Source organism: Orbicella franksi, chromosome 14 (genome assembly GCF_964199315.1).
Source record: "Orbicella franksi chromosome 14, jaOrbFran1.1, whole genome shotgun sequence".
Classification (NCBI taxonomy): domain Eukaryota; kingdom Metazoa; phylum Cnidaria; class Anthozoa; order Scleractinia; family Merulinidae; genus Orbicella; species Orbicella franksi.
In genome coordinates this window covers 17,561,181-17,686,080 of record NC_138158.1, presented here as the reverse complement: position 1 = coordinate 17,686,080, position 124,900 = coordinate 17,561,181, and the positions used below count along the sequence as shown (strand labels likewise).

The following is a 124,900-nucleotide window of genomic DNA, read 5'->3' as shown; positions in this document are numbered from 1 at the left end:
TGGAAGGCTTTAGAGTAAGTCGTAAAAGTGCGGGTAAAAATTTAACTATTCATGAAGATCCAACAGGTCGAAAGTTTCAGGGTTTTTTTTTTTTTGGGAGGGGGAATGCTTATGTACCTTCCAATCGTGGGAAACTTTTCAGCCTTGGGAAATTAACGAAAATGAATCCCTGGCCAAAACGAAACGAGTAGCTGCAGGTCAATAAAGTAGTGAAAACAGTGGGAAAAAGGATCAGTACTCCTGTTTACATTTCTTCCAAGCTATTTGTTTCGTTAGATTCTCTAGCTATTGCAGTAATGTAGTTTACAGTGCAGCTGAGTAAAAACACTTTTCACTGCATTACAGTTGATAGTGGAATTGAGAAAAACAACCGTCGAGGTAAAGTCACCAACATTGAGAAACCACCATTTTTCTGTGACGAACGAGACAACCGTGAAAGAAACAAGCGGAGTGTAGCACAAAAAGAAAATACAGTAGACATAAAACGTATTCCAAATAGACTATTTCAACCATGACATCATCCGGTGCTGTTTTCTACGCGCATGCACTGATACTTGGCAGTGAATCAGTATCTGATGTCTTCGAACAACAAGAAATATACGCCAGTAGGCGGCAAACGACCCTAAAAGACAGAGTAGGGTCGTGACAGCCATCGTGAGATAAAAAGCCTTCCTGTTCCATAATCTCATGCTGGAAGTACATCCCTTTACTGTCCAGATTAATGCTACAACCAAGGCAGCTCTTGTATGTCTTACAGCGACGTGATACCTCAAGGGAAGCTTAAGGGCGAGGAAGCGATCAACTGTTATTGTTGTGAATGTAAGGAAAGAAACACGGCACAAACTGTTAATGGGTATACGGTGAAAATTACTTGGTAGAATTCGTGCAAGCTGCCATAGCTTGCAATTCGGAGGGATATGAACAAAGGTTGAACAACTAAACCAACAGCAAAGTCTGTTAAAGCAAGGCTGGCAAGCAAGATTGTTCTGAGAGGTGCAGTGAGGGCGTCTTCCAAATGGCCGTCAAAACAACAACGTTTCCGAAAAGCGACGCCAGACACATTAGAGCATTGATTGCACAAACGAAAAGACTAATCGAGGATTCTGTTACCGCTGCGTTATCGAATTCGTCGAATTCCCTGTTGTATTCGGTGAGATTCTTGTTCGTCTTGCCGAGTTTGCGGTTCGATTATCCACGGTCAACTATGATACGTAGAGAAAAATCGACTTCAGAAGGCTGCGATTTGCCTCGTTGCTACCGATGAAAAGAATTGAATAAGCTTTCTGGATTGGAGTACTGATTTTCTGTTCGTGACTGCAGTAAGGCCAGGTTTTCTCTCTTCCAAATAAAGCTCGAGTTTAAAAGTTTTGACAAAGAAGGACAATGTTTGCGTAACTCAGTCATCTATACCATGCAGGGGACTTTAGGATACAAGTCCCAGCTTTCCCTAATTAACTAGGAAAAACTACTGTACAACAAACGAACCAGTCTGTGATTGGTAGACGCAAGACACGACTAGATTATTGAAAGTAGACATTTTAAATTTAGTATTTCAAAAAGGCTGGGGGACAATGATTTTTATTATATCCCTATTGTGTCACGAGAAACTGGCAGTTGAAATTGCATGGTGAGGAATCTTAATTCTACATCGTAATATTTGGGCTATCATCATCCATATTGAATATTTAGTAGGATTTTTTGGCCCATTTTTAGTGTGCAATACCATTATTTGTAGCACAGTCAAACGAAACTAGCAGGAAGCCCAAAATTCCCAAATTCCGGCGTCATAATATGACTTTAAAAGGAAAAAGATTTTTTATTATTAAATGTTGTCCTTTTGTTATTGTCTCCAAAACAGTTACAAAGAAACGATCGGTGGGATATGTTACTTTAAAGCTTTTCATTGCAAGCTGGCTAAAAATAACAAGTGATATCAAAGTATTTTTAAATGAGGTTTACCCAGTTTTAAACAAAACAACTTGGGCCAAACCACATATAAAATTGATCAAACATTTTGAAAAACAGAGCATTTTCAACCGGGAGATATGGAACGCCGAGAAACATCATTAATCTGTTCATACTAAAAGTGGCACTTTTTTTGTTCCCTGCAGGAAATTAATAACGATTCAAAGGACGTAAGAAAATTGTTTATGACGTATAACTTTCAAGTCAGGCTTGAATTACGAATTTTCAAAGTGAATTAAAACAGTTGTAAATAAAAATGAATATAGTTATAGCTTTATACGTTTCAGTGAAGGAAATATTAGATGAATCTGAATTGATTTTTCTCTACTTCATAAGGACCTCCAATGAGAACAATGCGAATTTTGTAAATATAATGCAACCCTTAATTAAAAGCCGAAATTCACCATACACGTTGTTATCATCTGGTGAGTGTATTCGTTTGGAACCATATTTGATTCAGCAGGGATATAAGGAAATCGAAACAAACAATATATGTCTCACTGAAAAGACGTTGAAGCTCATATTTGTTCAATTGTAAACTAAGAAAATGTATTGAAATCGTTAGAGTTACGTCATGTGGGTTTCCTGGACCAGCAGTTAAGTTTGATGCGTTTAAATAGTAATGAGCTAACGAAATAAAAATAAAAATTAATACTAATGAAAACTGTTCAATTCGTTTCTTGAAGAGGAGAGGCAGGTAAATCCCAAACGATCATATCTCTCTATTTTGATTTGGAACAGGTTATAAACACGTTTTGTTTTTCTTGGAAATCAGCAATGCGATGATAAAATAATATATCTTGATGAACCTGACGTATACGGCAAGTTTTTTAAACATTTTAACATAAAATTTAGCAGCTGATGTAGATTTCTAGAATATAGAAAGAAAATCATCATTTGAACCGCAAAATGCTTTGGTAAATTGACGAATACACTTTAGAAAAAAAAAAGCTATTTAGTTTATATTGACGTAATATTGGTCATGGCCTCTATTTGCCACGGCTATATATTTTTTTTTACCCGCGTATCAATTTGTTTGTCTTGATGTTAGAATTCTGAGGCAGAAGGTAAATACAATGTACAAAAATCGCAAGCACGCGTACGGTTGGCAGAGGAAGAAAAGGAAACTATAAGGCCATACTATAGTATAACATATATTATTATATGGAGAAGAGTGTTTTACTGGGAACTAAACCACTCGTAGATTCCATACGCCACTTCATCCGGGACCCGAGTGGCGTATTTTCCGTATGTCACCTTTGTGAGTGTCGTATCGTTCAATGAAGTCACGATTCCCGCCTTTTGCTTTTGCTGAATTGGTTTCTCCATATAATAAAAAGAACATTACACGTTGGCTCGAAGATATGAATTTTATGTTCTCGTGTTTATGTTCTCTTGCCACGAGAACATAAAATTCATGTCTTCTCGTCACCGTGTAATATCCTCTATCCACTCAGTTTATTTTCTCTAATTCAGCTATATTTTATATTTTAAAATGAGTTTTTCTCCATATTTGATGCAAATTTGACAAGTCGGAAAACATATACGATGTTATAAAAAAAACAAAAAAAACAAAAAAACAAAAACAAAAAAACAATAATGATTGTTTTAAAGAACAGTAACCCGGACACAGTATTCTGATTCACGGGCCCATTAAGTGAAGATGACTAGCAATACTAGCGGTGGCGAGAATGAAAGCGCTTTACTACAAAAACATTTTTGACAAACCAAACTGCCACTTTTGTCAAGGTTTGACTGCCTAACAGCCTTTCGAACTTGTTAAAATTGTACTGTTGCAAACATGAAGTTTCCAAATTGCTCTTTACTTCATCAGTTGTGACACCACCTGGAAATTGTGCTGCTTTTTAGTGAAGCTCGAAATTTATGGAACTTAAGGTCACTATGGCCGGAGAGGCTCCGAGAGATGCAGGAAACTATGCTTAAGAATATCTATCCGGCTTCGCTTATAAACATAGCAAAAACATGGTTATGGCTTAATTGCTCAGGGTTCTCTTTCGGGAATGTTAAATCGTAGGTATAGTCTCTATAAGTTGTTTCCTTCCAAATAATAAGCTCAAGGACGCATAATGGATAGGAAGTGAACATGGGACACTTACCTTAAAACATCAACCAGGAGATTTCCTATAAATAAGGAGTGACTAAAAATATATATAGTGACATAGCCACCGTCACCAAGCCGAGTTAGCGCCAACACATCCAGACTGAACAAAATGGACAGAGGGAGCGTTAGATTGGTCTTAGTAATAGCCTTTCTCTTGGTGACTTTGAAATCGTACAGTGAAGATTTCAGTGGTCCCTTTCGGCAAGGAAAAAGAGACCTACACAAACAGGTATTTCTTATTTTATAATGTAAAGTTGTTGTTAAGGTACCCTGACAAGCCTGCGTGCGGGCTCTTGCTGGTTGGGCGCTTCTCTCTTTTTTTGGCGTTGGTTCGTCTCGTTGCTTCGCTGCTCTGGTAAAAATTAAATAAAAACAAAGCGATTTTCAGGGAATTTCAAAGTTGGCTTGAATTTCCTTTTTGTGTTTCCTTTTTGGTTTAATTTAGGACTTCTTGACCTTGAAAACTAAAACTATTTCGTGCAAAGTTGTTGATGTCTTTTTAAGGATCGATTAAATTGTCTACGTCCAAGGCCAGTTATGCTGTTAAAACCTGTAACGCACCATGAAACCCATGTCCATTAGTTCAACACCAGGTACTCATAGAATAGCTTTTATCCACTCCACAGTGTTATGACTTCCTGGAAAGAATTTGTCTGAGGAAGAGGCATATCAGCTGCGACCTGGTAATTTACAGAAAGAGTCAGCTGCAAGAAGGCACTGTTTCCAGCAAAGGTAAGAGCAAAGTGACTAAAGCGAGATCCGTTCCACTTAAAGCTGACCATCATCAAAACATGGACGAACTGTCGATGAATGCAAATTGAATGTAATGTGTGATCCTGGGCTTAGAAAAGAAAGATTTGATGGCGCACATAAACCATGAATAAAAATCAAAGAATGTACTAGTTACACGGAGATGTAAATGAAACCACTTCACGACACCCTTTGTTTTCATTTACATTAACACATACCAAAATTATATTCAATTTTCGTTCACGTCCATCAGTCTCCCACATAAATATCATCAACATTTCCCTTTTCACCATCACTGGTCGCATATGGCTTCAATCGTTTTTTCAATATTTTAATAATTTAACCGTGGTATCATTCTCGGGGAAGTGCAAAAGCACAACTAAGGAATATATGTTCTACAAAGTACGCAAATCGTGAGGTGTTCATTGTCAAACATCGTGTAATGCCATTATATCCTTAAATATCCTCTCCCCCGTGGTAGGGTAGGGATGAGATTACCGTCTAAGGTTTATATTTTGTGTGTGACTTGAACAATTTGTAATAAGCCTTTGTTTTCCAAAAAATATTGGGTCCCGCCTTAGTCCCTATATATGGAGCGAGCCAACTTGAATATCTTCCCTCGAGGACATCTCTGGGATCTTCTAATGCACAAAAATAAAAAAAATTAAATCTGCTGGGCAAAGCCCTCCACAAGTGACAAATTAACAAATTGACGTCAGTTTTTTATGCGTCTGTCCTCTTATTGATGATAAATTGCGTCAAAACATTGTCATAGTGGCCGTGGAACCACGAGCCGCAGGTGAGGTTCCACAGTAAACTTTGACGATGATATGACAAAATTTATCATCACTAAGAGGACACACGCATAAAAAAACTGACGTCATTTTGTTTTTTTTACAATAACAAGATCCCAAAATGGTCAAATGCCGGGAATAACTGAGGGGAAAAGATGCCGTAAACTTGCCTTAAACAAAGATAAGTGAATTTTATTCAAAATGACGCGAACATTGTCAATAGCTTTTCTCGCTTTTTGATTGGCTACTTAACAAAAAATCTCATTGGTTAAAAAGTTTGACAGCTGAAAGTTGAACTTGAAAGCTTGCATAAATTAAAATTTTATTCGTCTGTACTCTTATTGATGATAAAAATGAGCCAATCAGCGCGCGGGAAATTAGACAGCTATTGTAAAATAATCTCTTGAATAGCGTGTATATAACATTCACTGTTTTCACAAGATCGATAGCAGAAAACCAATTTTCATTTACCGAAGCGGAATCAAAAATCAAATCGCCGCACATGCACAGATTATAACAGGCTTTTTAAAATAGGAAGACTGACAAAAGCTATTTTGACAGTATCTTGATGCTTTACAAAAGTAAATACACATAATAACTGATAATTGCATAGTAGGTTATTTCCTGACCTTCCATTTACCTTTCCTCAAAGCAAAGTGTCATATTGTTTTAAGTCATGATGGGAGAAGAAAGAAGTGACATCTTGAAATGTTAGTGCACTGGCATTGACCAAAACCCTTTTCATATGAAAGGCAAAAATAAGCTGAATAAAGAGAAACTTATTGGAGATCAACGCATGAATAGTTGTTTTGAAAAAAAAAAAAAAAAAAAAGCGTAGGTTTTGTCGGAGTCTGCTATGAAAGTAAGAAACTAAATTGAATTTACTGACAGTTTTGTATAAAAACGTGTAATGAGCTGTCATCTGGAAAAACATCTTTCAATTATATATATTTTTATTCCTTCTTTGCAGTTTGATTCTCAGAATATAAAAATAATGTTTCTGTGCCTCAAACAAAGACACAAAACATATGCTCCTCTCCCAAAAGAACAATGTTAACTAAATAAATCATTCATCAAAAAAATCGGTTCTCTCAAATCACTCACCGAACTAATTCTTTGTGGAACGAGTACATCAACTTGGCAATTGTTATTAAATCTGTATCAGTGCACCTCAATGGTACTAGTATATACATGTACAGGAAATTAAACACAGGTTTCGGCGAGACCTTTGACTCATCAGGAGTTTTGGCTTGAAGAAAATCACTTTTAAATTTAATTTTTAAACCATTGTTTGTCCAAAAATGACATATTGACCAATATTTATCAAGCGACGCAAATTAAACGACTCTGAAAGTGTCTGAAATCTCCGTCGCAAATAATGAATTAAAATCACGTGTAAAATAGGTAAGTCGAGGTTCGAGCATGGGGCCCCCTCCCGTCTTAGCTTACTGGGTTTCAATGGCCCAAAGACACCGGTAACAGCTCCACTCCCTTAAGGATAGTAAGTTCGAATTCGAAGTTCGTCAAAAATATTCCGCTAGGCGTCGTATTTTCAACTCTCTCTCCTCGGTGTTTGGTAATGTGGTAAAAAACTAATATATCAAACAAAAAAGACCACATCTCTTTGACCACATTTCCAAACAACGAGAACGGAGTTGAAAATAAAACGCTAAGCGGAGTATTTTTGACGAACTTTAAGGTGTTTGGAAATGTAGTCAAACTCGATCTTTTGTGTTTGATGTTCATTTCAAGGTTACCCCCTGCATTTAATTCACTAATAACCCTAATCACTAATGCACACATACATCATTTTATAGTACTCTATATTTATTGCTTTCAATCACAGAAAAATTTCACTCTAAATTATTCATCTTTTTTTTAACATTATTTGACTCCACCGATCAAAAGCTTTAGTCTGCCAGTGGATAACTGATAACTTTTTCGCTAACACTTGTTTGCGCAAGGTGAAAGTACTTACTAGTGTATTACATTCAGTGTATATTTGTTTTTATTCGACATGATTAAGTTCAGTTGCTCAAGGCGCTTTCCTATTGTAAATTAGTCTTGTATTAATGCCCTTTAGGAGGCTGACATTTTAATTAAAATTTGGCATTCGAATAAAAACATATATGAATTTGGGGGAAATTGCGTTCAAGATTCTCTGATAACAAGTACAGAAGTCAATAAAACAGCATTTCAAGTGAAAATTTGCAGCTTTTCTTAAACCCACGCTAAATGAGCAAGAACCATATTGATGAATCAAGTAGCTTGTGTGGTCTTCGAAAAGACGTCGTAACGTATTTCCTTCTAGAAAATGTCGTTGGATGAGTGCTTCGTCCTACCGGATCCTGCAGACGAAAATTTGATGACCCGTCATGCTTCGAACCTCATAACAGCCACTATTAACGCGGTGTGTTCATCTTTCGCTGTTGTAACCAATTTTCTTGTTGTTTTTGTAATAGCACGGAGTACAGCTCTTCATACTCCTTCCAATGTTCTTATGGCGAGCCTAGCATGTTCTGATCTCTTGGTGGGTATGGTGGTGCAGCCCTGTTACGTTGTGTTCCGTCTCTATGAAAACATCTCACACTTTGTACCACCTTGCTTGTTGAGAATCGTCTACTCGGAGAGTTTCTGGGTGTGTTACGGCGTCTCGTTCCTGACGCTGAGTACCATCAGCATTGAACGGTACATCGCTCTGTGTTTGCACCTTCGCTACAAGGAGCTAGTGACAACGCAGCGCGTCCTCATGGTGGCTGTGATTATCTGGGTGATGGATATTGCAATGACTTTCATGGAATGGATCGCTCAAAGCAAGCTCCTCCGAAACTGCCACGCAGCCCTCTTACTCTTCTGTCTCCTGGTAACCTTTGCCACCCACCTTAAAATATTTTTGATTCTGCGTCGACATCAACGTCAGATAAACAGCATCAATCGGATGTCGTCGAAAAGGAAGAACTTCCAACGCCAGACCAGACTCGCGGTAAGTGTTTCGTACATCGTGGTTATCTACATCACTTGCAACATCCCCGTGCTGTTCGTAATGGTGTACAACTTCGCCGGCGGGCATTTCAACAACCTTAATGTTTTCAGTTGGACAGAGACTATAGCTTTCGTGAATTCGTCGATCAACCCCGTCATTTGTTGCTGGAGGAACAGGGGAATCCGCCGTGAAGTTTTCAACGTTTTAGCAAAGATGATTTGTTTGAACAAAACCCTGGTGCAGGTGGAGTTAGGCAATACGTCTGTTTTGATGAGAGGTAATAATACCAGAGTGCCAGCTCCAGTCCTTGACGTGAAATAAATCTGGACAACTCAATGAACTTAGATAGTAGATTCTACCGTACAGTTTTCAACGTTTTAGCGAAGATGGTTTGTTTGAACAGAACCCTGCTACAGGTAGAGTTAGGCAATACATCTGTTGTGATGAGAGGCAATAACAGAATGTCAGCGACAGTCCTTCGATCACAAGAAATGAATCTGAAAAACTCAATAAATTTAAACAGAGGAATTCGCCGCGCAGTTTCCAACGTTTCAGCGAAGATGATATTGTTTGAACAGACTCCTGAAACAGGAGGAGCGAGGCATAACATCTGTTCTGATGAGAGGCAATGATAGGATGTCAGCTACAGTCCTTGGGATGAAATAAATCTCACTAAACTCAGACGGTAAAATCCGTCTTACAGTTTTCAAATTTAAAGTTGAAACTTGTAGCGAGGATGATTTGTTTGAATAGAGCCCTGGCACAGGTGGAACTAGACAATACATCCGCTGTGACGAGAGGGAATAACAGAATGTCAGCTACAGCCCTGAATGATCTGAGAGGAAAAGAATCTGGATAACTCAATAAACTTAATTGAGATAAAGAAAGAAATTGAAGAAATTTTGCGATCCATTTGAAAACCAAAATAATAGACCTAAGTATGTCGAATTTGCACCATCATATAAGTGTTCTTTATTAAAAAAAAATTGCGGGGAACCTTAATGTACTAAATTGGCAAGACAGGAATCTTGAAAGATTGCGTCTAGAATGACAAAAAGAAATAAAGAGGGAGAGACTCTTTTTCGCCAGTAACTTGAAATATCAATTGTCCTTACAGATTTTCAGCAATGATATTCAGTGGACATTTTGTTAATTCGTTGGCACAAGATAGCATTTTCTTGTGATTGGTTGTGATATTCTCATCATCTTTCTGCTTGACAATGTGTTAAGTTTTCAAGGAGAAGTTGAAGTTGATCAATGAACAAAGACCATGCATGGGGCAGTCCCTTTCAGACATTTCCATTGTCACGGGTAGTCCAATAAGTTTTTTTTTTATTTCGACAATTTGCTTCAGATATCATCCAGTTTACCTTGCTTTAAAAATGCCCGAATTAATTAAAGTTGATTAAATCTCTTTTCTTGCTGAGCACTGAAGTGGACTGCAACTGAATTATGATGTCGTACTGAGTGATGACATTTGACATGTTGTCGTAACGTACCTAGTGGGGACATTTTAGCACCGGTAATTCACAGAATTATGCAAACAGCGTCGTGCAGAGGATAATACAGAGTACCAATACTGCTCAATAACTTTCGCTTGGATGGCTACACAGTAGAGTTTTATCCACAGACTTAAAAACTGAGTTATGACAGCCTTGTACAGCATTATAAACAGTATCACATGAAAGTGCTGCTCCATAGTGTGGCTTTCATTTGAATAATCACACCCTGGAGTTTTATCCACAAAGTCAACGATTGACCTTCGCTTAATTAGACAACAAAATAAAACAGTATCACGTGAAAGCAATGTTTAATAACTTTCAGTTGTTGTGGTTCCTCTGTCCCATAAGCTTTATAGAGCGTACGTGAGAAACAGTTACTGGAACTTTCGTTTGGCGTTACATGACGTACGTTTTGTTTCCATTAGAAAAGGCTTTTGAATGTAATTTTCATTTCCAATACATGTGTGTACGTTATATAAACAAATTGTGGTAAAACAAAGTACACGAAAGACGTAATCGCTAGAAGCAAAAGATGAATGTTACTGATAACAACGCCACGACGCGTGCTATATCGATAAACAGATTTTTATTTCCACGAACTAGGATAACCTGGCGGCAAACATGAAGAACTACTAATTTCTCAGGAAAAAAACCCAGCAAGTAAGTAATGAGGATTTTTTTTCGACGTCATTAATACATGCAAATAACACGACCAATTGATGAGTAATCATGAGTCATGTTAGTTTTTTTTTTTTTTCAGTATAAACTTAGCATTAACTTTTTGATTTCAAGAGATTGAAAAAATCAAATATATCCAGCTTTAATCCGAGTACAGAAAAGACAACAATAAATTTCAGTCAATTGAGAAGACGCAGAGTGTAACTTTTAATTGTATGTCTACAGAAATTCATAATATGTCCCTAAACACATGTGTATTTGTCTTATTTCCGCGGCATTCAATTAAGCTGTTGATTAAAAGAACTAGCATATGTTAATAATGCCTGTCGACTTTCGCGGATTACAGTCTGACATAACAGTCAGTGATATTGATGGATGCTTCTTAAAAGCTCTATATCTCTGATGTATTGCGACATTTTGCTCAGACTTCAAGGGTATTCGATGACAGGAGATGAATCTAAGTGCGGATGATAAAAAAAAACAACAACATTCGTTCGAAAAAATCTAATTTTACATGACGCGGATTGCACACAATGGACATGAATTATTCTGATGAGTGTTTTTTCCTGGTGAATCCTGACTTCGATAAAGTTCACTACCGTTACACCACGAACTTTATAACAAGCATTATAAATGGCTTTTTCTGCCCCGTCGCTGTTATCGGAAATTTCGCGGTTCTCTTCATAATATTTCGAACAGCGTGGCTGCGAGAGCCATCAAACCTACTCCTTGGATGTTTAGCTGTTTGCGACATGCTGGTTGGCGTTATTGTTCAGCCCAGTTACGTTTCGTTTAGACTAAGCGAAAACCGTGATAATTTTGTTCCCTGTTTTGTAAGAATGACCTACTCGACGTCATTTTTCATCTGCTATGGAGTTTCCTTCCTAACTCTAAACGCAATAAGCTACGAGAGGTACCCGGCATTGGCGTTGCACCTTCGTTACAAAGCCCTAGTTACCAGGCGACGTATTCTAACGCTAGCAGGTTTAATATGGATCTTAAACACATCACTGACCTGTCTTCAATGGGCTCGAATCAATACCACCGTGCGAGCTATTCACCTGACTCGCTGGTTCGTATGCCTGTTAACCTCAGGGCTGCTTCAGTTTAAAATCGTCGGCATTGTTCGTCGACATCACGATGAAATCCGACGACAAGAAGTCCAGTTGAACTCCAATGCGAATAGTTACCGACGTCAGCTTAAGCTTGCGGTTAATATCGTTTATATCGTAGGCATTTATATTTTCTTTAACCTGCCGGTGCTTGTGGTGACTACTTATCATCAAATTGTCCAAGGAAATCTGAGTAGTTACAATTATTATAGCTGGGCTGAAACGTTGGCTTTGTTGAATTCGACATTAAACCCCATCATTTGTTGCTGGAGAAGTCGAAATATCCGAAAAGCAATTTTTAAACTTGTGGCCGTGTGGATAACTTGTAATACTTTGAATGAAATTGAAGGCCCTGAAACTAATGGTATCAATTCGAGACGGTACGATTGTCAGTGTTAAGTGCAATTGAAATCACTTAATCGTCTTCAAGAGCTTAAAAGTGAACAGGAAAAATATACTCAACTAAGTAGTTCATAGCGCGATCAAAATATGGAACGTTTGTAATTTTTTCAAACAAAAATATATTTGCTTTCATTTGTACCTTTTACAACGAGTAATCTATTTAAATAAACAGTTGCATTAGTTGATTTTGCTAAGTCTGCATGCGCGGAATGAGTGTGCCTACCGATGTTTCCTCTAACGTCACCTTAAAAATCCCAATATAAGCCGTTTTAGGTTGCGAAAAAAAACCTTCCTCATCATAACAATATCTTAAAAAAAAGAATGTATATATTTTATTAAACAAGCATGGGGTCCGTATTGGCTAAATATTTGTCGTGTTTTTTTTTAGCAGGTTTAGGGACCGAGCCGCAGAAAATTCGTGAGTGGTCTGTCTTGGCGGTCCGTGTTGCGAAATCCGGACCGCTAAGATAAGCAATCAGAATTCTTCCTTTTTTTCGCGCGCCAGTTCAGCCGTATTTTTATTAGGATTAAACCTATTCATACAGAATTAGAATAAAACAGTGGCTACAAATACGTTAAATGTGTTACTACCTTTGTCATACAGTACTCAAATGTTCATGGGGGGGTTGCTCTTTATAGTTCACGTTTTACAATACATTTTTCTGATACTATCGATTTCCATCATGATTTTTATATTATTCCTTCTATTTTGCACAATATTCTTTAGACAGGAAACTAAGTCAATTAAAGTTTTAGTTCTTCATCGTCTACTTAATTATATTTATTCCTTCAACTCAACTCAACGGAAAGCTATGTTCGCCATAATGATGAACCAAATCAGGGACCATAAATTAGTCCCTATATAAAACAGATTCTAGCTAAATATTTACAGGTCGGTAAAAAGTACCGAGCAAAATGGAAATCTTTCCAGTCGTAAACGAACAGAACAATAGGGAAATAAATGTGTTATAAACAAACCGTTTAAATAGCTGTGAGAAATTTATCAAACGTGCGTAAACAATAAGTGGGAATGGAAGCTTATATTAATGCCAAATCAGCATTACAGGTAAAACAGGGAAATGTGAAAAAATAAGAAGAAACCTTATGGATCAGAACTTCTCAAAGTCATCAATAATTCATCAAGTTTAAACACAGGAAAAATGACCGTGACGATCTTTGAATATCTCATCTTAATTAGCATACATTTTTACGATTTTATTCCTCCGTTTCCCCTTAGTTTTAGTTTCGATTGAGAAGATCTGTCAAACACTCGAGACACTGATTAACTACAATACCAGACACCTCGAAGTTCGTCAAAAATACTCCGCTGCACGTCGTATTTTCAACTTTCATCTCGGTGTTTGGAAATGTGATCGAACACGACCGTATTCGTGTTTGATATGTTACTTCCGGCACAGTTAATAGAGGGAATATATGGCTAAGAAGCCCGGTAAACATCAAAGACGCAAACAAACAGGCTAAGATTTATGTTGGAAGGTCCTTGACCCTGCGCATCTTTTGCTTTTATGCTCACTGACTATGTATGAATTACATAATCGCAATCCTTCTATTGGTTAGTTGTATGAGCACACATAACAACTTTTGTATTTTGCCAGGTTTTGTGCAGGGTCAATCCCCAAAATAGCCGACAAAAACATGCAAAAAAGAACTTTGCCAGGTTTCAGAGCCATTGCCTCTATAAACTATTCTTCCACTGACTTGCATGTGACCATGCCTGCCACGTGCTTTGCTCATCGTGTATCAATCTTGCACGCAGCCGATTATCCCCCCATGGTAGGAAAGCTCAAGTATTCCAGAAGGCTCTGCTTCATAGTAAGTTTCATCTTCGGCAATGGTACACCATCTCGTATGACTGAGGAGATCTTCTGGTATTATATGATCACAACATTAGCAGATACTTAAAACTTCAAACCTCATTTTCTCTGATTGACATGGCATTGAAGCTTTGTTGAAGTAGACTAAAGTGTAAAGACTGACTGGCTAACAAACCCTCGGCCAGTTTTTGAGCCGGCGGACCATTAGAAGCTCAGCGTTCACTGAGCTGCCATGCATGTACATGTATTTAAACATGCAGCTATCTGCCAGAAGGACGCCCCCTTATCACAAGATCCTTTAGAACACCACAATGATGATACTATGCGATATAGCGAAGGAAAAACATATTGCAGTTAGTTTCAGTGATTTTTCAAAGACACGACGACATAATTCAGTTATTTGTAAAAAGTGTACCCGACTTTTCAATTTGACTTCACAATCAAACTTCTACATACGCAGCTCATTATTTTTTTTTTAAGCTCCATGGTTTAGTGATTTTTTGATAAAACTAAAATGTTATTTTTAGGTTTTCAGTAATGATAATGTAAGCCTTTTGGGAATCATGCTCGTGGCAGTGCACCTTTAAAATCGTGCCTAACATCTATGGATATGCAAACAATCCCAGTACAGCTAAATCATCGCTACATCTGGACTTAATGGTCTGCACACATGAGGGGACTAGTCGCAAAACTAGTCCTCCGAAGAGTTTACACGAAGGGACTGGTCGCAGGGACTTGTCCCATGAACAGTTTACACGAAGCGTTTTGAGGAACAAGTTGCAGGGACCTGTCCCAAAAATTCAAACCAGTTTGAATTCGTGGGACTCGTCGCAGGGACCAAACTTTGGTCCCTGCGACTAGATTTTGAAGCAAAAATGGCTAGTTCACACGATGGGACTTGTCCCCGCGATTTCTTGCAGGGAGTAGTCGCAGGGATTAGTCCCCTCGTGTGCGCCGCCCTTAAGGCTCTAATTTTCCCCTGATAACTCTTTTGTGGAAATGACTGAGGAACTTGTAACGACCAAATGGGGTTCTTGATAACGTTTGTACACAACTAAAGCAATATCGTTATCAGGTATTTCTAAGAATGACAAATACCTGGCGAACACTTTTCTCCCATTCCCTTCAACGTGAAACAACTCTTTGATTGCTCTCCGAATCGCCTTCACCCTCCAAATGCAAATAATTGGATTAGCAGTTGAATTCAAGAAGGCGGCGGTTTCCACCCAGCTGTACAAATTGTAAGTGTTTATTTCGATGAGGATTATTTGATGCAAGGCTGTTATGAGAAGAACTGGAAGGTTAAAAGCCAGATAGACTGCCATAATACATGCAATGTTCGCTGCAAACTTGATTTGCATTGCACTTTGGCTACTGGTGCTGCTTCTTTGACGAGATGAATCTCTCAATTGAAGTTGCTTGATTTGGTTCTGATGACGGCGAATTATCGGGAGGACTCTCACCTGGCTCACAAGAGCAGTTATCAAAAGGATTAACCAACTCATAAGATGGATACCCCGTGCGATCTCGTTATGAACCCATTGTAGAACCGTTAAGATGACGTTTACCATCCAGATGAAAATCACCAGCTTCATGACTCTAGAATGGCGTATTAGGTGCGCATACTTGAGAGGAAAAATCAATGCCAGGTATCGTTCACAGCTAATGGCGCACAAGGTCGTGAGGGACACACCATAACAAATGAAAAATCCCGTCGAATAGAGCAGCCTTACTGAACAAGGAACAAACTTGTGTGTGTTTTCAGTAATTCTAAAAGCTACGTAACTCGGCTGAACTACCAAACTAACAAGAAAATCTGACGCTGCGAGACATCCGAGTAGCATGTTCAAAGGAGTTCGAAGTGAAACTTTCCTAGAGATAACTAAAACAATGAAGAAGTTTGCCACAACACCAAACGGTGACAGAACCGCATTTAAAACACCTGTGACCAAGTTGGTTGCATATCGCTCTGCAACTTTGTCGAATTCAGGATCAGGCAAGATCGAGAGGCAGAAGTCGCTGTCGAGAGGAAAATGATTCGAAATTGCAGTTCCAGTTTCATCGCTGTGATTGGGCATAATTTTGCTTCGCAGCTCTAGATCTTCGAAAGCGTTTTGCTAAAAGATATACAACAGCTGAACTTGCAGAGTCAACTTTGATACCTATTGTTCTAATGTAGTTAAGTTTTACCAGCTTATGGTAATTCCCAAGCTAAGTTAAACATGTCAGAATCAATGATGAACGATTTTTGTTTAAAATGAGCTGTATGAGAAGACAATTGAAACGGGACGTTATAATTCATTAAGATTATCAACGGGTTCCAAAATGCAAAATTGGTTTCTACATTTCTTAATCAGAAAACCTTTAAAAAGAAAATTTTTAGTCTTTGATATGCCGGGAATATTTTCAATTAAATTGGAAAGAAAGTTTCTTTCATTAAACTTGACAAATTTAGATCTCCATAATGACAAGTAGAAGAATTCCTTGTTATGATGAAAGTCGGCAAAATTAAAGCAGATGGCGGACAATTATACCTTTTGCGCAATTTCGCTTGAAGAACAAAACCAACCGCTATTCGCAGCAGGAAATGCAGTTTATTTGTATTTGAGTGTTGCAGACTTCCGTTTGTTATTGCAACACAACTCTTAACGCCCTCCAAGTTGCAATTACATGTTTTTGAGAAAGCTTGGATTGTTACTCATTTCACGATTACACTACAGATCTATGACCAGTTTTTTAGAAGGTTAACTTGATATTGGAAGACTGAGTTCATTTTTGTTCGATAATGAAAAGAAGATGTGCCAAGACAAAGCAAATTGAAAAAAAAAATGACTAAAGGGACGGATGATCTGGGAGTGTTATGGTCATTTATTCACATATGTGCGCTGATTCCATTTACAGCACTTCCAAAACTAACAAATCCTTTGTATTTGAACTTATCGCTAGATCGTCATCTTTAAATCAATCACATTCGGGAGAAGAGGTCACTTGTCTTCCTGCCGACTAGATCAACTTGCAAGTGTTTTATTTACACCCGTCCCTCCGTCGCTTATAACTAGCTATTTTTAGAGTGTGTCCCAAGTGCTTCAGTTCTCGTGACTTCCCCTTGTCCACATGCAGTGTTGTGTCTGGCATGTCAGTCCTAATTTCTCTTTACAAATTTTGTTTGAAAAGGTATTAGAGCGGAAAGTTATTGTGCGAGGACATTTCCTAAACCTCAAAAGTATAAGATACATGTGCTACAGGGATTCTTTTTTCTGAGGTAAAACTTCCTATCCGGAATCTTTTTGCGATAGTTAATATTCGCTGGGTGGCGTGAGCTCAAAATTGGGTTTAAATAAATGAAAACTCGTTGCCTGCGAGATTTCCAGAATTAAGCCGCGAACTCTCGTACACTTTCATCTCTTCTGCTCCGCTGGCATTCAAATTTCAACCCTCGAACTATACTTTTTTCGTGAAAATGGACAGGAGTTTTCACCTGTCAGATACTCTAAAACAAACTCTATTATCCAACTTATAACTCTCAACTTACATCGATCGCAATCGATCGTTCTTTCTTAAGCCTTAAATGTTTAAGTCCAACTGCTCTTAAGCTATCCCTTTTTATCAGCTCGGCTTGTTGTTCTAATAGTTGTGTCTTAAAGTGAGTATAACGCAAATTGGCTGCCTTGAATGATAATCTTAGTTGCAAGGCCCTGTTGTCACAATCTTGACGTCTTAAAGCCAGCTCATGTTCAGTATTTGCTAAAAAAAGTTGACTTATTGGTTTGTGTTATTAACTTGTCTTAAGCCGTTTCATCACAAACACGATAAATTATCCGAACGGCTGAAACGACTTCCAAATCAACATCCTTGTTACCATGGAAACTGCGTTGTCGATGACAACATGTGTTCTGTGGATAATTAAATATAATTTTGAGGAGGTCTACTCGCGGACCAAGCGACAAACGAAAACAGAAGCGTGTTGCCTGCGTCAACGCTAACAGTATAATACATTACTCCTCTGTGCGTTATTAAACGAGATATTCTTGTCAATAGGCCATTTCCGACTTCCCTTTTGCCTCTTTGTCAAAACGAGTCTAGTTTTCTTGCAAAACCATTCATATGGAAATGTGTTCCAACAACAGGTTCATTTTCAAACAAATCAAGCTCATTCTCATACGAAAGTCTTTGCTCGGGGACTCGTTTTGAGACAAAGGCACAAGGTAATTCGGAAATGGCCTATTGATTGGCTGTAGAATTTTATGTATCTATTTGGGTGAAATAAATTGTCTTTTTAAAAACATTTTACGCTTCCCAAAATAGAAAACAGTTAAGGCTAAACCATTTAAGAAAGCAAAAAATTACAGCTAAATTTCCTCTTCTAAAAGGTTTTACCCTTTACAATTTATTTCCAACTGTTCTGAAACAAACTATTGTTCGATCGGCTGTAGATTGCGACCAGCTGCTCATAACGAAAATTCAAACTCCATGTATTACAAACACAGTGACAAGTTTCGCTGTTTTTATTTCTTTTTTAGACCCTTTATCTGGTTAACTCCGCAAAATTTAAAAGTTTTCAAACCTAAAACGAGTTCCGGGTTTAAATTTATTTCTTGTTTTTTTTGTTTTATTTTATTGTAAAGAAAAAAATAACTTCCGCTAAATTGGAAACGTCGTTGAGTAAAATTAAAGCTAGTTGCCCCTGACAGAAACGAAGCCAGGTCAGTTCGATTTGATGTTTTGTAACAGACATGGACACAAAATTTTAAGTCGATACCCGCCGTTTTTTTTGACAGTCCTGACAGATGAATCGCATTTAAAACAAGCTTTCCTTAAAGACACCTCCCTCTCCTTTGTGTAACCAAGAAAATATGTCAAACAGCAGACATTTTCGCGAAGAATTACTTTATTAATTTCACAAAGTACAACAGCCACGAAAAAAAAATGTAAAATTTCCATCGATTCAAGAAGATGGTTCTAAAATATTCTTTCGTAGCAATTACCAGCCACGCCAGGGTACAATTAATCTTTTGATCAAAATACCTACTTGAATGAACTCGGTTCGATCATGTTGTAAGGAAAGAATTTGACAAAGTATAAAAATTACGAATAACTACGGATACATGCAACAAACTCTTGGCGAAAGTGCCATTCAACGACTATGAGAGGAATAAGTTGAATATTTACAGATGCATCAATGGCTCTATGGGCTTAAAGGCAACCAGCCCCTACCGAATTTCGTAAATACTGCAAGATTTAAATGCTCTTTTAAGCCGGTTTCAACTCGCTTACATTAATAGCAAGTCAAATATTGCGTACTCTTTGGAGTTACTCTATCTGTTTCTTTTACCGAACAATTTATTAAGGTCAGCTGATACCGCTCTATCGATAAGCTGTGAGTGGTGTCATTGTTACGTTGTGCTTTCAAATTTCAGTTTCACAGAAACATATTGAGTAATATATGAACGTACCAGGTCATTCATAAAGTTTGTTTAGCAATCCCAATGACCTCACTAGCATTGTAGATAGAGTCGGTTTTAGTCATAGGGAGGGGGTTGGTCAATGCCATTGGATATATAGCCGGGACAAGTCTACTACGGCGTTTTTAGTGGAGCAAGGTACTAGCATTAAAAGAGCGAACGTTGGTCAATTGCTCGCAATACTTTATGAGCGTCAGCGTCAAGGCCAAACGTCGAATTCACGTGAGAAGAACTAAACTGAGCGATTTAAGTTCATTACCTGATAATTTCGACGTTTGACTCAACTCAGTTCATCCAACTGAATTTAGATCGACTAACACGTTGCATCCATTTGAAGTAGTCGGATAGAACGTGCTGATTCATCTGAAGTTCGAATTTAATCGACGTTTGACCCAATGATCATGCTTTATCGTTTGGATTGACTCTAAAAATTGCGATTAAGTTCATCTCATGGTCTATAATTATTAAAGCACAATTGTTCCAGGCTGTTCCCTCTGCATGGTATTCAGGGTGATGTCCCGTACCTACGGCGGCATAATGTGTCGAAATCTTACCAACACAACATGGTTATTAAACGGTATTTCCCCAAATTTCTTCTCCTTTGTCCTTAATCTTGGTAAGAATTCTGTGATGGCATTTCGAATGGTCTTTACTCTCCAGAAACACACCAATGGATTAACAGTGGAAGTCATGAATGCCACAGTTTCGGCCCAGCTGTAGACGTTGTAGCTTTCGATATGCCTTTTGACGATTTGATCAGACATAGTTATAACAAGAACTGGTAAGTTGAAGGCAAAATATATGGCTATGATGGACGCGATGTTTATCGCCAGCTTGATTTGCATTTGGCGAGTGGACGACATGGAGTGTAGCTGTTGAATTTGCCGCTGGTGATGCCGTATAATAGAAAGAATTCTGCACTGGGTGGCGATAGCGATAAACAGCGAAGCTAACCACAAACTTAGATGAATTCCTCGGAAAGTGTGATTATGAGCCCATTGGAGTAACTTTAATAATATGTTGACCAACCAAATGATCAGGACAGTTTTCATTACGCGTTGACGGTTAACAATACTTCGATACCGGAGGTGGCAGAGCAAAGCGATGAGTCTCTCGCAGCTTATCGTGCACAGCGTCAGAAAGGAGACACCATAACACGTGTAAAATCCTATCGAGAACAACATTCTGATAGCACAGGGGACGAATCCACTCTGGTTCTCCAACAGTCGGTAAGCGACGTAACTTGGTTGCACCACCAAACCAACGAGGACATCAGAAACTGCAAGGCTGCCGAGCAGCAGATTGGAAGGCGTTTGTAGCCCAGTTTTTCTGTAAACTACGAAGGTAATAAAGAAATTTGCTACGACAGCGAACGGTGATAAAACGGCGTTAACCACAGCTGTCACTAAATTGGTGGTCCAGCGCTGGTAAGCTTCGTCAAACTCTGGATCTGGAAGATGATAACAACTGCCGCTTCTAGAAGAAGCACTCGTAGCTGGCACTGTCAAATTTGTGAAATTTTCTGCGTCGAAGAAGTTCATGCCGAATATGTGTAGAAAACAAGGCTTTGAAGTAAGTTTTGCGTCGCTAGATGACCGTGAATTGTCTCACGCGTGTTTCGCGCACAACATAAAATTTGAATAACTATATTCATGGCTTAATTAAACACTTGGTAGCTAAGGCTGTAAAAATAAAAAGGATGAGCCGGCAAACGGTCTATCAAAAGTGTCACATAACCCTTATCTTATTTTCATCTACCTGGAGAAATTTGATAAGTTGACTTATATTGCGCTAAAGATAGTCCTGCTCAGGCGGTAAAATACGTTTACATTACAAAAACTGAAGGTTTTAGACATTCGAGCATTGACAAATACCAAGTAAAACGATGAAATCTTATAGTTTTGGATTACGCGATTTTCTCACGTTTGAGAAGAACGGGAACCGCGCAAAACGGAATTTTCCGACCTTAAAAAATAAATAATAAAAAAAGCAGGTGATTTCGAACACGTCAAAAGATGTTGAAGAGATTGGCTGTCTAGAGTTGCAGTCAATGTTTTAGAGGTGTTTTGCCCTAGGTGTGACAATTAAGAGCTCTTGCCTGAGAGCATTGAGAATCTTGCGACAGCGACTATTTTGGCACATTGCTCATAATTCGCCTCAAGATACCATTTGGTGAAGTGTTTTCAAAAATCATAATTGTAAGTTCCAGCGTTGTTTTATTTTCGAAAAAAATTCGAAAGTTTGAAAATGCGGTCAAAGTGCGTTTTCCGCCCAATGGAATGCCCTAAATAACACAGAAAGACGAAGCGTTCGTAAAGTCTTGAAATTTAATCAATTACTGTTAAATTTTACTCAGGCATAGAATAGCTATTCCTTTTTAAGTCTAACGTAATAAATATGTCAAATACTCCAATGTTCTTAATTTTCAAGCCATCCTAAAAACGCGTGCGACGACCGCTTAACGGGACGCGAAATATTGGCTAATTTGGAATGGGTAAAACCCTTCCTGGTGCGTTCTTTTTTCAACATTTAACTCCATGGCCTAAACGTTTTGTTCTTCAGCTGTTATCCCTCCAAATCTTAAGCTCGAACTCAACGCGCTTCCGTCTCTGCAAAACGAAGTTGTTTGTCATGTACAACTCACAGATGACAAGATAATTTGAACACGAAATGGACGCTGAACTTCGCGGTTGAGGAAAAAAAAGTATAAGGTCTTGTATTTTCTGGCTTGACCTTACAATTAACTTATCCCAAAAGTTAGATAAATCATTTAGAAACCATTGAAAGTCCTGTGAGTGAAAAAAAATTAAAACAATGATAAAATTTGAAAACCCGTTGTCAACAGATAATCTGTCGATTTCACACGGATCTGAAGAGTACACAAACACTAGTCGCAAACGTTCCTGAACTGAGTCGCAACGAAAACAACAGCATTATATCCTTATTAACGTATAATTTATGATTTTATAAGACAATTTTCAGGAGCTCAACAGGTTAACTTCGCTTGTGACTCTTGCAGTTTTATGCTCAATATTATAGCTCATTAATTCCGCCCGCTTGTCGCTCGGCTCATCGTGCGGAGCTTACATTCAGATCCAAAGTAAACGCAATACATACCAATGACACCGCATGCAGCCTCTGAAGCCATATTTTTCCATATTTTCTCGAATCAAGTACCTTTACCATCGAGGATAACTGACATTTTATGACGGCGGTTTTGCTGTTGAAACGCGAGAGACCCGGAGTAACGCAACACTCCTTTGAGTCACGCATGCTGAGACGGGGTACTACATCTGTTGCCTGGGGGGGGGGGGGGGGGCACTGCCATATATGAGCTATATAGGTATGTGCCGCTGTGAAGGGTATGGTTTTCAAGCAGTTTACTCTAGGATAGGGTAAATCAGAGCGTTTGGGTCTAGAATAGGGTATAATTTTTCACAAAACTGACTAGCTGGTTGAAGATTTTATCTAGACTAAGGAAACCCGGAATTGCCACTCAAAAATATAAAAAAATCAAATCGGCAAGTTTAAATCTACGCAAATCAGCCTCAACAGTGTCGATAGATGAGGGGATTCGGGGAGTTTACTCTAGTATAGGGGTAGCAAAATTCAGCTGAACTAGCTCGGGTATAGGCTAAGGTTGCCAGGGTCCCAGCGGCACATCCCCACCCAGAAATTCCCAAAGAGCTCCCCCCGGATCTGTTGCCAATGTAAAATGTCGAGTTAGCAGACAAGTGAGCTTACGTAAGCAGTGTTTTCAGGTACTGTAAAATCGAATACAACCCTGCTTATTTCCAGGTGTCACGGTTATCTTAATACAAATTGTGGCCAAACTTTTGCTGCACATTTTTCACACATTGTTTTTGGCGGGAAGCGAAGGAAGGGGAGGGGGGGTGGTAGTCGGCGTCGTAAGGGTCTGTTAACAAAGAGGAAAGGTAACCCTAACGCCAGAGTTATCCTAACAATTAAGTCTCTAGCACTCGAAAGTTTGTTGTTTTGTATCGGCGTGCTTATGAGGCAGCCAGAATACACTAGGATGACAAACCCTAGCCGAGCGTGAATGTTACCCTTGCACCTGGGTTATATGTTGTCCTTGTAAACACTCAGATAGGTACAACTCAGCTACCTGAACAACTTAATTTCAATTCCGTAAAACAAAATATGTTCTACACACTGACGATCAACAATTAATCACCGAAATTGTTTATATCTTGTTTGGCGCTAAAGTTTTCGATATGTTTGTTGCTACTCAGTGTCGCTAAAATATCCTTAAGCAGAATTGTTTGCAGTCTTGCCTTCAAACGCGTTCTAAAATCAAGAAAGAAAATGGTGTCTGGATGATAAAGAGCTTGAAATCAAAATTTGATTTTGCTTGTTAACTCGGGCTAGGATAACCCTACTAATACGGTGCCCTCCCTTCTTGTAAACAGGCCTCAGTACAGTCCTTGTGGATCGTAGGGTTTGTTCATTGTTGACAAGAACAGTTCTGTGTTATGTCCTTTAGTAGTTCCATGTAGGGAGCTCTCCTGCGCACGGGAGGCTGTGATACATCTAGGCCCAGGCCCTCGCATACACGCTTGAGCGTTGGTAACTTGAGCACCTTCAAGGTATCACCTCTCGCCATTGAACAAAGATCGAACTGGTCATACGTAATAGGATGCTGGATCTGGCTTGCTGTGGCCGCCACGTCTCTGGTGCTAGTAAAATTTGTCTCCTCTTCTGATGCCTGGATATCTAACTCATCCATATCTTGCTGGCGAGCGGCAGCATTAAGACTCGAAAAGAAAGATGCGACCTGCGAGGCTGTAAGGAATTCTGATGACTGGAAAAGTCGCAGACAGTCAGCACCACGAGCACGGCGCATTTCACGAGCAACGACCTCCGCATCGAGCTTTCGGCCTGTTGTTTGGCCGATACTAAATTTAGCCAAAATGTAGGACTTTTGTTTATTGCTGAACCGATAAGCTTTTTTGACAGCTCTTAGAGCCTATCCCTCCTTGGCAACTGCAATAGGGTAATCCTGTGTAAGCGTTGAGGTTTTTAGGGTCGGTAATACGCCAAAGCTCTCCTCCAGGGCGGACTTGTCGCTCATTTTGGCTAGAACTATCACAGTATGTCTCTCAGGTGACCGTGTGCGTTTCTCGTGGGACAACTGCTTGTCAAACGCCGATACCCGTTGAAAGATGCGCACGCACCCATCCTGGGGACATGAATAAACCCCAGCAACCTTGTTGCTCTCCTCTGGATTGACATTCTGCATTTACTCCGAGCTGGCTTCAAGAGTTGTGACTTTGGTCGACTTGTTGCCCAGAGGTTTGAAGTCTCCCGGGGAAAATGCTGCCACTAGTCCGCTCTGACTAGGTTCTGAAACATGATGAGACACACATCCACATTATATTTCAATCCAGAAACAAGTAACAATGCAGTTATTGTTATTGGTAATGTCAGGTGTTGAAGAGGTACTACTGAAAAGCAAGTATTACCCATCCCTCACTCCCTCTCTACCTAACACTATTAATCACGGAGGTTTCCGTACTCGTTATTGTATCTAATTAAGGTCGAATTGTGAAGAACACCGTAGTAACGGCAAAATGAGAGTTTGGCAGTCCGTAGAACAAATCGTGACATTATGTGTACAATATTTGGCTACTCACCAGAAGACCTAGAAGACGATGCATCCAGTTTGATTACATCACCAGGACCGACACCATATGCATCCCAACAAGTAACGGAATCTGTTGAAGTAAACTCAAAGTTGTTCAGCTTTGTAATACCTGCTATTGTCTGGGCCGTGTCTTGCGTCTCGGCAATGGTGTCCATGGAAACCACTCGGACTCCCTCCAATCCTCCATGAGAAATCAATGTAATCTTCATGTCATTTGCAGCGCACACGTCGAGCCCTTCATTTATGTATGCCCTGATATGGAATTTGCATGACGCAGCCAATCGATCTGCCGCACCTTGACCACCTTGCCGATCGCTAAAATCAATGCGTGCCATCCGAATACCGCAACGTGTTCCCATATGTCGGTACGCCAGGATTGTGTGAGAAGAATGGTAACACCTGGCGTTATCCCGACGAAAAAAGGCCGTGTTGATTTCCGGGTGCTCCTGCTTAAGTGTGGTCAGCATGTGGTGCATGGTGGCTACGACTGCAGAGCTTCCCTGGCTACATGACTCGATGACGTGGATGAACCCTTGCCACTGTAGGAACCCTTCTATTCGTCGGTATACGACTGATATGTGCCAGGATATACCACGCTTGCCAAACCAGTTTGCTTGCGACTCTCGGTACCTCTGCGGCAAAACTTTCATTGCCCAGTCGTTTACAATGAAAACCGTTTCTTGGTTGAGGGCATCGATGACATCCAGGCGAGCCTAATCTTGGTGTGCTGATCGTAACAAATGACATTTCCATGACTGGATGGCAAGCGTGGCGTGGTCAGACATACAGCTTCGTCTCTGTCGTCATCCATGTGAAACGGCGCCTTAGCTACGACTTCTGAAATGGCAGTCAGCGTAGAATTTAGGTTTTCGCACTGCTCGCATACGTATTCGTGTCTGTGATCGCATTGCTGCCGAAGGTCTGGGTTGGTGCAATCGCTAAGGGCAAACACACTGCAGTGACTAGCTACCTGGGAGTTGGTGCTAATGTGATCCTGTCAAGGAATGCAAGTGGGCACTACCGGTTCAAAAACAGCATAAATGACACCACTCACCAGCTCTCGCCAACAGCAACTTCATCTCTGTATTGATACTCTCATCCCCGCTTAGTTTGAAGCTTGCCAAATGACTGCTGACATCTCTCCTGCAGTCCTTTAGACTAACGCACTCGAGGTGTCCTGGATAGTCACTCGATTGCCGCAAGTGCTGGACCTACCTTGTAGCGTAATGTAGCTAAAGAAAAATGCCATATGAAAAATACAAACACTTAGGAGCACAAAATGGCACAGCTAAGCCCAACAGCAGGACTGGTCTAATATGTTCCAGGTTTTCCAGTTCAATGTAGCCAATAATTATACCGCACCTGATGTGCGCGTGACTTGGCTGTTGTGTTAATTCGTAAATAAACTGACCTGTATGGGTGTTTTATATGCTTTCGGGAAGATTTCAAACACATCTGGTTCTTACAACGGATGCTTTAATGTTAGCTGAAAGCTGGAGCGATAGCAAGTGGATGGTAAAACGGGCTTTGGTGCGTATTTTGTGTTTATCTTAGAAATATATTTATATGAGTGTGCGTGATTTGCGTGGGATCGGGAAGTTGTAGGTGAAAGGTGAAATTAGATCAAATTACAGTCCAGTCGGCAAATGAGAAATAACAAATACGTTTACACTATTGCGCGTAAATTAAGCGCTGTTAGAAACCAACGAGATGTTATCTTGTACCAAATCTTGTTTGGAGAGATCTGAAATGCATTCATAAAGTTGAAAATACATCCGAGAAGAGACGACCATTTCTGCAATGTTTACATAGCAGGTCGCCATGTCATTTTAAAATAGCTTTCCCACAACAACTTATCTTGAAATCTCAAGGTAATAATCACACGATAGATATATATTTTAGGGTTTTATTTCGTAAGTTGCTCAGAAATAACGATAATCCAGTCACTCAAATGTACAAAGCAGCGAACATTGAGGTTTCGGTCTTTCTTTTACGTCGGAATGTAGATAAATATTTTGACAGATGTGCTGAACATGGTTCGTAGATTCCAGGTTTTTTCAAAGAGAATCAGTTCAAGTCCGACCTTGGGATTTGGCAGGATAACAGTTAAAAGACAAATCTTTTCAGCTCTAAAGTTAGATTCTGAAATAATTAGATACCAGAGAGGGTTTTATCCAGTCAAAAATAGCCAATATTTTGCCGCTCGTTAACAGGTCGACGGTAGTGTTTTTTGAATGGCTTGAAACTTAAAATAATGGAGCATTTGACCTATCTTTCAACTTTAGCCGTAAAGAGGAATAGCTATTCTATATCTGAGCAAAATTTAACAGCAATTGACTGAATTTCAAGAATTTACCAACGCTTCGTCTTTCTGTGTTATTTGGTGCATTCCTTTGCGCGGAAAACGCACTTTGACCGCATTTTCAAACTTTCGAATTTTTTTCAAAAACAAAAAAGCGCTGGAATTTAAAATTATGATTTTTGAAAACAGCACACTAAAGGGTATCTTGAGACAAAATATGAGCAATGTGCCAAAATAGTTGCTGTCGCAAGATTCTCAATGCTCTCAGGCAGGAGCTCTTAAGTCATATATTATCTTGAAATCTAAACAATGTACTTTATTGGTTCCAGCTTACTTAAGCTGAGCTTTAGAAATGCTATTGGCGCACTGTAAAATGCAAATTGTCATTTCATTACAGCTTTATATTTTGTGCTCAGCTTATAATTACGTGTTTGCTACCATCTGTAAGCACCTTTTTTTCGTTGATGACTGTTAGTCTCCAAACAAAAAACTCTTCAGCACACCGATGATAGCAAAGCAACTTCCGCTGAGCCCATTAGATTAAATTCCGGGTACAATTTACGCTACTTGGAGGCCCTGTCTGCTGATGGTAAGTGGAGAAAGACAAGAGTTTGAGTCTAACTGCAGTCCGTGCTCCGTCAATTCCTCCATGGACATAGCACTTATACCCCATCGACACTACACCGGTGGAATTTGAAAACGCAGGTTTCACTCTGAAAACGCAGCAAATGTTCTCCGTCCACACTACGCCTGAGGAATTTGAAAGCGTAACAATCACCGCAACAAAAATTCTGGCAGAGAAATCACATGATTATCGTGACTTCATCTTTTTCGAAAAGCTCTGTTTTTAAAATGTGTTCCGTCCTCACGAAAACGAAAAGCCGGCAGCTAAGTTGTAACAATTCAAGAGCCGAGGATGCATGCGTTAAATAATTATAATTGGAATTCTTCACTTGCTGAAAATTGCATGTAAAATGAAAATACAAATCATATTATATAATAACTCTGTTGCAATAATCTTTACAAATTAATTTGTTCCTAATAAAAAGGTCATTCCCCTCCTCCTTCAACTAGTGGTTTCTCAGGTTTTGTACCCGCAGCTAGTAGTTTACTCGTTCTCTGAATGATCATGCAAGGAATATATAAAAAATTAAATTATTAATCTCTGCTTTAATTTCTATTTTACAATCATTTAATTTTTTTATGAAGTATTTTGCGGGATATTCAACGCAAGAGTTACTTAAGCTTAGATATTTACTATTCAAGTTGCTTCGTGGAGTATCTTCTTTATTCAATTGCTTGTTGTTTGCTTCACCTTTTAAGTTCCGTTCACGGAGATTCTTGTTTTATTTCAACATCTGGCGTGTTCGTGTCAGAATCTTCGTTTGTTGTAAAGACAGTAAGCTTAGTGTTTTTTTTTTTTTTCAATGTTTTTGTTTTTATGGTTCATTTCTTATCTCCTGAGAACTGGTATTAACTTTTCTAGTTTGGCTAGCTTTGCATTCTTTTATGGGCCTGCCACGAATGGCTTGTGCGTTTGTATGTATGTGAGATGAGCAAACACAAAACGGCCCTTTCCCTTTATATGAGACACGCCTGCGGTGAATTGAGGTAGTTGTATTCATCACGTCCAATCCAAAGGCAGGTCGTCCGGGTCCAAGATGGCGGACGACTTGAGAGAGGATAAAAAGTCGCTTTCGAAAGGACGAAGTGGTGGCATTACATGTTGAGTCCCTTAATAATTCATGGAGAAACGCTGAGGGCAATTATATTTTCCTGAAAGAGCTTGCATTGAGAGAAGTGGATAGGACATACTGAGAAAGAAAACTTTACTCTGACGAGGGACCGAGTGTGTTCGGCTCTCTGTGAATGTGGGAAGAAAAGTTACGTGAACAATGTAGCAATCGTATTTTCTGACTGTGCATTTCTCCTGTTGCTGTCGAATAAATTCGAGTGTGAGTCCCGAAACAAGAAGTTTTCAGTAGGCAAGCCTTCGTCCGCACTTTCTGCCATCTTGGACTAAACTTGATGATAGAACTTTCATAATTCCCTGCAGGTGTGCCGCATAGAGGAAAAGGGCCATTACCAAGCTATAGCACTGGGTTGCTAAGTAGCTAGCCAGCACTCTAACGTCACCAAAGTCCTAGTCTTCGCTCGATGATTCCAGCTGCTGACGATAGGAGATACAACCTCGTTCCCAGGCTCTCTCTTCGCTGCCTCCCTTGGTCGTTGGAAGAAAGACCCTGGTCACGCGACAGCCTGTGACACAAACTTTTCCACCGGGATAGAGTCAACGAAAAATTTTTGTCGATCTCAATTGAAGCGAATGAAAGGTCATCGCTAGCCAGAAACTTAAGGGCGAATACACCTTTGAAATTCTCCAGTCCTATCGTAACTTCACACAGATCAGACGAAATATATTTTTATATATTCCGCGTATTGAAGTATCACTCTGATTTTAACTCCAGCCGGTCGATTTACTATTTTAAAAAGAAGTAAAACTGTTTCGCTGTTTCATGTTACCTCGGCTGAATTAACGTCACGGCACATTGTTCGCGAAATAAAGCGATGTCTTATTAACACTTTGCAAAATATAATTCTTGATTATGGCAAGGAACCGTGTTTCAACATCTGTCTAAATATAAACTTAGTATACATAAACCTGATGCAGATTAAATATATATATGTGTGGGCTTATGTCGACAAAACTGTAAATCATTTTACACTGCTGTAATTCAAATGCAAGTCAGAATTCTCAGCTAATTGGCCGTGTGACAGAAATACTTTTTAACAATCAAAATACCGCACAAAGAAGAAAATAAATTACCTCCGAATTAAAAAATTCAAGAGACTGATCCACTGGTTTCACTTCGATTCGGTACGTGACATTTTACATGTGCTAACAGTCAAAAAGTTTGTGCTCCGCTCGGCTGCCGAATTTCTTTGTGAACGAAAGTCGTCTATATTTTGAAGACGGCAGAAATGGTGTAGCATTCTTCATCGGCAAAATTCGACTTCGAACCCCGATAGAGCGGGTAGTTTTTACCGACTGCTCGAGGTTTTGAAACCCACAAAGTTTGGCACAGCAACGAACAAAACACTTTGCCACCCCTACCAACACCAAGAGAATTTTTACCACCCAGATTCTGGGTGGTCATGTGACCAGCCGCAACCAGGGTCTTTCTTCCAACGACCAAGGGAGGCAGTGGAGAGGGAGCCTGGGAAAGAGGTTGTAGGAGATGAAGCAATATTCATTTTGGCCACGTCGATTCTTAATTGGCAACGATGGAGGCGAACAAGAAACAACTGTTGCATATGGCTCTTTTAGCTGCTGGAATACTGCTAATCCTCGCAGAATATGAACTATATGAAAAGCAACAGAAGGCGAACCCCGACACAGGTAAGGTTTGTATTTTAATCATGCAGTAGGACAAATCGTGTTGGCTATGTCCTAATTAGAACTAAAAGTGCATACACAGGACCGGTGTTAACTATGGCTCATAATTACGCCACATACAAGTTCGCGCCACTTCGCAGAAAAAATTTAGACAAATGTGCGGAAAATTAAAAACGCGAGCGGACGCTTTCTAGCACAGTGAATTAGATCCCTCCAATTTGGTCAAAGTCATGCTTTGACAAGTATCTGAGTCAATACACTTTTTTAGTCATAAATTGCTCAGCGTGAGTCCCTTATATATCCTGTATTACGAGTGCATTGCGCATTCCGTACTCGCCATATAACCGTCTCTTAGTCTTAGAACTCTTGCGAGTATACATTCAAATACAACCGTTATACATCTTAGCACGCGTATCATAGCTCGCGCAATCAGTATATCAATTTCATTACAATATTTTTCTTTGCAAAACGTGGAAACTCTGAAGTCCCATATTTTCATGAGTTTTCAAAGGATTCTTTTGAAACTTCGCAAGTTTACTACACTCGATTTGATACGTCGAGCGGTGAGGCTAATTTCCTTAGTTTTTTTAATGAAAAAAAGATTGGAAAAGCGTGACATAGTCGAAGTGGTCCTGATTAAAATAATGCTAATAATGAATGAAAATAATAAATGATCAAGAGCTAGTCTGTTACCTTGGTTGTTGTGTGATCAGTGAAAACATCCCGTGAATACATATCGAGCGCGAATTTGACAAAAATAGAGTGATCGTATATATCTATCTTACCTTCTTTCGTGGAAAGGACCATTATAACGTTGTAAAGATCCTCCGAAATAGGTGGGTTTCTAGTTTTAAATTTTCAGTTTTACTCGTGGTGATAATATCTGTTTTACTTTTTTAAAACATTTGATTGACGTTAAAGCTACTTGCCATATATGGTCACTACTTACGAGCTACAGCTTCTTATAATACAATATCAACATTACTGACTTACCATTTTTAAGCATTTTATGGACAGTTATAAGGAATTGGGCCATTTTATTATGTAAATTTTTAATTTTTCAATTTTCTTGTTTTAATTGTTATACTTGATCTAATGCTTCACTTTTTAATATTTTAGTGTATCTCATATCTCGGTTTTTTTGTATAATCGTTGCATATCTGAGAATCAGTTTCTACATTTTCAATTTTTAACACAGCATCTTTTTTTTATTCTGTAAATATTTATACGAGGGCCACTGGTTTTTCAGTTATTACTGTTGTGTGCTACCCTCAATAAATAAAGTTGATTATATATTATTATTATTATTATTATTATTATTATTATTATACTGCGGCTACTAACAAATACAGTACTGCGCAAAATAAATGTAAACCAGAATTGACGAATGCCGCAATAATCACGATTAATCGGTGATATTTGAACGATATTTTGCATCAAATGATATATCCCGAAAAGAAATGGGAAGCTATTGATGTTTGCCGTACACAAATTCGCAATTAGCCAATCAGAAGCCGTCTCATGATATGGCTATGATATCATGATCACTTGAATTTGGGCACAGTAATTACCTCGTCGTATCTCTTTGGTACTCGTGGTCTCGCCAAAATACGCACTCAGTCGCTTAACCAAACTCGCTTGATACGAAAAGGTACGACTGGATATAAGAACTGTTGCAATATTTCGCTGAGTCCTTAAAGTCTTGCCGCTTTTATCTTATGGTGCCGAGTTCAATCCGTGAGCCTAGGGCAGTCATAAGTCTGCTGGATTACTTGATGGACAGAGTCCTCCTAAGTATGTGAGCAGTTCCAAGGAGGACGGTCTTCTGTAGCTCTGTTATTGTAATATTGCCTGGGATCTTGCCGATCTAGTTTTCTGTTCCCTTCTCGACAAGCCCGAAAGCTCCAATGATCACTCGTACTGTTGTTGTTTTCATTCCTCAGGTTTTCTCGATTTCAATCTTAAGATCTTTGTATTTTGTGAGTTTTTCCATTGTTTTCAAGGAGGTGTTTCTTTCTGTGGGGATGAACATGTCGATAACCAGACAGGTTCTTTCCTTCTTGTCTTTCACCACTATGTCTGGTCTGTTTGCTTTTATCTCTTTGTCGGTTTGGATTGGCATATCCCAAAGTATAGTCGCTGTTTGGTTTTCTGTCACAGTAGCTGGTTCATGTTCGTAGTGTTTATCTTGTACTTTGATGTTATAGTGTTTGCATATTGTCCAGTGGAAATAGGCTGCAGCTTTATTGTGTCTTTGTATGTGTACTCTGTCTTGGCAAGTTCAGGACATCCGGAGACAAGGTGGTCAACTGTTTCTTGAAATTGCCCACAGATTCTGCACATTGGGTCGGTTTCATCTTTCAGGATCTTGTTTCGGTAATAGTTGGTCTTAATGCATTGATCTTGGGCAGTAATAATGAAACCTTCTGTTTCTGATTTGAGGCCAGGTGTACTCAGCCAATCGTGGGTTCTGTCTTGGTCTACATCCTTCTCTTTTGTTCTTTTTGGGTACTAACCATGCAAAGGTTTTTCTTCCCATTTGCTCTTGAGTTATTCTAAAGCTTGTTGTTTGGCTTTCAGCTTAACCCTTCGGGCATAGGTCGTGGCTGGCTCATTCTCTGCCACTTCAGCTTCTGGTAAGCTGACTTCTCGCCCCTATTTTGCGGCTTGATGGTGCATGGACATTGTTTTCTTGTCGCGGTCGTGATCCCTCGCAATTTTGAGGAGGTAATCATCTTTGTTGTTGAGATATGTGTTTAGGCCAATTGTAGTTGTTTTGTAGGTAATTTCTAATTGTACAAGACCCCTTCCACCTGCCTTTCTAGGGATATATAGCCTGTCCACGTCAGCTTTTGGGTGATGCACTTTTGCCATCGTCAAGAACCTCCTTGTTTTTCTGTCTAACTTCATAAGTTCTTCCATTTTCCAGTTTATGATGTTGAAAATATAAATGACGACTGGGACAGCAAGAGTGTTGATTGCGTCAATTCTGTTGGCAGCATTAAGTTCGGATTTGAGCACCAGGCGAATTCTACCGTAATACTCTTTCCGAATTTTCTCTTTCATCTTTGCATGTTGGATCCCATCTCCTTCATTCGCACCAAGGTATTTGCAGGTGCCTTCCTGCTCGAGGTCTTGTATGGTGGTACCAACATCGAGTTCGACGTTTTCGGTTTTCGCCAGTTTACCTCGTTTGAATGCAGCTTTGGCGCACTTGTCAAGCCCAAATTCCATTCTTATATCATCACTGAAGCCTTTGACAATTTTAAGTAGGCCTTTCTGGTCTTCATCAGACTTGGCATAGGTTTTCAGATCGTCCATGTAAAACAGGTGAGTGATGTTTGCGTTGCTTATTTTGTATCCGTAGTTACTCTCATTCAAGAGAGAGGATAAAGGTGCTAAAGCTATGCAGAAAAGAAGAGGTGAGAGGGAATCTCTTTGAAAGATACCGCTGTTTATTTTTATTTTGCGAGAAGATATTGTTCCCTTATTATGGTTAAGCGTGAGGGTTGTTTTCCATTTGGTCATACTTGCTTTGATGAAATCTTTCATTTTTGGTGATATCTTCTAGATTTCAAGACATTTTAATATCCAGCTGTGGGGAACGGAGTCAAAAGCTTTCTTGTAATCCACCCAAGCTGAAATGAGGTTTTTCTTTCTCGTCTTCATATCTTCCAGTATAGCTTTGTTCATGAGGAGTTGGTCCTTACAGCCGTAGTTCCCTTTTCTGCAATCTTTTTGTTCGGATGGTAGTAAGTTGTAATTCACAAGATGGCTATAACATCTAGCTGACAAGATTGATGTTAAGATCTTGTGCATTGTAGGAAGACAAGTGATGGGCCTGTAGTTTTGGGGGTTTGCCGTGTCCTCGGTTTTTGGAAGGAGGTAAGTGATATCAGTTGTTAGCCAGTTTGGGCATTCCCCTGGGTTTTCGATGCGGATGTTGTAGGCATTAGTCAGATCTTCATGTAAGGCTGTCAGATGTTTAATCCAGAAGTTTGCTATTCCATCAATCCCAGGAGCTTTGGGGAGGCGGTACTGGCTTTGGGGTTACTGGTGCTTGCCAAAGACACCACCCCAGACTATGGTGGGCGGGAACGTCCATCTTCCCGAAGTAGGCTAAGGCACCGGCCTGTCCTACCCCACTGCCCATTTATTATTATTATTATTATTATTATTATTATTATTATTATTATTATTATCATTATCATTACACTACTGTGGCTACTAACAAATACAGTACTGTGCAAAAAAATGTAAGCCAGAATTGACGAATGCCACGATAATCACGATTAATCGGTGATATTTGAATGATATTTTATATGAAATGATATATCGCGAAAAGAAATGGGAAGCTATTGATGTTTGCCGTACACAAATTCGCAATTAGCCAATCAGAAGCCGTCTCATGATGTGGCTATGATATCATGCTCACTTGAATTTGGATACAGTAAATACCTCATCGCACCTTTTTGGTACTCTTGGTCTCGCCAAAATACGCACTATCGCTTGACCAGACTTGCTTGATACGAAAAGGTACGACTGGATATAAGGACTGTTGCAATATTTCGCTGAGTCCTTCGTGATTTATCGTTTGCACTGAGCGATACATCGTTTCCATCTAACGAAAGATCGCCACAGCTTAGCAAAATATCGTTTTTGCTCATCGAGATACCGTTGTTCCGTAGCGATATATCGCTAAACAAAACCAAGTAACAAAAAATTAGACTTTTAGGCAATATATAGGAAGTTAGTGTCTCCTGATCTTGCCTTTTTCTAGCGCACAATCGACCTGAGCTCTCAATCCTAGACTCATGCAAATATTAATGAGCGGCATTTTGGTGGACATCCCTGGAGTAAACTGTTGAGACAGTTTTACAATGTTTTAAGTGCGCACGATACCACAATGTAATCACACCACGTCAGAGTCGTCCCCACTCCCCCCTCCCGTGTTCCTAACCCGCTCGACGATGCTGCCTCCACACAGATGATAATCCTTTCTGTGTTTTCTTTATTTCTTAGAGCCAAGTCTCAAGGTTTCAAATGTACAGACTCTACAGGTATGGTACTAAAACTGGTGCAAATCAATCGATCGATCAATCAGTCAATCAATCAATCAGTCGATCGATCAATCAATAATAATAATAATAATAAATAAATATCAGTCAATCAGTCAAGCAATCAATCAATCAATCAACACTTTATTTAAACACGTTGCGGCTGGGAGCTAAGTAAGCACGATCAATGAACGAACGTGTATGCATCTAACAAATAAAGTCATTACACCAAAGCGAGAATATCCTAGTGAGTATTTTGAGCCCCCTCCACCCTTGGTTAAGTCTGCATACGAGCCAAGTGGCCCATCAGGCCGGAGCTTACCCCGCATTCTCTAGCATGAAGCGACTAGGAGTATTTCTACTCCACCTGGATGGGATGCTAGTCCATCGCAGGGTCACCTTCAACGTTAAATTTACCAGTACCCATTTATACACCTAGGTGAAGAAAGGCACTGTGAGAGTAAAGTGTCATGTTCACCCTACGGAGGAGAAATTTGAAAACGCAGCTCTATTTCTACGGTTAGGATACCGTCCACACTAATCGGGGCTTTTCGAAAACAATCTTCAAACTAGAGCAATTTGAATATGCTGGCTTTGCGTTTTAGTGTGGACAAAACATTTTTAACGGACTTTTTCGAAAACGATGACGTTGCAATAATCATGTGATTTCCCAGCCTTGGCCTTCCTTAAACCCAAATCCAAATGACCAGTGATGCATTTATGGCTTTTTCAGAGTGAAAAAGCCGTTTTCAAATTTCTCCGGCGTAATGTGGACGGGGCCATAGTTTCGAGTTTGCAATCGTGACGCCATGCAATCGTGAAGTAGCATTCACGCAAAAAGAAGTCGGATTTTAATTGTACTTCAATTGTGACGTCATTGCAAAGCTCTGTATCACGATTCGTAGCCCAATCTGTATTGGGGTGAGTTTAGTCCCGAACATTTGCTATTTGCACAGGTTGAGTCAAATTTAGTAACTTACCAGATGGCACGCGTTTCAATGTGAAAAATGAACAATGTTTTCCATTTCGTTTACTAATTGCTTTTGGGATGTTGTGGTACTTAGTAATCTTAGAAAATGAGAAATAGAGGATACGGCCAAATATATATCATATACAGCTTAACGGATGAAAATCGTTTATTTCACCAGCCAATCCATGGCGTAAAATCCAACCTTGATCAAAACACGACGCTTCTACCATAATATTCTGAGGTATTCGGGAACGGTTGACATGAAATGCAGCTGTAATTTCCTGTTAGAAACTGGACTGTTTTCTAGCCTGCCTCCTGACCTGCTTTTTGCCTATTTTGCGGCCTTGAATACTCTTGAATACTATGGCCACATGATTGCATATTCAAGGCCAGAATTCTCAGTCTAGATCTAGTAGGATATTTTTGCTTTGGTTCAGTGACCTAGTGTATTACAAATTGACATATATCACCTCTGGAAATTTTTCCGTTCGAATTTAAAAATGACAAACTAATTAGTTCTTGTTTCATTCACAGGGATCATATCATTTCCGCTCTCCAAGGGAGTTAAGACAAAACGAACGCAGAAAACTGGTTGAGACGTTTTGCAAAAAGACTGGACACAATTTGATGCCAGACCCTTCTCACATTATAGTGATTCCGTCTCTTAAAGTGCTCTACTGTATAACACCTAAAGTGGCTTCCAGGCAATGGAGAGAAATGCTCTATTCATTTTCAAACATGAGGAAAAGAGCGCTTCTACTAAGTCGGTATCCTCCCGAGGAGCAAAAGCAAAAGTGGGAAAAGTATTTCAAGTTTACGTTTGTTCGTGAGCCGTTCGAGCGCATTCTGTCCGCATACAAAGACAAGTTCGTTTATCCAAGATTTCCCCGCAAAAAACTTCAACTTCACGGCACAGCAATTCTGAGAACCGTTCGTCCAAACGCTTCCAAGAGCGCACTTGATAAGCTTGATGACATCACTTTTCGTGAATTCATTGAATATTTAGTAACGAAAGGAAGCAGCAAAAGTACGCCTGTTATGAATTGGCACTGGGACAATTACGTCAACATTTGTGGAATGTGTGCCGTCAACTATGACTTTATAGGTCATTACGAAACTTTCGATCAAGACTTGGCAGATTTCAAAGAGGCTGCAGGGTTATCGCCCCAACAGGCAAAGAAATTCGATGCTCGAGCCAACAATAAATCCAGTACCGCCTCCTCTATGCTCAGTTATTACTCGGAGATTCCCGTAAAGTGGATCAACATCCTTGGGCGGTTGTACAGAGCCAACTTCGAGATGTTTGGATACAACTTCCCGGGACCTCTTAAGAGTCTTTTTGAGTAAAGGAAGAGATTATAGTCAGGATGTGACATTTTGAAGACTTTTTAGCTTTTTCCGTCTTTTCTTCTTTTGATATGGCGCGATAACTTTATGGCTTCTGAGTACTCTGGTCCCTTAAGTCGGCAGTTTAAGCCATGCTTGGAGTACGTTTTGCGTCGTATTAGAGAACCGATGTCTCTCACGCACGCAAAGAAGTATTTGGTTGTTTGAATTTGAATTTTATTCTTTTGTTGATTAAACACCTGTGTTAAGCTGCAAAGATAAACCGATTTGCCACAATTGTAACGTAACCCTCACTTATTTTTCATTTATGTGGAGAAATGTAATAGGTCAACTTGCTGCGCTAAAGATAGTATTGCACAGGCAATAAAATATATGTACATTACAAAAGCTGAAGGGTTAGACTTTTGAGTATTGAGAAACACCAAATACATCGATTAAGTCTTTTTTTTGGGGGGGGGGGGGGATTCATGCGATGTTATTAGGTTTGAGAAGAAAGACGGCCGTAAAACGGAATTTTCTGATCTTAAAAAAAAAACATGGCAAAAAAGAAACAGCAACAACAGCAACAACAATAACAACAAAAAAACTCAAATTAATAAATAAAGAAAACCAGGTGATCTCGAACATATCAATCAAGAGATGTTGATGAGATTGGCTGTTTAGAAGTGCAGCCAATATTTTGCAGCTGACATAAAGTTTTCGGAAACGAAATGAGCCTCAGGTGTAACAATTCATATCATCTTGAAATCTATACTTTACTGGCTCCAACTTATATGCCAACATCCCTCTCGTAACACTACACCCGCCAGATTGATGCGCCAAAACCCCCCAATTTTTAATTATAAAAGGTAACTTTCTTAGTCTATTTTACTTATGATGTTGCCCTAGCCAATAAATGAAAGTTAACCGCGCGTAAACCAGTATAAAAGTGAACAATTAAGCATTTGGTGAGAGCTTGTAAGTCAGTCACCAAATCATAACCAGTTTCGACCTAGTCCAGGCCTAAGATAGAGCAGGTATGCTATCGTCCATTCCAAACAGCTTGGCTACAAATTATGGCATCGGCTGTTAAAGTGGCATCGACCGTTTACGGTAACGTAACGAGCCCTAGGTGCGATAATTCATAGCGGAGCTCCGGCGGCCCGAAGGGCCGTCAAGCGGACCACCATACCCATATAGGAAAGTAAAGGAAATCCATAAATTGATTTTCTCGTGCTAATAATGGCTAGCGGTATTGCTTGTAGGTGCGTGCGCATAACGACGACAACAACGGCGGCGGAGTCGCCCAAGATGGCAACTTCACTCCAGCTAATAGGGTGACAGACATGCAGTCTTAATTTATAACGTACTTCTTTGATTTTGGACATCCATGTTATGGTAAATTGACACCTGTCAAAACAAGGTATCCGCTGACTAGTATCACGTAACCATAACGTGGGCTTAAGTTTAGAGCTCATCGAGGTTACTTGTTTTTTCAAGTTGACCGCTGACCAAGTGCTGGTTTTCGATTGGACCGCGGGCTCATGTCAGGTTAACTTGCTGTAAATCACGGTTGTTCGGAACCCAGTGCGGCACGATTTCGTTTTTCTCTCACAGTCAATCATAACATAGACAAATTGATGTCAGTTTTTCGTGCGTCTGTCCTGTTGGTGGTCATGAATTTCGTCATAACATTGTCAAAGTAATAATAATAAAGTGTATTATCGTTTGTCTCAGGATGTAGTCACTTGAGATGTAGATCGCGACGTTTCGACTGCCTACCGCTAGTCTTCTTCAGGCGATGAAGTAGTTGTGGATCCACGAGGTGATAGCTGACACGAAGCTGAGTGTAACTGTTGAACTTACTACTGGTGATGCCGTATGATAGAAAGAATTCTGCACTGGGTGGCTACCACAAATTAACAGCGAGGCTAACCACAAACTTAGATGGATTCCTCTGAAAGTGGCATTAAGAACCCACTGGAGAAACTTTAATAACAAAAGCTGAAATGTTAGACTTTTGAGCAGTGAGAAATACCAAATACATCGATGCAATCTTTTTTTTGGGATCATGCAACCTTGTCATGTTTGAAAAGAACGAGGGTCGCAAAACGAAATTTTCCGACCTTTAAAAAAAACAGGTGATCTTGAACATGTCAAAAGATGTTGATGAGATTGGCTGTCTAGAAGTGCTACCAATCAGTTTACAGGTGGAATAAAGTCTTCGGAAACGTAATGAGCTCTAGGTATAACAATTCATATTATCTTGAAATCTATACTTTACTGTTCCAGCTTACTTAGGTTAAGTTGAGCTTTACAAATGTTAATGAAAAAGTTTTCATTTCATCAAAGTTTGCATTTTGTGCTCAGCTTATAACAACTTCGAGGAAAAGGTTGTTGTTATTCATCGTGGTAGATGCAATAATAAAGTGTATTATCGTTTGTCTCACGATGTAGTCACTTGAGATGTAGATCGCGACGAGGGATACAGGGCTCCCCATGGCTGCGCCGTCTCGTTGTTCGTAAATCGATCCGTTGTACTGGAAATACGTAGATCTTAATACAAAATCCAAGAGGTCGACGATTTGAACTGGTGTCAGTACCTAGCGTATGATTCACACCACCCTCAGTCAGTAAAGCGCGGTATTGTGAAGTGTCTGTACGACCGGGCTAAACGTCTCGTGACCAAACCATCAGTAATCGCTGGAGAGAAGAAACATCTGTCATCTGTATTTCTTTCTAACGGATATCACTCCTCTTTTGTACAGAAGATCACAAAGGCAAAAACAACCCAAGAAGAGAGCCTCTCGCGGAATTTAAATCCACCGCCGTTTTACCTTATGTCCAAGGAGTTTCGGAGTCTCTCCGCCGCTGCCTAGAACAACAAGGCATTCGCACCGTCTTTAAGTCCGACACGACACTTCGGTCACACTTAGTGCGACCAAAGGACACCGTCAACCCGGCTAAACAAGATGTTGTTGTCTACAGGATTCCTTGTGAGTGCGGGAAAGTCTACATCGAGGAAACAGGGAGATCTATGCAGGAGAGGAACAAAGAACACGAAAGGGATATACGACTCGCCCGTACCCAGACCTCCGCCGTTTCTGAACACACCCACGAGACCTGCCACTATCCTAGCTGGAATGAGGTCAAGTTTATTGATCGAGATCCTCACTGGTACACACGTAGGGTCAAGGAAGCTATTCACATAAGACTTCACCCTAATAACATCAACAGGGATAGTGGAATTGAAATTCCTGAAGCATGGATGCCCACGATCAAGAAACACAACAACAGAAAAACGGTACAACAGCGTACCACTGAGGGAAGAGCTACTCGCCGGAACAATGAACAATAGGAGGATCGAAATGCATCAATCACAGCCGACCTTTGTGATATAAATGATACCGTGCAATCAGTCGACCTTATCGCCTGAAGAAGACTAGCAGTAAGCAGTCGAAACGTCGCGATCTACATCTACATTTTAAGAACGTCAAATTTCCAAGGGGCAACTGTCAGACTGATGGTTCCGAGACATAAATACTCTATTGTCTTTATTGTTCGCCACTAAATTTTCTTCCGCGCGCCGATTCAAAAATCATATTGGTGGAGGTCCGGCGGCCCGAACGGCCGCCAAGCGGAGCCCCATACTCATATGGGAAAGAAACGGAAACCCATGAGTTGATTTTCTCATGGTTATCATGGCTAGCAGTATTGCTCGTGGGCGCGTACGCACGACGACGGCGGAGTTGCCCAACATGGTGGCCATACTCCAAATAATAGGTTGACAGAGACATGCAGCTTTGGTTTACCGTGTACTTCTTTGATATTGGACATCCATGTTATGATCAATTGACACCTATCAAAACAAGATATTCGCTGACCAGTATCACGAGACCATATCGCGGGCTCAAGTTTCGAGCTCCTCGAGGTCACGTTTTGTTTTTAAGCTGACCGCTGACCAAGTGCTGGTTATCGATTGGATCGCGGGCTAATATTAGGTTAACTTGTTGGAAACAGGGTAGGATTGTTCGGAAGCCGGTTAACGCTAACCCGGGATTAAAAGTTAACCGAATTATAACTTTTTCTTCTCTACAAATGTTTTTTGCTGTTTTGTTTTGTGTATGTGATGATTATTAAAACTCAAAACAGAAGGCCAAACAATATACAGAAAACCTCACCGCAAAGTTACAAAACTCAAATCAAAATTCTACCTTTTCAACTTTTGAGATGTTAACCGTGACAGCTAAATGTAAAATTTGAAAAAGACAACAGAAAAAAACCCTCTAATACAATTTCAATTGTTTATTTTCTACAAGCCCACTTGTTTACAGAAACATTTTCACGGACGAGTAGTATACATCCGGCTATTTTCCGCGAACGGGCACTATAGGCTGTTATAGTTCGCCACTAAATATTCTCCGATTCTTATTGGGTTAAATTGATCACGTGACGCAATAGTGTTCATCTGCGGAGAGACACTATCAGCCCATAGTGGCCATCCGAGGAAACTTTACCCGGGTGGATAGTACTCGTCCGTGAAAGTTTTTCTGTAAACAAGCGGGGTTATAGAAAATAAACAATTGAAATTGTAGTAAGTAGGTTTTTGTCTATTTTCTTTTTCAAATTTTACATTTGGCTGTCACGGCTTTCATCGAAAAAAGATGAAAATAATTCAAGATGATTTCTGACCAGGCGCGCGGAAGAAAAGTTAGTAGCGAACAATAAAAACAATAGAGTGTCTATGTCTCGGAACTATCTGATAGTTGTCCCTTGGAAATTTGATGTTCTTAAAACTGGCATATTTTCCCTCGAAGCGGGGCAACTGTCAGCGGAGAGTTCCTCGACAGAAACACTCTATTGTTTAAATAGTGTCTCTCCGCGGACGAACACTATCCCGTTACGTGATCAATTTAAAACAATCAGAATCGGAGAAAATTTAGTGGTGAACTATAATCTGTGATAGATAGTGAGTAGCGTAGCAGTGTGCCCTTGTTAACAAAATGACGGCCGCTTCTTGGTGTTTTCGAAGTGTCTGTGAAGAGGATTTAGATATGACTAGTAGATTTATACTAAATCAAATAGATTATTCGCTCTCGATTTCTATACGTGATAGTTGCCTCAGGCTGCGCCCTCGTCAACTATCACGCGATAGAAATCTCGAGCTCATAATCTAATCCTCTTGCTTGGTGGTCTCAAAAAAAATTATATGGCCTGATTTTCACTACGACATAAGCACAAGCATGAGCATGCATAAGTGTGGTGAGGGCGCGCACAACACAAGCATGAGCACAAGAGGAACATAGTTTTTTGTTCTTCTTGTGCTTGTGCTTATGTCAAGTGACAACGCCCTGCTGTACGCAAAAGCATAAACATCGTCTGCCACTGATCCTGTTTACCGTATCGGGGAGGTAATTACCGAAAAAAAAATGTAATTTTTCATTCTGCACGTGGCTACGTGTTTATGCTTGTGATGTGAGCGTCCTTTCGCGTATGCTTATGTTGTGGGCGTCGTCACTACCACTATGCCTATACTTGAGTTTATTCTTATGTCATAGTGAAAACCACAATCACTAGAAGAAATAAAAAACGTCTGTTTCGCTTGTGCTTGTGCTTGTGTTGTGCTCGTCCTGGCTCGCTACCATGTGCCTATGCTTGTGTTGTGGGCGACCTCCCTACCATGTGCTTATGCTTGTGCTGTGGACGTCCTCACTACCGTTATGTTTATGCTTGTTCTTATTTGGTAGTGAAAACCTGCTTTTATATATAGTGTAGTCTTTTCGCCCAGGAGTATAATAAATAGGTACTGATCAATAGTTGGGGACATTCAGAGAAAGTGCGGCGAGCTTATTATGGATAGCTATCAACTAGTGGTTGACTTACGAGGTCTTACACATTCTTTGATTTGATCGTCTTGAGACTGATAAATGAATAAACTAAAGAAACAAACTGTAAGGGGAATGCCAGGAGCAGATGCTGAGCAGTTCTGCACCATAACTTCTGAATGCATCATATTTTCATAATCTCAAACAAGAAATCTATTGAATTTTTCAAATATGAGCTCTTTGCGATTTTCACCTGAGAATAGTAATAGCAGTAACTTCAAACAGTACATCTAGTCAGTGATTACAAATATTCCAAGTTCATCGTGATTACACCACTCAAAAGACTCTCAGAGGTCCCAGGAAGTTTTATCCAAACATCTAGCTTGACAAAGGCTTGGGAAAAGAAGATGTGCTCTCAAATTTCAGTTCGACAGGAACATCCCTTACAAGATAATGGCTTTCTATTTGCAGTTTAGATTATTAAACGTCTCCCAAAGTCGCTATGACTTCTCGATTAATTCTGCTCAAATAGCCCAAAGATGACTTACGTATCCCCAACTATCCCAACGTAACGGACGTATGAACCAAGAGAGGTCAGTATAGTCATAAAGTTAATTATGTCGTCTTATCAAAGAAAAAAAAAGATCGGAAAAGCTAAAACATAATTAAACTGTCACATCCTAACTGTTATCTCTTCCTTTGTTCAAAGAGACTCTTAAGAGGTCCAGGGAAATTGTATCCAAACATCTCAAAGTTGGCACTGTACAAGCGCCCAAGGATTTCGATCCATTTTACGGGAATTTTCGAGTAATAACTGAGCATAGAGGAGGCGGTACTGGATTTATTATTAGCTCGAGCATCGAATCTCTTTGCCTGTTGGGGCGATAACTCTGCAGCCTCTTCGAAATCTGCCAAGTCTTGATCGAAAGTTTCGTAATGACCTATAAAGTCATAGTTGACGGCACACATTCCACATATGTTGACGTAATTGTCCCAGTGCCAGTCCATAACAGGGGTACTCTTGCTGCTTCCTTTGGTTACTAAATATTCAATGAATTCACGAAAAGTGATGTCATCAAGCTTATCAAGTGCGCTCTTGGAAGCGTTTGGACGAACGGTTCTCAGAATTGCTGTGCCGTGAAGTTGAAGTTTTTTGCGGGGAAATCTTGGATAAACGAACTTGTCTTTGTATGCGGACAGAATGCGCTCGAACGGCTCACGAACAAACGTAAACTTGAAATATGTTTCCCACTTCTGCCTTTGCTGGTGTGGAGGAAACCGACTTAGTAGAGGCTTATTTCTCAGCTGGTTTATATTAACAAATGGATACAACATTTCTCTCAACTGCCTGGAAGCCACTTTAGGTGTAATGCAGTAAAGTATTTTGAGAGACGGGATCACTGCAATGTGAGAAGGGTCTGGCATGGAATTGTGCCCAGTCTTTTGGCAAAACGTCTCAACCAGCTTTCTGCGTTCGTTTTGTCTTAACACCCTTGGAGAACGGAAATTATATGATTCCTATAAATGAAACAAGAACTTTTATAAGATTACAAACTACCACAACATTACAACTACCTTTAGTAAAGGGGAAAGTATTGTCCATTTAGCGCCGGGAAACGAATGCCATCTCGCAAGTAACTAAATTTAACTCAATCTGGGCAAATAGCAAATATTTCGGAGTGAATTCGCACTAATAAAGATCGGTTCACGATGTGTTACACTAAAATATCCAGAGCTTTGCAACGACGCCAGACTCGAAGTACAACTGGAATATTCTTTCAGAAACCTGTCTTTTGTTTTTTCGGTTGTTTTGTTTTATTTTAAGCTGGTTTTCACATGACGTCACTAAAATTCAAACTACAAAACTATTGATCTTCTTGAGATTTTACTTTAATGATGTATAAGAGCAGCTGAAAACTAATATTCATACAAATTTTCGCTCCGAATGGGCTCTTGGTTTTGTGATACACCACGCTTCAATTTCTAAGTTTTTGCGTGACGCGGCATTTACATGACGGCCTAGAGAGTTGTCATGATGGTTAAAAAAGTGACTTATTTCAGGGAATTTGGCTATTTTAACAGTTCATGTTTTAGAAAAAGTATTATTTTAATGTTTTTGAGTTCCTCGAGGGAGAAATTCATGCTTTGTAGCCAAACTCAGTGACAGATGTTTCTCTTGGTTTCCGGCCGCCATGTTGGTGCCCATACGGATGGACACCAGCATTGCGTCTCCATACAAATCTCTATAAATTTGGGTCAGTAAAATCTTTCTCCGCATATCTTGCATAAGAAAAATTGCTGTGACCAGAATCTTGGCGAGAGTCTTTGCATATTTTACCTTCTTTCATTTCCCAGGTTTTGGACTTTATCTATTGAGCGGTTTTGATTTTTATTTTGATCTATTCTGAATGGCGTGACATTGAAAACCAACAATACACCAGGTGTACGTCACGGGGACGGGTTCACGATTGTATGGCGTCACGATTGCAAATTTTTAAACGGCTTTTTCACCCTGAAAACTCTTCAAATGTTTTCCTTCCGCTTTACGCCAGAGAACTTTGAAAATGCAGCAAACACCGGTCGTTACGTGCTGGAGATATGTTTGAGGAAAACCCTGGCAGGGAAATCACATGATTATCATAACGTCATGGTTTTCGAAAAGTTTCGTTTTGAAAATGTTTTCCGTCCACATTAAAACGCAAAGCCAGCGTTTGCAAAGTCCTCCTGTTTGAAGGCGTTTCTTATAAAATAACTGAGCTACTACGCGTGCTCTCATTGGTCGATAGGTGTGTTTAGATGAGAGTATGTAAACACGGTTGTGACGTTTTAGATTCGCGCGTATTTTTGAGAATTACTTTATAAATGAAATAGAGCACTTTTTCCGTGTTTACATGGCCTCATCTAAACACTCGGGCGTTGGGAGAATTCTCGGAAGTTATGCAAACCCGAGACTCTCGGGTTTGCATAACTGTCTCGAATTCTCCGAACCCTCCTCGTGGTTAGATGAGACTATGTATACACGGAAAGAGTGTTCTATTACTTACTCGGAAAGCTCCGAGACGGACTAGTGTAGACGAAATAGAGCTGCCTTTTCAAATTTCTCCAGACTGGTATGGACTCTAGGATATTTTCGCTTTGGCGTAGTGACTTTCTTTGTTAGATGAGAAAAATCAAGGGAGGAATTTGCAGATTATCTTCATGGTAATGCACAATTTCCAAACCAACCATATACAAAATGTCCGCACTAACACTCAGTAAATTCTCCGGGGCAAGTTTTCAGGTACAAGTACTTCTATTCGTTTGCACCAGTGTAAGTACCGTACCTCTTTTATCACCCGCTCAGCATGACTTGACACTGAGAAGTAAAGAAAACACAGAAAGGATTATCATTTATGTGGAGGCAGTGTGGTCAAGAGCTTAGGGTGCTCGAAGTGTAATCCTTAATCCCCTTTGGAAGTAATCTAGATAACTTACAGAAAAAAACCCATTGAAAATGTTTCTGCTTATACCATTCTTCCATAGACGCACATGTATGTTTTAGGTCAGGTTCCCTGTCAATTCGCTCTCTACCGCAATGTACGTACTTTGGTCACTGTCACTCTCATTGTCACTGTCACTGTCACTGTCACTGCCACTGCCACTGTCACTGTCACTGCCACTGCTACTGCCACTGCCACTGTCACTGTCACTGTCACTGTCACTGCCACTACCACTGCTACTGCCACTGTCACTGTCATTGTCACTGCCACTGTCACTGTCACTGTCACTGCCACTGCCACTGTCACTGTCACTGTCACTGTCACTGCCACTGTCACTGTCACTGTCACTGTCACTGTCACTGCCACTACCACTGTCACTGTCACTGTCACTGTCACTGTCACTGTCATTGTCACTGCCACTGTCACTGTCACTGTCACTGCCACTGTCACTGTCACTGTCACTGTCACTGTCACTGTCACTGTCACTGTCACTGCCACTGTCACTGTCACTGTCACTGCCACTGTCACTGTCACTGTCACTGCCACTGTCACTGTCACTGTCATTGTCACTGTCACTGTCACTGTCACTGTCACTGTCACTGCCACTGTCATTGTCATTGTCATTGTTATACTCATTATTATTATTATTATTATTATTATTATTATTATTATTATTACAAGTGGGACCGCAAAAAAAATATTACAATTTAGTATATCATTTGGTTTCTTTAGGCAATCGATTATATCTTTTCATGATGAGGTACACTATAGTGCGTGTTTTATTTAAATTAATACTTTGCTTATGGCTGTTGTTACAGTTGTAGGTCACAGCAGAACTTGTATTGTAATGCACTGGTTAATGAATGTGCTATATTAAAATCATTTGTATGGTCCCTGACAATACTTAAATAATCAATAAAATTGACTAAGAAGTATAAACAATTCAATCAATCAGTCAATCAATCAATCAATCACTCGATCAATCATCAAGCACTCTCAATCAGTCAATTAAAATCAATCAATTAATTTTGATACTGATTTAGTCTAGTCAATCAAATTATTCATTTCATTCATAAATTATTCATTTCATTCAGTGTATCAATGGTCACAAAACACGCACCATCAAGTGTTCATCAAGAGCTATATCAGTCTATTAACTGACATCAGTTGATATCAACTACCACAGAACATTCATTTTCTCAATTGTTGTATGACAGTGTAAAGCATAAAAACTGGTCAGACCAGATATAAATTACTTTAAGCATCCAGGCTCTCCTGGTCAATAAAGCTTGGTGATTGAGCTCTCGTGAAACCTGGTGAAACAAAACCTTGCAATGCAATGGGTATGAGGTTATATACTGTATTAGGTTTGGTATTCTACTTGACGAATTATCGGAGCTTTAACATACTATAAAATGTCTCGTCGGCTTCAAAAATATATGACCAGATTGAAACTCTGAAAATGTTACTTTGACAGAAAAATTCGTTCAAGTGTTCTAAGAGTACTTAACGTTTTTTTTTTTTTTTTTTTTTTTTTTTCTTTCATGAAATAGCACGCGATTCTGAATACTGTTTAAGCTTTTCTGTGGATGAATCTTCTCGGTTTGGGTATACGAACAAAATACTCAGAATAGTTAAGTAAGACCTGCAAGGTGAAGGCTATGATCTCAACTGACTAAATGCCCGACGGTGAGAAATTGTTGCAGAATTTCAACGATGCAACCTTAATCCCTTGAAACTTTGTTCTTCAGGAAAACCTAGAGATTCCAAGGACTGACGGCTTTAGTTTTGCAGGTTTTACAGTTTACAAGTGTTAGCATGCCATAAAACTTGTTATTGAACATAGCGATTTTTACAATATGCTTAGTCCCTCCTACCGCCGGGTTAAGCTCGGGAAATTCGTCATTTAGGAAAGCAAAATGATTTTTTGAATCGGTTAGCATTTTTAGAGAAGTATACAGGGTCAAAGAGTACTGTGAAGAGATTTGAATACGACTTTTACTGGAAAATCTGTGAAAATGTTGGACTGTGGGGCATTGAAGCTATGTACGGCAAATCTATATGAGAAGATTGAGTTAACTATCCCGCGATTAATATTTCACAAAGGGAATTGGGTGCAGTTGCTTCTTCTGGTTTTGCCAGTAAAAAGAGTTGTTGTGTCGGCGCTGTTTCATAGAACTGTTTTCTATTGATTCGAGGTAATTAATTTTACCTGAAATCTCACCGCGCGGTTTTAACCTGCCTTTTAATTAAACTTCTTGTCAGGTTAATCTTGCTAAGCGATATATCACTAAGGAAAGAACGATATCACGATGAGCAAAAAGCACATATTGCTTAAAAAGCCGTAACGATATTTCGTTAAATGAAAACATTATATCACTCAGTGCAAACGAAAAATCAAGCAGAACTCAGCGAAATATCAAAACTGTTCACAACAATAGCTTCTTGATACTTCGCGCGATATATGAGGGTCCACAATAGGGTTCTCAGATCCCGCTATCCCGCCCATTATTTTCCTGTTAATCCCGTCATCCCGCCCTTTTATTTCTGGAAATCCCGATCCCGTTCACTTTTCAAAGATGCTTCTGCGTTAATTGTTAATTTTAATTCTGCGTTAATAATTAATTTGTTACAGTAATAATTAGTTTAATTATTAACTGAAGCTTTTAAAAAATAGATATCGTGTAAAAGATCAAAAAAGAATTCAATGGGTAGCAGATAATTAAGCACAAATGATTATAACGTTTCTTTCTGTAAACGATTTACTATTTTGTGCTTTTTTTTGTTCACGTATCAGTGAAAGAAAAAAGATTGTTCATTCCCATTTTCAGGAGATGGCCCCCCAAACACTCCTGATAGTTTCTTTCAAAGCTTTCGTGTCTTCACTTTCCTTGAAATCTGAACTCAGAACTTTTCTTTCCGAATGAAGGCATTTCTGCTTTCACATCCTTTTCGCAATGTATGGTGACGCAATTCGTAATGTCGCATACTTCGTTCGGTGAATCACTATGACCGCCATCCGGTGTGACCATCCTGGCAAAAACAAGTCATGCGCTCTGGAAAAGTTGAAAGACTAGAAAAACTAGAAGGATCGGTTGGGGGGGGGGGGGGGGGGGCGGAGGGCAAGATTACAGACGCAAGCGTCGAAAATGTTGGAAACGCACAGATATCATTGCTGTCAGAGGCCAACACAAGTGATAGCCTGCGTAACTTGGCGATTTAAGCAATTTTTCAACGCGGCTTTGGTGGTCGTTATCGCGGCTCTGCCGCCTTCTTAGCGGGCTTAAACTGCTTAAAAACCGCCAAGCTACGCAGGCTACACAAATGATCGCAATAGGACTCAAAGATCTCGTACAGTCTCAGAGTCTCATGATACTAGCGTAGTAAAGCGCTGATGGATACGTTTAACAGAACCTGACAGGTTACAGAGTCGTTGCTATTCATTACTTGAAACCTGGCACAGCTATACGCTCAAAAAAGGTTCGTTCCTGCCAGCTTGTGGTTTTTGCGCTGCTCAATAACAATTTATGAGGTCACGTAAGAATTGAAATCCCATATCCCGCTCTGTTCCCCTTGCGAATTCCGCATCCCAACCCTATAAAAACACGAAATCCCGCTCCCACTCATAATTGTAATTCCCGCTTCACGCCCCTGTTTTAGCTCAAATCCCAAACATCACGGCGAAAAAAAGCCAAATCCCGTATCCCGCCAAACCTATTGGGGATCCTTATATATCGTTTCAAGCAAAATTCGTTCAAATATCGCCGATATATCGTGATTACCACGATATTCGTTTTCATTGCTTTTATCACAGTGCTGTATTTGTTAGTAGCCGTAGTATTGTAAGTCAGTAGTGTTGATATTGTGTTATAAGAAGCTGTAGCTTGTAAGAAGAGACCATATATTGTATTGTAAGTAGCTGTAGCGTTAATTAATAGTTTTTTTAAAAAGAGTTAAACACACACTATGACGACGAGTAAAACTTTACAACTAGACACCCACCTATTTCGGGAGATCTTTACCACCCGTGTAAAGGCCCTTTCCTCAAAAGAAGGAAGGTTTATACATACGATCACTCTGTATTTGTTAAATTCGCGCTCGATATGTATTCACGAAATGTTTTCACTGATCACAAAACAACCAAGGCAACAGACTATCATTCATCATTTTTTCCAATCATTATTTTAATCAGGACCGCTTCCACGATGTCCCGCTTTTCCGACTTTTTTCCATTCCAAAACAAAATTAGCCTCACCGCTCGACGCATCATGCCTTATTTAGTAAATATGCGAAGTTTCATAAGATTCCGTTGCAAACTCATGAAAATATGGGATCCCATCTTGCCACGTTTTGCAAAGAAATGTATGCTAGAAGTCAGGCGCTAAGTATATTCAATATATCCAAGCTTTTGCAGCGGATTCTTAATAAACATGGCATATTTACCAAATTCGGCATGATAAATTGATCTAAAGGGGTGCTCTTTTTTTGTTTATATGAAAAATATGAAATTAAACATTGTTGATGTTGCGTGACATCGTCGGAGTGGTCCATTACAAACATTGATGTATATTTCATAGGCATTGTCACAGTTTTGTCATATTGACGGGTAGGCAACACGCATAACAAAAAAGTGTTTGTGTGGAAAACCGATGACAAATAAAAGTTGAATTAGTACTGAACAATTTATGCCTAACAAAGTTTATTAATTAAGATGCTAGAAAAAGGATTGCATTTGAGGGATTTGACTGTGCTGGAAAGCGTCCACTCGCGTTCTTAATTTGTCCATACATTTGTCTAAATATATCTATCTATATATATATTTTTTTTCTCCCAAGTGGTGTGACCTTGTAAGCGGCGTAATTATTTGTTCTAATTAGGACATTGCCAACATGGTTTGCTGAAGTGCATGATTACAATACAACCCTTACCTATGTCGAGTTTCGCCTTCTGTTGCTTTTCATACAGCTCATATTGTGCGAGGATTAGCAATATTCCAGCAGTTAAAAGAACCAAACGTAACAACTGTTTCTTCTTCACCTCCATCATTGCCAATTACGTGGCCAAAATAAAATATTACAACATCTCCTGTTTTAGCAGATCAAATAGAGCGAAGACTGGGGCAAAGTGCACGCTGGTTCCTTGGCAACTCGGTGATATAGCTTGTTAATCGTGTGCCTGCTTCTCGTGAAAACATATTTTGCAGAATGCTGTGTTTTGTGAAGAAAGTTTTGGAACAAATGACGCCTTATAAGCTCATCTCTCCTATAAACGCACTCGCAATTCGTCGTAGGCCCATACTAAAAAAATTGCAAGCTAGCAAATGAGCAAAGTTCATACCAGTTCTCACGAGATAAAAAAATGAGCCATAAAAACAAAAACATTAAACACTGAATAAAAAACTATGACTACTGACTTAACATCAAACTAAGATTCCGAGACGAACACCCCAGATGTTGAAATAAAACAAGAATCTTCGTGAACAGAACGTAGAGGGTGAGGCAAGCAACAAGAAATTGAAAAAAAAAGAGGATACTCGACGAAACAACTTGGAAAGTAAATATTTAAGCTTAACTCTTGCGTTAAATATCCTGATTCTCTTATTTGTTTTCACTGTCTTCAATAATTTTAAGTACCATTTGAAAAAAACGAATAAATGTAGACTACCATTTCAACAAACGGAAAAATAATTTGCAAAAAGGAGTGTAATTTGGTGTCGCGACACACGTTTGCCAAAGACACAGTGGCTATAAGGGCAAAATGAAGCTCTCCTGTTCGGAGATATATCCTAAACAACCGCCTTTAAAAAAAAAGAAAGAAAACTAAACAAATATAAATACGGCTCAAGAATAATTAAAATTGTACAAGGGAGTTTGCGCAGGGATTAGCACAATGCCGGTAGAAAGGTTTAGTTATTAGAAAACATAGGCACGCAAGACTTGCAAGAGTTATTTGATTGTGAATTAAAAGCCTCTTGATGTAACATCATTTCAGTAGACTGTCGAAAGTAATAGTTAGGTTAAACCAACAAGTTTTTTTTGTTACGATGTACATTAAAAAAACAAACAAACAAACAAGGAAACATTTATAAAGTATAGTAGCCAAAATCTTAAACCGTAAATGGTAAGATAAAGAGGTGCTAAGTCTTTAATGGCTGGCTGGTTAGGATTTTGGCGAAAAGCGTCATCATACGAAATACGATAGCAAGCTTAATCTTGTGGAGATTTTTTCAGAAAATTCTATCAGTCGTTTTCCTTTCATAGAACGTCAAATAATTGTATTTGCAGTAACGATTTCTTTTTTTTCCTGTACTGAAAGAATTATTAGGGACAACGTCCATTAAAAGTTTCTTTTATATTTTACCTACAGATCTCGCGTTACTCTTACGGCGTTTACTTTGTTTATCAATGTCAAAACTATCACAAAATTGAATCGAGAACAGAGCGATAAATTTACGAAATACGATAGCAAGTCTAATCTCGTGGAGAGTTTTTCGGAAAATTCTATTAGTAGTTTTCGTTTCATAGAACGTCAAATAATTGTATTTGTAGTAACGATGTATTTTTTTTTCCTGTACTGAAAGAATTAATAGGGACAACGTCCATTAAAAAATTATTTTATATTTTACCTACAGATCCCGGGGTACTCTTAAGGCGTTTACTTTGTTTATCAATGTCAAAACTATCACAAAATTGAATCGGGAACACAGCGATAAATTTGCAGCAAAACTTTAAAAAATTAGCCGTCGTGGTTCACGTTCTCCAGACAAAGTAGGGTTTGGTCAGTTCACGTTGTTGTTTTACAGAGGACGGCAAAGAAATGTGACAAAAATTGTAACGCACGTGCATAGCCACTGCTCTGCTCATTAAATGTTTTGTTTAGCGACGTTCTCGCTACCGTGTCCTTCGTAGTTTTGTCAACCTCCCTATCAATGTCAGCTCATACTGCTCTGCTATCAGTGCTGTCATAGTGAAGATGCCTCAAGCGATAAGCTTTCAAAAACATGATGAGTAAGACAGGAACGAGCTGTAGCATAAAGTCTGTTGCGCAAACTCATTGACTTTACACTGGTAACCAAGCTTCTCGGAATGGACGATGCCATACCTGCTCTAGGGACTAGGTCGAAACTGGTCATAATTTGGTAACAGAATAATACACCGTCAACAAACGCTTAATTGCTCACTTTCATACTGGTTTGCTTGCGGTCAACTGTTTTTTATTGGTTAGGGCAATACCATATGTAAAATAGACTAAGAAAGTCACCTTTTAAAATTTAAGGGGAGTGAGGGGGTTTTGGCGCTTCAATCTGGCGGGTGTAGTGTTACGAGAGGAATGTTGGCATATAAGTTGGAGCCAGTAAAGTATAGATTTCAAGGTGATACGAATTGTCACACCTAAGGCTCATTTCGTTTCCGAAAACTTTATTCCGCCTGCAAAACATTGGCTGCCCTTCTTGACAGCCAATCTCGAGAACATCTTTTGACTGACATATTCACCTGGTTTTCTTTCTTCATTTGTTGTTTTAAGTTTTTTTTGTTGTGATGGTCGTTTTTTTGTTTTCTTCTTGTTTTTCTGAGATCGGAAAATTCCGTTTTACGGCGCCCTTTCTTCTCAAACGTAATAAAATCACATGTTCCAAAAAAAAAAAAAAAAAAAGACTTAAACGATATATTTGGTATTTCTCAAAGCTCAAAAGTCTAACCCTTCAGCTTTTGTAACGTACATGTATTTTATTGCCCGAGCAATACTATATCTAGCGCAACAAGTCAAATTATCAAATTTCTCAGCATAAAAGAAAAATAAGCGAGGCTTATGTAACATTTGTGATAGATCGACTATTTGACGATTCATCCATTTTATTTTTACAGCCTGTCAAGTGTTTAATCAACAATTGAATTAAATTATTAAACCAACTGATAATTTCACTGTGTGCGTGCGACACATCAGTGCTCTAATACGACGCAAAACGTACGTCAAACATGGCTTAAACTGCCCCCAAGTATCTCAACGTAACGGACTTAAGGAACCAGAGTGCTCGGTACCCATACAAATATGGCGCCATATCAAAGATGGGAGAAGCTAACAAATGATCAAACTGTCACATCCCCACTATCATCTCTTCCTTTACTCAAAAAGACTCTTAAGAAGTTCCGGGAAGTTGTATCCAAACATCTCAAAGTTGGCTCTGTAAAAATGCCCAAAGTTGTCGATCCATTTTATGGGAATTTTCGAGTAATAACTGAGCATAGAGGAGGCGGTACTGGACTTATTGTTGGCTCGAGCATCGAATCTTTTTGCCTGTTGGGGCGATAACCCTGCAGCCTCTTTAAAATCTGCCAAGTCTTGATCAAAAGTTTCGTAATGACCTATAAAGTCATAGTTGACGGCACACATTCCACATACGTTGACGTAATTATCCCAGTGCCAATTCATAACAGACGTACTCTTGCTGCTTCCTTCGGTTACTAAATATTCAATGAATTCACGAAAAGTGATGTCATCAAGCATATCAAGTGCGCTCTTGGAAGAGTTTGGACGAACGGTTCTCAGAATTGCTCTACCGCGAAGTTGAAGCATTGGGCGGGGAAATCTTGGATAAACAAACTTGTCTTTGTATGCGGACAGAATGCGCTCGAACGGCTCACGAACAAACGTGAACTTGAAATATTTTTCCCATTTCTGCCTTTGCTCGTCGGGAGGATACCGATTTAGTAGAGGCGTTCCTTTCTGCTTGTCTACAAATGAATAGAGCATTTCTCTCCATTGCCTGGAAGCCGCTTTAGGTGTTATACAGTAAAGTATTTTGAGAGACAGAATTACGTAATCGTGGGGCCAGAGAATCCTTGAGTATTAAAGATGTGCGCAACATGGAATGTACTCTATGCCTGGATTATTTAAGTCGGAAAATAGGTTGAGAGCTAGGCCGGGAAGCTAGGCCAGAAAGCAGGCCGAAAAGTAGACCAGAAAACAAACTACAAAACGGGCCGGAAAACACATCAGCAAACATCACCAGCAAACAGCACCAGCAAACAGAATTATCTTATCAGACCCTGGCCTTTCTTTTGGAATTTAACTTGAATATGAATACATCAGGTGTACCGTCACGGTGTGGGCATGGGTGCCTTGTATACTTCACCATTGTATGGCGTCACAATTGCAAATTTCAAACTATGCCCTCGTCCACACTATACGCCGGGGAATTTGAAGACGGCGTTTTCACTCTGGAAACGTTTAATCTACGCCAAGTAAATTGAAAACGCAACAATCACCGGTCATTTTGGATTTGTCTTTCAGGAAACCTCAGGCAAGGAAATCATATGATTATTGTAACGTCATCGTTTTTGAAGAGTTTCGTTATCAAACTATTTCCTTCCACAGAGAGACGCAAAGCCATACTTTTCAAATTCCTCCGGTTTGAGGAGCGTTTATGTAAAGCTCCGTTTTCGTGACGGATTGGTGTGTACGGTAGGCCTAAATGTAGAATTAGAGCTGCGTTTTGAAATTTCTCCGACGTAGTGTTGACAGGGTCTAAAGTAACTAAGCAAGTAAGTAAGTAAGATCCTTTACTTAAACACGATGAGAATAAAAGCATTCCATGCTTGAGGGGTCGTTTGGAAATTACTGTAGGACATTCTCGCTCTGGCGTACTGTCTTCCTTTGTTAGATGAGAATCATCACTGGAGGTTTTAGATGCACATTTTCCAAACCAGTCATCTGCAAATTAATGTCTACACTAATACCTACATAATAGACCTATGTGGCAGTTTGCAAGTTTCCAGGTACAAGTAGCTCTATTTGTTTGTGCTAGTGGTACTAACATACCTGAGTTGAATTATCTTTTTTCGATCGCTCAGCATGACTTGGCTCTAAGAAGTAAAGAAAACATCGAAAGGATTATCATTTATGTCCAGTGGGTTAGGAGCCCATGGGCGACTCTAACGTAGCTTGATTTATATTGTAGTATATCGCGCGCAATTAAAAAATTGGTCTCAACAGTCTCAACAGTCTAGTCCAGGTGTGTCCACAAAAATGCCGCTCATATCGGAATTCGCCTGGGATTGAGAACTTGGGTCGATTGTGCGCAAGGAAAAGGCAAGATTAAGAGACGCTAACTTTGCCTTAAAGTCTAGTTTTTTTGTGAAATTTACATAGCGATATTATCTTGATAGCGGAGCTCCGGCGCTCTGAAGGGCTACCAAGCGGTCAGATAATGAGTTACTTGTGTCAGAAATGCAAAAAAAATAAATAAATAAATAAAAAATTGAGGGTCATCGACTTCGTTTCAGAGATAAAGCGTGTGAAAACTACACTGATTTTGAAAATTTGGCGCACGTAATTCAGCATGGTCTACAGGGGTTTATAGTTAAAAGTGTCGAAGGTTAGTCAACGGAGGCAAACGGTCTTAGTCATATTTTGTTTGAAGTTTTACCCATGTGTATTTTTTGAAAACTTTGTCAACTCAATAAAAGGGTACCATCTGTGTTGTATCGTGGTGGACGGATCTACTAAACTTCAAATGTTTGGTAAGAAATTATGCCACGTTTGATACCCAGGGTTTTGACATGTTCATGCTTGTGACATGTAGCTACAACCAGTGATTCTTCAAATAACAAGTACATGGGAGGGTACAATGTAGGTGCACTTAAGGACGTTCGCGCGAAAATTTTCCATCGATAGATTTTTTTTATAATTTCTACTGCGGTCAGATAATGAGTTACTTGTGTCAGAAATGCAATAAATAAATAAATAAATAAATAAATAAATAATTGGGGGTCATCGACTTCGTTTCAGAGATAAAGCGTGTGAAAACTACACTGATTTTGAAAATTTGGCGCACGTAATTCAGCATGGTCTACAGGGGTTTATAGTTAAAAGTGTCGAAGGTTGGTCAACGGAGGCAAACGGTCTTAGTCATATTTTGCAGAAGTGGGTCTGTTGCGTAAATAATTCCAAATGTTACCAACGTCTTCACAAAACTTAACCCTTCAAGAGGCATTTGAAACCGTCGCACAGGTAAACGAAGAGCTGAAAAGAACGGAATTCCATGGTGCATTTTGCAAAAAATTGAAACTTTTAGTCTATAGATTTTCTTCATTTTGTCGCTAAGTGTAGAAAATCGGTAGAGAAAATTATCCGTCAAAAATGGGGGTCACCGAACGTCCAAGATCGTTAAACATTACCTTCCTTGAGCCACTTCATAAGAATTTTGGTAATTAAATATGAAACCGGTTGAAAAACACATATATTTCAAATCGAGTAAAACGAATTTGTTTAAAGAAAGAAGGAAGATTTTTGAGGAAACAATCAATATATTTTCTTACATACAATTGTGTAAAACAACTTCTTCTATTCATGACTGCCGATTATTATTATAATATTATTATTATTATTATTATTATTATTATTATTATTATTATACATGACTGCTTTGTAAGTATTTGTGTATGATGCTTGGAAATCTCTCTTCACAAGTTGTCCTGAGAACAGCATTTTGCAGACTACAATTTAAGGTCCTTTGGGATACACTATACATGTACTTTAAGCACTCGAAGAGCACATTTCTATGTGATATCCTATACTATAATGGTTTGAGGATGTCTATAATTCCAACAAGGTTCAATGTTTTCGAGTGTATACCGTGGAAAGTAGGTAAGACAGATTAAGACATCAAGATTATCAAGCTTATTTAGCTTACACGAAGAACATGAAACCAGGGCTTCAGCTTACCTGGACATGGATAACGTTTTCCGCAGTCGTGATTTCTATTCCAGATAGGTTGTTCAAAGTCATAATAGCGTGTAGCATAGACCAAAGAGGAAGATTATATCCATCTCTTGGTGACTGAAATCGATCTTCGTGGCACGATGCCGTGTTTAGTTCGAGAGTAAAGTATCAATGAGTCGAATGAGTCAATGAGTCATGAGTCAAGTCAATGAGTCAAGTTAAGAAAAATTGAAAATTTGCAATTTCAAAAGAAAATGATTATACAGTGGGATCCCGTTAACCTGGTCACCAACGGGCCATGAAAATTTTGCCGTATTGACTGGTTGGCCGTGTTAACGGGGTAGGGTCAAACAATTTGAGTAACGTGTAATAGATATATATTGCACTTCTAAACAACTGTTATTTAATAAGTATTCGGAATGCAGATATAATTTTGTTTTAAATGAAACTTGAATCAGTGTGTAAAATATTATTAATGGAAAGGTGAAAATAACTGATTTGAGTGGCCGTATAAACGGGGTAAAATTATAAAGGATTATACAGGTTGGATTTGGGAATGTGTTCGTTGGCCATATTAACGAGGTGGCCGCATTAACGTAGTTTTGCTTTAAAAGAAATGTATGGATCACGGTTTCGCCAGGACAAAAAAAAGTGGCTGTAATAACGAGGTGACTGTAAGGCGGGGTTTCAATGTATTTACGGTAAAATCATTTCAACGGATCACGTGTCCTCTTTCGATTTTAGAATTTATATTCGGCGTTGCGTAATCTCTCTTTGTTTTATTTACGAGGTGATATCCTTAAAAGCAAACACGTAGTACTGGGGACGAGGAAGGGTCACAGCATATATGAAGGTTAAATGTCCACTACAACGATGAACGTAAGTTTGGAACAATGTCGCGGTTCTTTTACTCATTATTAGAGCTGGAGAGGCTAAGCATGACATTCACGGCAAATGGCAAAAATTGAGTTTTTTCATGTCTATTTTATGTCTTTTCATGCATGTCATTTTATGTCTAAAAATACGTGCAATCCACACTGAACACGAGTTGAGCCTGGATAAGTTGATGGCTTGTGTGAGAAAACCAAATCTTGTATCGCCGAAGAAATTTTCTCACGAAGATCTAACTGAAATAACAAAGAGAACACAGTTCTCGAGGGCAGTGCGGGAAGAAAGATAATATATAGCAAAAGCGAGGCACAGCAATTTAGAAATGGAAATTAACTTACCTTGACTCGCGACGGTAGGCTGTCGAAAAATATCTGAAATATTACATGTACACAGCAGTGGCCGCCGTATCGAACGATCACGTCATATAAGCCTACTCAATTCCTCTTAGAAGACCTCGCCATACGCGACACGTAGACAAATAAATTCCGCCGACGGTAGCTTAGTAAGAGCTGAAGCCCCCAGAAAAATTGTACAAGGGCGTTTGCGCAGGAATTAGGATAACGCATGAAAGTCTTGGTTATTGGAAAACATAGGTACGCAAGACGTGTAAGAGAAAATTTTTGTAAATTAAAAGCTTCATGAGGTATTAGCATTTCAGTAGACGACTGTCAAAAGGTATGGTTAGGCTAATCAAACAAGTTTGTTTGGTTACAATGTACAGCAAAAAACAAAAAAACAAAAAAAAAGAAACATAAACAAACATATAACTTTAGAATTTGTAACGAGTCCTTGCATACGGCGGCTGCGCCCGCAGTACGAGTGGAAGTCAAAACTGAGCTGTTGTACCGAAAAGATACGATAATAGTCTTTTTCTTCCCAGCTAACAAAAACAAAGACAATGCTTAAGTTGCTTTGTCCTCCTCTAATAGTTAACTCGAGAATTCCGTAGGAACAGCTTATCTTGTTCAAAATAACACAACTATTATCCTACCTGGTGACACTCAACGAACTACGAGCGAGTTGCCATGCCGGACGCCAGCGACCCATTTTTGGCGACAAATTAGAAGCTTGCAGACAAAAAAGGTTTCATATCTTGCACTTTTTACAATTCGATGTGGTTTTTGGAACAAAAAATCCCTTTGTGCCCCATTATTTTTACAAGGCATGGCCAACTCTCACTCGTTGCGTCGGTTGAGCTCCGTTTGCTGGGAAAACTAAATGACGTGACACACTCTGGCATATTTTGGTGGCCGTTTATTATTGGTAACAGATCTAACAAAAAACGAACAGTGTTGAAATCTGCACGACACTGCTCCCAGCAAAGGTGAGGGGATACCCAAATATCTGCGACTAGTCTCGTAGAAGAGGGCAATCGGGTGGGTGGGAAACGTTTACTTCGAATGAGGGTCCCGGGCAAAAGAGGACGAAAACCTGTTCTGCATGATCACCTGACCAAAACCAGGACAGATTTATTACTAATAACTAGGTAATTTAATAACGAGCATAAAAACATTTATTTCTTAAATAAATATCCTTTATATATATCAAGGCATGTGTTCAAAACAAGGCCCAACACGGCCCGAGCTCTGCTTGCATTTCCGGTTACGTACTTTCTGATAAGGAACAGATTTAAAATATAAACAAACAACTGTGTTGGATAAATCTGGCCACGGTTGTGGCAGGTTTAATGAAATCAAAGCTAACAGAATCACAACACATCGATATTAGACTACTGAGTACAAAAAACGAACAGTGTTTTCTGTCACAAAGCAAAAATTGAGATATGGGGTAGCCATGACCGGGATCCTTCGCAAGATGAGATTAGAAGACAACCATCACGTTATGGCCGAGGCGTCAACGCTCTTGCGGACAGCGCGTGTGTTACTTAAGACTAAAACTATGTCACCGGCTGAAGCCCGGACAAGTAAATGCTGTACGTAGTGAGTGGTCGATGCAAATATATTTAATCGTACTGGTATAACCCCTGCTTATATCAGGGTGTGTACTTTAACAGGTCACAAAATCTGTGGCAACTATAACAACTGCATATATAGCTGAAAGTATAGCCCCTGCTTTTACCCCAGCGGAGACCTAATGATATTACTATATGATATTACGAGAGGTATAACCCCTGCACGTACCTCGTATAAATATACCTAAATAAATGAAACATGCGGCAAGGAGTTTCTGCATTTCATTCTAGGTAAGATTTACAAGCTGCTGTCATAGCGAAAGCAGAAAAAAACAAAACAAAAAACAAACAAATGAAAAAAACAAATAAATCAAAAAACACTTGATTCAGTCTAACACCGTTTTCATAAATCCAGACATATATTTCAAGGGAACAAGACTGCATGACCCAGAGAGGTCGAAAAACGAGCGTGTCTAATTTCTGTCGATCGTTCTAAAGCATTTAGAGTCAAACTAGGGAATTCCCTGAGCAGTTTAGAACATTCTGTGCCAATATATGTCTGAATTTATGAAAACCGTGTTTAAGACTTTGCACCTAAATAGCGGGCATGTTTTTGGAAAATCGGTTAGAAAATGTACATAAATATGGCCATGTCGTACCGAGAGTGCTATCTACCTCTTGTACTCTTAATAGAGTCCATGCCATGCCTATACAAGCCTTTGAAGTCGCTGCAAATGAGTCGAACGAGCCAAACAAAGCTAAATTAGAGCTTAAATTGATCATTTGATTCGCCGAGGCACCAATTTAGACAGGCTTAACCTCTGCGACTTCACCTAAATGACCTCACTATGTCTTTACTGTGGGTTAAATTAGCCAATCATGCTAACAAGAGCTTGGTAAGCAGTGGAATCGGTTATTTACCTGTATATTTCAGCCAAAAAGTAGCCGTTACGTGACATTTCATTTCAATAACTCTCGAGGGCAAAAGGCACCTGGAAGGGATCTGAAAGGACAACTTGTCCCTAGCACTGCATGTTTAGGACAAGGTTGAGACAATTTGGCTTGCGGGGGACCTTTTTGGCCTTGATATCTGAGCGAATTCGCAAAAACATGCCCATTAGGTTTTCGCCTGGATTCGGGCGAAGCCAACAACCTTAAACCCACGGGGGGGGGGGGGGGGGAGGGGGGGCTCCGTCAAGGCTAGGCTGGGCACATGGCCCGATGACTGGCCTATCTGCTGGTGGCTTACTGGGGGCCAGTTGTCAAAAGCAGGGGGGAGGGGAGGGTGTCTTTTACTGACACCCCTTACTAGCTAGAATTTGTGTTTTCAGTGTTAAATAAGCTTGATATTGACTGTTTTTCTGGGTATTTTACTCAGTTGTTTGACCTTGTTTGAGGCTTCTGTGTTGACATGGCACCCTGCTGGAGTGGTCCATGCCACGTGCATGCGTGAAGGGCCAATCTGCTAGCCAGGGGGGTGGTCAGAGGACTTCTGGCCGCTGGGACTGTCTTTGAGTCAATGCGGGCATATTTTTGCGAATTCGGTTAGATATATATTACTATATAATATTGCGAGAGGTATAGCCCCTGCATATACCTCGGCGAGCTTTCTTCTTGTACTAACGGACCATTTGGGCACTCAGAAATTGACCTTAAGCGACCGGCGCTAAGTTTGTCATGTTAGTTTTTCGACGGTGGGCGTTCCATGTAACGTAAGAAGGCGTTATATTTCCACCGACCAAACAACTTAATTTGCGCATCCGACATGCCGTTAGCGGCCGCCAGAGAAGCGGCGCCTATAAGGTGTCATTGTTAAGAAGTCTTATTAGAGATGCTTTCAAATTTCAGTAGGGCAAAACATAAAGAGTTAGATATGAACGAACTGTATCATAAACTCTGTTGCGCAAACCCAATGACTTTACTAGCACTGTAGGTGACTGTTCTCAACTCACCATCGAAGACTGCGCCTCCGCTGATTTCCCTTTCGTAAGCGGTCGGTGCCATTTTTTTTCTTTTTTTGTTTTAATTTGAATTTCGCACCTTATTTTCATAACTTGCATAACTTACATAACTCACATGACCTAAATAACTTACATTACTTATTAATTGACAGTACCAAACATTAAAATTTAGTGACATTTCTAACTCGATTAAGATGCTATTATACATACAATAGACCAATTTCGATATATAAAAATTCAGCTTAACACAATAGACCTCAGAACGAGGCTCTGGGAAATAAACCCCACAAACTCTGTATTTATTCCCCAGAGCCTCGTGCTGAGGTCTATTGTTTTAGGCTGAATTTTAATATATCGAAATTGGTCTATTTTCCTCTTTTCTTTATCTAATTACAATACGCAAGTTCTTTAATTACAATGTTATTATCAATGCTCCCAATACTCTTTTAATCAATGATTAATTTTCTAAAATACAATATGTCATCTTTTTCTTAATTTAATCCAAGTACAAAAATACACTGACACTATTAACAAACCATCAATTAACTAAGTTGAGGAAAAAACAGTATACAAAAAAAAACAAACAAACAAAACAAAACAAAAAGGAAAAACGGGAACAGAAACACACGTGTGCGAAAAGTGTAGTTTTTGTTTGCTAAAAATAAGAGGTGATGCCATTTTTAATGGTCGATGCTATAATTGGTAACCAAGCTTTTTGGAATGGACGATTCCATACCTGCTCTAGCATAGGCCTGGACTACGTCAAAACTGTTTATTATTTGCTAATAGACTAATACCCACTCAGCAAATGCTTAATTGTTCACTTTCATACTAGTTTGCTTACGGTTAACTTTTTAATTATTATTTAGGGCAATGCCATAGGTAAAAAGATACTAAGAAAGTCACCTTTTGTAATTAAAAATTGGGAGGGAGGGGGGGGGGGGGGTTAGCGAGTCACCCTGAAGGTGAACTGTTACGAGAAGGATGTTGGTATGTGATAAGTTCTGGGTTAGATACTGTGTGGCGGCTTACAGCTTTTCTTTTTCTTCAATTGGGTAGAAAAAAATCAACGATAATTCAGCAATTTTTAAGTGTCGCGAATATGGCGACGACCGTTTACGAAAGGGAAAAAGGCAGCACCTACAACTAACTTAAATTTTACCCGGAAGTTAATCTAATGGCCCAGCGGAAGTTGCTTTGCTATCATCAGTATTGCATCGAGGCAATAACATTTCTACAGCTCAGCTTCCTATGTAAGCTGGAACCAATAAAGTATAGATTTCAAGACAATATGAATTATTACACCTAGAGCTTATTACGTTTCTCAGGAAGACTTTATGGCACCTGCAAACTGATTGGCTGCACTTCTAGACAGCCATTCTCCTCGACATCTTTTGACTGTCATGTTCGAAATCACCTGCTTTTCTTTCTTTCTTTCTTCCTTTTTTTTTGTTGTTGTTCTTTGTTGTTATTGTTTTTCTTCTGATGTTGTTAAGATCGGAAAATTCCGTTTTGCGGCCCTCTTTCTTTTCAAAAGTAGTAAAATCGCATGACCCGAAAAAAGACTTCATCGATGTATTTGGTATTTCTCAACGTTCGAAAGTCTAACCCTTCAGCTTTTGCAACGTACGTTTATTTTATTGCCTGAGTAGGATTATATTTACCACAAGTCAACTTATCAAATTTCTCCACATCGACTACTTGACGGTTCATCCGTTCTATTTTCACAGCCTACCAAGTGTTTAATTAAGAAATGAAGAGAATTATTCAAACAACTGAGAATTTCGTGGTGCGCGTGAGACACATACTTCAAACATGGCTTAAACTGCCCCAAAGTATCTCAACGTAACGGACTTAAGGAGCCAGAGTGCTAAGTACCCATAAAGTTATGATGCCATATCAATGAAGAAAGGAGGAGTGTTCCGCCACCTCGAACGATGTTCACTGTCTTAGCAGAGATGGGGCACCAACATAGCTAGTCTTACACGATTCCTTTACATGATTAGTAGTAAAAACGGAAAGAACTTGATACAAAACTGACCCTAAAACGTAAACTTAAGCAATGATTATTACACTCAGTAAAGTCCTTGCGTGACGGAATTGTCCAATAAACTACATTGCGGTATCTCTGAAAAAATTCCAAGTATTAAAACGATGCCTAAAAACGGAAACGTACGTACTATTTTCTCTTCCTTTACTACAAAAGACTCTTAAGAGGTCCCGGGAAGTTGTATCCAAACATCTCAAAGTTGGCTCTGTACAAGCGCCCAAGGATGTCGATCCATTTTGTGGGAATTTTCGAGTAATAACTGAGCATAGAGGAGGCGGTACTGGATTTATTGTTGGCTCGAGCATTGAATTTCTTTGCCTGTTCAGGCGATAATCCCGCTGCCACTTTGAAATCCGCCAAGTCTTGATCGAAAGTTTCGTAATGACCTATAAAGTCATAGTTGACGGCACACATTCCACAAATGTTGACGTAATTGTCCCAGTGCCAGTCCATAACAGGGGTACTCTTGCTGCTTCCTTCGGTTACTAAATATTCAATGAATTCACGAAAAGTGATGTCATAAGGCTTATCAAGTGCGCTCTTGGACGCGTTTGGACGAACGGTTCTCAGAATTGCTCTGCCGTGATATTGAAGCATTGGGCGGGGAAATCTTGGATCAACAAACTTGTCTTTGTATGCCGACAGGATGCGCTCGAACGGCTCACGAACAAACGTGAACTTGAAATATTTTTCCCACTTTTGCCTTTGCTCGTCGGGAGGATACCGATTTAGTAGAGGCGCTCCTTTCTGCATGTCTACAAATGAATGGAGCATTTCTCTCAACTGCCTGGAAGCCGCTTTAGGTGTTATACAGTAAAGTATTTTGAGAGACGGAATCACTGCAATGTGAGAAGGGTCTGGCATGCAACTGTGCCCAGTCTTTTGACAAAACGTCTCAACCAGCTTTCTGCGTTCGTATTGTCTTAACTCCCTTGGAGAGCTGAGATTATATGATTCCTATGAATGAAACAAGAACTAATTAGTTTGTCAGTCTTAAAAACCGATGGAAAAAATTCCAGAGATGATAGGTGTCAATTTTTTAATACAGAAGATCACTGCGCCAAAGCAAAAACATCGTTCTAGAGCATTCTAGTCTCGCATATGTAATCGTGGGGCCATAGAATCCTTGAGTATTCAAGGTGTACGCAACATGTAATGTACTCTATGCCTGGATTATTAGAGTCGGAAAACAGCTTGGCAGTTAGGCCGGGAAGCAGGCCGGAAAGGAGGCCGGATAAGCAAACAGGCCATAAAACAGCTCAGAAAACAGGGCAGAAAACAGGCCAGAGAACACGCCTGAAAACAGGGCAGAAAACGAGCCAGATTATCTTTCTCGTAATGCATAATTTCCAAACCAACCATGTACAAATTAATGTCCACACGAACACATGCACAGTAAACCAATGTGGCAATTTGCAAGTTTCCAGGTACAAGTAGTTTTATTCGTGTGTACCATACCTGTAGAGTCTTTACAGCTGAAACACTTTTTATCCCTTGCTCAGCATGACTTGGCTCTAAGAAGTAAAGAAAACACAGAAAGGATTATCATTTGTGTTGCGGCAGCGATGTCCAGTGGGTTAGGAGCCCATGGGCGACCCTAACGTAGTTTGATTTCATTGTGTTTTCACTGATCGCTCAACACACACTCTGACGACGAGTAAAACTTTACAACTAGAAACCCATCTATTTCGAAAGACCTTTACCACCCGTTTAAAGGTCCTTTCCACAAAAGAAGCAAGGTTTAATTTATACATACGATCACTCTGTATTTGTTTAATTCGTGCTCGATATGTATTCACGGAATGCTTTCACTGATCGCTATACAACCAAGGCAAAAGAATAGCTCTTGATCATTCATCATTTTAATTCCCACTCCGTATTTTTAATCAGGACCACTTCGGCGATGTAATGTGTTTCAATCTCTTTCATTCCAAATAAGATTAACCACACCGCTCGACATATCAAGCCGAATGTAGTAGATAGGCAAAGTTTCATAAGAATTCTTTGCAAACACATGAAAATATGGGATCCCAAACTTGCCACGTTTTGCAAAGAGATGTACATTACAACTTCACACCGCTTGAGCACACCGCTGGGTGTGGGCATTGCTTTCGGAAACATTCGAAAACGTCTCGAATAAGTTCGGCTTTATTCCTTTTGAAAAAGGTGAGATATTTTGGAAGGAAACCTCAAGCGACTTCAAAAGACTTGGACAGTAGCGTAATAAAAGGGACCATGAACGAAGGACTTGTGAACGTATCCTTTCGTTCGGGATGTATGAATACAACAATAATGTAACGCGCGCGGGCGACAACAACTTCCAGTCAAGGAGTCCAACAGCCAACGGTTTAATTACTCTTTTTTTTTTTTTTTTTTTTTGACTTTTACTATTACTCGACTCTCAACGTTTAGCTTCCTTGTACATGGCAAGTCTACTAACACACACAGGCCACTCCATTATGTGAGTCCCTTATATACGCTGTATTACGAGTACATTGCGCATCCCGTACTCGCCATATAACCGTCTCTTAGTCTTAGAACTCTTGCGAGGATACATTCAAATACAACCGTTATACCTCTTAGCACGCGCATCATAGCTCGTGCAATCACTATATCAGTTTCATTACAATAACAACAACAATTTATTAAGATATTTTCATAGCAATACATAGCATTACCTATTTAAGCTAACGAAAATGTAATAACATCCACAATAAAAAAAAAAAAAAAAAAAACAAAGCTTATTTTGCAAACGAAATTTCATGCCTAAAGGACATTACTTGGAAAATAAAAGTAGCAGTGGATCAACATTTAAGAAATAGAAAACATGTACAGTCTTTCTATCGAGTTATAGAAACAAGAGTGGAAGTTTGGGAGAACGAGAAATGCTGTAGGAACACTAGCCGCAGGCGAGTGTTTCCATAGCTTTTTTGAGTTCTCCCAAACTATCACGAGTGTTTCTATAACTCGATAGAAACACCGCGACGAAAAAAAAAGGAAAACAACTTGTCAACTTTGATTATCAAAGTGTAAATGTGACCTCTCACGCGAAAACGTACACTACGGCTATCCGTTCAAATGCCTAAAAACCGTTCGCTTGCCGTTTGCCCTCCGTTTGTCATCCGTTCGTGATCGATGGGATGCCGTTCGAACGGATTGGATCATCCGTTCAGAAAAATTTCCAGCCGTTCGAACGGCTGCTGCTATCCGTTCTAAAGAAGTCTTCATCCGTTCAAACGGCTGAGGTCTTCCGTTCGAATAAAATCTTAATCCGTCCGAACGGCTGAGGTTGTCCGTTCGAAAAAAAATCTTCATCCATTCGAACGGCTGAGGTTATCCGTTCGAAAAAAAATCGTCATCCGTTCAAGCGGCTGCTGCTATCCATTCACAAAACCAATCAGCCGTTCGATCGGCCAACGGCATCCGATGGGATTCAGGTTTTCGAACGGCTGGGATTGTCTGCTCAGAAGGAACTTTATACAGCCACCCGAATGGCTGTGTTCGTTTAAAACAAACATTCAACCTTTCCGATTCAAACGGCCACGTTTGTCCATTTTGAAAGAGAAACTGTATTTAAAATCACGGTTCAAGAAATCAATACTTTGATAGTTTTGATAGCAGAATTGAAGAAGTGTGTAATAAAAATTGCAGCAAGACCTATGAAAGGGAAGCAAAAACACATCCTTTATCAAAACATCAAGATCTCTTGCATTTAGCCGCTGAGCCGTTTATAACCATTCGTTCAACACGAACCGTTTTCCTCCGCCGTTCGAACGTCTGAAATCATATGTTCCAAATGTTTCTTTAGCAGTTCGAACGCCTGGAGTCACCCGTTCGAAATTTTTCGTGAGCCGTTCGAATGGCTGGCATCATCCGTTCGAAATTTTTCGTTAGCCGTTCGAACGGTTAGCATCACCCGTTCGAAATTTTTCGTTCCCCGTTCGAACGGCTGGCATCACCCGTTTGAAATTTTTCCAGTGCCGTTCGAACGTTTACAGCAACCGTTCGAAGTTTTTCCATGGCCGTTCGAATGGTATTTGGAACCGTCTTGAACGGCTGGAACATCCGTTTCTCATCCGTTCGTTAGCCGTTCGCCAGCCGTTCGTTTTGACCGTTTAACGGTCATCAGTTAGTGACGTTTTCGCGTGAGAGGTCACAAATTCTCTTTGCTCGCGCCATCATTACGTCAACAGCTCGTCCTGGTTCTGTGTTTCTATCGAGTTTTATATAATAACCTAAGTTATTCTCATATTGTGATTGGTTCTCGCCTATGATCTATAAGAGGACAGACGCATGATTGACGTCATCATTACAAAGTCTTTCTCTCTGTGTTTTAAAATGGCGTAAAGTTTTGAGAATTTAGATAATGTTTTACATGACTGGGTACAAAAATATGGATATGTTACAAAAAAGTCTTGTCGAGGCATTGAACAGGTAGGAGAAGCATAGCCTAGCAGGAGGAAGAAAGATAAAGCCGTTTCTTTTTTTAGAAAATGACTCAGAAAAAATACTTGAGCAGTCTTAGTCGGCAGTCGAGCGAGACTAAACCAAACACAAAATTGGTCTTGGTAAGCCGAGAACCATTGCTTTATCCCGAATTTAGCAAACCCAATAAACAAAATGTTTATGAGATTAATTTATTGCAAAAATTCAACTTTTCTCAGTCTCAAAATAATTGTTCACACACTGATTGATATCAGGAATGAAACATCAAAACCGCTTCTTAAAATCAGTTAATATATAGATTTAGCCGAGCCTAAAAGCGGAACTCCTCAGTATTTTTTCGGAATGCTGTTACTAATGAAAATAATCGAACATGTATGTGAGGTAAATTGCGAACTATTTAATAGTTTCAGCTGGAAATAGGATCACATCAGCAGATCGAGGTGTAAGATGGTGTGATTGTGAAATATAGAGCCATGATTTCAAGGATTTCTGGGAAGCCACTAAAAATCTTGATCACATAACAGAACTGTCTTCTGTGCTTTTTGGTGGCATTTCCTGTTCTTTCGTACCTTATTCAGAAAGACAAGACATTGTTATTAATCATTATATTCTTTCTTAGTTAACATGGGGACTCCCACACAAAAGAAATTTAAACATTTTTTTGCTGTGGGGACTGATTGAAATGCAGCGGTTACAATACTCAATCCCTAAATCTCTACCAAATGAAATCTCGCAAAAATACCAAAATAGTATACATATGTGAAAAGTTGGAAAGTTTTGTTTTCTAACTTGTCCCCAAAGATACATTTAGCCATCTTCACTTTTGTCTGGAGTCTCCTCCTGCTGAAAGGGTTTGCAATAAGCAAAATCACTCTCGCATGAATGGTAATTGTGATATTTTTTTTTGGTGATCATGAATACTTGCATAGGCTTCTAATAATAATTTTATTATTCAATTTCCATGTGATTTGTTCTTCTTCTTGACTGAGATTGTGGACTACAGGAGCTGTTATTGGGTTCCATTAATTAATTTTGCTATGATTAAATTATACCAAGAATTATGCGCAAGCTAAGAGTAAGTTATATTATGTACATGTATTTTGTCTGCACTACACAACCAAATGCACTCAAAGGTTATCAGGCATGGGTACATTTGTCAGAAGAGCCCAGCATATCCAAGATATGTTTTGATTGACACATCAATTAAGATAATTTACAGCAAAATGGATAAACAATACATCAATATCCTACATGCACCAAACTGGACATAGGGGTTACGAGGCAATCATTTAAACAACAGATTGAAATAATTTATAAACAAGAGAACACTATTTGTACAACAGTAGAGAACAAATTAGCCTTATTGGACGTTGCAAATGGCAAGGCTGTCTGTCTCCATTTCGTGTTGGCAAAATATTAATTTATGCCATGTCCAATGCAGATTATCACAAAATTGATTTACAAACACGATAAATATCACTTTAAAGCCAAAAAAGCAATTATTTAAATAAACCATGAGTAAATTATCTCTAAGAAAAACTGATTAATTTAACAGGCACCTTAAATAATTAGTTAATATATGTGTTTCTTAATAATGTAATACAGTGTATCTGTCACAATGTTGCAGCCATGATATTACAACACACAGGATGGGTTGCAGAACTCAACTTCTAAGCCAGTTTATTCAATGACCTTGGTGCAGAAATTATAATCCCATCAAGTTGTCTGTAAATACAGAGAAACCAAACAAATCATTGCAATCTTAAGTAATAAATTATTGAACTCTTTTGCATGTATGTACGGTGTATGTTCCATTAACATTGGGGATCTCTCAGAAGCTGCATCCATCATAAATTAATTTGTTCCTGCATGCATTTGTTTATAGAACTTTTCACACTTTAATATCTCTGTCATACTTATAGTGATCTCTGTGTTCTACAACAATTAGTACACAAGAAAAATACACTCAGTAAGATATTGTTTACAATAAAAATCAATGCCTATAAGCAATCATAAGGACTTTAAATTTATATTTCTTCAGAAATATCTCACCAGGCCATGGTTGCTTTGAAAATCTTTGATGTCTTAATACAGGCTGCCCATGTGTAAACTGTTTATATATTGAATGACAGGAACAGACATGTAATCATACTGTAGCTGCTACTTGAACACCACTGTTATTCAGATAAAAACATATCGATTATAATTTATTATAATCTTTACACACAAACAGATGACATTCCTTTCTTTGATATACAGTGTACTTCACTGTTAGTTGTTTACTCAGTGTTAGTGAATCAAATGCTAGGGGCTGGTACCCCCGGGGGGGCACTGCCATATATGGGCTATATAGGTATGTGCCGCTGTGAAGGGTATGGTTTTCAAGCAGTTTACTCTAGGATAGGGTATATAAATCAGAGCGTTTGGGTCTAGAGTAGGATATCATTTTCACAAAATTGACTAGTTGGTTGAAGATTTTAGTTAGACTACGGAAATCAGGAATTGCCACTCAAAAATATAAAAAAATCAAATCAGCAAGTTTAAATTTAGGCAAATCAGCCTCAACAGTGTCGATAGATGGGGGGATTTGAGGAGTTTACTCTAGTATAGGGTAGCAAAATTCAGCTGAACTAGCTCTAGTATAGGCTAAGGGTTCCAGGGTCCAAGCGGCACATCCCCACCCAGAAATTCCCAAAGTACCTCCCCCGGGCTGGTACCCCAACTTTCACAGTGGCAGGCTCTGCCCTGAGATGCAAAGAAAACTTACTAACTGAAATGAACTTGGCGACTTGCTTTTGAGATCAAATGCAGTTTGCTTTAAACAAGAAACTGGAACATTGCAAGTTACAACAATGTGCCCAGTCCCAATCAAAGGGCCATCCAGGCTGTTTGGTTGTACATATAACTGTACAACTGCATATGAGTTCAGCTTCCAAAAGAAAATCAGAGTTTGTCAGGATAAATACTGATGTTCTTGTTTACTACATGTAAATCTGAATGTGCAGTACCAGAAGATATTCACACCCAACACCCATTCATGGCCAGTCTTCAAAAATTCCAAATTAAAGTATCAGGAAGATAGAGCTCTAATAGAGAAAAAACCTCCATGTGGGGTATGAATCTTTTCTTGAAGAAAACAATGTCTGAGAAATCATTAATTACAAAATAACGTTTAAGAAATATCTTACCTGGTAATTCCAACTTTCAGAAAATTTTGTAATCTAGACTGTCTGGCCACTTCATATATTTGACAAGTTGACACTGGGCATGTTTGTCAATTTGTGGGCTTCAACATCACATTACAATAGTAGCATTGGTCAACTAAAAACAGCATAATTTGGTTAATTAATATACACTGTACATCATTACGTTGAAATATTGGTGAAGATCGTTGCACACCAACAGATACAGAACCATCACAGATATTTAACAATTATTCCATGAAACCGCGTTGGATATGAAGTGATAAATAACCAACGAGCGCGTAGCGCGAGTTGGTTATGATCACTTCATATCCAACAAGGTCGAATGGAATAATTGTTTTAGTATATTCTTAATCGGGTTTTTGCCGCCGATTTTTATTTCAACAATTTTACAGAGCGGAAAATTTTTAAACTTGGCGCACTGTTTTCCATATAAGGTAAAACTCCGACTAATGGCTCATAGTCGGAGTTTTTGAGCCAATCAGAGAGCTAGAAATGCAATAGTCGGAGCTGAGAATATACTAAGATATGATATTCTTAACCTCTCTGAAATTTCAGATTATTCAAGATTAACATGCACATACATCATTAAGGACAACCCTAAAAAACTGATTCCGGAAACCGGAATCCGGAACTGGAAACTAGAATCCTGAATCCAGATATTATGAATGATGATAGAAATAATTCACTTCAGCAATGTCTAATAAATAAATATGGGGAAAACTATTTTGCTGTTATTTACTTTCTTGGCTTTACTTCAGCTACAAACTGTAATTGCTAAAAAATTTTTGACTAGTTCTGAACAACCCTTAGCTATACATCTGGCCCAATTGTTCAAAAGCTGGATAAAGCTATCCATTGGGTAATCACTTTCCAGTCAGGGTTAGTGATTTTTCAGGTGGATAGAGTTACTCATAGCCTGCGAGCAGGCTCTACTATCTGTCTCTAGTGCCTGAGCAGGCTAAATAAGTGTCTAGTGTTTTTCTGCATTGGCATGTCAGCGAGCGCCTTCATGCAGCTTTACTGCTCATGCCCCCGGCCCAAACACAAGAGCCTGCTCAAAGGCTTAGTTACCCATCTTTTGTTCAATCTGGCTCTGGTGAGAGTGCAGTTCTTGTCTAGATCAAATTGCTATGAGAAGACTGGTGAGTAGCACAATAACAACAAGCTCTTTTGGTGAGTTTCTGGCAGTCTTTAAGCATCTTTTAACAACATGTGGTCCGATCTGTTAGCAAGTGAGAAGCAGACAGAGGTAAGTGTGCAACCTTTCTATAAATTGTTTTAATATGATGGCCGCCAAGAATATGAAATGCTGATTTGTCACAGTATCAGTGTGGAAATAGTCTTGATCCGGAACTAGTTTGGTATCTGTTGGACAAATCAAATATTATATTAAGATGAGCCAGGTTAGCCTTTGAACTTCGAAAGTGGGGGGCGTGACCGTCAATGTACAGGGGGCTGCCACTGACAGACATCCTGTTCTCTATGACATTTTCTATCTTGTTCAGTATCTACTAGACATAAAGGGTAAATTTATACCTCCGGTAAATTGCAGATCACTTATTAAACAAAATGGCAAGAAGATCTTTTAAATCTTATAACCGCGCTTTTAAAATTTAACTGTTTTGTTAATACTACAGTCACAACGAAGTGCACATTCCAGAGCAGTCCTTGATGATTCATTGATTACTGTAAACACATCACTTGATCAACACAAACTGTGTCATATCTTATTGCACCATCAGTCTTAGCCTTTGCGAAATCTATGATGGTTTGCTCGGGACATGCCCATGAATGATACAAAAGGAAACGAGTGTCACGCTATTAATAATGCTTTTAATAAACAGCTTTCTTCCTGAAACGTCAAAATTTAATTTGCTTGCGCCTTGAAGTGGTCACGCAAGTCACACAATCAGGGGGATTTACGTTATCCACAGCTAATTTTGGAACGGTTGTGTTTTTTCTCCTAGCACTGACTTAAACATTGCAAGTTCTGGCAAGCTCTTGTTTACCTCGGCAAATACTTAATTTTTCTTCAAATCTCTTAACTCGCTGCGATGAAACAGCCAAAGAATTCACTTCATTTGCCGAAACCCACAAGAAATACTCACAAAATTGCACATAAATTAATGACCATCGCTTCTGGCAAAATAAACTTGCAAAGTAAACATGATCTTACAGTGCATTTGCCATGTAGCGAAAATGAAAGCTGCAATGTCAGCGCATTCCATGGCTGACGTAATACCCTTTTTTAGCATTTTTAGCGTATTTATTATTTCCCTTTGAATCCAACGCTTCGATAAAACCAGAAGAAAATATATATTATACACAAATAAAGAAAACAATATCCGTAACATTGTCCTTGTATTAACGTTTCAACAGCTTATGGCGAATAAACATCACAGGTTGCATGATTCAAAATTTGGCTGAGAGGAAGTTTGGGTCTGGTCACCGACCACAAAAAAAAAAAAAAAAAAAAAAAAACACTGGTAGAACACGAACTGCGCTCAGCCCATGGCCGTGCAGTTAATTGCCAGCAAGCTTATTTTAGACGCTCTCAGGGTGCTTGGAATTAAATTATGACGCACTTTACTAAGATTGTCATAATTATAGCCCTCACTAGAAATAACGGTTGCACGAATTTCGACAGATGGGGAATTTTTGTGTCAGTTTGAGGTCCTTTTTACTTGGCCGCTTATTTTTTACAGGCAAAAACCTAAGCAAAACAATTTTCAAGTATTTGAAGAACTTGTTTTCTTCGATTTGTGGATTCTGGTTTCTGGTTACTGGATTCCAGTTTTTCATTCTGGATTCCGGCTTCCAGTTTCTGGGTTTTAGGGTTGCCCCACCTTTAACAGAGTGTTTGCTTTACATTCAGTTTACGCATGGCTGTTATCCAGCATAGGCAGACTTATAAGTTTGCCTTCAAAAATAAACTGCAACAACTATTGCATCTTTCATCACCTATTCTTGTGATGAAATGACAAAAAATCCAAGAACAAGAAGTCAAAAGCATAAAACAAACTTACCCGGTAATGCTTACAGTTCCTCTTACTGTCTGCATATGCCTTCCATAAACTGGTACTGCCTGGACATTGTGCTCACTATTTTTGTGATCACACCTTAAAACATCACTGTTATATGATTTGTCCTGAAAAAGCAATGCATGAAATGTTATGCCTTTGGCACTCACCAAATACCTTTACATGATGTACAAAGTACACCACATCAACATTCACAATTCTCTTTACTTTCACTGTAACTTTTTTTATGTCATTTTCCCTAACTTGAAGACAGGACTTCCACATTAGGTGATAATTTGCCTCTGAAATCTCTATGAATTCACAGGGAGTGATAACAATTAAATCGTGACTAATTTTAGCAAAGGAGGCGTTCAAATGTCAGATTTTAATGTTAAGTTTATAACTTTACATTACTCTTCGTATATATATATATATAACCTCTCAATAATTGCACCTGTAGACAGAAGGTGTGCTGGGGGAAGAGATGTTCTAAACTTTCTGAACTTTTCCCCCTTACCTGTAATAGGATGACTATTATGAACTACGATTCGCAACCAACACCAACATCAGGTTATGTATACACATGTATATTTTGTTGTCTCCTGTAATCATAAAAAAATAAAAATTTAAACCCTCCATAAAGTTCATACCCAATAACACTGCCACATGTAGCGCTGTTACTGGGAATTAATTTAAGTGAAACTGTTGAAACAGCTCTGTCAAAATTGTTTCTAGCAGTTAAGACAGGATAACAGAATATACACGTAGTACACAGCAAAGGCCAGAGATACACACATGTTGGTTATTAGTTAGGATTTTGTGAGCTTCTGTGCTAGGTATGGTGGAAAATAATGGACTATCAAAAATGAAGGTTCCTAAGACATTTTGACAGCAATGAGAGGAATGAATATATAAATTTACAAAAGAAAGAGAAGTTCTTGCCCTGTCCAGTTCTCTGTCATAAAAATATCATTTACATACATTTATTACATATGGTTTGTGTTTAAAGCTGATATAATGCACACTCTGATTGGCTAATTCTAGTGTATTATTTAAAAAATTTAAAAAACAAAAACTAAAAAGAAATGCCTACATGTAATTCATAAAAATTTAAAAATACTTAACACTAAAACAGATCTAATTCTTCACTTTATTCAAAATTATGCCCATGGGTCAATTACAAGCATGCTAAAAGGTCCTAACACAAAGTAAAAGGAAATTAAGAAAACTATTGCTTTTTTCCTGAAAATTGTAGCGACTGAAAACAATGATTGAACACTCTGAGAGTGCATTCTATCACCCTGACAAGATAAAATTTAAGGAGAATAGAGAATTCACAAAATTATATTACAAAGGAATTGGTACTGGACAGGACAAAGGAAACAGCCAGGAAGAAACTGAAACTTTCTTTGACGAGCAAAAAAAGTATGCATGCACAACAAAGAAAACAGTGAGTGACATTCGGTTAATGAGTTACAATGTAGTTAATAACAAAATTAGTGTGAAGAAAAGAGCAGAGAGAGAGAGTGTGTGTGTGGAGAGAGGAGAGCGCTCTCACCAACTAAATTGTGTGTGTATGTATGTATGTATGTATGTATGTATGTATGTATGTATGTATGTAAAACTTATTTCTATTACCGAGAAATGGTCAGGGCAAGAACTTCTACTCCCTAAATTTTTTCTAAGTATGTAAATGTCATTTACACTGTTCAATTTACCGAGTAAAGCTCTTCGCATTTTTTTTTCCATTAGTACTATCTCACTTTTGAGGGACATTTCCATATTAAGTGTAAATACTGCATATTTGGGGAATAACCCATGTACCCCCAACCAAAAGCAGTGGCACTAATAAAATGAAATAGTAAATCAAAATGAAAGTAGAGCTTTATTTGCACACAGGATTTACATGCACAATCGTCTACTCGACATTTGGACTATATAAGCATTTCACCAAACCGAACTAATTGGACAGACAACAAAATAAAACGAGGAAATCTACATTATAAACACAATAATTATGCATATCACTTCATCTGAGTATCAAAAGCAAATCCTTCTCATTGAAAGGTAACCGAATGAAAGAGAGGATAAAGAAAATCGTTTAACCTTGCAGTGTTAAAAGTTTAATAATTATTCACGCTTAAATTTGAATATTACAGTGTGCATTTTTGCCGAAGGCTTAATTTAGCTTTGCAGTCATTTTATCGGCGGTAGCTTTGCCAGTCTTCAGCCAAATTAACCTGGGAATGCACCCAAGCATTTCGCCAAACCGAATAAACTGAACTAACAAAACAACAACAGAAGAAGAAATTCTAGCTGTCTACGAGGCGGCTGTGCCAACTAACACAAAGAAAACTTCAAAACTCGCCCGGCCGTGTTTACAAATACGGTTTTGGTTAAGCTTATTTTTAGACGTGAGGTTATAAGCTTAGGTTGACGACGAAAATCGACAGAAAGCTTAATTTGTTTACAACTTACAACAACCTCCACAAAGCGATTCACTTGCTATTGTTTAGAGATGAGAGAAATTAAAACGATGCAATTTATAAATTGTCTCACATGGCTTCAAATAAGGAAGACTTTCAAAGGATTCCAATTGAAAATAAGCTTATATCGCTGAGGCAACTTGTTAATTTTCATAGCAAACGCAACAGCAAAAGTCACTTACCGCAAGTTAGCAACATCAGTTCGGCCAGTGTAAATCTTCCAGGCAGAAACTCGCAGCAAAAGTTGTGAAGACTGAACTGAACTAATCTTTTTGACAGATCAACGAATCAATCACTTTTTCCCGCTGTGTTTACTGTTTTGTAACACTCGGACATGTTTGATTTCTCTTGTTCATCACCTGACCAAATCATGTGACTTTTCTTGCACGGCTGCACAGCGTCACAACGCGCGAATTTTAAAAAACTTGGCACTGCAGTCTTCTGAGTACTTTCACATCCTATCTATGGCCCTCGTTAGCTTTGGTTAACGGCATTGTTCGGTATTATTTCACTTCCTTTCTCTAGCCCTTGACTCGCTATAATTCACGCCATTGTTCAGTACTGTTTCGCCTCCTTCCCCAGCGCTGGCCCGCTCTTTTTCGCGATCTTCTTCGCTACTTCTTTGCCTGTTAATTCTTGCTTTCTTTTTAATTCCTTCAGTGCAACCCTATCTTAAAAACATTAGATCAACCTCCGCTATCATTTGTCGACATAACAAATAGAAATGCGTTTTCTTTTCTTTAAAAATCCCGCCAAGAAAAATGGCATTCTTCTGCTAGAGACCGAGGGTGCATGTCTCTGTCGACCTATTAGCTGGAGTATGGCCGCCATGTTGGGCAACTCCGCCGTCGTCGTCGTCGTCGTCGTCGTCGTCGTGCGTACGCGCCCACGAGCAATACCGCTAGCCATGAAAACCATGAGAAAAATTCATTCATGGATTTCCTTTTGTTTCCCATAATATATAGATTTAGGCCAGCCTAAAAGCGTAGCTCCTGAGCCGCGTTGTTCAGAGCCAAATAACCAAGGAAAAGGTAGAATTTTGATTTCAGTTTTGTAGCTTTGCGGCGCGGTTTCCTGTATATTGTTTGGTCTTCTGTTTTGAGTTTTAATAATCACTATATACACAAAACAAAGCAGCCAAAAAACATTTGTATAGAAAAAAAAGTTATAATTCGGTTAACTTTTAATCCTTGGTTAGCGTTAACCGGCTTCCGAACAATCCTGCCCTGTTTTCAAAAAGTGAACCTGAGATGAGCCCGCGATCCAATCGAAAACCAGCACTTGGTCAGCGGTCAAATTCAAAAAAACACGCGACCTCGATAGGCTGTAAACTTGAGCCCGCGATATGGTCACGTGATACTGGTCAGCGGATACCTTGTTTTGACAGGTGTCTATTTATCATAACATGGATGTCCAATATCAAAGAAGTACACGGTAAACCAAGACTGCATGTCTCTGTCAACCTATTATTTGGAGTATGGCAGCCATGTTGCGCGACTCCGTCGTCGTCGTCGTCGCCGTCGTGCGTACGCGCCCACGAGCAATACTGCTAGCCATGATGACCATGAGAAAATCAACTCATGGGTTTCCTTTTCTCTCCTATATGAGTATGGGGCTCCGCTTGGCGGCCCTTCGGGCCGCCGGAGCTCCGCTAAAATAAACACAACCTTGCTTTCCGATGCGAATGTTCCAGTCCGTTTCAGGGCATAGCAGCGAGCAAAGTATAGTTCACTACAGCTCACGGCCAACTGTATTGCAGCTAAAAGGTGTCTCCGACACTATTCTAAACTGATTTGAGAATCACCAACCACAGAGGACACAAATTTCCACCATCCCTAACGCTCTTTACATTCAAAACTCGAATCGAATGTCCTCCAGGTTGACCACAGCCGCAAGTTTTCCGAGCATATTTTTTCAACTCCTGCAATATTCAAGGCAACGTCCAAGCTTTTCGACTCACAGGGCTGCTCTGATAACAAAAACCGACTTGACTTTTCAGCATTTTTTTTAAGATCTGTAGATTTCACTGTTCAATTCTGCTTTAGCTGTAAGTTTTCATTCCACGACGAACGACGCTCGAGTCAAGTTTCACAGCGGCGTGATTTCCCTGGACCAATCACAATTCTTGCTACGCATAGCAACCAGTGAGATTGCTTCATTTTGTATAGACAATAGATTACGTCAAATGGCTTTTTCCGTGTTCGCCAAAGTGGGCAAAGGCCGGCTTTCGAGTTATATTGAAAGAGTTTGAACTAAAAAAAGCTTTATCTGTAGTAGTTTGTTTCGTTATTGTATAAAACAAATAGATTCCATGTTGTGGTGCGTCTGTTTAGTAATAGATCACAGAAGACATCAAAATGTGGTAAGAACATCAGCGACACACTCGGCTATTGCCTCGTGTGCCACTTTTTTTGCTCTTACCACATTTTGACGTCAGCTGTAATCTATTACTGCACAGACGCCCCGTGTTTTCTCCTACACTTCTTCCGTGCTCTACCGCTTCCTGCGTGCTTTGCAACGGAACAACGCACAGTCGAGCTAGTCTTCTTTATTTGTTTAATTTCCCCACGCATTCTGCTGAATTTTCAAACCAAACTTTATTTATCCAAACGAGGAAAAGTGGCGTCAGCGTGCTCTGTTATGTGTTCAAGCACCCTAAAATAAGCCAATCACAATCCCTGTTAGAATTTTTCAAACTAACGAGAACGAGACGACAGCTGTCAATCACAAACTGGACTTCAGCTAAGCTTTCAGTTTCGAGTGGCTTTCGAGAGAAGAACGATGCCAAAGTTCAAAGTTCGCTTTTTAGTTTAATTCTTAAATAAGGATCTCAAGGTTTCTACTCATGAAAACATGCACTTTTCAAATGGGAATTAAGAAACAAGGAGCTCAAAGCTATTTGATAAAAATGCGAAATTTTGAGTACTATTTGAAAGGAGCTACAGTTTTTTACGGCTTGCAGCCGCTTGCAGCAAGAATGCCCGAACTAGCGTCAAAGTTGGAAAGACTAGACTGCTTCCACTGGTTCTATTCCGAGTACAGGAGGGATTATGAGGGCAAGCTTTCAATCGTTGGGTGAGCCATGACACCCGACGAGCGAAATTAGGTAACTTGCTTGCAACATGGACCCTCGAACCTCATGTGAACCTCGATCCTCGACCTCGACAAAAAGATAGGCTCTAGACTCTGTATAGGGAGTCGTGGCAGAATGATGGATGACCAAAATTCTCAGAAGATTTCGGTCGACGCTGTCAATTTATAGCAAAGATATCATTGACGTCACCTATTGTTATTAATATGACAAGCAGAGAACTATTGGCAAGTGATACAAAGAATTCTTATGTTTAACGTTTTGAACATCTGAACAACAAAAACAATGTTTGTCAACAAATATCTTCCCTATTCTACGGTTGATGATTTTACGGCTTTTTAGGTAACTATTGCTTACGACGGCTTCATGAACGATGAAAAACTGGGCCTGTGCCAAAAAGCGTGCGGAGGCGACTAAATAATACAAACATGCGCCGGACCGTGAAACCCTCCTTTTAAATCAGATGCGAGATAAAACCGCTAAGAAAACAAACAAATTAACGGTGTCTTGATCAGTCACGAGTCCACACTTCGATCGCTTTTCTTTCCACAAATGGCTGTTACCCTGTAGTTTTATCATTACTTATTTAACCTGTTCTATTTGTAAAAGCAAACTGGAAATTCTAGCGACTTTTAATGACGTGTGGCTCAAACCTACATGCGCGGACTTGAAGCCTAACGCCACAAAACAGACCGTGGCAGCTCTTCTGTAGTCAACTTCATCCGTTGCTATATTTGGCGATAACAGTTATAAACAACCCTGTTGTAATAACTCCAAACTAAAAGGTTTAATTTCCATGGAAAGTGAATAGTATTTGAAAAAAGCGAGGGTAAGGAACAAACTATAAAATAATGGGTAGAATATTCTCTTTTTGTAAACATTAATATGCAACTACATGTTATAATGCGCAATACCATGAAATTTATAGATTATGGGTTTCAGTGAATAATTAGCTCTTATTCACCGAGTAGGAGGTCTGTATGGGAGAATATTTCTGATGTTTGTTCTGTTGTTCCCTCAAAGGTTATCGAGCCATTCATGTTAGACCTTTTGAGAGCTGCTACGTGACCGTTACCTTTCACGCGATCTGTAAAGAAGTGTTTTTTTACGCAGTACGTAACGAAACTTAAGCGTGCGTTTCTTTTAGACAATCCAAGATTGGATTCTTAAATCGGAAAGAATCCGAAAACGGATTTTGCGTTTCTTCACTAAACAGGTCAATCCAAGATCTCTCGGTTCATGGTGCTTCAAAGGAACCGAAGAATCCATTCCAAAAAAGAAAGAAACGCAAAATCCGTTTTCGGATTTAAGAATCCAATCTTGAATTTTCTTCAAGAAACTTACCCTAAATATGCGTTAGTGATACCTTAACACGATCCGTAAAGAAGCGATAAAGATGTGTTAAAATGATACCTGTAGGCAATTCGCAAAGAAGCCCAATGACGCGTTAAGAATGGCCAGCGTCTATCGCTTATGTTATTTGACTTAAAGCCTACTTTACATGCCGTAAAGTTCGCCAAGTAAGTTTGTCTGTAAGAAGCACTCATTACCAGTAGCGGCCGGGATTTCGTTTTAATTCTCTCTATATAATACAATTCAAAATAACAAACGATTTGAATTTATTTTGTCAACACTAGGCATAGGCGAATCTTTGCAGACGTAATTGTTTACATTTTTCCTCATTAACATACGACGTTGCGCATAGAAGGCATCATGCTATACACGAGTTTACTAAAAAAAAAAATTAAAGAGCTTGTGAAACTTAGTAAGTGGTGAAATTTTTGGCTCTTTGGGTGTAATATTCGAGGAGAAATTGGCTTTCAAAAACATCAAAATTTCTGTGTGGCAAAAGCGTTAATGAGCTCATACATTCTTTATAAAATTTTGAGCTTTTAAACCCGCGTCGCACAAAAAGTATTCAATACATCGCGCTCAAATTCCTTGGGACGGTTAATCGTGCTGTGCCCTTTCAATATTCAGTATTAATCTCTTTGTAGCTCCATCAGAAACTGTATCGCTTACGGTAATGTGGCAAATATTGTAAACAAAGATTCTCCTATAAGGTAATCTCCACAAGACATTATCATTAGTATAAAGATACAGCCGTATACTGATCATTATACAGACCTTATACATAAACTTTAGCACACAGCAATAAACCTTCCCGCACACATTGTGTATAGGGCTTCATTATACCTCCATATACATTTTATCATGCAAATTAACTTCAACAAAGATGCATGAATGTTGGAGGACAAGCGCTAAGGATTCAAAATATCCAGGTTTTTGCAGTGGATTCTTAATAAACGTGGCGTGGTGACTAAATTTGGCATGATAAATAGACCCACTTTTTTTGTTTAAATGAAAAAAAAAAAAAAATGTTGATATCCCGTGACATTAACGGGGTGCATTACAAACATGAATATTTTATAGACATTGTCACAGTTTCGGTAGTCATATCGATGGGCAGTAAACACTAAGCACACACAAAAAAATAAAAGTGTTTGTGTGGAAACTAGATGCCAAGTAAAATTTGAATTACTCCTGAACAATTTATGCCCAACAAAGTTTCTTAATTGAGATATTAGACAAAGGATTGCATTGACCAAATTTGAGCGATGCAACTGCAGTATAGAAAGCATCCAGTCGCGTTTTTAATTTTCCATACATGTGTCGATATTTTTATTTCTGCGAAAAGGCGCGACCTTGTAAGCTACGTAATTATGAGCCATAGTAAGCACAAGACCTTGGAGACTTTCTAAGTCCTTTCCAATAATTTTTCCTTGAAGCAGTAGAATATGGTCTGCCCAAACTTAATTTCAAGTCTTTCAAAGAGAGACAGACAGAAGCAGTGGAAGGCTATTTATCCGACCAATACGTGTTTGTATATTCACTGACAGGATCGGAAAATTCCGTTTTGCGGCCCTCTTTCTTTTCAAAAGTACTAAAATCGCATGACCCAAAAAAAGACTTCATCGATGTATTTGGTATTTCTCAACGTTCGAAAGTCTAACCCTTCAGCTTTTGCAACGTACGTTTATTTTATTGCCTGAGTAGGATTATATTTACCACAAGTCAACTTATCAAATTTCTCCACATCGACTACTTGACGGTTCATCCGTTCTATTTTCACAGCCTACCAAGTGTTTAATTAAGAAATGAAGAGAATTATTCAAACAACTGAGAATTTCGTGGTGCGCGTGAGACACATACTTCAAACATGGCTTAAACTGCCCCAAAGTATCTCAACGTAACGGACTTAAGGAGCCAGAGTGCTAAGTACCCATAAAGTTATGATGCCATATCAATGAAGAAAGGAGGAGTGTTCCGCCACCTCGAACGATGTTCACTGTCTTAGCAGAGATGGGGCACCAACATAGCTAGTCTTACACGATTCCTTTACATGATTAGTAGTAAAAACGGAAAGAACTTGATACAAAACTGACCCTAAAATGTAAACTTAAGGAATGATTATTACACTCAGTAAAGTCCTTGCGTGACGGAATTGTCCAATAAACTACATTGCGGTATCTCTGAAAAAATTCCAAGTATTAAAACGATGCCTAAAAACGGAAACGTACGTACTATTTTCTCTTCCTTTACTACAAAAGACTCTTAAGAGGTCCCGGGAAGTTGTATCCAAACATCTCAAAGTTGGCTCTGTACAAGCGCCCAAGGATGTCGATCCATTTTGTGGGAATTTTCGAGTAATAACTGAGCATAGAGGAGGCGGTACTGGATTTATTGTTGGCTCGAGCATTGAATTTCTTTGCCTGTTCAGGCGATAATCCCGCTGCCACTTTGAAATCCTCCAAGTCCTGATCGAAAGTTTCGTAATGACCTATAAAGTCATAGTTGACGGCACACATTCCACAAATGTTGACGTAATTGTCCCAGTGCCAGTCCATAACAGGGGTACTCTTGCTGCTTCCTTCGGTCACTAAATATTCAATGAATTCACGAAAAGTGATGTCATAAGGCTTATCAAGTGCGCTCTTGGACGCGTTTGGACGAACGGTTCTCAGAATTGCTCTGCCGTGATATTGAAGCATTGGAAGGGGAAATCTTGGATCAACAAACTTGTCTTTGTATGCCGACAGGATGCGCTCGAACGGCTCACGAACAAACGTGAACTTGAAATATTTTTCCCACTTTTGCCTTTGCTCGTCGGGAGGATACCGATTTAGTAGAGGCGCTCCTTTCTGCTGGTCTACAAATGAATAGAGCATTTTTCTCCATTGCCTGGAAGCCGCTTTAGGTGTTATACAGTAAAGTATTTTGAGAGACGGAATCACTGCAATGTGAGAAGGGTCTGGCATGCAACTGTGCCCGGTCTTTTGACAAAACGTCTCAACCAGCTTTCTGCGTTCGTATTGTCTTAACTCCCTTGGAGAGCTGAGATTATATGATTCCTATGAATGAAACAAGAACTAATTAGTTTGTCAGTCTTAAAAACCGATGGAAAAAATTCCAGAGATGATAGGTGTCAATTTTTTAATACAGAAGATCACTGCGCCAAAGCAAAAACATCGTTCTAGAGCATTCTAGTCTCGCATATGTAATCGTGGGGCCATAGAATCCTTGAGTATTCAAGGTGTACGCAACATGTAATGTACTCTATGCCTGGATTATTAGAGTCGGAAAACAGCTTGGCAGTTAGGCCGGGAAGCAGGCCGGAAAGGAGGCCAGATAAGCAAACAGGCCATAAAACAGCTCAGAAAACAGGGCAGAAAACAGGGCAGAAAACAGGGCAGAAAACAGGGCAGAAAACAGGCTAGAGAACACGCCTGAAAACAGGGCAGAAAACGAGCCAGATTATCTTTCTCGTAATGCACAATTTCCAAACCAACCATGTACAAATTAATGGCCACACGAACACATGCACAGTAAACCAATGTGGCAATTTGCAAGTTTCCAAGTACAAGTAGTTTTATTCGTGTGTACCATACCTGTAGAGTCTTTACAGCTGAAACAATTTTTATCCCTTGCTCAGCATGACTTGGCTCTAAGAAGTAAAGAAAACACAGAAAGGATTATCATTTGTGTTGCGGCAGCGATGTCCAGAGGGTTAGGAGCCCATGGGCGACCCTAACGCAGTTTGATTTCATTGTGTTTTCACTGATCGCTCAACACACACTCTGACGACGAGTAAAACTTTACAACTAGAAACCCATCTATTTCGAAAGACCTTTGCCACCTGTTTAAAGGTCCTTTCCACAAAAGAAGCAAGGTTTAATTTATACATACGATCACTCTGTATTTGTTTAATTCGTGCTCGATATGTATTCACGGAATGCTTTCACTGATCGCTATACAACCAAGGCAAAAGAATAGCTCTTGATCATTCATCATTTTAATTCCCACTCCGTATTTTTAATCAGGACCACTTCGACGATGTAATGTGTTTCAATCTCTTTCATTCCATATAAGATTAACCACACCGCTCGACGTATCAAGCCGAATGTAGTAGATAGGCAAAGTTTCATAAGAATTCTTTGCAAACACATGAAAATATGGGATCCCAAACTTGCCACGTTTTGCAAAGAGATGTACATTACAACTTCACACCGCTTGAGCACACCGCTGGGTGTGGGCATTGCTTTCGGAAACATTCGAAAGCGTCTCGAATAAGTTCGGTTTTATTCTGTTTGAAAAAGGTGAGATATTTTGGAAGGAAACCTCAAGCGACTTCAAAAGACTTGGACAGTAGCGTAATAAAAGGGACCATGAACGAAGGACTTGTGAACGTATCCTTTTGTTCGGGATGTATGAATACAACAATAATGTAACGCGCGTGGGCGACAACAACTTCCAGTCAAGGAGTCCAACAGCCAACGGTTTAATTACTCGACTCTCAACGTTTAGCTTACTTGTACATGGCAAGTCTACTAACACACACAGGCCACTCCATAACGTGAGTCCCTTATATACGCTGTATTACGAGTACATTGCGCATCCCGTACTCGCCATATAACCGTCTCTTAGTCTTAGAACTCTTGCGAGGATACATTCAAATACAACCGTTATACCTCTTAGCAAGCGCATCATAGCTCGTGCAATCACTATATCAGTTTCATTACAATAACAACAACAATTTATTAAGATATTTTCATAGCAATACATGGCATTACCTATTTAAGCTAACGAAAATGTAATAACATCCACAATAAAATAAAAAAAAACAAAGTTTATTTTGCAAACGAAATTTCATGTCTAAAGGACATTACTTGGAAAATAAAAGCAGCAGTTGATCAAAATTTAAGAAATAGAAAACATGTAGAGTCTTTCTATCGAGTTATAGAAACAAGAGTGGAAGTTTGCGAGGACAAGAAATGCTGTAGGAACACTAGCCGCAGGCGAGTGTTTCCACAGCTTTTTTGAGTTCTCCCAAACTATCACGAGTGTTTCTATAACTCGATAGAAACACCGCGACGAAAAAAAAGGAAAACAACTTGTTAACTTTGATTATCAAAGTGTAAATGTGACCTCTCACGCGAAAACGTACACTACGGCTATCCGTTCAAATGCCTAAAAACCGTTCGCTTGCTGTTTGCCATCCGTTTGTCATCCGTTCGTGATCGATGGGATGCCGTTCGAACGGATTGGATCATCCGTTCAGAAAAATTTCCAGCCGTTCGAACGACTGTTGCTATCCGTTCTAAAGAAGTCTTCATCCGTTCAAACGGCTGAGGTCTTCCGTTCGAATAAAATCTTAATCCGTCCGAACGGCTGAGGTTGTCCGTTCGAAAAAAAATCTTCATCCATTCGAACGGCTGAGGTTATCCGTTCGAAAAAAAATCGTCATCCGTTCAAGCGGCTGCTGCTATCCATTCACAAAACCAATCAGCCGTTCGATCGGCCAACGGCATCCGATGGGATTCAGGTTTTCGAACGGCTGGGATTGTCTGCTCAGAAGGAACTTTATACAGCCACCCGAATGGCTGTGTTCGTTTAAAACAAACATTCAACCTTTCCGATTCAAACGGCCACGTTTGTCCATTTTGAAAGAGAAACTGTATTTAAAATCACGGTTCAAGAAATCAATACTTTGATAGTTTTGATAGCAGAATTGAAGAAGTGTGTAATAAAAATTGTAGCAAGACCTATGAAAGGGAAGCAAAAACACATCCTTTATCAAAACATCAAGATCTCTTGCATTTAGCCGCTGAGCCGTTTATAACCATTCGTTCAACACGAACCGTTTTCCTCCGCCGTTCGAACGTCTGAAATCATATGTTCCAAATGTTTCTTTAGCAGTTCGAACGCTTGGAGTCACCCGTTCGAAATTTTTCGTGAGCCGTTCGAATGGCTGGCATCATGCGTTCGAAATTTTTCGTTAGCCGTTCGAACGGCTAGCATCACCCGTTCGAAATTTTTCGTTCGCCGTTCGAACGGCTGGCATCACCCGTTTGAAAGTTTTCATTCGCCGTTCGAACGGCTGGCGTCATCCGTTTGAAGTTTTTCCTGTGCCGTTCGAACGGCAGGCGTCATCCGTTTGAAATTTTTCCAGTGCCGTTCGAACGTTTACAGCAACCGTTCGAAGTTTTTCCATGGCCGTTCGAATGGTATTTGGAACCGTCTTGAACGGCTGGAACATCCGTTTCTCATCCGTTCGTTAGCCGTTCGCCAGCCGTTCGTTTTGACCGTTTAACGGTCATCAGTTAGTGACGTTTTCGCGTGAGAGGTCACAAATTCTCTTTGCTCGCGCCATCATTACGTCAACAGCTCGTCCTGGTTCTGTGTTTCTATCGAGTTTTATATAATAACCTAAGTTATTCTCATATTATGATTTGTTCCCGCCTATGATCTATAAGAGGACAGACGCATGATTGACGTCATCATTACAAAGTCTTTCTCTCTGTGTTTTAAAATGGCGTAAAGTTTTGAGAATTTAGATAATGTTTTACATGACTGGGTACAAAAATATGGATATGGTACAAAAAAGTCTTGTCGAGGCATTGAACAGGTAGGAGAAGCATAGCCTAGCAGGAGGAAGAAAGATAAAGCCGTTTCTTTTTTTAGAAAATGACTCAGAAAAAATACTTGAGCAGTCTTAGTCGGCAGTCGAGCGAGACTAAACCAAACACAAAATTGGTCTTGGTAAGCCGACAACCATTGCTTTATCCCGAATTTAGCAAACCCAATAAACAAAATGTTTATGAGATTAATTTATTGCAAAAATTCAACTTTTCTCAGTCTCAAAATAATTGTTCACACACTGATTGATATCAGGAATGAAACATCAAAACCGCTTCTTAAAATCAGTTAAAATAAACACAACCTTGCTTTCCGATGCGAATGTTCCAGTCCGTTTCAGGGCATAGCAGCGAGCAAAGTATAGTTCACTACAGCTCACGGCCAACTGTATTGCAGCTAAAAGGTGTCTCCGACACTATTCTAAACTGATTTGAGAATCACCAACCACAGAGGACACAAATTTCCACCATCCCTAACGCTCCTTACATTCAAAACTCGAATCGAATGTCCTCCAGGTTGACCACAGCCGCAAGTTTTCCGAGCATATTTTTTCAACTCCTGCAATATTCAAGGCAACGTCCAAGCTTTTCGACTCACAGGGCTGCTCTGATAACAAAAACCGACTTGACTTTGCAGCATTTTTTTAAGATCTGTAGATTTCACAGTTCAATTCTGCTTTAGCTGTAAGTTTTCATTCCACGGCGAGCGACGCTCGAGTCAAGTTTCACAGTGGCGTGATTTCCCTGGACCAATCACAATTCTTGCTACGCATAGCAACCAGTGAGATTGCTTCATTTTGTATAGACAATAGATTACGTCAAATGGCTTTTTCCGTGTTCGCCAAAAGTGGGCAAAGGCCGGCTTTCGAGTTATATTGAAAGATTTTGAACTAAAAAAAGCTTTATCTGTAGTAGTTTGTTTCGTTATTGTATAAAACAAATAGATTCCATGTTGTGGTGCGTCTGTTTAGTAATAGATCACAGAAGACGTCAAAATGTGGTAAGACCATCAGCGACACACTCGGCTATCGCCTCGTGTGCCACTTTTTTTTGCTCTTACCACATTTTGACGTCAGCTGTAATCTATTACTGCACAGACGCCCCGTGTTTTCTCCTACACTTCTTCCGTGCTCTACCGCTTCCTGCGTGCTTTGCAACGGAACAACGCACAGTCGAGCTAGTCTTCTTTATTTGTTTAATTTCCCCACGCATTCTGCTGAATTTTCAAACCAAACTTTATTTATCCAAACGAGGAAAAGTGGCGTCAGCGTGCTCTGTTATGTGTTCAAGCACCCTAAAATAAGCCAATCACAATCCCTGTTAGAATTTTTCAAACTAACGAGAACGAGACGACAGCTGTCAATCACAAACTGGACTTCAGCTAAGCTTTCAGTTTCGAGTGGCTTTCGAGAGAAGAACGATGCCAAAGTTCAAAGTTCGCTTTTTAGTTTAATTCTTAAATAAGGATCTCAAGGTTTCTACTCATGAAAACATGCACTTTTCAAATGGGAATTAAGAAACAAGGAGCTCAAAGCTATTTGATAAAAATGCGAAATTTTGGGTAGTTTTTGAAAGGAGTTACAGTTTTTTACGGCTTGCAGCCGCTTGCAGCAAGAATGCCCGAACTAGCGTCAAAGTTGGAAAGACTAGACTGCTTCCACTGGTTCTATTCCGAGTACAGGAGGGATTATGAGGGCAAGCTTTCAATCGTTGGGTGAGCCATGACACCCGACGAGCGAAATTAGGTAACTTGCTTGCAACATGGACCCTCGAACCTCATGTGACCCTCGATCCTCGACCTCGACAAAAAGATAGGCTCTAGACTCTATATAGGGAGTCGTGGCAGAATGATGGATGACCAAAATTCTCAGAAGATTTCGGTCGACGCTGTCAATTTATAGCAAAGATATCATTGACGTCACCTATTGTTATTAATATGCCAAGCAGAGAACTATTGGCAAGTGATACAAAGAATTCTTATGTTTAACGTTTTGAACATCTGAACAACAAAAACAATGTTTGTCAACAAATATCTTCCCTATTCTACGGTTGATGATTTTACGGCTTTTCAGGTAACTATTGCTTACGACGGCTTCATGAACGATGAAAAACTGGGCCTGTGCCAAAAAGCGTGCGGAGGCGACTAAATAATACAAACATGCGCCGGACCATGAAACCCTCCTTTTAAATCAGATGCGAGATAAAACCGCTAAGAAAACAAACAAATTAACGGTGTCTTGATCAGTCACGAGTCCACACTTCGATCGCTTTTCTTTCCACAAATGGCTGTTACCCTGTAGTTTTATCATTACTTATTTAACCTGTTCTATTTGTAAAAGCAAACTGGAAATTCTAGCGACTTTTAATGACGTGTGGCTCAAACCTACATGCGCGGACTTGAAGCCTAACGCCACAAAACAGACCGTGGCAGCTCTTCTGTAGTCAACTTCATCCGTTGCTATATTTGGCGATAACAATTATAAACAACCCTGTTGTAATAACTCCAAACTAAAAGGTTTAATTTCCATGGAAAGGGAATAGTATTTGAAAAAAGCGAGGGTAAGGAGCAAACTATAAAATAATGGGTAGAATATTCTCTTTTTGTAAACATTAATATGCAACTACATGTTATAATGCGCAATACCATGAAATTTATAGATTATGGGTTTCAGTGAATAATTAGCTTTTATTCACCGAGTAGGAGGTCTGTATGGGAGAATATTTCTGATGTTTGTTCTATTGTTCCCTCAAAGGGTATCGAGCCATTCATGTGAGACCTTTTGACAGCTGCTACGTGACCCTTACCTTTCACGCGATCTGTAAAGAAGCGTCTTTTTACGCAGTGCGTAAAGAAACCTAAGCGTGTGTTTCTTTTAGACAATCCAAGATTGGATTCTTAAATCGGAAAGAATCCGAAAACGGATTTTGCGTTTCTTCACTAAACAGGTCAATCCAAGATCTCTCGGTTCATGGTGCGTCAAAGGAACCGAAGAATCCATTCCAAAAAGAAAGAAACGCAAAATCCGTTTTCGGATTTAAGAATCCAATCTTGGATTTTCTTCAAGAAACTTACCCTAAATATGCGTTAGTGATACCTTAACGCGATCCGTAAAGAAGCGATAAAGATGTGTTAAAATGATACCCGTAGGCAATTCGCAAAGAAGCCCAATGACGCGTTAAGAATGGCCAGCGTCTATCGCTTATGTTATTTGACTTAAAGCCTACTTTACATGCCGTAAAGTTCGCCAAGTAAGTTTGCCTGTAAGAAGCACTCATTACCAGTAGTGGCCGGGATTTCGTTTTAATTCTCTCTATATAATACAATTCAAAATAACAAACGATTTGAATTTATTTTGTCAACACGTATAAGGTGCCCTTACACTAGGCATAGGCGAATCTTTGCAGACGTCATTGTTTACATTTTTCCTCATTAATATACGACTTTGCGCATAGAAGGCATCATGCTATACACGAGTTTACTAAACAAAAAAAAAATTAAAGAGTTTGTGAAACTTAGCAAGTGGTGAAATTTTTGGCTCTTTGGGTGTAATATTCGGGGAGAAATTGGCTTTCAAAAACATCAAAATTTCTGTGTGGCAAAAACGCTAATGAGCTCATACATTCTTTGTAAAATTTTGAGCTTTTAAACCCGCGTCGCACAAAAAGTATTCAATACATCGCGCTCAAATTCCTTGGGACGGTTAATCGTGCTGTGCCCTTTCAATATTCAGTATTAATCTCTTTGTAGCTCCATCAGAAACTGTATCGCTTACGGTAATGTGGCAAATATTGTAAACAAAGATTCTCCTATAAGGTAATCTCCACAAGACATTATCATTAGTATAAAGATACAGCCGTATACTGATCATTATACAGACCTTATACATAAACTTTAGCACACAGCAATAAACCTTCCCGCACACATTGTGTATAGGGCTTCATTATACCTCCATATACATTTTATCATGCAAATTAACTTCAACAAAGATGCATGAATGTTGGAGGACAAGCGCTAAGGATTCAAAATATCCAGGTTTTTGCAGTGGATTCTTAATAAACGTGGCGTGGTGACTAAATTTGGCATGATAAATAGACCCACTTTTTTTGTTTAAATGAAAAAAAAAAAAATGTTAATATCCCGTGACATTAACGGGGTGCATTACAAACATGAATATTTTATAGACATTGTCACAGTTTCGGTAGTCATATCGATGGGCAGTAAACACTAAGCACACACAAAAAAATAGAAGTGTTTGTGTGGAAACTAGATGCCAAGTAAAATTTGAATTACTCCTGAACAATTTATGCCCAACAAAGTTTCTTAATTGAGATATTAGACAAAGGATTGCATTGACCAAATTTGAGCGATGCAACTGCAGTATAGAAAGCATCCAGTCGCGTTTTTAATTTTCCATACATGTGTCGATATTTTTATTTCTGCGAAAAGGCGCGACCTTGTAAGCTACGTAATTATGAGCCATAGTAAGCACAAGACCTTGGAGACTTTCTAAGTCCTTTCCAATAATTTTTCCTTGAAGCAGTTGAATATGGTCTGCCCAAACTTAATTTCAAGTCTTTGAAAGAGAGACAGAGAGAAGCAGTGGAAGGCTAGTTATCCGACCAATACGTGTTTGTATATTTACTGACAGAATCGGAAGTGCTTGTTTTGAGCTCCTTATGTGATCCGGATCGTTTGGATAAAGTTTGGACCTTTCGAAGAAGAACAGGGCCGTTCACACAGTTTGCGTAATTGTTGCGGTTGACGGTCATTTCGATACAAATCGAAGTCGATGCGTTACTCATATAAAGTTGATTCGATACACATCTAGAGCCGATTCGATAGAAACTGGTGTCGTTTCGTAGCAAAAGTTATCTAGAAAAAATATCCCACTGAAAGTGTTTAAATTGTCTTTATGGGGCTTTGTTTACGAACAAAATTTCGAACGTGAATACACCATGTGCCTGCCGTGACCAGTTTACAAACACAGGTAGAACTGGAGAAGACAGTAGCAGAGCTGAATTTTCGGCGAATTAAACCCAAGAACAAGCGAACACAGGCCGTAGTGCTTCACTCTAGTCTCTGAGCTACTCCAGGGCTACTTCAACCGGGGTTGTGCCTACAGCCAAGTGCGCGTAAGCAGCTAGAACGAACAAAGGAGGTATGAACCTAAACATCGAGCTCAAGATACAAAACCTCGATCAACTGCGTCTTCTTTAGTTGATCTGAATTCTTGTCGGCACAAGATGTACATAAGCTTATTACACTTGTCACGAACTTAACTCTCTGGTCGATCTGGGCTACTACAAATAATTCTCAATCAGTTTAAACACACTGTTGTGTCTTTTCCGGAGGCACTACTCAACGGAGCAGCTCCGACGTTTGTCAATAATACTGACTACATTCATGCAGTACACAAATGATTTCCCTTGAGTTGAGGGACAATGCTTTCCACTCGAAAACGTTTTGGTAGGAATTACGCTTGCTGTCGCGACGATCGCGTGCGGAGCACAGGAAAAATAAGAAATATTAATGTTTTTCGCGCCAAACATTTACGCTCTGACCCTCTGATTTACATCCCTGCAAGTGAAACAAGTCGATCTTTCGCGACTTACGTAGTAGTAGTAGTAGCAGCAGCAGCAGCAGCAGCAGCAGCAGCAGCAGCAGCAGTAGTAGTAGTAGTAGTAGTAGTAGTAGTAGTAGTAGTAGTAGTAGTATACTTTATTTACCCTCGGATTGTAGAGTAGCTTTAACAGCTAATGTCTTCGAGCATTTCAACAGCACAATGGGCAAAGACCAGACCACAACACCGGAACTTCGTACCCTGTGTCACTCGAAGATTGCCCTCTCGCTTCGTTCGAGGGAGATTAATAAGCGAAGGATTAAGCAAAGACCTGCCTACACCTTTTAAGTTCTAAGTAGGCCATTGCCAGCACGGTTTACCGTTATGCATGGTAGCTGCCGGTTTCGCCCCACATCGACTCAACTTGATCGAGTTCGCCCCCAGATCGAGTCGCATATAGAGATTACTTCTCGTTCTTTTATTCAATGCCTTATTAGATTACTGGTGGCGAGGAAACTTCGAAGTTCATACTTTGAAGTGCCGTTTATCTTTCAAGGTCAGCCGATCGCTCAATGGGCTCAACTAAGCTTATCAAACATACGTAGACTGAAATTGTTCTTCGAAAACGTTTAATAACTCAATAACAACTACGTAACACGAAGACAAAATTTTGGGGCGAACTCGATATAGAAATTTTATAATGGGGGCGAACTCGCCATGGAGCGAAACCGGTATCATTTAAAGAAAACTCCTTACCTATTTCGGGATTCGTCTTCTGTCGCTTTTCATACAGATGATATTGTGCGAAGATAAGCAATATTCCAACAGTTAAAGGACCCAATAGCAGCAGTTGTTTCTTCGTCGCCCTCATCTTTGCCAATTACGTGGTCAACTGAAACATCGCCTCATCTCATGTTATCAGACCGCATGGAGCGAGGTGTAGGGCTTTGGTGACGTCAGAGTGCAGGCTAGCTGCTTAGCAACTTTGCTCTTCGTGAACAATATAATTTACAGAATGCTGCGTTTTGTGAAGAAAGCTTTGGAGCGAATCTCACATACAAAAGCGCACGCCATTCGTGGCAGGCCGACACTAAAAGATGGCGAAGCTAGCCAAATTAGCAAACTTCATGCTAGTTGACAGAAAATGAAACATTAAAACATTGAAAAACCATAGTAAATCATATATAGTAACCATTGTAAACGCAGCATCAGAAATGTCTAAATGAGCCAATACAAGAAGATAGGGACTAAAAGTACTCACGAGTGACCACGAGTGAGCACGAGTGACCACGAGTGGCCACGAGTGGCAACGAGTGAGCACGAGTGACCACGAGTGACTACGAGTGACCACGAGTGACCACAAGAATGACCACAAATTAGATTACATCAAAAAAGGTCAGTGATGTTATTATGACGTAAATTTTAAAGTCGTTGTAAGGTCTTTTCGTCAAATAATGACATATCCACCAAACTGCGGCTATTTACTGGTTCCGTCATCAAAGATTACAGCAATAGCTGTGCGCTCACAATTCGATTGTTCTGTTCCTTTACAAATATTGTCTGTTGACATCATGTTCCCTCATGCTTATTACGTAACCTTTCTGTGGGCTCATGCATTATTTTAGCAATAGACCACTCTTTCTACGGGTTTACTGGCGCAATAAACCACGCGGGGTGTTGGGAGAACGCGAGAAAAGCTTGTAAATCACGAGCCGTTAGGTGAGTGATTACAAGCTTTTCGAGCTAAGTTTATGGAAACCAAATTCAATTATCTTGTTATGCATGGATGAATTGAGTTTAAACTCAAAATTTTTGATAGAAAGAAATATTTTCCTGCTTTTCAACAACCCAAATTGATTAGTCAAGCCCAGCTGACTTCGTCCTCCATAGACCGTAGACCATAAAAATGCATAAGGCCCGCTAAGTCAGGGCAAATCTTGTGGATATGTATGTATACGGGATGACACGTAACAGACCTCCCGGAGCATATTTTGCCCTATAGGTAGACTGGGTACTAGTAATTTCGAGTGATCCTTCGCCGGGTCCTTGGATGGCGGCCATTGCCACCGTTCTGCAGGGCGTATCGTTTCATATCGTGTTGTCTGTGCCCTTCTTTTATTGTAAGTAATTCTTGTACAGCTTACAGTTGCGAGTTTAGTTGCAGTTTTCAAGGTATGTTATTTCCGATTTCTCAATCGTCCTGTCATTATTTGTAATAAGTAAATAAGTAAAAAAGAAGAAAAAAGCTTCATCACAACCCCCCCCCCCCCCAAAAAAAAAGAAAAGTTCTGGTCTCACTAGAATTTGAACTCATAGCCTCCCGCCTCATGGCAGATACCGTCTCCACTATGCCTCACCAGCAACTGAACTTGGGTTGGGAGAAAATATTGATTAAATTGGTTTGTAGGAAAGCGCTGCCTTGTTAAAACAGCAGGCTCAAGTACGTTCCTAGTGGGAACCGACAAGTCATGCAAACGTATTACCAAACTCATTCATTATTGTAGTTTTATCTTAGTTGCCTACTCGTTAGACTACAATATGTCAACCCAACGGAATAACACTAGCCATAAACCCACCAGTACGGATTGCGGATCGTTTATTTAAGCGAAGAAAATTCCGAGAGATTTTATTAAACGAAGTGAGGCTCAAAACTTTACATGTTTTGTTTGATCGAATAACAGATGACGACATGTACGTGAAGTTGAACTAGCGATGAATAATGTCATACCCATTACCCGAGCTACAACTCTAAAAATTTATTTTTTTAATATATTTTCAATTTCTTTTCATATTTTGGGTTTCCCTTTCATTCCATGATATGCAATCTGCAATCTATGGTCCACATTCCACGATTCTGAACATCTCCAAAAGAGTAAGGGGAAGACTTAGAGAACATGTACCTCTTTTAAACTGAGTCGCTAAAAGTTATCGGACGTGTTCTAGTTAAACTAGTTGGTTCACGTGGTGTAACGCAATCCTAGTCCGGTGTGTTTTAATTTGATTGGAAAGACCGTGTTCACCGATTGGACCTCCCTGCAGGGGTAAATAGCATCATAAGTGCGTGCACGCAGTCCCGAGTTAGATCCGATGGAAGTGCGTGTGAATTCCGCAAAGCGCTAGCTACAGTTTAGCGCTGTGATTTTTGATAAGTAACTGAGCATGTATGTTTTGTAGCTCGGCGCTCAGAAAAGAATATACAAAGTGCGCGTTTGAAGTTTTGAGCCTTCGTGGTCACTCGTGGTCACTCGTGAGTACTTTTAGACCCTATCAATACAAGAATACCTTTTTCTGTTTGGAGAAACTAAAACATAGACACGCAAGGCGTTCAAGAGTTATTTTTTGTGAATTAAAAGCCCCTGGATGTCATCTCACTCGTGGTCATGCGTGGTCACTCGTGATCACTCGTGAGTACTAAGAGACCCTATCAATACAAGAAGAACTTTTTAAACTCGTGGATACGCGAAGCGTAGAAACGTGTTTCACTCACTCACTCAGATGTAGACACTGTTCGTTATTAGTCGGCACGAACGAGAGCGCCCGAGCCCGACGCCATATTGGAAAAGCACTAACGGCGCGGAAGGGTAAAATTTCATGATCACCGGTCTTAATCACATTTGCACTTCAAAACAACTGATCTTCAAGAGGCACCCCGAATTCAGATATAATTTTACAAAAAATTGAAACTTCAATCAGTGCGCACAATGGATTTAGCCAACTAACCATAAAGGAAAAACAAAATTTGTTTTTCATGGATCAGAGACTCAGGACAAATAATGATCAATTGTGGGCATGCAATTGTTCAGCGTGTGGTTTTGCTATTTTTCCCAGTAAATTTTACAAACTATAACCAATAAGCGTAACCAAGATTGTAGAAATTACGTACGCAATATAACAATTTTAGATCGATGTGCTACCCAATTTTCTTAGGTATGGGGCTCCGCTCGTGCACCTTCGGCACGCAGGAGCTCCGATGTTAACAACGGCATGGTGAACTTAACTGGTTTAAGTGGCCGTATAAACGGGGCAAAGTTATAAAAGATTACATAGGTTGGGATTTCAGAATATGGCCGTTGGCCGTATTAATTTAGCAGGCTTTTCTTGTAACAAAATGTATGGACACTTTGACGGGACAAATAAAAGGTGGCCGGAATGACGAGGTGACCCCCACTGTAAACAAAATAAATTGTTTCTACATCTTTGGTTCAATGATTTCTGAAATAATCTTTTTACAGACTCCATGTCTAAGCATTTTTTTAACAGCTTTCCTGATGTCCTGACTTCTCCAGCAACACACCAATGGATTGAAGAACGAGTTTAAAAATGCCACAGTTTCGCTCCAGCTGTAGTAGTCGTAAGAGGTTATGTGTCCAGTGACGATTTGGTGATAGGTGGTCACAACCAAAACGGGGAGATTAAAAAGAAAATAAATTCCCACTATGTAAGCAACGCTGACTGCAAGCTTTATCTGCATTCGAAAGTTTTGATTGCCCGAAGAAACCCACTGCTGTTTCCGGATTTGATGGCAATGGCGACGAACGATGAGATGGATGTTAAATTGTGAAATTCCCGCAATAAATAAGGAGATAAACCAGAAAAACAAGTGTACGCCTCGCGCGATTGTATTGATGCGCGCCCACTGGAGAGAGGTTAATGCAGTGTTAAGAAACCAAATCAACATTGCGACTAGTAAGACCCGCTTCACAGTTACCAGGCCTTCGTAGCGAAGATGTAGTCTCAAAGCAAGATATCGTTCAAAGCTTATTGCGCTAAGAGTCATAAAGGAGACGCCGTAACAGACGTAAAAACCATTTGCGTAGAGAACCCTTACCGCGCAGTTGACATAGCCGTGGAGGTTTTCGTTGAATCGATAAGCGACGTAAGTAGGTTGCACGATGACGCTGACAAGGAAATCTGATAGAGCGAGGCAAGCTATCAACAAGCACGACGGAGTGGAACGAAGTGACGGACTCAGCAAGATGGCAAGAAACACCAGAGAGTTTGCTGTTGCTGAGAACGGCGCAAAGATCGCGTTGATCACACCAGTGATTAAATTGCTTTGGTAGCGATGCTGAGCTTGTTGGAAGATAGGATCTGGTAGATGAAAACAATGTTGGTTATTATCGATGGAAACGTTAGCAGCCATTTTCGAGCATTTCTACTTGAACTGCGATGAGTTTCGAATGAGAAGAACCTTTTCAGTTGTCTAAGCTGTTCGTTTACTTAATGTTTTCTAAAAAAGGACTTGCCATCACGTATGTAAATACATTTATCTTTAGCAGTTGATTGCTACAATTATTGACGGCATTGCGAACGGAATGACACTGACATTAATTTTGGGCGAAAACGAAATTGATGATAACATTAGAGGGAAATCCAAAATTTAAAAGGATCGAGAGATTCCTTACAAAGGAGTCGATATATTGAACATAGCCAAAGAGCGTAATCATTAAAACACAAGCGAACATGTCTTTAACTTTCCCCACCATGCCAAGCGCCTGTGCTTAAATTATTTTAGTTTTATTGTGTAAATTGCTCTAAGTAGAACCTGTCACGAAGAAGACATTGTCATCTTGACAGGTCCTATCCTCGGTGAGAAACACACAGGATTAAATTACATTCACCTTGTCATTTTTGTTTAATCAGCTGACTCGGCCATATCTTGTAAATTGCTTTTCTTATTCCCTTTTGCAAGACTTAGCTGCATCTCTAAGAGCAAGCCTTTAACGAAAGCTGGCGAAAGGACAATGCCATTTTTGTTAAGTACATTAATTTTAATAGAGTTTCAACACTAGGAGTCCTTATATATTGCCATAAGGCGTTTACACATTTGCTGTTCGTCGGCACTTTTTTTTTTTTTACACAAATTTGCTTTTGTAGCGCAAGTATTCCGAATCTCACTGCCGTTTCTTAAGGTGGCTATCAACACTTTCTGGCACTAATACTTTGATGGGTCAGTGTAAAGTATTTCTTCAATTTAATAAAACTACACGTGTAGGATATCTCATCAATTTAATGAGACTACAACATTCCAAAATGGCGGTCTTCATACACACGCCAAAACGAGGCGGAAATAATTATTAAGCGCACGAACTGACACGCATACTTTACAGTCCGCACCAAAACGTCCGTTGACGCTACGATCACGAAATGACTGCCCAGTTACTGTTAATTTTTTTTTGGTATTTTCTTGACATAGCAGGTTGCAGAAACACCTAACTACTCGGTCATTTGACACCCTTCTGCGCAACTGCGGCATTTGATTTCTTATCCGACAGAACAGTTTTCAAAGTTGATTTTGGGGAGCAAAATCCTTTTCCATCGACCTTTTGAGACATGTGAAAATAGAAATATCGATTTTGAAGAACTGTTGCGTCATTCTTGATAGATTTAAACGGCATATTTTGTGTTTTGAGTTGAGTATCGTCGAGAAATACGATGTCCTCGTAAGGGGGTTTTCGAAGATGCAAGAGACCAAAGCTACTTTCGCCACGTAGCCGTCTTGTTGAGAAAAGAAAAAAAAAAAAAACGAAGAAAAGATTTGAGGACGAACATCGGAAACTTTATATAGCTGCAGATGTGGATGCAAGTTGGAAGAAAGTAAAACGTAAGTGCTTGTATTCAACGGACACGGCCTTCACACAACATTAACATGATAAATATTCTTTACAAACAAAAAGTAAAAAGTCGATGGATAAAAATATTTTCGAAAGGCACATGAAACTCCAAGCTGACCCGCGGCGAATTCATACCGCGACTGATAGTATTACGATTTCTATTGTTTAAAAAATTGGTGTCAATCAAGAACGCACATGCGCTTTATCGTGACAATGGCCCTTTAACCCACAAGGTTTAGGGGGAGGGTTCTGAGCCACCTTACATTTAGACGACAAAACTTAACTTGGCAACAAAAGATAGTAGCAAAGTCAAGTATCATAGCAAGAGGCTTTTATTGGAAAAGAGACGATACTTGGACTTACTAGCGCATCTTTCCTGAAAACGCCTTGAGTATTCGCTTGCTACAGGCTAGGTTTGATGGTATCGCATAAACTGCCCGCTCATATATACATTTTTTTTAACTGTTCCCTTCATGCCACGTGGCACATAGGGCCGCAACATCTACTCTCCATCTCAATCTGTTTATAGCTAGCACTCTGTGCTCTGCTGCAATCCGTGAGTTCTAACCCAGCTTGGTCCTTTCTCTTGTTACAGTTCTTCGCCAGGCTTCACAAGGTCCTCTTCTTCGCCGCTTTCCATCAGCTGTCTAACACAGAGCAATATGAGGATTTTCGTCGTGGCCCATTCGTAAGACGTGGCCGCATATATTGGACCTTTATTATAAATGTCATTGCAAACTGAGGTTTTTATTCTTCTTAACTAAGTACTGCTTCAGCCATCCGTCGATTCAACAGTCCAGTTTCTTTTTAGAATTCTTTATTTAATTCATTGTTTTTCTTATTGGGCGTCTCTTGCTATATCCCTGGGGCGGATCTAGAGCCTTCGGGGTCTCGGTCAAACCCCCTAAATTTAAAAAAAAAAATGAGACATTATAACACGCTCAGAACTTGACCTAAGAGTGCCAGAAATTCCATTTCCGAGGTCCTCAATTTGTGGATTTCGAAGCAATCCGCAGAGAAGATTGACGACAACGTTCTGAGCTTTGCAAGTGTCTGAAGATGTGTGAGAACTTGTCTGAAGAGAGATGTTCACGGACGCCTGTGGAAAAATGACGACCAGTTCCGCCGATATAGCAAGTTTTACACTAAGCACAAGTAAATTTGTAAATCACACGTGAACGAAGTTCTCTAGGGACAGAATCCTTCACTGAGAAAAGATTTCTTAATTTAACGTGGTAAACACTAATTTGATATCAAGATCATTACAATAACGATTGACAAGGCAGCGTATTTTGCTTTGGGCTACAGTAGAAAAACGGCCTAAATAAGGTAACTTAAAAAAGTAAAAAAATATATTGTTTACCCTGTGAAGTAGTATTAGAGGAGGAGGTGTTTGAGTGGAGCCATATCGATCAATGGATGTGTCAGAAATATCGGTAGATGCATTTATCGATGAGATGAACGGGGAAAAGATTCTTGTGCAAAATGAAAACTAGTTCCATAATGTCCTTGTGGAAGCCCAGCCAAGTATTGTTGATTTTAAAAAACCTGTCAATTAATGTCCTGATAAGACTGATGTTGTATGACAGAGGTGCGGAACTGCATATGACAATGGTTTATTTAGTATAATCAACGATTCCTCCAAGTTTAAACCTATTAGTAAAGACCCTACCCTTACACGAGTAGGGTTCAAAAGTTTCTCAGGGATCTGAAAACAAGGTAAATTGGAGAATTATTTATACGACAGCGTCTATCCCAACGGGTCCCAACCGGTCAGAATATACGGTTTGCCCAATATGCATAAACTACGCGATCCCACATCCACACCCCCTTTCCGCCCCATAGTTTCATCTATTGGAACATATAACTACAATTCAGCTACGTTTTTATGCAATCTCCTTGAACCATACATTCCCAATGATTACAATGCCTCTGACACTTTCACGTTTGTTCAAGAAATCAACAATTTACCCATGTTTCGCAAATTTCTGATTTCCTTTGATGTGGAGAGCTTATTTACTAACATCCCTCTTGAGGAATGTATTGACTTAGCGGTCCTGTACATCTCCGAGGGAAACCCTGACCTCAACTTACCCCTCTCCGACCTCAAACGTCTTTTTTCATTTGCTACTGCTGAAACTCACTTTTTGTTCAAAGGTTCCTCTTACGACCGGATTGATGGGGTTTCCATGGGCTCACCCCTAGCTCCTGTCCCCGCCAATCTCTTTATGGGTCACCATGAAAAGATCTGGTTAGAGCAATATCAAGGTCTTGAGGTTCCATTTTACCGTCGTTATGTGGATGATACGTTTTGTTTATTCCACTCAGAACAGGACGCCATCGCATTTTTCGACTATATCAATAGTCAACATCCGAACATACGCTACACGATGGGGAAAGTAATTGACCATGTTTTGCGCGATATTTTTACTAAAAGAAATATGTTGGTCAGAGTTGTTTATTTCTTCGGTATGACGATAAACAACTAATATGCCATAAATGAGCTTCCCACAATTTTCCTTTTATCTTGCCGACAACATGTAGAACTTTGCAAATTACTTACACTTAACCGCTACCAGTAGCTACAGTTTGAATTCTTGAATTAAACAAATAAGGCAATTTAGAATGGCAACTGCTTGCGTCAAGGTTGGTACATGTTCTAACACCGAGATTTAAACATGGCGTGGCAAAGAAAGCCGAATATTGGCATTCAGAACGAGGATTTTGACATTGAAAGGACCGGCTGATGCTACGGAGAAAGACAAACCAATGCATGATACTATGCCACAAACCGCGAAGTAAATGAACATGAAAACTGTTGTGGAGCGTAACTGTCTGAAATACGACAGCGGTATGCAGTGTGTGGTGGATACATACACGGCCAATTCAATTATTTGCCACCATTCACTGAGAACAGTGAGACAAGTATAGCTCGAGGATATGATGATTATTTCACCGTGTCAACACACGACGTAGCGTGCAAAACTTTGGAATTTCATTCGGCATCCGCTCAAAGCTGCATGATTTGAGTTTGATCATAACATACTGACTCAGGTGAGCGCCATTACGCTTTGGCCACCAACTGATCGAAAACAGGCTAACAAGGCGACGTTTTTCCAAAGCTATTAGAGAGGTTAAGCATGACGTTAATGGCAGACGGCAAACGGCGAAGACAACTTCTGATTTTGAGTCCTTTTCTTTTAATCCCTAAATGAAGCGCACAAAAATGGAATAACGTCTCCTACTATTCATGGCAAAAACAAATAATTTCACCCTACTGTACACACAGCTGAAGAGAGACGGCAAAAGTTTCAGTTTTGCCGTTTGCCGTTTGCCGTGAACATCATGCTTAACCTCTCCCATTTTAACTTCCTGATCTCTCCTTTGAACTATTGTTTAAACAGTCAATTTTACTTGAATGATATGAAGGTTCTCCTTTTTAAAGGAACAGCTTCAATCCAGGACATATTTCATGGTCCTAGCTATATATCTCGCTTTTCTTTCTATTTCTTTTGTTTTTGTGGTATATTTACTTTTCTCAGTTGTTAGAATAATGAACTAGTGGCAGTAGTAGTATTGTATCTGTTATGTTGTATTATTTTTTAGTTTTGTCGTTATTATTAGTGTTGTTGTTAATTAAAATTAATTCTTGTTTAAAAAAAGCTATGTCAGTATTTTAAATATTGTTAAGATTGGAAGCAATGTTGATTGTTTCTGTAGTTTATAAGTAATGCTGGTGATGTGAGTAAGTTTAGTTTTGTATAATTGTAAACAAAGTGCGGTATTGCAAAAAAATCTAACATTAAACGTTTACAACGTCGAAATTTTGTTCGATAAAAGGAATTAGAGAAAACCATCATTTCCGATTGGTTTGAATGATTAACATTCACGAGTTTTTTGACGGATTTTATTATAACAGTTATAAAATCATCGACTCTGGATCAAAATGAGCGCATTTTCCATGGATCAAACAGCCGATATCAAGTTATGACTTATTCAAAAGTAACAGAAAATAGGCGAGGAAGTTTTTGATATTCGCAAAAGTTTGTGTTTTTGGTAATTCGTTGTGCAGTATTTTTCTTTTGTTCGATGAATTTTTCCCCTGGTACACTGTTTAGTTTCCGCTCCTCAATTAACCTGAATATTTGCACAGGATGCGAAAAGTAATGTTGTGATCATCATTTGGTAAATTTATTACCATTCTTGTTGCACAAGCGCATATCACCGAAGGGGTCATTTGTTGCTCATTTTGTTTTGATTTTGTTTTTTTTTTTTTTGACTTCATAAAGATTATTCCTGGTTAAAATGTTATTGCTGTTATTCATTTATATCAGCAGATAAAAAGTTTTTGTTCTTTAAGGCCCTGTCCACACTACGCAGAAGGAATATGAAAAAGTAGGTTTCACTCTGATAACGCATCAAATGTTTTCCTTCCACACTACGTTAAAAACGCGGCAATATTCGGTCATTTTGGATTTGTGTTTGAGTAGATCTCGGGCGGTGAAATATCCTGATTATCGTAACGTCATCGTTTTCGAAAATCTTCGTTTTGAAAATGTTTTCTGTCTACACTAGAACACAAAGGCGGCGATTTCAAATTCCTCCGGTTTGAACAGCGTTTTCGAAATTAAGCTCCGTTTGCGTAACGGATTAGTGTGGACGGAAGGCCTAACTGGAGAAATAAAGGCTCAGTTTTCCAATTCCTCCAGCGCAGTGTGGACAAGCCTTAAAACCACATTAAATATTGGAAGATTACAAAAGTAGGATGCAATGCGAAAACAGTGTAGCTTTCAGAGTTTGACTTTATATAGGACTTTTGAACTCGGTCAAGGGTTCAAGATTTTACGTCCAGTGCTAAAACGAGGCCGGGACAGCTTGTTTGGTCAGGTATTGAAAGGTCTTTGGAAAGATAACAACATTCAAAAAAAATAAGAAGAATAATAATCAAAATAAAAGTTACCCTTTCACCTAAACAATGGTTGCACTTTAAAAATAAAATGCATTAGTGCACTCGTTGTTGAAGATCAAGATAGGGCAAAAGTGTCATGCTTCGTTCTCCCTACTTAGTAAAAATCAACCAACAAATTGAGCCAACAAAGGCCAGAGCACAACGGATGATTAGATCTTAGTGAAAACTCGTTCCCAGGAGCTGCCATGCTCTGGTCAGCATGTATAATCAGAACTTCTTGGCTAACATGGGCAGTTACCTAAAATTACGCATATTCAGAAACGATTTAATTTATATGGCCCACAGGCACAGTCAAACTGGAACCAAGGATTTTCTGTGCACTTTGTCTCCAGGGTTCTCCCAAAACTGTGTTCGCTTTTTGAAACAAGCCTAAGTACAAGGTTGGATTTTATATTACGGTTCTTAAGCCGCCCAGAACTGATGAGAAGTTCAGAGACCGCTGAGCGACTACACGCGGGCACTTGGGACTAGGATGACTTACAAGCCCTTGTGGTTGACGTACTTCACAGCTTATGTAGGAATTCTCGTAATGCGCTCTTGACGTCAGTATCAGGACTTTTCAAAGTCAAGATTGTAAAAGTTCTACTAATTGTTTCAATGTTTTTCGTTTACGGTTTGCTGGAAATCATGTAGGTGTAACTCGTGTTATACAAAACTGAAAATTTTTACTTACTAACTAACTTACTTACTTACCTAACGACAGCTCGATACCTCATTAAGGGCTGTCTGTGGATAAAGGGACATATGCCGACTTTTATTTGTTCCTTTTATTAGTATAGGTAATCATACGGTTTCGAGTTCAATTTGGAATTAATTTGCACGAGTGAGTTTTTCAAAAAGCTGAAATTGCACGAGCCGCTTCGGCGAGTGCAATTTCAGCTTTTTGAAAAACTCACAAGTGCAAATTAACTCCAAATTGAACGAGAAAAACCGTATGATTACTTATTAATAATATAAACATGAAAAAAATCGCGCGGAGGAAGTGCCGGAAGATCTTTCTCGAAGCCATTTTTTCTCATTCGAGAAAACTTTTTTCAAAGTTTCAGCACAAAATTTTCATCATCATTTTACATGATATCATTTTCTTAGAAAAGTTGCTATTTTCTTACAGTCAATCATAATCCAGAATTTCGATGTGTAATTTGCACTGGTGTTACACTTTTTGCACTGATGTTACACTTTTTGCACTGGTGTTACACTTGAACTGCACTGCTCTTAGCCAATCAGCATCGAGTAATTTTTTCATGTGTATTATTATAGTGAGAATAACAAAATTTGGTATAAATATACCAAGACGTCAATAGGTCACTTTCGACATATTAAAATTCAGCTTGAAAGTGAGGCCCAGAGGACACAAACATAAGAAATGAATAAACATGTCATTCAATTCCCTTTGTTTGTGTCCTCTAAGTCTCACTGCCAAGCTGAATTTTAATATATCGAAAACAGTCTATTACATAACACCCTAAAGGTAAAAATATTCAAAGTTACCCAAGAGCTTTCAGAGTAATCAAACACAAGTTGCTCTAAGGCAGTTGTTTCAGTTATGGACAAAAACGAGAACGGCAATGCTGAAAATCCCAAAGGCGTTTACATTTATGACCGAAGGCATTCCATATGGTTGAACCAGCGGTTGAACCGGCGGAGAAAAGGCGTCAGATTTTCACCGCGATGCAATGGGAAAAATATCTGTCCTCCAACAACCACAGAAATTTGTGAATTATGATGAGCCAGAAGGTGGAATTGAGCCAAGACCTATTCTACCGATGCATGATTCTGATACCAACAGAAGTTCCACCTGCAGACAGTTGTACAGTGATCGCATCGACTCTCAGAAGCTAGAAGTTGCCTTCAATCATCGCAACCTGCGGCGTGTTACACCATTCACCAAGCAACGACAAGAACCGTTCGATGGCGATGAAAAAGGCTGTCAGAAATATCCATACACCCCTTCATCTTCGCAGATACGCAACCATTGCAAAAAGTATTCAAGACAACACAGCAGTGGCCAACTAGGAAACTACACTCCCAAACTGAGTACAGTTCCAAATCAGTCTTGTGCAACCACTTTGCCATTCATTTCACCGCAAAACACGGTTGAAGAAAAGTCCGATCCAAGGGAGCTCTACCGGTACAGTTACCAGCAAAAACGTCTTAGTACAAGCATTGAACGAAGCGGTCACGACTCTTCTACGAGGTATGACAGAGTTTGGAACCCGAAGCGGCGATACGAAACCTTGATGCCACCGAATTGGAGTAGCAGGAATTCTCCTGACCGCGTTGACGAACTTTGCAGCACCAAAATCTGGCCAACTATGTACCACATAAATCAGCACAGCCGACCTAGGACCAATCAAACAGCAAGACCATTAAATGTGGCACGACGTGCAGAGCATTCACCAGGCCAAAAAGAATCTGATTTGGTAGCATATAACGTACGTAAGGCAGAATCATCTGGTAAAGAACGGATCACGACCACCGCATCACAATCCCAAATGGGCTGTTGCTTGCCACCAATTGAAGTTGCTATGGATTCAGCTGTGGATTACTCGTACAGAACTAGGCCTGAGGTAATGCTGCTTACAGGATCCAAAAAGTCCTCAAACAAGCGTGAACCTTACCCAATTCAAGAAGAGATGGTCAAAGGCGCAGAGTTTGCAAATTTAGCACAAGCGAGGCCCAGGCAATCAAAGCTACACAAACCCTCTGGCGGCCAAAAAGGTGGTAATGGTGGACGAAAGAAAGTTTCATACCAGAGTACGCTTATCCTTAAAGAACCTGTTGCAGCATTAACGGAACACCACAAGGAACAGTTCTCCGATGACAATCATGGTTCTCGACTGTCCAAAAGAAGGAATATAGAGAGTAACGAGCCTGAGGAAAACACCAAGGTCAAAATCAACGGATCCAGAATGTCTCCTAATGACATTAGAGTAGACCTTGAAGAGCCCACAAAAACAAGCAGTACTCATGAAAGTCTCTTGAGGAATTCAGAACTGCAGATTGCAGGTAAGATTAATTCTTTATTATTATTTTCTTTTCCTCGTGGCATGTTCATGTCTTGTTCTGTCATTTCATAATACTAGCAACTTTTCACGTCACGTTCTACTAGGTCATGTCATCTCGTGTCGTGTCTTCAATTCATTTTTTATTGATCGACCACAGAAGTTTGTTCTCCATGTTAGCCTCGCACCTCACATCTTGGGTAGCATCTCGCGCATCATGCGTTTCACGCGCATCACGCGCATCACGTACATCACGTGCATCACGTGCATCATGCGCATCACGCGCATTACGCGTAGAGAGCTTCCACACAAATGTCAGAAAGTTCTTCTCTTTGTTTTGTTTCTCACTGCTTTTGCTCTGCTGGTTACTAAACGCACTAAGCAAATTAATAATGCCTTAACGCACGACCCGTGCTTTAAGAAAACTACTATACTTGATTCTTGCACGATCTAGTATCCTTTGCTGCCGTTATTAGGGTCGCCACGCAACACTTCTCACTGCTTAGGGGGGGGGGGGGGGGGAAGCGTTGGCTGACGACCCTAATAACGACCCTAACTGCTTTTGCTCTACTGGAAACGTTTATTTGATAAATTATTACTAAATCAGTCTTACTAAACGCCTTATAACCTCAATACCTTAACGCACGACAAGTGCTTTAAGAAATCTACTATACTTGATTCTTGGAAGTACTAATATCCTTCGCTGCCGTTATAAGGGTCGTCACGCGACGCTTCTCTCCACTAACGGGGAAATCGTTGCGTGACGACGCTAATAACAGTTGCGAGGGAGACTATGGAAGTACCGATGCAAATGCATCCTCGTGACCATTCGAGGAGGGGCGGAGGTAGCTCGATGCTTTCTCCGACGAGTACTTTTCTTTGGCAGCAGATTCATTAAAAACCTAATCACTTTTGACGATAACTTAGATCTTTTTTAACAAAACAGGACGACTGTCAGTTCTCATGACTTAGTGAAATACTCATGCTTATATGATAGTTTCTACCATTAGCCGCGTGTGTTGCAACTTCATGTTCTGCAGGAAGGTGTTTGTTTTGTATAAGATTGAGTCACATTGGATTGTATTCTTCTGTTACGAAGTATAAAGAAACCGAAAATCGTTTCTTTTACAATCTTGGCCAAGAATCGTCGATAAATGGTTGTCACAAGGAAATTATAAGGATCTGAAACGAACAGTAGTGGCAGATTAATCAGTATTTAAGGTTCCGAAAGTGGAAACACGTTCTAAATACTCAAGCGCTTTAAGGTTACTGGAGACCTTCAGGCGTGCCTTCCGGAAAATGCTTTCTTTATGCGCTGCTTTAAAGAAAACCACGGTAAACTATATATCATTGCAAAGCTAATAAACTGTAGATTCCGAAAATAACAACACATGTTGTTATTTTTGTTTTGATAGGCACGCACAAACCTTTAAACGCAAAAATGACCGTATTTGCTAAACTGAATTACCAGCCTTTGTGTTACCGCGGACATCCAAACTGACTGGACATTATCAACCAGGAGTTGATGGGCTAACAAAGTGTGTGAGGCTTTTCCGATATTTCTATTGGCTGCTTAGGAAGTCCCTTTTCAAGTTGGACAATAGAAAATTTTCTGACTGCTGTTACTCAATGGGAAGTCACAGGATCAATGTTTCGATTTTCGCAAAAGCCTCTCACACTTTGGTGCGCTAATATCTGACGAAGATTTTGGCCAAGTTTCGTTAAAATCCGATAAATCTACATACCCTATTAATTCATTTGAATAGAGGTAATTCACAAAAAATAAACCTTGGATTTTCGGCCTCGCAAGAAATTCACAGTTTTCACACCTCACTGAAGCGGTTGTCAACGTGACCATGCTGCCAACCAATGAAACGCAGCTTTGAACTCCCCAGCGGGCTACAGTAATGCCTCCCGGAAATGAATGTGCAATGTTTACATGTTTTACATCGGCAGTAGCGAAGTCTGCCGTGAAACATTCAGCAGCTTATAAACCGAATCAGCAGATAAATGGTAAAGAAGGAAAGGGAAAAAAGAGGAATACTAGCGGAATAGCCTTGAACATGCCTACCGGGTCGAGTGAGGATACTTACACAATTTTAAAAAAATTCTAATGCGTATTTCATCGGCCTATTTGTTTTACTAGAATATGGAAAAATACTCTTCGAAGCAAAGGAAAGGAGCGTTTGGAGAAGCTGCCTTGTCAGATATCAGCTATTAAATTCGTCGGTAATTCCGCGGCAATCAACTAGAGCTGGGCATCGACGAAATATTCGCTTGCGGATCCTTGCGATTTGCGCTTCCGTTCAAATGTGGGAACGCGAAGACCGTGCAAAATCTCCTAGTCTATCACCTAAGAAACGAAAACAATCAACAAAAACGAAGATTTCTGTGCGAGAAATTGCAAGACGTAAGGGATAAACAAAAGAAGCGAAATTAGACTCCGCGGATGAGATCAGTTGCCGCGTAAATTGTTACTGCTCAACTCAAGGGTTGACACATTTTAATTGGCTTATCACAGTTTGCGGTTCATTGACTCATTTAAAAATTTACATCATTGTGGATAACTCGTTCACTTTTAAGTTTTTAAAATTTTTTTTTGTAAAATTCAGATAAAGTGGAAGTCTTGAATTTGGTGTAAAAAAATAATTTTGGACAAAATAGGCCCTTGAAGGTCTACAGTACTAACTTAAGGCCTGGGTCAAAGGCTTTTAATGCTAAAAATAATTTATTAGTTATATTTCTGAAGACATCAATGACAATGGAACCAAATTTAGCACACAGCTAGGTCTTAACGTCTTTAATATTTTAAATAAGAATTGGTGCTTCTGATAGGTCGTGTGACATGTCACGTGACTTTAAGCCGAAAATAGCCATTACGTGAGGAATTGGTGGCGGTTTTTAGTAGTATAATCCAACAAAAACGCGTTTTAGATGCGGGTCAATTATCTCCATCCTCTCACGTTTGGAATCACCGTCCCTCTTTTTGCAAAAAATAAATAAATAATAATAATAATTATGGGGTCAAAGGTCATTTTTTCAACAAAATTCGACTTTTGATCCTTCATATCTTCTACAAACAAAATCTACCCATGCAACTCTTTTTTAATGGTGAACATGGCTATCGGCATGGATCGCGGGTGCATGCGCCCAACGACGACGACGACGTCGCGCAACATGGCGGCCATACTCCAGCTAATACCAAGTCTTGGTTTACAGCGTCTTTGATATTTGACATCCATGTTATGGTCAATTGATACCTGTCAAAACAAGGTATCCGCTGACCAGCATCACGTGACCATATCGCTGGCTCAAATTTATAGCTCAACGGCCATTTTTTTAATTGTCCGCTGACTAAGTACTTGTTTTCTGTTGGATTGCGGGCTCATGTCAGGCTAATTTTTTTATAATTAGGGCCAGGTTGTTTAAAAATTGGGTTAACGCTAACGCAGGATTATCGAAGTATAAATTTATCTTCTATACAAGTGTTTTTCACTGCTTTAGGGTCAGAGCTTGAGATTATTCAAAATCAAAACGGAAGGCCAAAAAAAATAAACAGAAAACATCACCGCAACGTTACAAACTCAAATCAAAATTCTCGGTTATCCTGGGTTAGCTTAAGCGGGTTTTGAACAAAGTGGTCCAGGGGTTCCGCTTTTAGGCTTGGCTAAATCTATATGTTAATAATCTTTTATGATCATCATTTATTCTAGCCACAGAGGAAGACACCATCATTCTCAAGGAATTTCTCAGCAGCCAAAGGTCGGGTCGAAGAAAGGTCGTTTGCTCTGAAATTGAGAAAACCATGAATACTTTCAAGGTAAATGGCGCTCGGATGTCCCTGTGCCATATGCGACGGGAGCTTGGAGGTCACAATGAATTCGGAGCACTGGAAGAAGAAATTGAAGAGGAAGTTAGTAAGCCTCGTGGTAAGTGTTGAATTCAGTAGCAACAAATTGAATGGTAACAGAGACTAGTTCCATTTATATCGTCTACCTTTTGCACTAACTGAAGCGTTAAGGGTGAGTATTCGGGCAATCTTAAAACAACCCCTAAAAACCGGCGGAGAAGCCGCACCTTTTTACTCAAAAGTTTTGGTAACAAATCGGAGATGGGGCTTTTCTACGAGGACATCTGGAGAACATTCCGTGAATTTGCATAAATCAACACTTTTCATCGAAAATTTGAAAGTCTGCATTGCAAACGAAAAAGAATTTTCTTAAGTATACCACAGTTTACACTGATCTTTGCTTTTGCAAGTTTGGTGGCCCCTAAAAGATCAGGATTTTTTTTCATAAGCATAAGCTTACATTTCTTGCTGTTTAAGAGGCATTAAACCTTCTTCTTGAATACATCTTTTAAGCGGTCTAAGGTCGCCTCTGTTGAGCAGCTAAACGTCATTGGCCAGGGAATCTCTGTTCGTCACAAAGCTGTGAACTTGAGTGTCGCCGAAAAACCGTTGTATGCGGTGAGCCTGTTGCGTCTTGTACTACGAGATACTGCGATCAAATGAACCTTCGATACTCCTGTCCAGTACTTCATCTCCCAATCAATTGCCTGGCTACTAAGCTACGAAAGAACTATTAAAGGAACAAAAGTGTTTTTGTAGTAGTATGCAAAATTCTATTGAAAAATTGACAGGAATATAAAAATGTTGGTCGGTAAACATGATGTCAATACAGCTATTATGGTTTGAGGAAGTATTTTACGTTCAATGAAGCAACAAATGTTAATGTACATGTAACGCATCTTTCTCCACTCCACTTTTGACTTATTTTGATTTCTTTCCACAACCCTTTACCCCCAAAATTTGAGTTGCCAAACTCGGGGTTTGGTTCATCTGCGAGTGTGGCTCATCCGCAGGTGTTTAATTAAAGGTAACTTAGTTTTGGAAACAAGTGGCTTTACAGTTTTTCCTACATTGTCAGTAGCATCTACAAGTCTCGTTTTCAATGTGCAAACTTGAACACGTACATTTTATCAGAAATGAGCCTTTGACGTAAAAGGGATTAACAGAATAAAACAACAACGTGAAAACGGTATGAAGGTGTTTTAGAAATTCGAGAATAAATCGGTGTAATGGAGATTTCTGGTGAATTTTGAGCAGCTTGCTTAATTATGAATGAAGCCTATTGTCTTTTATCTTGTTTGTTTGTTTGTTTTTATTTAGGTATGGCCTCTCACGGCTACCAGACGTGGAAAAAGAAGCGAAGGCGGACATCGGCTGCAATATGTAAATTCATCAGGGAGTTCTCTAATTAAAGCCCGCTTGTTCAAAGAACTGATAACGCTGCCTAGAGTGTCCGGGTGGATGTGCTGGGTTCCCAGATATCAGTTAAATTTTCGGATCTATCGGTGACTATTTCAGCCTATTTCTCCACTATCAGTAGATTTACAGGTCTCAGATATCAACTACCAGATATCAACTATTATTAAAAAAACTTATCGTATCTATAACAAAATTCTTGACCGTGATTGGTTCGCCGCGCGCCTATTTGTCAAGGAATCGGTGCGGGATCGCGTAGGTGTCCAAATATTTTTAAATTTTGAAATTACTCGCCCAGTTACTCCTTAAACTGTACTCCACTCGGTCCAATTACTATTACTAATAGTAAACTTGACCAATCCTCAGCTATAACGCAAACTCCATCCACACCATGACCCGTCCCCAGTCGTCTCTCAGTGTCGTATGGAATACCAACGAGGGAAGCGCGGCGTGGGAGCGCGGGGGGTTATGGGAAGGAGGAAAGGAGGAAAGTCTCTCTCCCTTCGCCTCTCCCTTCCCATCAAACTTATGGACTCTCGCTACCTGACTCGTCCCCAGCCGTCTGTCGCTCTTGTCGATTACTCAGAGACGGCTGGAGACGAGTCAGATCCAGACCCTCCATCCACCTGGTCTAAGAAATAAAGAAGTCAGTGGCAATGTCATATTAGGATAGTCACATATGCAGTGGATAGCGTTATCGAACCTTTGAGGATTTAATTTCAGTTATACATTAACCTCTTACAGACCGGGCTTTTGGGGGACCACGGATATGACAAGGATGGGAGAAGGGGTGATTTTCTCTCTCCCCTATCGTAACTCCAGCAGTTTTTCAACAGATTACGAGCTACGGTAAGGAAGCTTAGAGGGGCAAAAGCCTTGTAAGAACGATCTCCTTTGAGGTTGGCAACATGTAGAATGACATGACATGTCATTTTTGAGGACATGGTATGTCATTTTTGAGCAGCCGCCATCTTGGATCTGTTTATTTGTTATAACTTTGTTTGGCGGCTTTTTCTTAGATCTGTTCACATGGACTTTTTATTTAATGCACAGCTCCCCTCTCACCCCCTCCTCCACCCCCCCCCCCCCCGCCTTTCCTAAGTCCGGTCTGAATGGGGCTAAAATATCTATCTCGCATTTACAGAGTACAAAAGTCGGTCGGTTCCGGCATTGTAAATTGTACTTTTGTATATATTTCACGTTGATTGGTCCTTTTCGATTGGTTTACTCCGTAAGCCCGGAGTTTTTTTTTTTATACCTGAACTTGTTAAAACAGATAGTGTTGTGGTGAGCTATAATTCAGTTCACAGTACTTGGACACGTGCATTTTCATAATTAACAAGGACATTACATCACATTTACTTTCATAATTTATTTGGAAATTACCTCGCGTGTATTTTCTTAATCTACTTTAATCTAATGAGAAATTACGTCGCATATAGCTTCAAAACTTCCTGGGAAATTACCACGCATACAATCATAATTTAATTTTCATAATTTACTTAGAAGATACCTCACATACATTTTCATAATGTACTGGGACATAATGCATTTTCGTTATTAATTGAGACAGATATTTCCTTTCTAGTCTCATAATTGGCCACGGTGTGATCATTTTTTATGGATTTTGGATCCTTCTGAACTTAATTAATGCCTTAGGATGAAAAACTTGGGAATTTACTTACTCAGTTTATCTAATTTGATCCTTGTGACATATTTCTCTAAATGTGTGGTAACTAAGCAATCTGCACACCATGCGTACCTATGTTGAGTACTATCCCAAGTTAAAGAGGTGTGTTGCACTTCGAGCAAGCTCGGGCAGTAAAAGATTTATTACATGGCAAACTGCTCCAAGGTGACCAAGATATGGGAGGGCTGGGTGGAATTTGATCAAGTTGTCTCGAAATCATTACCTTGCTTTGTAAGATTGTGGCTTGAAACTTGAAAGGCCTGTAAAAGTTTTTTACTCGGGCTTCCGTAAGAAAATCCGAGTCAAGGGGGTCATGGTCCCAGGCGTTCCATGCGTAGACCATGGAAACTGGGGACGAGAAACGCGACATTGCTCTCTCTGCGTGACAGAACGCGGTGTTTTGCGAAGAAAGTTTTGGTGAGAATCGCGCCTTATACGTTCATCTCGCATACAAAGATGTCGATCGTTTTCGGTAAGGGTCGGTCCACGAATTATATTGCTTGAAAGCCAGCCAGGTAAGCAAAGGTCAAGCTCGAAACGTTCTCGTGAGATAACAACTGAGCCGATCGCGGTATGAGTTCAAACTACGAAAACAATGACAAAATAGGCAGTCAATGATTGCATGTGACTACTGCTGATATTATTTAGAACACTGCAGTAAAACAAATCATATTGCAATAAAACGAGCTAAATACGAAAACGATTTTGGACTGGTAGCTCATTAAAAACAGGCGATTTGTCTCTTGCATCGCGCGAAATATGCCGATCTCCACATTTGTAAAGATAAGATTTTCGGTAACTTGAATTAAATATTTTATCTCCAAGTTAGTTGGCTTTCTAGTAGGGTGCAGGGAAAAAAAATAACGTGATTTTGGAGGCAAATTGTGCGGGAAAATTAAAACTCCTATTGTGCGGGGAATTGTGCGGGATTATTGACGAACCAATGTTTTCTACATTGACGATAGTTTAGCCACATGTATTTCACTAGTGGTTCAAATATATTTATCAGTCGTAGCAATCGCCAATTCTTTTAGAAAACTGTGTCTGACTACTTAAGAAAATCATGTTGCGTGACAGGAACTAGACGAGTATGAAACCATGTTAAATAGCAAAACAGAATGCTGCATTTCCCCTTATAAATGGGTTCCTTTTTAGAAATACTCCTGCCTTGATTCAATAAAAATATGTAGGTTAAATATTTAATCATAAACTGCGTTAAGGGTGGCAAATTCTCAAAGTTATCTGCAAAAAAGACAACTTGAAAGTTTATGCAAATTAAGTGCAATGCGCCTTGTCATAGGGCTATTGTTTTCGCGAAGGAGTTTATCTATTCGCCCTCCAAAGGAAATATGACTCGTGAAAAGGCTTTAAGATCGCAACAGGGCAAAGATGTTTAGCTGCACAATTTACTCGGTTTGCCACGACCAGGAAACGAACTTTGTACAACTTCTGTCAGCATGTACAATGTAATCGCCAGAAGTTGTAAAAAGACCTCGAAAATTCTTTGCAAACAAGTTCTCCATAAGTGCGTAGACAGCTGTGCTTCATTCTTGAACCAAAATGGTTTAAACTCACAACTTGCGATTGGATTAGGAGGATCCTCAATGAAGCAACTTGAATAGTTAATATCTAAGCGGAACTCTTGTGTAAAATATCCTGATTCTTTAATTTGTTTTTATTGTGACCAATACGCGTTTTTGTAAAGTACGATTCGATACTGCGGTTCGAAGCCCGAGTAAACGCTCTTAGAGCGTCTACAGTTTGTCAAAGCAATTGTAAAGCTTGGCTTACGAGACTAATCACTTCATCTGTATTTTAGTAATAACATTTAGAACACATTGAATAAACGAACTCAATAAACAATCATCAATTATTGTTATCATTTTTACTGTGAATTTTGTTTGTCTTTCGTTACTCATTTTTGCATCAACAATTCTGTTCTGAACGTTTGTGTCGCTCGTGGCGTTACTGATAAAAAAATATCTCTATCTCTTAGCTGGTGATCTTCTAAATTCTCATCAACTGTAACTTGAAAATGCATTGTATGGAGAAATTACTCGTTGATCACTTGTACCTGATTACAAGGCAGCGTGCGCAGATGGGAATGTGAAACTTTGTTTCCAGAGCCCGCACGCTTTCTGCCAGCGGTGACCGAACTTGCGACGCTCTTGACGAAACCAGCTACACAAAACAATCACGGGCTCTAGGAAAAAGACTGAATCTTCCTTCAACCCCACGAAGAGTGTTTAAGAGCTGAAGCAAAAGACCCACATCTTTATCAACGCTAGAATTTCGTAGTCACTCACGTAACATTTTATTATCACCATCTTTCGATTCTCACTCAGTCTGAGGTCAGAAAAAGCAAGCTTAGTATATCAGTCATAAGTCTTGTCGAAATCCTTGTAAAGGCGCCTCTGAATTTACCATGGAAATTGAGTTAAGACAAATACATCGACTTAGAATTACTGTTCGTTTCCGACACGATATCGATGTAATATTCCAGCTCCGTTGCTGTGGCATACTTCGGTTTTCTGTATCCATTTTGGCGTGAAAACCTCTCAGGAGACATTGTAGGTCGAAAAGCGTCGCACAAAACACGATATTGTTGCCAAGGTGGAATCATATCTTTGTCAGTTCTCTTCTGTCGCATTTGATCAGACCTTATCGACTCCGACGGCTGTTTGAGGTGTGGAAACCGCGTATGAAATGGCGCTAAGTAATGTGGGCTGTGGTTAGAATCTCTATTTGTGGTGTTCCGTGGCGACGCAACGTTTCTATCGTTCTTAGCACTTTCAAAAAGCAAGGTGCGGACAGATGATTTCCGGGACATGTCGTTGGGAGTTGTCACGGGAGGCTTAGGAAAAGTGTCGCTACCCGGACTATGACAACTGCTTTGACCCTCGGCTTTTTGGTCATCGCTTGTTGCTTGTTCGAGCTTAAATGGAGGCATTTCTTCGCTTTCAGTGACACTCTCTCCAACTTGAAATGATAAACGTTTTTTTGCACTGTTCACTTTTAACTCCGTAGAATATGAAGAGCAACTTTTGAAGTCGTTCTCGCTTGAAGACGCTCTGGAATAGTCATCCTGAGGTTGGCCATTTTTGTTGGGATTTCTGTTCTTTTTGGTCGTGACTTTTTGCGACTCTTTGTGACTTTTAGCGACCAAAGTTACCTTTGTTGTTTTAGGCTTGCGTGGCATTTGAAAATGTCTGGGCTTTCCCAAACCGTAACGCCGGGTCTGTAGACTGCTCTGTTCGGTTCTGGCGGAATTTTGGCCATAAACTTCGCGTAACACTTTCTCCCTCTTTCCAGTCTCTTCGTCTGCAGAGAGGTATAGGACCTTACACCCAGAGCTCAGTTTTTCCATGTCGCTACGGTAATGGTGGAAATTCTGTATGTGTTCGTAGCAATGAGGCACCAGATTTTGAATCAACTCTTGCTGTTTCTTCCCTACCACAGGGTAAGCAATTCCATAATTGGCTTCACCATTACCAGGTATTTGTGTATCGTAACATCTCTTCAAGTCCTCTTCGCCGATTGTCGGCTCTGAGCGAAATGAAATGGTACGAAACGCATCCTTCATTCTTTCAATAAACGATCTGTGTCTGCAATCCTCGAACTCTGCCACGTCGCGTTTCTGTGCCGAGATTGGTCCACGGTTTACTCCAAACGGGCAATCACTTGTCTTAGGGGATTTTTGAACTTTGGTTGTTAATTTTCGCCCTTGAAACGGACGCGTAGCCATTCACAATCAAGACGTATAAACGAAACACTTTACCGCTCACGTTAGCAACGAAAATATTGTTTACATTGGTGATTGAGGCACGAGTTGATTTGATTGAGTAAACAAAGCATAATTAAATCCTATTTACAAAGCTTGTTTGACAAGGAGTACAGTAGATTAAGGGATCAAATTGTCTCTTCCGTGGCATACAACGATGGATAAAAAAACAATAGCTAGAAATCAATCATCTAACGGACCAAATTATCGATCATTATCCTTTCACTCAATTAAGCCTCGTCCACATTACGCCGGAGGAATTTGAAAACGGAGGTTTTACTCTGAAATAGCATCAGATGTTTTCCGTCCACACCGCGCCAGAGGAATTTAAAAACGCAACAGTCACCGGTCATTTTGGATTTGTGTTTGAGAAAAACCCGGGCAGGGAAATCACGTGATAATCCTCATGTCATTGTCTTCGAAAAGCTCCGTTTTCAACCGTTTCCTGTCCACACGAAAATGCAAAGCTGGCGTTTTCAAATTCCTCCGGTTTGAAGAGCGTTTTCGTAAAGCTCCGTTTTCGTGACGGATCAGCGTGGACGATAGGCCTAACCCTTCGTTTTGAAATTCCTCCGGTGCAGTGTAGACGGGGCTGGAGAATTCGAGGCTCGAGTGAACATACCATCAAATTGGCAATCTAGAGTAATATGACAGCTAATAAGAGAGCTGATTATGAAAGGTTTTACGACTGTCTCCGGAGATTAACGAAGTCTAGAAGAGTTTACGAATCCTCAATACTTCCTGGTTCGACTGAATTCGCCGTGCGGTCGGAAAATGAGCCCGCGTGACCGGACTCAAATACAGCGAATGACTCAGACCCGTAACTATCGAGCGCTCATGTCTTGATCGTAGTCACAATGTGTAATATGCGAATACTTGGTATTTACAAAACAACAAACTGTCGAGCCCTTTACATGGGCTACACATGAGGCGTAAGGACACGAGCAAGAAATCAGTGACTGATGTATAGCTCTATTTTTTTCTGTTTCAACTGGCCACGGGATCTTTCTAAAAATAAAAGATTGTTAAAGGAAACGAGAACATTTTTGCAAATAGTTAATAAATAAATGTTTGGACCTTTATTTAGGAACGGCCCCAAAATACTGCAATCGAGCACTTTACCAAGGCCCTTTCAACATTACCGAGAAGTATTAAAATTGCTAATTGTGACCGAAAGCACGCTTTAATCGAAATGAAATAAATAACCGTAGATATTGGATTACTTGGACACAGACAAATTCTGACGAAGACCTGCAAAAAAGAAGCTAAGATGATTATTTAATTTTTTTTTAGTTTCGAAAGGAACTGTTGGGCTGCATTCGAGAGCAGGTAACGCATTGTTCCTGCTTATCAACTAGTGTATTGTTCTCGAGGGAAAACAATTTTTTCCAACAAAGTTAACCTAATTAAGGTTTCCGACCCCTTTATTTCCCCGCGGTATACAGGAAATTTCGGTGCGAAGCCACATTTTTCCACAAACCCTCTTTGCATATTGCATTCATGCAAGTACACCACAAATATATAAGCAAGAGAGCCTCTCGGCAGGTAGGGAGAGCCTTGTTTTCTTAACAATGAAATACCGACGATCTTTACGACGTTCTTTCCACCATTGCAGCCCGCATTATTACCCGAACCCGCAAGTAGAGCTAGTGATGCGCCGAGAGCTGCGTAGTACGTTTTTCCGCTCTGTAGACGGACTCTGGGCGGTTAAGGACCAAGCGCTGCTTGCTAGTGTAAAACATTACCTCTGACAAATAGGGTATATTCTTAAAACTGGTGACTCGCGAGTAATAATTACTATCCCTTTGAAATACACGTTACAAAAACATCTGAATTCTCCAACACAATTAAATTAACTTAATTCAAACCGTGCGTAAAAATCGCAAAATCTCCACAAATACTACGGAAATATAAGAAGACCCGTATAGATAATTTACGTCGACAACAGCGCTTTAATAGTTAATCTAAAAATTAAAAAAAAGCGAAGACTAGACTTTGTACAATTGCTGATGTTTCCCTTCATAAAATGAACAAGAACAATATCTCCCTTAGGAAAATACAAAACTAGAGAATTTATGCTAAACAAATCGTAAATACGATCCTTTTTAGTAGCAGTTAGAGTTCGTGTAGAGTGCAGGCTAAGAACAAAAAAAAACAAAAAACACCTATTTACTATGAATGTTGTCTTGGCAACACTCGCGTTTCATTTGGACTATGAGTAAGTCATGTTTCTGGAGACTAAGTACAATTTATGGATTCTTTGGCGGACGTTTCTCTGGCGTACTGTTGCTTCTGTTTCTAGTATCCTGCTTTGCGTCGCCTGGTGAACCTTTACTGGTCCGGGATCGGGGTCTTCTACGTCCCCGGTTGGGGGCTCCTCCTTTACTAGAATCCCCGGGTGAATTAGCGGGGTTCCCTGTTCGTGTATTCTTAACGTGGTCTTGCTTGTTTGCGTCTGGTGTTCCTTTTTTACCGCCGCTCTTCTCGCTTGTTTCCACAGTTTTAGGCAACTGACGTGGCGTGGACTCGGCGCCACCATGAGCTCCTTGCGCGTCACCTTGGCTGCCTTCAGGACGCTCAGCTCTAGGATTTTTAGGCGAAGCCTTCGGAGCGTCACCTGCGAAGTCGTCGTTACCTTTCGGATGACGACTTCGTGTAGGGGTGTTTTTGCTTTTAGTTGGGTTACCAACTGAGGCCTTCTCCTGCTTCTCTGGAGTTCTATCAGCATTCGGAACGTCACCTTTGAAGTCGTCATAACCTTTCGGATGACGACTTCGCGTGGGAGTGTTCTTGCCTTTAGTTGCGTTAGCAGCTGAGGACTTCTCCTGCTTCTCTGGAGTTCTATCAGCATTCGGAACGTCACCTTTGAAGTCGTCATAACCTTTCGGATGACGACTTCGCGTGGGAGTGTTCTTGCCTTTAGTTGCGTTAGCAGCTGAGGACTTCTCCTGCTTCTCTGGAGTTCTATCAGCATTCGGAACGTCACCTTTGAAGTCGTCATAACCTTTCGGATGACGACTTCGCGTGGGAGTGTTCTTGCCTTTAGTTGCGTTAGCAGCTGAGGACTTCTCCTGCTTCTCTGGGGTTCTATCAGCATTCGGGACGTCACCTTTGAAGTCATCAGAACCTTTCTGATGGTGACTTCGTGTGGGAGTGTTCTTCCCTTGAGTTGCGTTACCAGCTGAGGACGTCTGCTTCTCTGGGGTTCTATTGGCATTCTCGTTGTGTCTGGGGCCAGGGCCGTTGGGTTTTCTGCCTCGACCACCGCGCCTAGTAGGCTTTTTCCTTGGGGCTTCTTCAGACGCCATCGACGCTTTCGCATCAGATGGTGGTCGTTGTTCGCTTTTCTGTGAGTGTTCTTGGTCACTTTTACCGGATTGGTCTTCCAATTTCTCCTCAGAAGCCACTGGTACGCTATAGGGAGTCCGTTTTTCCTTGCTGACGGTTTCAGAGGACATTACACTGCTGTCTTCAGTCAACGAAGCTGTATTGTTCGGTGCTTCTCCTTCAGATTCATCTAGTTCATCTTGAGTCATCCGCACTACTTCAGTGCTATCGTTTTCGTTTACCCAAGCTTCTCTCTTTTCAGGTAATTTTGCATCAGGGACAGAATGTCTTATAGAACCTT

General features: G+C 39.7%; 13 protein-coding genes and 1 pseudogene across 13 annotated transcripts in view; 4 read left to right on the top strand and 10 right to left on the bottom strand.

Annotated features, from left to right (window-relative positions):
- The first annotated feature begins 7,945 nt into the window (after nt 1-7,945).
- On the top strand, nt 7,946-8,935 carry LOC145467268 (adenosine receptor A2b-like). Its single transcript, XM_081450815.1, has one exon. It carries the CDS (start codon nt 7,946-7,948, stop codon nt 8,933-8,935), a length of 990 nt encoding a protein of 329 aa, XP_081306941.1.
- Nucleotides 8,936-11,147: 2,212 nt separating this feature from the next.
- Nucleotides 11,148-12,658, top strand: LOC145468863 (cannabinoid receptor 2-like). Its single transcript, XM_081452555.1, has one exon. It carries the CDS (start codon nt 11,328-11,330, stop codon nt 12,303-12,305), a length of 978 nt encoding a protein of 325 aa, XP_081308681.1. The 5' UTR covers nt 11,148-11,327; the 3' UTR covers nt 12,306-12,658.
- Nucleotides 12,659-14,843: 2,185 nt separating this feature from the next.
- Nucleotides 14,844-16,221, bottom strand: LOC145468935 (melanocyte-stimulating hormone receptor-like). Its single transcript, XM_081452649.1, has one exon. The coding sequence runs from the start codon at nt 16,219-16,221 to the stop codon at nt 15,112-15,114; it is 1,110 nt and encodes a 369-aa protein (XP_081308775.1). The 3' UTR covers nt 14,844-15,111.
- Nucleotides 16,222-19,404: 3,183 nt separating this feature from the next.
- LOC145468415 (uncharacterized) lies at nt 19,405-21,507 on the bottom strand. The gene has a single exon (XM_081452117.1). It carries the CDS (start codon nt 21,144-21,146, stop codon nt 20,130-20,132), a length of 1,017 nt encoding a protein of 338 aa, XP_081308243.1. The 5' UTR covers nt 21,147-21,507; the 3' UTR covers nt 19,405-20,129.
- A 3,358-nt stretch (nt 21,508-24,865) lies between these two features.
- Nucleotides 24,866-27,093, bottom strand: LOC145467267 (uncharacterized; annotated as a pseudogene).
- Nucleotides 27,094-30,214: 3,121 nt separating this feature from the next.
- Nucleotides 30,215-38,753, top strand: LOC145467484 (carbohydrate sulfotransferase 11-like). Its single transcript, XM_081451042.1, has 3 exons — nt 30,215-30,972; nt 35,992-36,029; nt 37,531-38,753. Exons 1-3 carry the CDS (start codon nt 30,858-30,860, stop codon nt 38,341-38,343), a joined length of 966 nt encoding a protein of 321 aa, XP_081307168.1. The 5' UTR covers nt 30,215-30,857; the 3' UTR covers nt 38,344-38,753.
- A 4,740-nt stretch (nt 38,754-43,493) lies between these two features.
- LOC145468217 (carbohydrate sulfotransferase 11-like) lies at nt 43,494-45,659 on the bottom strand. The gene has a single exon (XM_081451886.1). It carries the CDS (start codon nt 45,570-45,572, stop codon nt 44,835-44,837), a length of 738 nt encoding a protein of 245 aa, XP_081308012.1. The 5' UTR covers nt 45,573-45,659; the 3' UTR covers nt 43,494-44,834.
- Nucleotides 45,660-55,436: 9,777 nt separating this feature from the next.
- Nucleotides 55,437-57,056, bottom strand: LOC145468538 (carbohydrate sulfotransferase 11-like). Its single transcript, XM_081452275.1, has one exon. The coding sequence runs from the start codon at nt 56,375-56,377 to the stop codon at nt 55,748-55,750; it is 630 nt and encodes a 209-aa protein (XP_081308401.1). The 5' UTR covers nt 56,378-57,056; the 3' UTR covers nt 55,437-55,747.
- A 9,252-nt stretch (nt 57,057-66,308) lies between these two features.
- Nucleotides 66,309-67,060, bottom strand: LOC145467266 (carbohydrate sulfotransferase 11-like). The gene has a single exon (XM_081450813.1). It carries the CDS (start codon nt 67,023-67,025, stop codon nt 66,309-66,311), a length of 717 nt encoding a protein of 238 aa, XP_081306939.1. The 5' UTR covers nt 67,026-67,060.
- A 4,222-nt stretch (nt 67,061-71,282) lies between these two features.
- Nucleotides 71,283-96,818, bottom strand: LOC145467408 (carbohydrate sulfotransferase 11-like). Its single transcript, XM_081450965.1, has 7 exons — nt 96,704-96,818; nt 87,360-87,415; nt 86,017-86,822; nt 79,502-79,855; nt 76,840-77,435; nt 73,796-73,928; nt 71,283-72,717 (listed from the first exon to the last, which is right to left on the bottom strand). Exons 1-4 carry the CDS (start codon nt 96,816-96,818, stop codon nt 79,828-79,830), a joined length of 1,005 nt encoding a protein of 334 aa, XP_081307091.1. The 3' UTR covers nt 71,283-72,717; nt 73,796-73,928; nt 76,840-77,435; nt 79,502-79,827.
- Nucleotides 96,819-99,883: 3,065 nt separating this feature from the next.
- Nucleotides 99,884-101,127, bottom strand: LOC145468865 (cannabinoid receptor 2-like). Its single transcript, XM_081452557.1, has one exon. It carries the CDS (start codon nt 101,088-101,090, stop codon nt 100,137-100,139), a length of 954 nt encoding a protein of 317 aa, XP_081308683.1. The 5' UTR covers nt 101,091-101,127; the 3' UTR covers nt 99,884-100,136.
- Nucleotides 101,128-104,357: 3,230 nt separating this feature from the next.
- Nucleotides 104,358-105,050, top strand: LOC145467265 (uncharacterized). The gene has a single exon (XM_081450812.1). It carries the CDS (start codon nt 104,358-104,360, stop codon nt 105,048-105,050), a length of 693 nt encoding a protein of 230 aa, XP_081306938.1.
- A 12,631-nt stretch (nt 105,051-117,681) lies between these two features.
- Nucleotides 117,682-123,110, bottom strand: LOC145467369 (uncharacterized). Its single transcript, XM_081450922.1, has one exon. It carries the CDS (start codon nt 121,234-121,236, stop codon nt 119,929-119,931), a length of 1,308 nt encoding a protein of 435 aa, XP_081307048.1. The 5' UTR covers nt 121,237-123,110; the 3' UTR covers nt 117,682-119,928.
- Nucleotides 123,111-123,200: 90 nt separating this feature from the next.
- LOC145467320 (uncharacterized) overlaps nt 123,201-124,900 on the bottom strand; it is a 25,101-nt gene continuing 23,401 nt past the window's right edge. Inside the window, exon 22 of the mRNA XM_081450869.1 lies at nt 123,201-124,900. This exon is cut by the window's right edge and continues 181 nt beyond it. Coding sequence (XP_081306995.1) covers nt 123,522-124,900 — 1,379 coding nt within the window. The 3' untranslated portion in view covers nt 123,201-123,521.

Excerpts from the sequence above, each read along its gene's own strand:
- LOC145468415 (XM_081452117.1), bottom strand. The coding sequence starts at position 21,146 with ATGAACTTCTTCGACGCAGAAAATTTCACAAATTTGACAGTGCCAGCT.
- LOC145467408 (XM_081450965.1), bottom strand. The coding sequence starts at position 96,818 with ATGAGGGCGACGAAGAAACAACTGCTGCTATTGGGTCCTTTAACTGTT. Across the intron at positions 87,416-96,703 it reads GAAGACGAATCCCGAAATAG|AGCCAAGTCATGCTGAGCAA; the intron begins GTAAGGAGTTTT and ends TTTACTTCTTAG. Across the intron at positions 79,856-86,016 it reads GGACCTCTTAAGAGTCTTTT|CGAGTCAAGGGCTAGAGAAA; the intron begins GTAGTAAAGGAA and ends CGTGAATTATAG.
- LOC145468935 (XM_081452649.1), bottom strand. The coding sequence starts at position 16,221 with ATGCCCAATCACAGCGATGAAACTGGAACTGCAATTTCGAATCATTTT.
- LOC145468538 (XM_081452275.1), bottom strand. The coding sequence starts at position 56,377 with ATGCTCTATTCATTTGTAGACAAGCAGAAAGGAACGCCTCTACTAAAT.
- LOC145467484 (XM_081451042.1), top strand. The coding sequence starts at position 30,858 with ATGGAGGCGAACAAGAAACAACTGTTGCATATGGCTCTTTTAGCTGCT. Across the intron at positions 30,973-35,991 it reads GAAGGCGAACCCCGACACAG|AGCCAAGTCTCAAGGTTTCA; the intron begins GTAAGGTTTGTA and ends TTTATTTCTTAG. Across the intron at positions 36,030-37,530 it reads CAAATGTACAGACTCTACAG|GGATCATATCATTTCCGCTC; the intron begins GTATGGTACTAA and ends TTTCATTCACAG.
- LOC145467265 (XM_081450812.1), top strand. The coding sequence starts at position 104,358 with ATGCATAAACTACGCGATCCCACATCCACACCCCCTTTCCGCCCCATA.
- LOC145467266 (XM_081450813.1), bottom strand. The coding sequence starts at position 67,025 with ATGCCAGACCCTTCTCACATTGCAGTGATTCCGTCTCTCAAAATACTT.
- LOC145468863 (XM_081452555.1), top strand. The coding sequence starts at position 11,328 with ATGGACATGAATTATTCTGATGAGTGTTTTTTCCTGGTGAATCCTGAC.
- LOC145468217 (XM_081451886.1), bottom strand. The coding sequence starts at position 45,572 with ATGCCAGACCCTTCTCACATTGCAGTGATCCCGTCTCTCAAAATACTT.
- LOC145467268 (XM_081450815.1), top strand. The coding sequence starts at position 7,946 with ATGTCGTTGGATGAGTGCTTCGTCCTACCGGATCCTGCAGACGAAAAT.
- LOC145468865 (XM_081452557.1), bottom strand. The coding sequence starts at position 101,090 with ATGGCTGCTAACGTTTCCATCGATAATAACCAACATTGTTTTCATCTA.
- LOC145467369 (XM_081450922.1), bottom strand. The coding sequence starts at position 121,236 with ATGGCTACGCGTCCGTTTCAAGGGCGAAAATTAACAACCAAAGTTCAA.